At 39.7% G+C, this 132,827-nt stretch overlaps 6 protein-coding genes across 9 annotated transcripts; 2 read left to right on the top strand and 4 right to left on the bottom strand.

The window, feature by feature from the left end:
- Window positions 1-11,417: 11,417 nt before the first annotated feature.
- On the bottom strand, window positions 11,418-14,142 carry LOC129178491 (protein phosphatase 1 regulatory subunit 3E). Its single transcript, XM_054770772.1, has one exon. It carries the CDS (start codon window positions 13,897-13,899, stop codon window positions 12,979-12,981), a length of 921 nt encoding a protein of 306 aa, XP_054626747.1. The 5' UTR covers window positions 13,900-14,142; the 3' UTR covers window positions 11,418-12,978.
- Window positions 14,143-14,357: 215 nt separating this feature from the next.
- On the top strand, window positions 14,358-21,145 carry LOC129178915 (uncharacterized). Of its 2 annotated transcripts, XM_054771604.1 has the most exons (4): window positions 14,358-14,699; window positions 20,223-20,331; window positions 20,418-20,597; window positions 20,675-21,145. In XM_054771604.1, exons 3-4 carry the CDS (start codon window positions 20,430-20,432, stop codon window positions 21,119-21,121), a joined length of 615 nt encoding a protein of 204 aa, XP_054627579.1. In that variant the 5' UTR covers window positions 14,358-14,699; window positions 20,223-20,331; window positions 20,418-20,429; the 3' UTR covers window positions 21,122-21,145. The 2 variants fall into 2 exon arrangements, with proteins under 2 accessions (XP_054627579.1, XP_054627577.1); XM_054771602.1 differs by lacking the exons at window positions 14,358-14,699; window positions 20,223-20,331 and having other exon boundaries at window positions 20,337-20,597.
- atmin (ATM interactor) lies at window positions 18,515-33,949 on the bottom strand. Its single transcript, XM_054771601.1, has 4 exons — window positions 33,669-33,949; window positions 29,696-29,821; window positions 27,987-28,186; window positions 18,515-27,903 (listed from the first exon to the last, which is right to left on the bottom strand). The coding sequence occupies exons 1-4, from the start codon at window positions 33,900-33,902 to the stop codon at window positions 26,169-26,171; spliced, it is 2,295 nt and encodes a 764-aa protein (XP_054627576.1). The 5' UTR covers window positions 33,903-33,949; the 3' UTR covers window positions 18,515-26,168.
- Window positions 33,950-34,453: 504 nt separating this feature from the next.
- Window positions 34,454-39,024, bottom strand: cenpn (centromere protein N). Its single transcript, XM_054771192.1, has 10 exons — window positions 38,594-39,024; window positions 38,121-38,166; window positions 37,964-38,023; window positions 36,702-36,775; window positions 36,445-36,618; window positions 36,270-36,371; window positions 35,907-35,955; window positions 35,666-35,775; window positions 35,242-35,365; window positions 34,454-34,882 (listed from the first exon to the last, which is right to left on the bottom strand). Exons 1-10 carry the CDS (start codon window positions 38,762-38,764, stop codon window positions 34,761-34,763), a joined length of 1,032 nt encoding a protein of 343 aa, XP_054627167.1. The 5' UTR covers window positions 38,765-39,024; the 3' UTR covers window positions 34,454-34,760.
- Window positions 39,025-39,652: 628 nt separating this feature from the next.
- Window positions 39,653-45,790, top strand: cmc2 (C-x(9)-C motif containing 2). Of its 3 annotated transcripts, XM_054770950.1 has the most exons (5): window positions 39,653-39,980; window positions 40,095-40,199; window positions 40,308-40,402; window positions 40,487-40,558; window positions 40,638-45,790. In XM_054770950.1, the coding sequence occupies exons 3-5, from the start codon at window positions 40,322-40,324 to the stop codon at window positions 40,722-40,724; spliced, it is 240 nt and encodes a 79-aa protein (XP_054626925.1). In that variant the 5' UTR covers window positions 39,653-39,980; window positions 40,095-40,199; window positions 40,308-40,321; the 3' UTR covers window positions 40,725-45,790. The 3 variants fall into 3 exon arrangements, with proteins under 3 accessions (XP_054626925.1, XP_054626926.1, XP_054626924.1); XM_054770951.1 differs by lacking the exon at window positions 40,095-40,199 and having other exon boundaries at window positions 39,654-39,863; window positions 40,638-45,789; XM_054770949.1 differs by lacking the exon at window positions 40,095-40,199 and having other exon boundaries at window positions 39,659-39,980; window positions 40,638-45,787.
- Window positions 41,060-79,068, bottom strand: LOC129178594 (chromodomain Y-like protein 2). The gene is made up of 7 exons (XM_054770948.1): window positions 78,780-79,068; window positions 66,249-66,825; window positions 53,019-53,236; window positions 49,348-49,520; window positions 47,783-47,993; window positions 47,557-47,700; window positions 41,060-47,474 (listed from the first exon to the last, which is right to left on the bottom strand). The coding sequence occupies exons 1-7, from the start codon at window positions 78,801-78,803 to the stop codon at window positions 47,316-47,318; spliced, it is 1,506 nt and encodes a 501-aa protein (XP_054626923.1). The 5' UTR covers window positions 78,804-79,068; the 3' UTR covers window positions 41,060-47,315.
- Window positions 79,069-132,827: the final 53,759 nt, after the last annotated feature.

Genomic DNA, 132,827 nt, shown 5'->3' with positions numbered 1-132,827 from the left:
AGGCAAAGCTCTCAATTTACCAGTCAGTCAATCTCTGTTCCCACCCTCACCTATGGTCATGAGCTTTGGGTCATGACCGAAAGAACGACATCCAGGATACAAGTGGCTGAAATGAGTTTCCTTCGTAGGGTGGCTGGACTCCTAAGAGATAGAGTGAGGAGCTCAGTCATCCTGGAGGAGCTAAGTGTAGAGCTGCTGCTCCTACACAGAGGCTCGGGCACCTCGTCCCGATGCCTCCCGGACGCATGCCTCCCTGGTGAGGTGTTCCGGGCATGCCCAGCTGGGAGAAGGCCCCAGGGCAGACCTAGGACATGCTGGAGGGATTATGTCTCACAGCTGGCCTGGGAACGCCTAAGGGATCTCCCAAGTCTGGACTTCCCTACTGAGACTGCTGCCCCCGCGACCCGCACCTGGATAAGAGGAAGAAAATGGAATGGCTCAGCATAAGAGGAAAACCAGTGCTGACTAATTAGGCGTAGTGGGACTACCTGACTATGTCATCTGCTGAACATGTTCCATGAAATTCAAACATTTCCTCATCATTCTGTGAGTTGCTAAAAATCTAATGTTCACACAGCAATGCTTCTGTCCAGTCAAAGGCCAACCAAACCACAGCGCACATTCATATCCCAGCTTATTCCAGGAACAGCATCCTTACTGAAATGAGTGTTCTATCAGCTGGAATGAATGAATGGAATACGCCTGACGGGGCACATTTACTTGCTGTGACGTCTTAAAAATCAGCAACACATATTCCCAAGAGGCAATTTGGATTACTCTCTTAGGAGGGGTTCTAGTTGTGGGGAAAAAATAAGTCAGAAGCAGAAGACGGGGGTCAAATGTAAGGCAACTGATGATCCCAATTAATCCTTTACAACCACGAGGGTAACATCATGATAAAATGTTTTGGACCAAAGCGGTACTTCTCAATGCAACTGTGCAGTACAACACCTGTACATCAAAACACCACACTAGCCACAATGGAGCTCAAACCTCCACCATTGCCTGACTGTATTTGTTCATCTGTCAGTTAGTAGGCTACTTTGTGGTTCAGGGTGGATGACAAAGAGAAGGGTGGTGCCATTCATGACATAATGACTTAATAAAATAAATAATTTCTGCATCTGAATCTTCAGATCCCCCCTAAATTGAAGTGGTTCTTCCTTGCCTCACACTACAAAATTTGAAGTAAATATGTTGTGTACAAAATATTGCTACCTATACTACAGTAATACTACACTGTAAAATATGCACTGTGCTGAATCAGAATTTAGAAAAATCTGGGTATGCAATTTTAAATTTATCAGCTGTTCTTTTGTGGAAAAAAATATCAACCAGACAACGTTTGAGAATAAGGCTGAATCTCAAGTCCACCCCTTACCCTTCGTTTTACTCCTTACCCCTAGCTTTTGCGCGTTCAAGAGAATCAAGTGGTGTCTCAATTCTAAAGCGAGGGATAAGTGCTAAGTGGTATATACCCCTTGAAAACAAGTGTGGTCAACGAAGGGGTAGGCAGAGCTACAACCCACGCTGACAAGATGGAAGCGCGGAGGCCGAAAGAAACATAAATCTAAGTAATTACGCTTAATCATTGAGTTCCACAGTAACGTCACTCATCGTTTATTATATATTGAATCATTTGCTACTCCACGTAAATCTTCGCCATGTTTTGAATTGCAGGTTTTCGTGAGTTATAACTAGCCGACCGGTAATACCGGTATCCGACTTGACTGCAATTTGCTGCATTTAATAAATGATTAGACAATGATTAGATAGCGACCGCATTAGCCTGTTCATTGTAAGTTGTATTTTAAGACAAATCGCTCGCTAGCGAGGGGAATATACGTTACTGAGCTGGCTTGATATCCCCCGCTCTATACTCCCAAGCTCCGTGGCAGCACGGAGGCTGCTTGGATGCACCTCAGACGCCCATGGCAGGTGGCTATCCTCACTCCAGCATGTACAGTGACGTTGACGTTTTCTAATCTAATCATTCAACGCAGCACATCGTAGTGAAGTCTGTTTGCTGTGAATCATAGCCACCCTTGTCCACCAACAATTGTGAGGGTGCGATATGTTTACTGTATTCAGCATATAAAATGGATGGTCAGGAAGTGAGCTAAATAAAACATGTAAACAACATGACCATATGTGGACAGCACACCACATTATCAAACTGTATTCAACTTTTGGAATCGACCGTTGTCCCATCTAATTTTTTAAACCATCACTCTATATTTGTTTTCAGCACACTGTTAATATTATTACTGTATTTACAATGAGTTAATAGTCGTAGCCCATCATTCATGCATATGTGGCATTCCTGCAGGAGATGCTGAGCCAAGTGAAGTCAGCTGCTACAAAATACAGCACTCCAGGACCTTTCAAAAGCTACAATCTCAGTGTGGAAAAGTCAAATACAAATACAACAAATTGGAATCATGGACTTTTTTACAAAACAATCAAACCATCAACGACACGAGGAGAGCGAGGCCAAAACAGGGTGGTTTTTAAACCTTGAAATGATGCTTGATAAGGTTTGTACATTTGTTGATAATGTTTGTTATATTGTAATTTCTATTTCATATGTATATTCTCTACATTTTCTATGATTATAAATATTGTTACCGTGCTGGTTGTAAGCTGTTCATGTCATTTGTCTGTTGTTTTGCAATAAATGTCACAGTTTGTACAAATGTGTGCCTTCAATTAAAAAAAAAAAGGTGTTGTGAGGTAAGCTATATAACACTGAAATAATGCAGACATGTATGCACCTTACTTTATGGAAGGAAACATTTATTAGAAATCATTTCATTATCTCATCTGCCTATGTCACAGCCAGTAAGCGTTGAAGGGTGATGACGTAATAAGAATCAAGTGGTGTCCCATTTCTTAGTGGCTTCTTCCCTTTGGCTCTAGGTTTTAAGGGGAAGGAGTAAGACAAGGGGTAAGACAAAGGGGAAGGGCTAAGGGGTAGAATTGGGATTCAGCCTAAGTTCAGGTTTTTGAAGGACAAACATTTGCATATTTGCAACATTTGAGACCAGCAGTGAAAATTGGACATTTAATGAATAATGAGGGGGATGTTTAAGACATGACAAAACTTGATGTCAGTCGTGAATAACTTCAACCAATATATCAAAAACTGCAAGATTGTTCCTTAGTGTCCTTGTGTGTTCCAGGGAGAACAACTTAAACTTGTTGCTGGACTTCAAATCAAATGGAAATGGAATCATTTACAGTAGGACTACACAGTAGATTTGTGTAGCCATCTTAGGTAGAAAAGTACCATCACCAGCACATTCATGCTACAGTATATTCCCATAAGGCCTCAATCTGTGTTCTCTGGGTTGGCGGGATATACTGTATAATAGTTTGTCATGGACAATCAATCAATCTCCCCACATTCACCGACAAGTAAAAAACTGGTGTCTGGACTGTGTTTGGCATAAAGCAGTCTTGGTTTCAAGGCAGTCTGTTTCTCTGACTTACTGTCAGGTTGGCAGAGCTGCTGCTCGACTGGAGGCTGACTGTGCTATTGTTTTCATTTCCCTTCCATTAAACACAGCCTTAAGAGAAAAGAGTGGGAGACCAGGGGTGAGGTGTGGAATCTTCTTTGGGGGGAACCCTATTGGTAGTCATAACAGCCACTGTCTGCAAGGGAAACTTGGCAGAATGCATCAAAGATTCATCGCAACCCACTTTCACACTGCAACATGCACTCAACACAAATATAAACGCACAGGCCACAAGAAGCAACCTGACCAAATCTATGCGGAGATGTGTTGCACTGTGTAAGGCAAATGGTGGTCACACCAGATACTGACTGGTTTTCTGGACCCCCACATTACAGCAAAACTGTACATTGTGGAGTGGCCTTTTATTGTGGCCAGCCTAAGGCACACCTGTGCAATAATCACGCTGTCTATCAACATCTTGACATGCCACACCTCCAAGGTGGCTGAATTATCTCAGCAAAGAAGTTCTCAGTACAAATTTAGACAGATTTGTGATCAAGATTCACAAATATTACTAGTAGTATACTCACTACAAACTCTTGCTTCTTGTCACTTATTACTCTTTATTCCTTTGTGAGTACATTGCCAGTACTCACCCATTATCCAACTATGTTCTGCTCTATTTCATTTGTCAATGCTATGTCTAATCACTACCAGTCTTATTACTTACTCTTCCTTTTTAGGAGTTCATTGCCATTACGCACCTATTATCAAACTATGTTTTGTTATGTCTATTTCATATTATTTATTAGGATTGTCAAATCAAGTAGTTACGGTGACCAGCAATCTGACTTAATTTGAAACTTGACTACTATTTTTTTCTACTATTTATCACATTACATTATCTCATTAATTTTCAATGTATTCAACTAGAAGAGAGTGTATTTGGAATACAGGAAGTGAACACATTTATTGTAATTGATGTAAAATGGATAGGAGGTAGGATTAAATAAGCCTTGCTTCTTCCTACGCCTTTTGGACATGTGGAACTGTGAATTGTAATATGTGATCTATTCCAATGTATGCATGTTCAAATAAATTACCATGACCATATTTGGAAGAAATAAACCTTTTGTGTACACAGACAAAATTAAGATCGTTGAGTTCATGTGTTTCGATTTTTGTTAAGTGTAGATACACAACTGTGCATCTGTGAATAATGTGCATGTGCAGTGGGGAAAACAAAAAAACACTCGAAAGGCTTCTTCACATTAAAGGCTGTTATGACCCAACCCTGGCTAACTAAAAGTGACACCTGTATACAAACCGTATACAATCGCTCTGATTTTCTGTGTGAATTAATTAGTCTCATCTCAGTGGCGCCTCATATACAGTTCATGCCAACACATTCTTTAAGGTTTGGAGCTAAGCTGGCCTTGCATCCACACACAGCGCCCTTGTTAACAGGCAGCCAGCCATACACACAATGCATCCCCCAAAAGCAAGTGAAAAAGGGAGAGAGGAAGCCTAATGAGAGGATTTTGAACAGCAATTTTACTACAGTCCTTTAACACTCACTGTATGGAGTTGAGTTCTGCTGAGAGTTCAACACTTAGCAGCAGCACATTCTTGACACTCTGCTGCTATCTAGTGTCCCAAAGTATGAACTACCTACAGTATTTAACATTGCTGTTTGTACAGTATAGTAGCAGGTCATTTAAAGATTTGTATGTGAATAATTAAATGCACAAAGACAACATTTCATAATGAGGAGGCTGCGTGACTGTCATGCCCCAAGCAATTTGAGGACCAGTGCCTTGTTCAAAGGCACATTTGCAGTGCTAGGAACTGAACTTGCACATTTCCAACAACCTATCTCAGTTTCTGCACCAAGCCTATTGAGGAGCTTCTTGTTTTTGGTTGGTCTACTAGACCAACTCCAGAATAACTCTTAAATGGGACTGGTTTATTCACACTACGGATGTGGCACTTAGCCAAGCACCAAAAGCTCAAGGGTGCGGCAGTATTGGCATAGCCCCTGTATGCTGATGAATGACGATGACGATGAAGACATGGTTTGCATGTCCTCAGGCTTACTTACAGTGATATTATAGATCAGCCAATGAGTTTTAAGAGAAGTCAGACAGATGGAAGCACTGATGTTGTCTCTGATGACTGGGCCCACGGGACAGCAGGGGGGCAAATGGCCATGCTTTTTCTGGCAGCCTGCACATATTTGGGCTTTTGTTCTGCTTGATCTGCTAACCTGTGGAGCATCTGGCCAGATGGGGCAAATTTAGAAGGCTGTGCAAAAGAACATATGTTGTCAAATGAGGCACCAAAGCACAACCTCGATAATTAACGCAACTTGCACAAAACATTCTAGCTATTTAAAAAAATGTAGACTTTGGGTCTGAGTCCTGCCACATTCAGGAAGAGACGCGCAGGGATCTGACGGAGGGGAGCGAAGGCCATCGAAGAGGTGCAAACCAACTTAATGTGTGCATCTCGACAACAAACTGAACCTGTCGACAAACACAGATGCACTGTACCGAAAGGCGCAGGTCTTGCAGTGAAATGCTGCATATGTTTTGTTGGTCAGTGGTTGTATTGCGTATTTGTTAATTAACTGTGAACTGTTGCACAAACTGTCAAAAAAAAAACATTCACGTAGCATCTTTACACAGAAGGGGGCAGCAGAGATCAGTTGTAAACATCCGGTGCTGGAGCTGGATTGGTTCAGCTGAGGGTTTGCTCATTAATATTCACTTAAAAGTGCTACCTGAATGGCTGCTCAACGTCTCAACACAAATCAAATAGGGGCAGTACCTCAATCAATCAATCTCTGTCCACCCTCAATAGAGGCCACCCTACAGCTCTCCTGCCCACATGCATTAAGAATACATCTTCCTCAAACTAGATCATGTATTGTTCTTGGACTGTATGTAAACTGTAAACATGCATATTCTACACCATGACATGTATGTATGAAATAATTACTACATTTACAACAAGGCTGCTTAGAAAAAGATCACAGTCTATCCAGTCACACACACACATTCCATGTGAGCAGCCATGGTCGATATAACAGTCTCTCATAGTCATATTGTCAGAGAGTGTGCTGGGAAAGAGTCCAGACACAGAGAGGTGTGTGAGAGTGCAACAGCATCATTATTTTATGAGACCTGTTGTAAGAGGTCTGCTCTCAAAGGCAACAGGGCTTCTAGAGACACAGCCTCTCAGAATGAAATTAATGCCATCGGGTTATCATCACATAGAAACATAGGCAAACCTACAGTAAATTTTGCATGCAAAAACACATGCAGGCACACTCTTTATTTGTTTGCATGAGTGCTGCCGTGCCTGACTCATTTCACACCTGCCTGGCGGAGGACACAGACGCTAACAAAGCTGACATGATGTCGTCAACGGTCACGTTTTGCTGAATCATTCACACGCACGGTCTTGCTCTTCCCTGAACAGCAGACAGTTTTATTTGGAGATGAGGGTGGTGGGGGGGGTATAACGATGTCATTCCCCGTGACACCAGCTGCACCCTTGGAGGGTTGACAATGAAGAGGCAGGGGGCTAAAGTCACCAAATGGAGCCACGGCAGGAGCTTGGTTAACATCTTTCTAGTTTCAGACATGCTTGCGAGACCTTCACTCGTAGCTGCTTGTACTTAGTTCTCCTTCTAATGCACCACATGAATTGAAAACGGTCGAGGACAGAGAAAAACGTTGTCCCGTCACAAAGAGACTAGTTATCATTTCACAATATGCATCATTGGGGAAAATAGAACCATACGTATAAATTAAAACGGTTGCTTTTACACTTTACTAATTTCAGAGTTAACTAATTTAAACACCTTGCATGGCAATTTAGAATGTTCCAATGATAGTTACTTAGTTAATAACGATTTTATGATGCAGCAGTTTGGCCTTGGATCCCCAAATAAAACCAGACTTTATGTGATGGTGATTCACATTCAAAACAGTAAGACTCCTGACTGAACTCAAGGCTAGTCTTGCATGCATTTCGACATGTCCACTAAAAAGGACCCATCACAACTGCTCAACATACTGCGATGTCAAATAGCTTAAAGATTCAGTCAATATTATAGTATATGATCATCTCTGCCACACCTGTTGCCTCTCATCCCTTCATACTGTATATTATGTCTGCTTGTGTCCACATTCTCTTGTTTACTTAAGTCTCTCTGCCTAATGGAAAGTCAAGTTATACAGCAGAAAATATTTCAGGTTTTGGTACTATTCCAAATTTGCTCTTTCCCTCCACATCTCCAATAAGGACGACGTTGGCACGTCAATAAATAGTTTACTGAGTGTGTACTGTCTGTACTTGCCCTGCCCACTAAGTCCTGACTCAAACTCCATTATCTTTTGTATGGGAAAACACAACGATCAGCTAAATGGTAGAGGTTTTTTGTCAAATACATAAGCCACCAAATACTGTATATACATCACACAAGACATCACTAGCAGAAGGTTGTGCACTAAAACTGGGAACTGATGATGTTCAATGTTCCACTGATTGTCTCCTTTCATCACATGGCCATTGTGTGCTTGCACTTGGATGTGAACAATTGTATAACTGGTTTTCCACCTGTTTGAAAGTATGCTTCATTGTTCTGTGTTTGCCATCTAAGGTCTCGCAGAAGGATATTAAAAATGGAAGGGTGGAAACAGATTGTGTTTATAAGTTCTGCTACGGTGGAAATGTGCAGAATGCATCTGCAATGTAGCAAGTGCTTGCTGCATTATTGGAATACCATTTAGTCTGGAAAAAAATGGTTGCAAAACAAGTGAGGAATGACTGTAAACGCAACATGACAAAGGGAAGGAAATTAGGAAAATGGTTTAAAGTAAACAACTGGCAAAAGTAGCATTTGATTTATCCCCAAACATTACACGCAATGACCATAAGATGAAAAACGTCTAGGAAAGGTAATAAATATTTTACAGTGGGAAAGAAAATATTATGCTGCACCTTTTGTTTAATTCATGATAAGATTATGTGGTGCAATAACTCCTTGTGCAGTCATATGAAGCAGAACCTTGGGCTTTTATTACATAAGGCCAGTCTGGGAAGTGAGAAAGCATCAGCAGCACGCAGGGAAGACATTCATGGCAAAGATCACAGACTTCTGGGACCAAATAGAGACATTTAAAACTACAGATGGATCTCTAGTTACTGGACTTTAATATTTTATTTTTGAGTATAACAAATTACTGCAAAATGTTTAAGGAGAACCCGATGCCCCCCTGAAAGGTCATCAAGGCTCACTGAGCCACCCTTCCAGAAGAAGATCTGATGAAGTACAACATCCTTAAATCAATTGTCTAGCTTCTTTCACCGTGTCTGAATACAAGGACACTTAAGGTCACTCAATCACTCACATATAAAAATGTTGGAGGCTTCGCTTTTCCTTCCCTCTTGCAAAGCACTGGCTTTATGACCCTGCCATTGTTCTGTTAAATCATTTCCTTGGAAGTAATTTTAATTTAGTTCCTTTATCATGTTCACATTGAAAGCTGAAGGAAAGGGTAAACATTTCTTGGTCAGGAGCAAACATTTCTGTCAAACATCTGACAAAGCCGAGAGTTGTAATGGTTTGTTGCAGTCATGCAGGTAAATACAGTGAGGGCCCTCCGGTAGGACTTTATATGAACTACATGAAATTAAATAGGCCTTTACAGTGGGGAATACACTTTACAATTTTAGAAGTATGCTGTCTTTATTCCACTGTAACAAAAATTCAGTCAGATTCAGTCCTCACCTGATTTTTTTTTTGTGTGAATGTATGGAAGATTTATTTCACAAGCAGGTGGAAAGCCAAACATGGCAGCTCAGTGAGAGTACAAAATATTAGAATAGAAGTGAAAAGAAGAATAAGGAAGCCAATTTAAGGAAACAAGAGTGAGTAATAAAAGATCAATTTGCAATGCGATCATTCAGGGCGATTGCTCACGGTTTGAGGTTGCTGCTACATCTGCTGCTGATGTAGCACAGCAAATTCAGTGGATAACTCATATAAATCATGTTGGGTTTTAAAAAAAATCAAAAAAGCTTGCATGCACCGACTTGGAAGTCACATTAAAATTGAAGGACACACTCAAGATGGGGTGAGAGAGTCCATGCAGGTCTTTGTTGTTTCAGGCATATTACAGCAGAGCCCTCAGAGAGAGGGACCTGACATCTTACAACCACAAACAGTTATGTAAGCAACTGCTACCCTGCTGCATACACTACAAACACTACAGTATATGCTTTGACAGACATCATAGTGGATAGTATTTATAAAATACATTCTTTGTGGAAAAATATAACATTTTCTGAGCATGTGTCCGTAAGTGTTTTATTTTGTTGGAAATACTCTAGATGAAGTGTAGCAGTGTTCAAGGTGTTTTAAGTTTCTTAGTTTTAGAGAGACAATGTTTAGGGGAAGACCTCCTATCATCAACATTAAGCACATTAAGTGTTTGGCCTTGAGGTTTCAAAAACGCTCTGCATTTTAAGTCAACTTTGCTCGCAAATATGTTGGTTTAAAATTCGGGAGTCAACATTGTTTAACTAAGGGACAAAACTAGATTTTTTAAAAACGTCTAAGTGATGAAAAAAATATCATGGCGTCTAGTTCCATGAAACTGCCTCCCACACGCCACCTCCTGTCTCAGTCCAACCCCTCCCTTCCGTTAAAGAAGGTGGGGGGCGGGGGGTAAGCATCAGTCTGGCATCACTCCAAGGACATGTCTGCAGCCATGTCGACAATGGCGATGGCTACAGCATACTGCAGTGCTTGTGCAGCTTTGCCAATGGGAGCCAGCAGGAGGCACTGGAAAATTAGGTACTCAACTGACCAGACAGTCCTACATGCACATTTGCTGCTCTGTAATCTCATATGGTTATTGTACATGATTACACTGTTACGCAACATTCAAAATTACTAAACGTCATAGAGCATAGTCAAAGTATGATAATCAAGGCAAAGACGACGGTTATTTTTTTTAAGCATTGATTTAATAAAATAGTGGTTCTATGGTTAAACAGACAGAGATTTGTTTCAGTTGTGCATGCATGTGCGACATGAATAACATTCAGAGCAGACAATACAGGTTAAGACACAGCGGATGACACGAAATAAAAATGGTTGTATAGGAAAATAAGCATGGTTCCATAATTGACAAAAATGGTCAAGGCTATCCCCAGAGGGAGAACATAAAATACCACATATTGGTAATAAACTATTCACAAGAGAAGCTTATGTATTTATGTTCTATATTAATTGACTGTCAACTTTGCCTTTTCCATTGTCTCAAAGTGCATTAAACTGGTGCCGACTGAGTTCAATCAGCATCTGCTACAATCGTAAGTCGCTCAGACTAGTTGCCATAGACCAAAGTGCATTTGACGCTTGTCACTGGCCACGTTGCCAACCACTTGCAATCACATTATCTTCACAAACAAGCACTTACAAGCTGTCACATTTTCATACTGTTTACTGATAAACTCTCAGTAAGGCGATGTTCCGTTTTGATGGTGCAAAAAGGTCTCCCTTATGAGTTCTAATACAAGGGAAAACGTTATAAAAAAAACTAGTGTATATATTTGTTTTTTTCAATCCTTGTTTTCAGTTACTTGACAACATCTGATTGTGTGCTTTCAAGGGCTTATAGTCACACTACACGACAAAAGTGATCCAACTGCATCTCTAAAAACTGCTTGTAAAAGTGTCGAATACGCATCACATACAGTAACATGATGACATTCAATGAGACATTGACACACATACAGTACATAACTATATATTAGTGAGCACTGATGAAAAGTATTAATTACATTTACAGGGAAGGGAAAACCACCCATTCATGGGTATCAAAAGATGATCATCTTTATACATTACTACATCTGAGTACCTTAAATGGTCAATTGTAGTGAAAAATATTTAGCAGTGGGAAAGTATCGCATTCTTCAAACTATTGTTTACTAAATGGAGAAAATGTTCATCACCTGTGTTTTTTTTTTTTTTTTACCGATACTGATGTTCACCATCTTAATGCTATCATGATACATGGATGCTCAAGTCTCTACAAATACAGTATTATCACCTGCGGCTGACCTTTGCATCCACATCGCACTGCTTAAACACATTTCTGTGCACTATAAGGAAAACGAGGCCTATATTGTCTCAGAGTGCTTAGCTCTCATTTTAGTAACCTTGTATGGCAGTCCCATATCGAACCACAAGGCATTTTGACAAAGTAGACTCAACGCTTCAAAGTGGAAGTGCTCCAAAAGCTAAGTGCTTACGGGAAAAAGTTTTTTGTTTACGTTCAAGTCAACCAAATGGTATCATTAAAAGAGCTCCCCTGTGACACTGCTGGAATGTAAACAACGCCATGGTCTATTCCAGTCAGAGCTGTGAATTCAAAAGTGTTCTGACTTGTACTTCCACAAACACAGAAGGTGATATCGCACATACAGACTAATGGCGAGTAACTGCTCTGAAACCTGAAGTCATTGATCATAAGTGTTTGAAGAGAATAGGAAGACAATTTAGACTTATACTTGAAATAGCATAAGGCTAGAGACATTTGACTATATGTTGGGGAGTATTGCACTTTTACAACATTAAGTTTTGACAGTGATGCGCTATATACTTCTGTTTTTCTACAATGTCAGTGAAAAATAGCCTTGAATTGTAAAAGTGCACAAGTAGTACAATGTCTCTGTTAAAAAAATACTTCAAAAATAATCTGTTTGCACTCAGACACTTTAAAAGTGTATTTCAAAAATGATGAAAGGAACAATTCAAATCTACACTTTGTCACAGTGTTTTAGATACAGTGAAATGAACCAAAATGCAGTGACGGAGAAAATAGTTCTGAGAGTCATCGCTGAAAAAAGATGCTTAATAACAATGATGCATATGATGAATGTGTATAGATGTATTGTACTTCCCATCACATGCTTAACTAAGGCATTTCAATGGCATGACATAACAGGCTAGATAGGTATAATGACCAGAAACTTTTGGAAGATAAAAGATTGATCTCACACCTCAACTACTCCTTTCCCAGTGCGTGCAAGGAATACTTGCATGACATCCACGCCACACTGCATGTTTACTGCCTATTTGAGCCATATTACTGCATAAATTGACAACTCACATCACTGATTAAAGTTATAGCATCTTCTCAAAGAGCTGTGATCAGCATGAACCGGCACGTTTTTGCCTGTCACGTGTTTCCATGTTACATAACGAGTACATGCCCCCCCAAAGGGCACCGAGCTGTACAGAGCCCTGACATGAAGGCAGCTTACCCCCCAACGGCCACCTCAAATGCTCACGACAGTCGGAAACATATTAGAAATTGTATGGATTTGTTTCCACATACACTCTATGGCAGAAATGAAACGTCCGTGTACACATTAGTCATAATTAAGGTACCGGGGGAAGCAATTGCGCGAAATTTACGCACGCAAAGTGAGACAGAGCTTATATAAAGTGGATCCATCCGTTCTCCCATTCTTTAGGTGGCGACATTTTGAACCGGTGACGCCGCACTTTGTAGTTATTCCCGTTGTTATTATCCCAAAACTCCTGGCCGCCGACCGTGTATTTTATAGCGAACTGCAACATGCCTCCATTCTCCATGTAGGTAGGCATGACCACCTTGAAGGAGAACTTATCCGTGTCACCGTCGCTTGAGTCGGGCACGTAAGATGCCAAACTGTCCATGAAAGTGAGCCAGTTGTTGAGTGAGTATCGCAAAGAGACGCTCTTCTCGAAGGCCACGTTTAAGACGCGCACAAAGCCGGAGAGGCTGAATTCGTCTGTCTCCACTCTCTCCAGCAGGACTTTCACCTCACGCACTTTCTGCTCGAAGCCGGGGAGGGTGCCTGGGCTGGTAAACTGCAGCTCCATGAAGACAGACTGTGGAGGGGCTCGGGGAAATTTAGTGGCCAGGTGATTAAAGTCTGTGGATTTGGGTAACTTGGCCAAAATACGCTCGGGGACTTCTGGCTCGTCTGAGTCGTCGAAGTGTTTTACGGAGATGAGCTCCAGACCCAGAGAGTCTGCAAAGCGGACCTTTTTCTGACTTGTTGGGCTTCTGCTGCGGGAGATTTCCAACTTTGCCCTCTCGGTGGGAGTGGGTAGAGACTTGCATCTGCGGCGCAGACTAGGGCTCTGCGGGGGTTTGAGGAAGGTCTCCCGGCCTCGTGGTCGCTCGTCCACCACGGGGCTTTCGATGGGCTCGCAAGTGCCGTTCATTATATCCAAATCCTCCCCATCTTCCAGGCGTGGATTCGCCGCTGCCAGGCTGCCGAAGAGTCCAGCAATGCAGCTGTAGTTCCTGGGCAGACAGGTCTTGGGGGGTAGCATGACCACGGTAGGGCGGGCAGACTCTGCTTCCATACAACGCCACAGCCCCTGCACTGCACTGCAGAGCCGAGCTCAGTTGTCGTGAGAAGGGAGAAGACCGGCGAGTGTCGGGTAAATGAAGCCGTCAGGTGTTAGTGTCCCACTCGCGGATTGGCGCCTTGGGTGCGTCACACTGACTCCTCAGACCTGGACCAATAGACGGAGATGTTGTTGCGCGCAGTTTGCCCTAAAACAACTGTCCGTTTAAATTTATGAGGCGGCGAAACCATATCACAGTCGGATAGTTGTGGCAGCAAATTTAACTTCCTCTGTTCAAAGACCGCCCCTTTAAGGCGAACACTGACGTGGGGTACTTTTAAAGTGTACGTGCAGAACTGAGCGTAGCAATGAGACAAAATGGTTCTCCCAGAAGTCCCCTTTAAGATATAATGTACCCCTCATATTTGCACAAGTCTGGCGACCATACCGTTTTACGTTAATTATATAGTTGACACACTGATACAATGTTCCCTAAAGCACTCATGTGAATTGCATGCTTCATTACTATGAGCATCAGCTGTGCGTTGCATTACATAACAGAATACTCATTCAGCCGTGCCAGACTGACTGGGCTGCAGCAGTGTCGTCTCCGCCACGCCCCCTTTTACGTCACAAACTGCAAAAGCGAGGTTGCCATGACGACAGTGTTGCGCCGAGGCGAGATTTTCAGTCAGCGGCACCGAAAGGAAACACATTTGGTCGGAAGAAAAAGTATTTAAAAATATTGGAAAACATAAAATGATTCATTATAAGCTTCAATGTGATGGTAACAAGACGCTACTAGATGGAAGAGGGTGAGTGAAGTGCAGACCTTTTTTTGTATGGTTTAAGTTTTTAAAGTTATAAAAATGCATGTGCCATGATCAAAGTTCTTAAAATGTAAAATCAGACTGTATTCTACAAGACCATTTTAGTCATAGTGTAGTTTATTCCCAGGAGGCTGACCAAAATTTACAATAAGTCATATCATATAATTCCACCCTGCAACATGCCCAACACTTCTAATTGCTCACTAATGGTTGGATAAATGATGCTAAAATCTTAATTTGTTGTGACTATTTAGCCTCACTAAGGTACCGCATTGTCATTGTGTGAGGTATTTATGGGACTAAGCCTTTTATTGACATCACAAACACACCAGTGCTTTTAAGTGTGTCAAAAATAATATAATATAAAAAGTCTAATAAAAATAACAAAAGGTTTACATAAGTCGCTCAAAAGAGATACCTATGGTGCCACTGAAGGCAGTGGAAAAAGTTCCACAACATGTAACATTTATGAGCTAAGGCAAGGTACTGAGCAACAAGAAAGACAAGTAAAAAGTGTCAGTGGAATTATTTGGAAAAGGGTGAGCTTGTTGCAAAAAGTTTAGGATTAAATATGTCGAGTGAGTACATTATTTCAAAAGAGAAAACCACAGAATCCCAGTGTACAGCCTGACCTTAACTGTATTATCTTTCAAGAAGCCCTAATCTACCTCTGAAATGTTAAACTCAAACCCCTTAAGCTCCTTCACATGCAACACATCGCGATAACAGAGCTGACGCACTGTTTTTTGTCATTTCATGTTCCACTTCATCATCTTCTGCCTCCTTCCTCCTCCCTTGTCTTCTGTCAACCTACCTCATTTTATTATGCTTCCAAGTTCCTGGTGTCCATGTTCCTCAACTTCGGGTTTCTCTTCTGCTATGATTTTTCCTGTTTGTGGGATTTCAGGAGATATAGTTAACAACATTAAAAGCAATCAAACGCAACACTCATTGGCCACAATCTTATCACTTGCACAATGTAATGAGATCCAAAACAACAGCAGCATATACTGTATTTAGCTATAACAAAGATAAAAATGTTAAGTTTTGATTGACACTACAGTGGAAACTCGGTCAGTAAATGCCCTTGTAGGTACATTTGCGTAAAAAAATTATGCAAAAAAATTTCTCAGTTTACATACATTTCCAAGTTGAGTACGATATGGCGCATAACTTGTTGCGTTCTTCACACTGCGTGAGTCCAACTGCGTTCTGTCAGCAGCCTGTTAGCAGGTTTTGAACTGGAAACGAACTGGAAGTCATCGTCCCCCAGCTCCGTTGCCCGTCTATGATGTCATCAGCAATTGACCCTGTAGTTCTTTGCCAACTACCACTCTTACACCACAAGTCTCTACTTCTCTATTGATCACGGCTGCAAAATACCCCACAATGGAGCCAAATAAAGCTGCAACTGGCAGTACTTTGGCAAATAAAGTAAGACACACTAATTCAAGACTTATAGCAAAACACAAAGGTGGTGCCCATGTGGATCTCTGCTCGTCCCTCGCCGCTGCCTCATAGCCGTCTTTGTCAACAATCAAGACAAAAGTGACGTGAAATGTTCATTGAGCCCTTTCATTTGTCATTTAAATATGCATTATGAATTGTTTTCTGCATGTAAAACAATAATTGTAAAATGATTAAAAAGTGTTTTGTGTTAATAGTTGGGGTGTCTTAGCATAGTGGACTATTCAACAGTTCAATTCAGAGTGTGATTCGGCTATCAATCTCATTGTCGAATCATGTGAAAATGTCATGTGATCAAGATTGTAGCATTCCGACTACATGCGAGTACCCACGTCTGCAGCTGAGCATACATTTTAAATAGAATGTCTTCGTTTTTGATAAAGCCTATTTTGATGCAAATTCCGCCATGAATTGAAAATGACATGTGACCTATACTTAAGCAAGATGGCGGTGCTTACACACAGCTAAGCCCAGCACCTCTTCCAGATTTGCAGTTTTGTAGTAATTATTTTGTTCATATCGGGTCTGGTTTCACGTCTTACACTCGACAAGAGCTTTTGGATATTGTATTTTGCAGCGCCAAGGTTTTTATCATTTATCTTTGACTCGTCTCTGATAGCTCTACACACACACACACACACACACACAATCCAGCCGGGCGGAAGTGCTAGCAAGCGGTGTTGAGAACGTAAACAAAAGCGAGGAAGGTGCAGAGGAATACGAGCGAACACCAAGCTAGCACACCACACTAACACTCGTTACAGAGCATTTTTCTTGCTAACGTGCGTTCTTCAGTGAATAAAATGGACGCGTTACGATTCCACATCACCCACAGTAAGAGACTTTTGGACTGCACCGTCATCATTTTCACCGAGACATGACTAAACAGTATAGCATCGGACAATAGAACACAGCGGCTCAAACAGGCAAGACAAGAGGCGGAGGACGACTGCGTCTTTGTCTGCTTTCTGTTTACTGTGTCACTAAATTGTCACTAAATAAATAAAAGTACTGTTGTTGCACACCTATCATGTTAAGTTGTTTATCTGAGTGTTTTAGCCTTTTTGTTTGAGGTGGACAAAGTCGCAAATGAGATCTTGTTTATTTGTAGGGATCGCCAGTAGCAGCAGTCATTTATATATATATATATATATATATATATATATATATATATATATATATATATATATATATATATATGTATATATGTATATATATATATATATATGTATGTATATATATATATGTATATATATATATGTATATATATATATATGTATATATATATATATATATATATATATGTATATATGTATATATATATATATATGTATGTATATATATATATGTATATATATATATGTATATATATATATATGTATATATATATATGTATATATATATATATGTATATATATATATATGTATATATACGTATATATGTATATATATATATACATATATATATACATATATATATATATATATATAAAATATATATACACACACACACACAGTCATGAAAAAAAAATTACAATGGATTAATAAACTGCAGAAACAAGGGCAGTCGAATAATTTTTTCCATGACTGTGTATGTATGTACAGTATGTACATGTATGTATGTATGTGTATATACTATACACTGCTGATCAAAATCTTAAGACCAGTTGAAAAATTGGTAGAATTTGTATTTTTCACATTTGGATCTTAATGAGGTTTTCAGTAACGCTACCAAATGCAAAAACAAGAAGGGGGAGTGAGACAAAAAATATTTGGAGCTAATAATTTAAACAAAACAAAAAAAAATGAAATACGTTATTTTTTCACCTGTTCAAAAGTTTAAGACCACAGGCTATAAAAGCCAAAATCTGCTCAAAATGTTCATTTTCTGTCAGGCATTCACACCGCCATGCCCTCCTGATGGCTAAAGCTAAGAAGCTTTGTCTTTTTGAACGTGGTCGGATTGTCGAGCTGCATAAGCAAGGCCTCTTGCAGCGTGCCATTGCTGCTGAGGTTGGGTGCACACAGTCAGTCATTTTTTGAAAGATCCTGAGCATTATGGAACAAAAAAGTCAAGTGCTAGTCCCCAAAAAATCACACTTGCGCTGAGCCGGAGGATACGATTGGCTGTCCATCAAGACAAAGTGCAGTCTTCCACCCGAATTAAGGCCCTTACTGGTGCCAACTGCAGCGCAATAACCATCAGACGGCATATGCAGGAAAAGGGTTTAAAAAAAAACAAAAAACAAATTCAAAGACCTCGTCTCCTTCAACGCCACAAAACTGCCCGTTTAGAGTTTGCCACGGAGCATCAAACATGGGACATTGAAAGGTGGAAAAAGTTTTATTCTCTGATGACTCTTCATCCGCGCACGTAAACACTGTGGAACACATAGCGCCACCATCAAAGGTGCTGTAGATTTTTGCAGACACACTTCCAATACACTATTGTGGGACCTCTGAGACTTATATAAAACCTTTAACCTTAGGTGGTTGTAGTTTTCAATTGGTGTGCAACCCCTGCATTATGAATAAAATGTAAAGCTACGCGGCATTTGTCACATGAGTGAAATTTGTTCTTTGCATTTAACACAGTCTAATATCTTACATTTGGTCACCTTGTTCAGCTACATATCAGACAACTCAGTATGATACCGTGCGGTTTTACACCACTACAAATAACAACCACAATCATACACATTTTGATGAATTCATTGCTTCCTTACAGTGTCAATCAAAACTGAACATCAATTTTCTAGAAGAGAGCTGTGGATACATCTCTAATATACTTACTACACTAAACTTACTATACTATACTATACTATACTAAATTGTGTAAGTGGTCATAAATGTCATGGTTACTTGGTTTGAGCAATGCACTGAAACATTCATCTTTGCAAGCTGTAATTCTTTCAGAAATTGTGTGAGGATACTGCAAAATAGTTGAGTTGAAACCCAAAAAAGTACGTGTTTGTACTGAGGACATAAATATTCAGTATCCATTCAGACATGAGGCACCAACACAAGAGTAAGAACAATAAATATTTGTGATACACAAACTCCTATTTATGTTTTTGTTTATACTTTTTGTGCTCACGCAGTCACACAACACACAAAAATCTTACATGATTAGGGTTTCAAAGAAGATAGACTCCCAGAGAACGGAAGACAAATTCATTGAATGGCAGTTTGTGTATACATGAGTACTTACCCGAAAGCAAATTGTTCAGAGTACATTTCCAAACAACAATACTGGCGTTGTGCAAAACGTGATATTTGTGTATTTTATAGCTGATATCCAATCCAAACCTTTAGCCTTGTTTGCATTTGTCATTACATTACATGGAATACTCCACTGAAATGAAGGCGCCTCCTAGCTGGAAACCGTTCAAACCACAATACATTTTTGAATTAACTTTAGAAACAGAAGAATAGGTTAATCACTATTCTTGTAATGTAAAAAAAAACCCAAAAAACAAGTAAAAGCCCTGTGTGTTGAATATTAAACAGGCAATATGGCGACTGGCGGTCGTAAACCCCCCCCCCACCAATATTAACGTGACGTCACACGCCATTTTCACGCTACGTTCAAAGACAAGTATACGTCATCATGACTGTTGTCACCGTGCGAACGTTTGCCTGTATTTAATTTATCCCGTGTAATCAACAGCTTATGAGGAATACGGATATGCTAATTTATAACTGCAGTTTTTTTAAAACAAGCATGTAATCAAATAATATGTCACTAGGGAGTGGTAAATACGCACAGCCGGAAATGGTTGTCATCTGATGATGTATACGTATGCGGCACATTTTTATAACACAAATGATTCATGTTCTGCAATAATGTGAGTCACATTTAACTGCACAGAACCAACACAGCCACGTTAAATGAGCTTTACAGTGTACACTTTATGTCCAAGACCGTGAGGTGGGCGGTTTTTTGTAGTGTTTTTTTTCCCCTCCCGAACCATACTATCTCAATAATGTATAAGAAAAAATTAATAAAATAATGTTAATGGCAGTTTTTCATTTGTTTAGCATAACTCCTGAAAGATAGAGGCCAAAGAAATCAATCCCAGATCTCACTGATGGGTGGGCGGGGCCTTTGACACTCAGGCAAGCATTGCTGTCTTCTCAACTCTTAGAGGTGAGGTTACATATTATTCTTGATTGTTGTTACTCTGATAATAGACATTTGTGTGACCAATGACCATTAAAAAATCCCACAAAAAGGAGCTCCCAACTATGAATGGATCAGATGAAGAGATTCCATTTGAGGACGATGCAGTCGAGGATCAGCTTTACAAAGCACAAAGGCTGCATGTGGATGCTCTTCTTGACATCAGTGAGGAGGCCTTTTTGAAAGAAGTGGAGCCGTACGAGTATCACTGTTATCCTGGTTGGGAAGAGGCTGTAAGTGCAATCTGTATCATTTAGTGAATCCATGTTGACAAAGGCAAAAACAAACAAAACGTTTTGTTCTGCTAAAGGTGCGTGGCTGGGACAGAGTGGCTCCAGTCAGTGGCATTCTTCTTCCGCAAAAGGACAAGAAACCAAAGCAGCGCAAAGAGACAACAGACAACCCTAACCCCTCACAGGTTGAACCAACAACCTCTTACACGGACACCTTAGCCAGTGGCGGTGAACACTGCACTGAGTCCCAATCCATCGCTCATAACTTGAAGAAATCCACGCCGTCTAGCCAGAGGGTACAACCAGAGTCTCTAGAATGGCATGCGCTGGATGGCGTGGAGGAAGAGTTGTCACACCTCTTACAGGAAGAGAGAGGTCATCTGAGTGGGATTCCTTTGCACCTTCAACATCTGCCTCCAAACATGTCAAAGGGCAGGTCTTCCAAGCACTCAAAACGCCAGCATCAGACTAAAAGTACAGTAGTTCCCATTACAAACTTCACATTTTTACCACCTATTAAATGAAAGCCAATGGCATGACACAATGATTAACCCAGGGACAATACAAGACAATTACTTAGTTTTTATTACATCAGTGAGGGCTTACAGTATGTGTCAATGTTTTTGTCCTCTTTAATCCCCAGTGTGCATGCTACAAGGCAGCAGCAGCACCAGATTTGTCCTGTTGATGAATTGCCCATGCATACTGTATAACTACTGTATGTGAACGCAGATATGGGAACTTAGTAACTAGCTCCCCAGCATTCTTTCTCAGCTTAGTTACTAGACAACAATATGCCAGAAAAGTAAACTTACTGCGTGGGTTTTGTGTAACATTACAGTAGAAAAATATAGTCTCATCAGTATGTAATTTCTTTTAATGCAGTCCATTGTTGTACTTTTTTTGTGTTTTTACATTAGACTATCCCAGTGCTTCTCAAATAGTGGAGCGAGCCCCCCTGGGGTGGGGGATGCGGTGAACTATCGGTGGGGGGCCTGAGTGGTAGTACTTTCAGTGTTAGTGCAGACCTGACAACATGTCCAAATTGATCATATTCAACATGCAATTTGACTCTTAAATACGCTTGTATGTTTGACAACTAGCCATTTTGTTGCAATGTCCTGGTTTCAGTTTTGAGTTGTCTGTACAATACAGATAAATAAATAGGTACTATCAGTTTCTCAGTTGTATTTCAAAACTGAGAACCACTGGACTAACCAAAGAAGATTCTTGCGGTATAAGTTCAATACTACGGCTGCGCGGTGGTCGAATTGTTAGCATGTTGGCCACATGGTCAGGAGATCTGGATTCGTATCTCCGTTGGCCATCTCTGTGCGGAGTTTGCATGTTCTCCCGTGCGTGCGTGGGTGGGTTTCTTCCGGGTACTCCGGTTTCCTCCCACATTCCAAAAACATGCATGTTAGGTTAATTGGCGACTCTAAATTGTCCATAAGTATGAATGTGAGTGTGAATGGTAATTTGTCTATATGTGCCCTGCGGTTGACTGGCGACCATTCCAGGGTGTACCCCACCTCTTGCCCGAAGTCAGCTGGGATAGGCTCCAGCATACGCTAGTGAGGATAAGCGGCATAGAAAAAGAATGGATGGATGTTCAATACTGGTACCCAATACAATACTGGATATGTTCCAGCAGTTTATTAGGAACCTCTGGTTAACATCCTTGCCCTTAAATCAAGGCAACATGTAATTCTACACATACACTAAACATTGTGCTGGGAAAAACATGCATGATCTTCCTATAAAGCTTTTCGCAGGACAAGTTTACATTGGAAACCAACAAGGCATCTACAGTTGTGGTCTGTTTACATTTGCTCATCAATGGCCCTTATTGATATATTTGAAACACTTTTTAAAGGGTGGAATGATTATACAATGTACATGTTCAATGATTTTTAACAACTATTAGGGTACACAAGTTTTATTTTCAGTTTTCTCTCATCTACAGTGTCAACATTACCCATACAGGCTCAAATACCCAACACTAAAATGGATCTTTTAATTAAAAACTGGTGCTGAAGGTTCTAGAATGTCTGTTTGCCGATTAATTTCTCATTGGTGATAATGATCAACTGCAAATCTCTCATTGGTGATAATGATTGACTGCAGCTGGTAGCATACCATAATTTGGATTGGACCAATATAATAATGAGAAAGTCCAAGAAAATCAAATGTAACAAAGAATTGTCTTTTTGAACAATTCCTAACTGCAGTTTCCAAGAGCCCTGACCTCAACATTGTAGAACCTAGGTTCCCAAAGGGGGTTTATGTGAATAAAAATGAAAAACAATTAGCCCCTAACACAATTACAAGTGGGCCTGAACACCTCACGGTGCAAGGAGAACAGGGCAGAGAGGAGAACATGAAGGGGTACACAACTAAAAAGTTTGGGAACCACTTAAAACAACTGTGGACCATACTCAACTACAAAAAGTGTTAATACTGTAATTAAGCATGTATGTTTAATGTTGACCCTATGTAAATGAGAAAAATCTCGATATAAATTCAAACCTGTGCACCCAATTGTTCTTGTAAATCATTAAAGATGCACACTGTATAACAAATCCGCCTTGGAAAAACAGTTCAAATAAACCATGACGGTCTCAAAATGTGTGTTACATAAACTACTGATCACAACTGTAAATTTAGCCGAGAATATCTGCTTAGCGTTTTAGAAACAAAAGTACTCCATAAAATGTAAAAATTGATGTGCCAAGAACCACGTGACCAAGACACACACCTGTTGCAATGCTGTCATGTAGTGAAGAAAATAAACCATGATGTTCTCTAGCTACAGCTTTTGGAATATCATGCAACCATGTTAAAAATATAATGCAAATAGTATTGCAATCGCATAATTATATAAGCAAAAGATAACACTTGGGTTAAGGCACCAACAACTCAAAATAGATAATATTCACAATCACTCTCTGTTCCAGAGTAGAACATGACTTGCTTAGGGTGTGTTTGAGGTAACTCAGTGCAACACAATAAAAAATAACCAACATAATAGGTTTTCAATGACTTAAAACCAAGCATTAGCAACTTAATGCAGTAAACATATTTGGGTCAGTCTCCTGAAAGGGGTACCACGGAAGGTGCAGTCACTTTGAGGGGCTGTTTATTGCGGAATATTTTCGTAGTTGGAGCATAGAAAACCTGTTTATGACCTTCTAAAAACTAACAGAGCGCTGTAGACATGCAATAACACCCTATAGTCCTTTATACTCATATTAACTAATATAGTAGACATAAGCGATAAGCCATAATTCGCATGCTAGCATTGGAAAAGTTCTTTGTTGTAGTAGTAGTGTCTCAAACGTAATGGGGGTTGATCACGGCATTACAAAAGATTGACGTCAGCCCATCATCCATCCTCACGTCTGTCACTTGATACACAGGGCAGCCAGTCTGACATGCATCTGGCATTCATACACGTACATCTGTAAAATAATGGACATTGCTGCACTACTGCTGGCTTTGTTTACACCAAATTGCACAACTTCTAAGACGCAGGCTTTGGGATCTCTGCAGGGACACAAACAGCCAGCGCTTTAAGGATAGCAAGCTACCCAGCTAACTAGTTATGTCTCATCAATGTAACATTACTGATGTCGGGCTCTGCATCCATGGCTGTCTATGCAATGCAAGTCAATGCAATACATTTACATGTAATGTCTCATCAATGTAACATTACTGACGCCGAGTGACCAGAATAGTCTTTAAATATTTGTTTGACTATAATAGACCATAGCCAACCATGAAACAGGGATCATTTATTTTTGAAAAACATAAGCGTGAAGGAGGGATATACGAACCGCGATGTAGTGAGGGATGACTGTATAACCCAATAATATACTGCAAACAGACTAATAAACGGGAAACTGTGTAGAATATTTTCCTCGTGTCTGTTGCGTATAAAACACGACCTGATGTCAATTTCAGTCCGTTTGTGCGCATCACCATTTTGTGATATGCAAAAGCGTGTCACAGACAAAATAGAAAACAGTGGAACGTATGTTTCAGCTGCTGTGATTTCCAAAGTATAACACCTCATTGTGCATCAACGCATTTTGCTGCATCCAAAACATGTACTTTGACAAAACCAGCCTAGTCCGCACAAAATTTTACCATTGCAAAAGAATATATGCAAATGAGCAGACATCTGCCTTGACCGACTTCAGAGTATTTGCGTTTTTTTTGTGGTTTATCGACAAAATTCAGAAAGTAAAAAAAGTGAAAAATCAAATACGTTGTAATGTCCATGACACGTGCTATGATTAGGATTTGTACTCATCTATTTTTTCCTAATCAATACTTTTTTTTTTTTACATCATGCTTCTGTTAAGGCCAAGTGTGTTACTGCAGTGCTATTTAATGTTTTAAAGAACAGTGTTGAGTCTTGCAGAGTTTGAAGCGGGTTACGCGCAAGATACTAGACCATTTTGGAGCATGTTTATGACATTTAAGGAAAGTTTAAGCATTTATAGCATTTTACCGTGCTTTCTTTGATATATGTTCAGTAAACATGTTTTTTTTTTGTTTCATGAGGGTTGTTTTAAGTGAAAAGTGGAAAATATAGGTTTTGGTTGCTGTGCCACGCTTTTGGGCCACCTCTAGGAGACTGAACCATTTTTAAATGAACAGATTAATTAATTTAGTCCAAAGAATTACATGCATTAATTAATGTTTCACAATGGCAGGTGATGCTAATCAGCTGCGTTTCGGTGCAGTAACATGACTCAGGTTCACTGCCAGCATATACAGTTACACCAAGCTAATGAATAAATCAGTCACAAGGCCAGCCCAGCCTCAGTTTTCAATAAAAATGACCATACGACATCAGAATTCCTGTTCCCCCTTCCATCAAAAATCAATCAAAAGGTGTGCTACAACTGACGACAACAAATATTTACTTTCTTCTTGTGCAATGGTTGTATATTTTACGGCAATTTCCTTGTTCAGTAAGGCTTGATCCAGAAAGTCTCACTGGTGCAGCTCTGCGCTGGCTGTTAACTTATGTGCTTGCCTTTAAATTGGTTAAGCAGCCATTAAGATGTTTACGCAGACAAATGGAAGGCTCCATGCACATTTTAAATACACATGTAAAGCAACTGCACGTGTGCTAACTGTAAGGTTGAGAGCTATTTTCATGCAGTATATGCGTATCTTATTGCAGTCATTTGTATTAACTGCAGATGTAATATATTTAAGTACACAGTACTAGCAAAGACCAAAAACACAGAGGACAAACAAAAAAAGTAGTATTTCAGAAAAGACACATTACCTTACATATATGTGCAAATAAATATGTGAACTGTCTGAGCTGAAAACCTTCGGCCCATCGAGCTAATAAAGTGCACTAAGCCGACAGGAAACAAACCTGGAAATGCTCTGGACAAGGTGTCCCAAGTGGAATGGTTGAAAGACATTTTCACAGGCTTCTTTTAACTTCATGGCTTATCCACTGGTGGACAGCCTTTTCTCATTCAGACGATAAAAAGAGGCAAACACAAGTGGCCATGGACATCAGGCAGCTTTGTTAGAATAACTTCAGCTGTTGGGCTTCTCGGGGTGCTGAAAGAGAGCAAAAAGCTCCTCACATGTCTGAGTTTCCACTGAGCTGAAATGGGAATCCATGTTCCATGCCAAGTCAGCTGACAAGAAGTCATCCATTACTGTTTGTGTTTCGTTGCTTGTCAGGAAGAGGTGTCCGAGGCCCTCCACCTGGCTGGTCTGTGTCTCTGTGCTGTTTAAAAGTCTTGCATGTTCCCCCTGAGTGACGGGGCACTGAGCAGGGAGGCAGGGAACAAACGAAGGCAAATCAGTCTGTGTTTCGGTGTCAGAAGACTCTGTGCTCATAGAAAAGCTTGAATGGCGCAGGATGCTGCTCAGGGGCAGGTGACTTCCAGTGCTCAGAAGGAAGTTAAGGTCAGTCTGAGTTTGAGTGTCGAATAGCTCCAAGTCGCTGGTTTGGCTTCGACTTGGTCCCTCACTTTGGTCCATATCATCCATCAGGAAGAAATCAGTCTGGGTCTGGATGTCCAAAGACTCCAGCGGTGTGTCTTCGTTCAGTCCTCCAAGGTGGCTCTCTTCTGTCTGTGTCTGAATGTGCACGGAACTGAGAAACTCTTCAAAGTCAAAGTCCATGGTGCTGTGCTGCTCCTGAACAGAGGCCAAACTTGACCCGCAGCCTGCCGTGGCATCGGTCAGCACTTGGTGGCCAGAGAGAATGTTTTGCAGGTCATTTAACAAGATCATGGTTTGGGTTTGGTTGTCTGCAACGTTGTTTGGGTTCAGTATGTCTGTCTGCACCCCGAAACACATGCCTCCTGTCACCTTGGTGTCCTCGTATAAACTGTCTCCTGTGGCCGTCAGAGGCTCATCTGTGTACACTGCGGTCTGGGTGGAGACGCTGAGGGACTCTCCGCCGAAAAGGTCAGAGCACATGATGGCCTGATCATGAACTTTCTCCTCAGATTGCGGCAGGGTGAAGTAGGTCTGGGTCTGCCTGGTTCTACATGGCGGCACAGATAAAGAGGAGCAAGTACTTTGGTTTAAAGATTGGCTGTCTGTCTGAGCCCCAATAGTTGAGGTGGCTTTGCCCTGGGTATAGAATGTCTGGGTTTGAACACTGACTGGCAGAAGGATTTGGGCACTCACGCTAATGTCTGTCTGGGAACAAGAGGATACTGCGGGCTCACCTACAGAACACAATCCAATTCCCTCTGCGACCCCTGTGGGCATCTTTGCCAGGCACGACTTGTCTGTTTGAATGTTTGTAGAAGTGCTCCTTCCTCTTCCTGAGTCCTGAGTGACCGGACTGTCAAGCCTGACCTGCACCCCTGTGCTGATGGGCCCCAGGCCAGAGCGAGAAGTAGGCATGCTGTCCTGAAAACCCAAACTCTTAGCATCCAGCTGGGGCACTACAGCTCCCAAGGCCTGTGGCAGGAGGTGAAGAGTGCTAACAGAGCCTTGGCTGTTGACCGCCAGCACTACAGACCTTAGCGCGCCACTCTCTGTAGATGGGAGAAGGACAGGCAAGTGGGCCAGCTGCATCACAGGAACACTGACTAAAGCCATGTTGGGTTTGGGTAGAAGTGGCTTCTGGAGGATTATGTTGCCGTTAGACATGTGGCTGGCCAAGTCTGGACTTTGAATAATGATGTCAGAAGGTGGTGTATCCTCCGTTAGCACATGAGTAGAAGGCATAATCACAGAGTCAATGGTCTTCACCTTCTCAGAACTTGAGAGTTTCTCCATCTTCCGCTTTTTTACTGGAGGAATTCTAAAAAGAATGAATGTATATACATATCAGGGATAAGGACTTCAGATTTCCTTTTGAATATCATATGTAAAGAGAATACATGCCTGTGCTCAGTAGGAATCTCATGTCCCGTCCGAAAGACGTGTGATAGTAAGGCAGCCCTGCTGGCATAGGGACAGCCACACGTACACTGGTAAGTCTTCCCACAGTCCTCAATGTGCCTCTTGAGGTCACACTCAGTGCTGTAGCCATTGCTGCACTTGGGGCACTTGTGTTTCTTCTCTGCATGCATCTTCATAAAATGCTGAAAAAACAGATTTAAGATGATGAACAAATGTATTGCTAAGAAAATTGACACAACAACCTCTGTACTCTTTATTTTACAATGTGGTTTTAAGCATACCGTACTTGGGCTAAATATCTGATTCAGTTACCTAGTGTTACAAGACAAAATGGTGTGATTTTTTTATGCAACAGAATTTGAGTCATACTGGAAATTTTGAGTGGGAGGATTACAGTTTCCCTGTCTTAATGGATCTGCAGTTGTCCGTTTTGTAACAATGAGCCTCAGTTTTGAGAAAGGTATAATATACGTCTGTGTAGGCTCTCAGTCGTACAGGAGTTGTCCAATGAGGGAAAGGCTTCTTGAGACCTCATCTGTACTTCCGTGAAGAAGGTGTCGGACATTTCGCTCCTCATCCGAAGAGCTTTGTCAGCGAACTAACAAGTGCTGGTAGCCTAGGCCTTAAATACAGTAAGAGTGGGCGGAATTGGTATGCCAACGCCCTCCTCCTATTGGTATTGTGGTCTAATCCTCTCCTTCCATAATATAGTTTTTCAACACAGCAAGGCAAAAACAAGTTATAAATATATGAGCTAGGCCTCTCATGATAATCGATAAATTGAACGATTAAAAAAAAAAACTATTAAAAAAAACAAAACAAAGTTGATCATTTTGCCGGCCTCCATAAATTGACATGTGCATGCATGGAGTGTTTGTTTTCCTTGTCTCTCTTTACCACACAGGCTGGATGACAAGAAGGTTCATGCTAGATCTGTCTGTGCACGTTGGTGCCCCAGTGAAATGAACGGAGAAAGTGAACCCTCCTCTCAGACATTCAGCCTCTTTGTCCCAGTATGTGGAGGCTGGACTACTAGTGAGCGGATACACAGAGTGCTAGCTGCAAGTTAGAACAGTGAGCCAGCATACGCCAACATGAATGAAGGCACAGAAGCGATGGTTTCTAATACCACAGCCACAGTGAGGGAATATTTAGATTTTAAACAGAATTAACAAGGTGAGCGCATTAACACCGACGAACCAATATGTCGCATTTCTTTGAAAGTAGTGATGAGGAGTTTTTTTTTTTCTTAACAGAGATATAACAGGGTATATTTTTATTGTTTTTAGTGATTGTGATTTGTATGTAAGTGCAATTTTTGCTAATAGACAGCTTTTTTTGTCTTTTTGTTTAATTTATTAGATTTAATTTAAAAGGTCTTGACATTCCCATTACAATGTTAAATACTCTTGAGAAATGAAAGTTTATTGCTTTTGATACAATGTAGTCTCATTATTATATATATAATTAATGAAAAAATGGTCTAAATTTTTTTTAATTATATCGATTATCGACAATTTTTAGGTCAATTATCGCCAGGCAGAATTTGTGACAGGCCTAATAAGAGCAGAAAAAAACACCTGTGTGCACATTAAGTACTTATATTATTGCATTTGCACACAAACATTTGGTGCTACCGCCAATTAAAACACCTCAATTCATGCACACATTTAGATTTAGTGAAAGCTTACTTGTTTCACCAGGGAGAATTGGGAGAACGGTCTTCCAGGCCCTCTGGGACAGCCCTTAATGGGGCAGCAGTAAAGCTTTTTCGAGGTCTTCATGTCCTTTCTTACTGTGGGGTTGACAATACCATCCTGGAGAGAGACAAGTGGCCAAATAAGAGCTGCATTTAGCTTTTAGTAATTTCTTGCATGAGACCAACTAATAGCATGATGTTACAGAACTAACAGGTGACTATCATTCTCTCTTATCCTTATTTAATTTATGATTGTCTTATTCATGACAGAAGAAAAAGCCTTTTGTATTCTGACAACAGACAAGATTCAGGTGGCAAAACACTATGACTGCTTGCAGCCAAAATGTGGTCAAGGTCACCTCCATCTCCGACACCAGAGGGAGAAGATGCTAAAGGCTCTGGTTAATCATGAGGAAATCAACACATAAAACAAAATAGTTATGGAAAAAATGATTACACCACCATTGTTTCTTTAGTTTGTTGGTCATTTTAATGCCGGATACAACTAAAGGTACCTTTGTTTGGACAAATATAACAATGACAACAAAAATAGCTGATAAGGGTCAATTTTTTTTGGCAGTACAGTGCTATAGCTATTCATGTAAAAACTTAAGTGATTTTGGTGATGAAGAAAACCATGGAAGTTGCTAGATATCAGATCTTAAATTAATGAGCTTATGAGCTATATTTGTTATCATCATATTTGTCCAAACAAATGTACCTTTAGTTGTACCAGGCATTAAAATAAATCAATAAATTGAAGAAACAAGGGCGGTCTAATAACTTTTTCCATGACAGTATGTTGAATGCAAAGCGTTGCCTCAAACATAATCAAATGGTTCATATGGAGTCATGTTAAGCAAGGAATCTACTACTGTAGTATTGCATGGACGACTAGATGTACTTTAGCTGTGCAATCTTGAGGTAGAATGTTCAGTTGGTTATAATCAAATCTGATACCAATCACTCTGTTGGATGCCCATGAATAATGCAGAGGACGCATACAGAGTGAGTAATTGGAGCATCTAAAGTGCTCTGTCATCCTGTCCACCAGAGAACATACAGTAATTACTACATCTGACGGAACTGCCACATCACTGGCTTATAAATAACACGCTTGATCCTTGTCCCAATTCAGTATACTGCTTGGGAGTATTTTATGCAGTTCTTAGGAACAAATGTTACCCTTGTGCTGTTAAAGCCAAAGATTGCCAGTACTGACACGGAAGTCTTCCAACCAATTTTACTCTTTCTGAGGTGTTATCAGAGGAAGGATGACACCTGAGTAGGGAACGTCGTAATGCCGAGAGAAGGGTGTCAAATTTAACAGTATCTCGCCATGTTCTGTTCAAAGCAGGTGTCATTGTCTAACACAAATTTTATACGACACACCAGATGCTGCCGCGGATGTTACACATCTAATTCTCTTGATTGCGGGACACAGTGTTACTTTGTGAAGGTACACAATTGTGTTTGTCTTTGCGGGGTTCTGCGTAAAAGACAAAAGCGGCTAATTTTAATGTTCTGTCATATACCAGATATGACAACTTAAAACGGGGGGCAAACTCCAACACGAGGAATGTATGAAGCTGTGAGCTGGCTGCACAACTCCTGCCACTACACAAAGCTCACTGCTTGCTTCTTTTTCCTGTTGCCTTCCTAGTGAAAGGAAAAGCAAAGTGGTGGTGTATTATAAGCAAAGTGGTGTGCTATTATAAAGAGGTGTCCTATCACATTGCTAAAGATATGGTCCCCGTTGCAACAGTGGGGAAAAAAACGGCTTTAAAACCTACTGAAAACAACGGACTTGTGATGTCTAGCGAGCTTCGCAGTGACAGTTATTTAGCACGACAAGCTCTACCACAAATGTACAAGGAAGTCAGTTTGCTAAACCTGATGCAGTTGACAGGTTAGCGTTCCTGGCAAAAAATAAGGACATACTTGTGTCTTCTAAAAATGTTTCCTTAAAAAAAAGAAACTACTGTTCAATTTAAAGTGTTTTTGATTTGCTGACATTAAAAAATTTCCTCTTAAACCGGGCACTTCTTCAAATGTTGTTCTTTTGTGCTTTTGTTATTAGCTGAGGATTTGAGCATAGCTAAACATTTGTTATAAAAAAAATATTATATTTGACTTTTTCTATATTTCAAAAAGTGAATGGCCTACTTTATTTTAGCGGCTATTTTTAGATTTAAAAAAAATGTGCATCTTGCTTGAAGCTTTAAAATTTCAAAAAACATGTTACGTATTTACTTTAATAAAACAACTTGACATGCATATTTGGCTTTGATTTGGTCTAAACTCACTTTGCGGGAAAAAAATAATAGGATATATATTGTATATCGATATTCAACTTAAATATATGGGGATATGAGCTTCAGTCCATATCTCCAAGCCTTACTATTATGCTAGGTACAGGTGTCTAAATGCAACTATTGTACTTCCGATACAATACTGATATTGCCGTCTTTCAGCCGTGACCGATACCAAACCAATCCTATGTCAGCATGCATCATAAATACATTTTACTTATTTTATAGTGTGGAATATTAAAGGTTTGATCAAGTAATAGTATTCAAACAGTGAACAATAGTCTGCAACAGCAGGTAAGAGAAATAAACTCACTTTCTCACAGTTTGAAAAACAAGGATGCTCATGCTGTTTTTTGGGGTTGGTCGTGCTGAACTTCCCTGGTTCTGTGTCACGAGGGGGGGGGGACTTTTGCATGGCGGCTCTACTCGGCTGCATCGTCTTTTCTGACTTTTCAGTTTCAAATCATGTGGGCTGGAGTGCCAGAACCGAGACTGTAATGGATTGCTTTTATCGGAGTGCTGATATCAGAGCTTTTAGATGCAGGCCGATATAATTCGGTACTTTTTTTTGCTGATAACAGACCGATATCAGATCGATATCAGATATAAACATTGGATCGAAAAAAGCAGACCAATTATAGCTCATGGTCTGCTTTGTTGAGAAGTGATTTTTTTGTCCAGGAGGTGTACGTTAAGCTATGCAGGAGAGTTTGGAGGGGTAGGAGCGAGTCAATGTAGCCGCAGGAGGATAACCCAGGCTTTACAGCTCTCAAGACCGATGAATACGCAGAGCTCCAGGTTTCATTTTAAAATGTGAAATTTGTTGCGAAGCCTCCTTGCTTTTTTACGTCACTGTCCTCTGTGAAGTGGTGGGCATATACTCGCATTAGGGTTTTGTTTATGACGTCATGAAAGCCCGGACCTTCAAAAACGACTGAGCGCCTCTTATTCTACAATAAGGACATTTTTTTTCTCAGGTTTGGTGGTCATTAAACGGCTTGAGTTACATTAGAACATCAATCTAAATATATAATATATATTTTTTTTTAGATAATATGGGACTCTTAATGTTGCATGAAAGCAAGCGTGCACTCACACAAATAGCCTTCTCATTACAATTCCCAGCGCTCAGGCCTGTTACAGAAGAAGAGTCAACCCTTGCATGCAAAGAACCTCAGTCTTGCTGGACACAAATGAATCACTGCCTCCCACGAAAACGTGGGTCGCCGCTTTCACTGCCTGTACAGTGGTCGCCAAATATCAATTGGGAATGACGACGCAGGGTGGAATCAAATATCAATTGGGAATGACGACGCAGGGTGGAATCAGACTATCAATAGTACAACAAAGCAGGGACCACGTTTTCAATTAGCAACCACGTCAACCAAGAGACACACACATTAGCCTCATAGCTAACACAAGTTTAGCCACTTAACTGAAGAAACTTGGCAACGTTGCTTCAAACAACAGCAACGTCACTATCCTTACCATAATTTTATTTACCATAATGACATTTTAGCCGTACTGTTAAGTTAATGTGGATGTCTCGCGTTATTAATAGTGCGACGTTTCACAATACACAGCTAAGTTAGCTAGTTTAGCATGCATGAGTTATGTTCATGTTGACAACCAAAGAACATTCTCGTGTTCTACCTTCACTCTGTGCGACTTCACAAGATGCATGTTCAATGCAGGTGTGTTGGGGAGGATCTTGCCACATCCTTCAACCGTGCAGAGGATGTTCGTCCTCACTTCTTTGGTTAGCTCCAGTATGGACGGTTTAATTATCTCACGAGACTGCGACACAGGCTCTTGGTTACCCCAGGGGCTGTATTTAGGTGCGTTATCTGTGGTCCTCGCCTTGTCTCTAGCCGAAGAGGCAGCCATGTTTGTGTTGATAGTCACTCCTGTATCAACGCGACGATTGAATGGGCTGTGACATAACGTTTCATTGGTTTGATTGACAGCCAGCTCGCCCAATAAGAGGAAGGAAAGCGTCACGAACGTCGCTCCCCCGGTGAAAACACTCACATTTCCGGTTTTCAAAATAAAAAAATTTAACCACGTCTTGATTTATGTGCAACTTCATGTTTTCGAGTTATTTTTACTCTATGATAAAATAGAAAATACTTTATTCTTCAGAAAATTATATTTCTGTCAAACCACCAGGCTTCTTTGCATTTGATCGTAATTACTGTATGAACGGTTTTACAGAAAATGTCACCTTTTAATACATATGCAGTCAGAAGTTGAAAGGTTAAAGTTGTATATATTTATACATTTTAATTCAATATGGAAAGTTTTGCATGTTCAGAAATGCATCTGACATCACTTCAGGTCAGATAGTGTATAAATGTATGTATGTTTACATCTAGGCAGAGGTTTGCATTGCGTGCCCCTGTTAGTAGGCCATTTTGTAGTTCTTTATCTTACACAAATACATTTTATTTAACTCCTTCACTTTGGGGATTACAATCATTTGTAGACAATCAATTTGTTACAGACTTAAAAAGCATACATTTGTCATATACAATTTGGATATTTAATAGATTTCAATATAAGTAACATTTGTAATTTTAAAAATACACACAAAATGATGCAATTGTCAACATTTGAATCATAGAATGGACATAATTGTGCAACACCACAAATCATGGATCATGGTGCGTCACTGAGTTTTAAAAGATAACCATCAACAGTAAAAAAAAACAGGTTATATTGTAATATTTATGGTCCTGTAACAGCTTAGTTGGGTGGTTGGTCGGGTTGTGAAGAGGGTCCCGGGACATTGTCTGTGATGACAAAATAATTTCTTCCTTTTCGGGGAATGGACGAGAGCAAAAGTGTAACTGGGGTGGAAGCGATTCCTGTAAGGCATTAAAATACAGAGGCTGTATAAATTGAAACATTTTTACATCTAGACAGACAAATATTTTTTGTGGAAGTGGGGTAAAATAGAAGACAGCTTCAGGGACTAATAAAAGCGGCTTTGGGCCAAATAAAATGCTACCAAATAGGTAATGTTGAGAAGAGAATCGGGAAAGCAGCAAGAAAGCGCCCTCTTGTGGTGCACATGAAACTTTGACTTTACTTAATGGACTAGCTGACACAAAACATAATTCAATGTTTATTTTTTGAGAATTGTAATCAAAAAACAGCTTGAGTGACACTGTGCAACATTAAAAGATAAATGTAAATAATAAAATAAGTCTGTAGGTGCTGTTACCTGAAGAAGCACAGTGCCTGAGTGACTCCAATATGTTGGTGCTTGCAAATTTGACCATACACTTGAAGGGTCTCTCTTGCTCAGTCATTGTCTTGTTGGTTGGGTCTCTGAACTTTGTCTCCAGCTGAGGACAAGTCAACAAATGCTACAATAAACATATAGCAGCAATAATGACAGTTGAGGGACAGATTTCATTTTGCTTTGCTACCTTAGTACAGTGCAACCTGATGTTTTTATCATTATCTTCTATTTACACTTGTGACAGTTAATAATGAAGCATGTGTCACTATTTGAGAACCCCTGAATTATAGCAAGAATTTAACCCTGAAATTGATTATCTGATTCTAAATGCAAACAAATCTGCGCCTAACAGAACAGAGGTACATTTTCTTGTATTTGCAAATATAAGAAGGACTTTGAGTACCTTGTAAACTACAGATTGTAGCTGTGGTAAATTGCCGCCACCAAATGCTTCCCGGGCCATTTGAAGTCTGTTCACTTCAGCCTCGGCTTGTTCTCGCTCTATGTGGGGGTCTGTGAATAGAAAGTTATTACACAACAATCAAGAACTACAGTATATTAAAACTGCACACAAACATGGTTATTAAGTGTGCAAATATGCACAAATAGTGGTGGAACTTCAGTTGAGATAACAAGACACATACGTGAGTGTGTTTGACTGGGAAGACGGCTGGGATAGTTGGTTGGGAACACCTTGACAAGAAATACAAAAGTACATAAGATGTTATGTTATTATCCTCAGGGTTTTACATGAAACGTGTTGTTTTTCACAGCATTAGAAATGATATTAAAGTGTGGCAGCATGTCTGCCTCACAGCTAAGTGGGCCTGGATTTGGATCTCAGCTAGGAGTCTGGACCTTTCTGTGTGGGGTTTGCATGTCTTTCCTGTGCTTGCGTAGGTTTTCACTGGGTATTCCCGTTTCCTCCCACCGTCCAAAAGCATGCATACTTGGTTATTTGGAGACTCTAAATTGTCCTTGGGCATTGGCTAATGCTAGGGTCTCACCTGCTCATATTGCTGCATCAGCAGGTCCCGGATTGCCGTGAGTTTCGGTCCACTGAGGTGAGCATCCTTGATAGCCTGATGTCTGGTGGCTATGATTAAAGCCTTAGAGGGAGAGTGGGCTCTTTAGACAAGAAAAACAAAGTCACACTAGTGTGCCACCAAAGTCATTTATCACCTGGGACAACAGGGGCTTTTGCTTGGATGTCAGTCTGGTCACAAACACGTAACAACTTTGGAGGTAGTGAACAACATATGTTGGCTTTAAGTTGTTGGGCCGAGAGAAGCTGTCACCCCACGCAATGCGGATCCATACAGCTTCATCCGTGTTCTTCTTTATCTTGACAGACACCTTGAATGTCAAAGGTGAAGATTGTATCAAACTGAGAAAATTAGGTACACTCAGATTTGTAGAAAATACAGTATATGACGTACGTTTCTTACGAGCTCACTGAGGTGGGATTTAAATTGTTCCTTGAACTGCAGCAACTCCACAGCTTGGGCATCAGCTAGAAATCATACACATGGGAATAAAGTATATGGAAGATAAAATGGCAAGCGCAAATCTTCACCAAGACTGAACAAACCAAATTTCCTACCCGACTTCCTGTCTTAGGACGCCATTGTTTTATATACTGTATACAGTTGTCCCTTGTTTTACTGCGGTTAATTGGTTCCAGACTCTACCGCGATAAGTGTATTTCCGCAAAGTAGGATTCAATTAATAATTACAATAGACTATTTTGGTAATTATGGCATAAAAAACCTGTTTACTATCATCTAAATACATTTTTGAACATTATTACAGCCCTCTAGAATCACCCATATAGTCACCTGTACATTTGTATTAACAATAAAATATATGTATAAAATTGCTTTACACCCAATCTAGTATACATAATGAGAGTAAATAAGCCATTTAAGCTGTAAATAAAACACTCCTTTGTGTGTGTCACAGTAAATGTGTTCCCTAGCGGACCTTAATGGCGGGTGGACAGATGTGTAGAGGAGAGGAAGACGATGAAGGTTCAGAGTTGAGTTTTAGCTTGTCGTGGGCTATGGCCCCAACAGTAGCCCATGTTATTATGTTATTATTATTGTGCTAGGTGGGAGATAATTTAAACCCTTTCTGGCGATCACATCTGGCCCTTGTCTCCCGAACACCGACAACTCGTGGCCAATGTAGAATACAATGCTACATTCACAGTTACAATGCTTCTTCTACCTTGTATTTGCATTTCAGTTATCTTAGGTCGAGAATAAGTACAATTGGCTTAAATATGCTTTTTTTTTTTTTTTTTTTTTACTAATAATAGGCCGTATTCAACCACAAAACAGTGATCATTAATTAATTAAATACTTTGTGAAAAAACGTGATAGAGTGAAGTCACGATGTTCGAACCACAATGAATGTCATCTCATTGTTAGGTAGCAGGCTACTTCCTGGATTATGGAAGATGACGAGTAGGGAGGAAGGCCATTATGATTCTGATTGTTCTATTGATGCCATGGTGCTTCAACTTCCTGTATATGCACCTTTAACCAGATGCTCACCCAAATTTAGTTAGTTCTTCTTTGGTTTGCGCACCACTCTTCAATAGAGCTGTTTGGTTTTGTATCTCTCCTGACATTTACTCATGTATCAAAATTACTTAATCAAAACCATCTTTGTTACTAAATGTATATTATTAAAATACCTTCAGGGTCCATCAGCTGGAATGCGTGCCACAACCCCTGGTTTGGATTGTCAATGACATCTGAGAAATGAAAGTGACAGAATGCACAATATACATTACTGTATATGTGGCACTGAATTAAAGGTAAACAAACGATGTGAACACAACAATGACTTACATGTCAGCTCTAACTCTACGATATGTTTAATTGTCCATCCATTTTCCTGAAAGGGAGAGACATGCTGTAAAGTTAAAGGGAAAGTGACCCACAACAATGCAAGCAATGTATAGTAATCAGAATTAGTTAGCTATGCGATGTTGAACTATTTATTATCTTCCAAAGTAGACACAAAGTTAAAGGGGAACGTGGCGAGCATGATCATACTGTAGTTAACTCTGCGACACGTTCAATTGGCCAACCATTTCCCTAACAAGCCATGAAAAGGGTGCGGATGTGGTAAGAAAATAATTCACCACAATGCATTTACGAAACAGCACCATGTATCTAGAGGGGAACATGGCGAGCATGATCTTAGTTAACTCTGCGACACGTTTAATTGGCCAACCATTTCCCTAACAAGTTGTGAAAAGGGTGCAGATGTGGTACGAAAATAATACAACACAATGTATTTAAGAAACACCACAACGTACCTCACAAAAGGCGAGAAGTGTGTCCGTTATCGCCCATTTCGATTGAGTAAAATCGATGGTTTGTTTTTGAGCCATAGTCAAGCGGCCCCACTTCTCCAGCGTTGGTTTGAGAAGTTGAGCCGGTATCCGTCGAACAAGGCGACGCAACAGGTATTTCATCGGGTCTTCCATTGTTCTTAAACTCTAGGCAACTTAAGTTTGGGTACCTAAAAGTTGCCTTAAACACAATGATAGACTCTGTCAAGTCGGAATAGCTCAAACAAGCGCGTCCTCTTCTCCAAACAAACCGCCTTCAAGCAGCAAACAAACCAACCAATCAAAAAACGCCAAAAAAGTATCACTAGTTTGTTTTAGCGCCCCCTGTTGTATTGGAGTAGTAGTGTGTTAACCGCTGCCGCAGTAAAGTGCTGAAAATGGTGGTTTTACCCAGAAATCTAAAATAAATATACTCCTATTCAGAATTTGATTGTACTTCAGATTAACTGTACTACAGATTAATAATGAATTAAGACGAAAGACCAAACACCAAATTGTATATGAAATATTCAATACATACTTCAGCATACCATACACATACAATGTATGAAATATGCAATATATGTGTTTATGTATTCAATTGTACAGGGACCAGTGTAAACTCAACACTCAATACATACTTTGCAGCAATACATGGCTTTTTATATGGTATCATATTTAATTATTCATAAAGTACAGTGTCACATGGCCATGTGTCCTTCGTATAGGGTAAGTACAACCTCAGGAGCTACTTTTGTAATTGTCTGAGAGGCGCAAAAAACATTATGACACAACTGAATAATGGCACATAGACCACAAAGAAATAGTAACAAGGAATAAAAATGTACAGTGAAATTCAAACAAAGTCAAAAAATAATTCCACAATAGTACAGTACAGTGTGACATGTTACGTGGTCGATTCTAAAACAAATTGAGAAGAGTTATCTTGCAAGTCCCACACGTCTTTGTCCAAATAGGACCCGCCTTCCATGAAATGAACAAATACTATTGGTTGGTTGAGGAGGAAGTGGACACCTTTTGGGGGTTTGGTTTGTCATCTAACTGTCTGTCCTTTAGTTATACAAAACGTACCACTGCGGTAAGTCAAGTCTATCAAGCGAGTTGTATATTTCCTCAATAATTGATATGACAATAACCTTCTAACTGATTTAATTTGGGAATCTGTATCGTAGCTCGTTTCGTCAGTGGAGAGGAATTAGGAATGACAAAAAAGAACGAAACCGCCGTCTTTTCAGTGACTGTCCCAAACACCATCTACGGCCTAGTAGCTACTCGCTAGCTAGCTAGCTGATTTGACATTTGACTGGCTAGTTGTGGAAAACTTTTCTGATGATCCAACTGTCCACTGCTGGTAAGACTTTACTGGTCCCGAATATTTGTCTTATTATTATATGTGCATTGATTCAGGATGAATGCAGATAGATTTGACTTTAAACACCACACCTGTGTTTGCGTGCGTGTGCAGGTAAGTAAGTGTCCACAGGAGTCCACAACATTACAATGACATCTCAAGATGGAGAGGGAGCTGGAGGATTTAGTATCCTTCAGTAGACGTGTATTTAGAGCTATGGTTAGATTTGGCTTTGTATTGTATTTGTTATTGTATTGTTTGGATTCAACTAAATCACAGTCAATTCAGTGCTTCTTTTGTCGTGGCTTTTGTGCATTTGCACATTAGGACCTTAACTCGACATGCACCCTGACCTGTCGCCCCACCTGCACACAGATGAGTGCAATGAGCTTATAAACAGCCTGCGGCGGTGCCACACAGAGGTATTTGGCATCTATCCTTCATATTTTGCTAACAAACGCATCATCTGTACATACAACAAACATCTTTTACTTTTTTTTTTCCAGCATAATTTCTTGAAGTTCTTCGGAACATGCAATGACATCGATCGCGCCATGCGTCACTGCCTGCACAATGAGGTGAGAAGGTTATTGTGGGAAATATGCACAATTGAGGCACAGCAGGCTTAGCGATTCATATTATTTTTAAATCTAACAGAGGCTGGAAAAGCGGGAGCGCAACAAACAGCATGCACAAGCCATGAGAAAGAGGCTGAAAGAAGCATCTACGGAGCAGATCTCATAGACCTTTAATACAAACCTTCATTCAGGAGTGCTGCCTTGCTGAAATACCCAAATGGGACACTGAACTAAGCACGCCTCACTATTTTGACGATTCAACAATAGAGAACCTTGGTCACTCTGTTGCAGAGGTTAGCTTTAACACAATACTGTAAACATTAGGTATATTACCTTATTTAATGGTAATAGTTGAGAGAAACACAGCCAAAGCCAAAGTGTGCTACGTAGAACGGTTTACTCTGACATTAACAAACAATCAGAAGATTTGGTGTCATCTGTACACATTCAAATAGCCTCTTGGTTTGGGGCTACTAAATCTACGAGTGGTCATTATACACTCACGGGACACATAATGAGGTATACGGTACCTGCACAGCTGAATGAGGTGCAATACAGTAGCTGTATCTAAATTTCCACCTATACAAAGATCTTTTTTTTTTGAATGACACAATATTATTGTGGTTGTAGTTTGCAGTGGAATTGAAATAGTGGATGCATTTCAAACAAGGATCTAATTCACGTTGAGAAAAAGCAGGACTCTCAATGAATGAATGGATGGGTGTCACACAGATTTCTTTAATTCCTGTCAAATAAAGTGTGTTATATTAAAAGAACTTTGTGTAATGTCATCAACATAAGCTTTATAAATACTTTCCTCACTGATATATTAGACTAAACTATAACTGCAACAGCTAAAATGGAGCATAAACAATAAATAGGGGGTGAAAGCCATACCTGCACAATGTAAAGATCCAATGCAAGAGCTGTATAATACGCATTTCTGATTGAGACATGCATTCATTTAACAATGTGTGTATTATTGTGGTTTTGGTTTGGGAACTGTTCTTCCAAAAAAAATACCTGCTCATTACCTTCACTATACAGACATAATGCAAAGCATGGATACCTACACTCCGCATATTTTAGGAGCATTGTTTATATTCATAGACATTTTGTAAGATCCAGACACTTGCAACAGTGTATTCCAGTGCTAGGATGTGCCTCCAGCAATTATATTGACCCAACAGTGATAAGACACACTCTAAACACAACTGACAGCCTATATCCGTGGGGTACTGCTTCCAATAGAAACTTCAGGCTCCCATCATGTTGATTGAGGAAAGTGAGATGGTGTCTACTCTAACAAAAACGGTACATGCAGATACTAGACACACCGTTTTAGTATCTGCAAGCTTATGTATTCATTTCAGCGGAATACAGCCCTATACCACCGCAAACCCATATAATAACAAAAAAAGAACAATATGAAAATACTGAGCCTTACTATCTTTGTAAAGGCAGCGTGTAGTTTGTGCGAGTGTACCATTTGTTGTGGTCGGTGTGTATATTTCAGTTGTGCTGCAACAGAATTAGGAAAATGTCACCTTGTGTGAAAACAAAACGTTGCACACTTGAAGCGGCAAACCAGATGGAAAGAGAATAGTTGGGCGGTTGCTGAACACTTAAAAATTTGATATTTTGTTTTTTCCCATCCGTCCATCCATTTTCTATGTCGCTTCTCCTCATTGGGGTCGCGGGGGTATGCTGGAACCTATCCCAGCTGACTTCGGGCGACAGGCGCAGGGCACATATAGACAAACAACCATTCACACTCATACCTATGGACAATTTAGAGTCGCCCATTTAATTCATTTATTTTTTTACATAAGTCAAAAGAAATGTGCTGATAACAGGGTTTTCATGGGACAGAAGAAAAACTTTACATTAGCTTTCATTAGATCAAGTGTGCTGTTTTGGGCGGAATTTTATTTCTTCAAGTCAGTCATCTGAAATGGCTATAAAATATATAAGAGAAAATAAATTATTTATTCGAAACATCCATATAATATATGATTTAACATGCTTTTAACTTAGAAATGTCCTTAGTCACAAAGGCAAACATTATTAGAAGTAACATTTGCTTTAGGAAATTAGTCACATCTGTAACGAACACTTAAAACCCTGACTGCACTGCTAATATCCGGTATAAACTATGCCTTTTTCTAAATCATTGTCTTCAATAATGTTCGTCTGGCCTGGTGAATAAAGGGTTACTTTGAGTTAGGAGCAAAGGAAAGTGGAAAAACCCTTTCCTCCAATAAATACAAAAATAAATATACAACCAACATCTTTAAATGCTACTTACAATGCAGGTACAAAACATACCCAGAAATAACAGGCCACACTTTCATATTATGTACATGCAACACATTACACCTGTGCGCCAGTCTACATGATCTAGATCTACACTGCATGTGAACAATTGCAAAAATCAAGTGATTTTTTTTCTCCAAAATAGCTTTCACATCCTGTATCTCCTTTATCTATAGATATATATTTTTGGTAAAACAAAATAGAAGTTTCCTTCAAATGAACACGTGCTGACAGGGATCACTGACAATTACGGTAACCACTGTTTGTTGCCAATCAGTGCACTACAAGTCCATCATGATTGTACATACATTTTACACAAAAATCATTATTTGAAAGTGGAATCGTGCATACACGTTTCCTCTGCAAAGGCTGAATGGAGGAACTTGTTTGTTGAAGACGTTTCACCTTAAAAGGGCTTCTTCAGCCCTGCATTTTTACGTGTGGAGTCTTCCTATTTACGTCTCTGGTGGGTGTGTCCTCCTGGGGTGGTTACTATAGGGTTGCTGTTGTAGGTCGTTCGTTATCTGGTGGTAAACGTCACCTGTTGTCTCCTGACAACAATGTCCTGACATCTCTCCCCCACAGATTGTCTCATTCCACAGGAAGAGTGGAATGTGAAGCTCACAGCTCATTAGTCGGAGTCCAGTTGCCTCAATTCAACCTTTGCGCGCTAACATTACCTGGATGACTGACAATCTACACAGAAATATTACATGTTTCTCACACATAGATGGGACGGAATCCACTGCAAAATTCTTCCACATGCATGACGCACGTTTTCACATGACACTTCCAGTGTTTATCATTCATCATTTTGATCAATAAATGTACACACAAAATGTAAAAGCAAGTAGAAATCAACTTAAATTGCCACATCTGGTTTGCTGAAAGTGAAAATTGCGTAAAACGGAATAGTGGTTGATGATGTTCGATATGGCTGAAGTCAATATGGACAAAAGTAAAGGGACAGATTTCTATTACGACTCCCTTTGCAGCTTTAATAGCTTCCACTCTTCTGGCAGGACTTTCTTTAAGATGTTGGAGTGTTTTTTGTTGTTTTTTTTTGTCAAGAGAGCTTGCTGGCTCACCAACGCTGTTCTCGTTCATCCCAAAGGTGTTTCATTAATTAAAGTGCCACTCCAAGCATGAAATTATGGACCTTGTTTTGTGAATTGGGAACAATAAAATGCTTTCCCCAACCTGTTCTCACAAAGTTGGAAGGAAAGTTGCTCAAAATGCCTCGACAGAAAATATGATTCAGGAAGAACTAAGGGGCCAAAAGAATTCATTAAGTGCAGTGTCCCTCACTTTTGTCCACACAGAATAGTCGCTGGTCATGAAAAGTAAGTTGATAATATTGAAGATGTTACTGAAAAAAAGAGGTAGGTTTACTACTATTTCTACGACTACTTCCTCAAATGACTGAACAGCGACAATGTGCCGTATTGAGCTGAATATAAGGGGAAAAGTCGGAAAAAGACTCGTCAATTTACATTTGGGATGTAGAATTTATATATGTGGAAAAGACGCCAACTGGTGCTGCTGCACAAGATGTACGTTGGTAAACCTCACTCCCTGACACCTTAAGAGTTGCACTGAACATCGAGTTGACAGTTCAGGCTTTTAGCTTGCTGGCTAGCCCTCTCGACTCTCATTCTACAGACCCTGGTTTGAGCCTGGGCGGAAAGCAGGGGTGGCTGAACCAGGTGAGTTACGTCACCCTATTAAAACAAGGTCCTAAGTCATATTTTCAAGTTTTTGGGAAAACCGACTCAGAGTTCTCAGAGAAGGGGAGGCTTTTTTGCCTGGTCTGATACTTGAGAAGTAAGATCCATTGGGTTTCATGATTTCATCATGTTTGACCAATCAATCAATCAAAAATATTGACTTAGGCAAATAAGAAAATGGCCTAAGTCCCCCTCTTGACACAGGCCATTGTCCTACTGTACAGGGCATAAAGGGCATGATCCTTTTAACTAAGGATTTAGGTCATTTTACAAGAGATGGCCAGCATATTAAGAGGTGATTCAGGCCAAAAACAAATTTTCGTCAAAAAATGACTTACTGTAGGTCTTTATTTGAACAGGGTGACGATATGCAAACAAACAGGCAAAGCCCACTGACTTTTCCTCAAGCAATCTCAAAGGTTGGGCAAGGTATTAAACAACAGAGGAGGAGTTATGATGCAAATTTTAAATCAGAGTGAACATCTGTCAAGCAGCTAAGAAATATGATATTCTTTGTTATTGCAATCTACCACCACGAGTTATCTCACAGATATTGAAAATATAATTTAAAAACATTTATTTTGCCTTTTTTTTTTGGTCTTAAAAATCATTTTGCAAAAACAGGTGTTGAAAAAGAGGGGTCATCTTATATTCAGGTCAATACGGAAATTGTATAAAGCAGGGGTAGGGAACCTATGGCTGGGGAGCCAGATGTGGCAATTTTGATGACTGCATCTGGCTCTCAGACATTTAATAAAACCGTAAAATGGATTTATTTCAAATGTTTATGCTGACATTTTAAAGTAAAACATTACAGAACTCACAGTGTTAAAATAATGTTCAAAATATAAAACTTTCTTATGCATTTTAATCCAGCCATCCATTTTCTAGCGCAATGCAGGTGGCCAGAGCCAATGCCAGGTGTCCCTCCCATATTTTCCGGGTCAGACACCAAAACTTGATTATTATTGGGTAGCGCGGTAGCCTGTTTATTTATTATTGGTTAGCTTCAGTATAACAACGTTATTAAAAAGAATAAATTCAGAGACTTATTATTCTTGCTTAAAAATACACACATTTGGTTGTATTCGGTGTTGAAAAATGTGATATGGCTCTCACAGAAATACATTTTAAAATATGTGGCTTTCATGGCTCCCTTAGCCAAAAAGGTTCCCGACCCCTGGTATAAAGTGTTTCACTGTGTCAATAGGAACTCAAGTTTGGTACAGAATCTGATGTTCTTTCTGGCAATATAAGCATCCAGGTAGCCTGAGCAGAATGTACATGTTAAATATACAGTACTGTGCAAAATTAATTGAATATGAATTCATTAATATATTAATTTGAATATTTTAACAGCAGCTCTGACCAATAGACAGAAGGCAGAGCTGAAGATGCTTAGATTTATGTTGGGAGTGATGAGGATGGGCTGGATTCGAAAGGAGCACATCAGAGGAACAGCTCTAATTAGTCATCTGGGGGACAAGTGTATTGGCTACTCCATGCCCCATTGAGAACCAGAAGAAATTTTGTAAGTATAGTCCTCCCTGCCTTTCACCGCACCCTCCCAGGTGGGCCCGCCCCAATACTTGAGAAGCAATGCCATAGTGACTCAAAACTATAATAAAACGTTACTGTATTTGTTATTTTATTTTATCAGGATGCTCACCAATATGGCTTCTTCTTTGTCCCATGCCTCCCCCCTCCACAAAGGTTGTTTGAAATCACTTTTGTACAGTATTATGGCTGTCCATCCATCCATATACTTTCTATGCCGCTTAATAGCAGGGCACATATAGACAAACGACCTTTCACACATGCATTCATACCTACGGACAATTTAGAGTCGCCAATTAACCTAACATGCATGTTTTTGGAATGTGTGAGGAAGCCGGAGTACCCGGAGAAAACCCACACACGCACGGGGAGAACATGCAAACTCCACACAGAGATGTCGAACCCAGATCTTTCAGATCTCCTGACTGTGTGGCCAACATGCCAACCACGAGGCCACCGTGCGGCTTTAATCCTACTAATTGTCTGGCCTGTTTACTGTGTGAAAATGATTGCTGTGAAAAATGATAAATTAAAATGTTTGCACGGTCTGTAAAGAAGCCGTGTCCTCATGCAAACTTTGGTTTTCACTTCATGTCAACATAGCAGGCAACTATGGCTGGATTTACACTACATGGTGGTCCAAGTGACACAATTCAGAATTGGAAAATGGCCATATTGGATGTACCCTGTCAATGAGAGCCTGATGTCACTGAGATACGTTGATGAGGTTTTACACACCCATGTCTAGCCAAACAACAAATTAGAAAAGGTCACTAAGACATGCAGTGTTAATCCAGCCTTAAATATATATCTCATATATATCAACTTTTGGACGCAAATAAATATATATTCCTATATATTATCATCACTTTGTCATGTGCTAATCAGACATCAATTGATGCATCCTGCATCCTGATACATTTTCACATGTGTATGTACAGAAACCCACTGTACCGTTCTCCAGAGCCCTGTTTGATGTTCATATCAACTAATGCACGTTTGGTCCCCTTTTGAAAAGAGAATCAATAACTGGATGATCCAGTTTACAAAAAAGGGCTTTTAAAAGACTGATAAAGAAGAACACTCAATCCCAGGCTTCTTCTGTGCTGATGGATGGAAACAAAGGCCAACATTTCAACTGCTTCTTCAGTTTGTGGTCACTTCTCATACGCTTTGTTATGCAAGTAGCTGTACAGCGCCTCCAGTCCTTTGGTGGAACACCACAGCTGCTTCAGCATCTGACACTCCTTCTCGTTCACTTCCTCCAGAACACGCAGGAGAATTCTCCTCACCAGGCATTTGGATTCCTCTAGAACCTTGTTGGACAGGGAAAGGTGGGTTTTTAGGTTATATTCAAGAGAACAGGCAATCTTGTGGCTTGTGTGGTTTGGGACGCACCATGGCATTGCATGATGCCATCTCCTTGACGCGCAGCATCACTTCCTGATTAAATGTGGTTGGCCAGAAGACCTGCGACACCAGACCGCGACTGCATGCTTCTTGTGCTGTGAGCTTTCTGCTACAGAACAGCATCTCATTGGCCTACCATGGGCACCATACACAAATCAATTTTAACAGAGATTTAAACCAAAAATTGACAAAAATAGATATTGCTTCAACTCACCAAAGCTACACCCAGGATCTGGGGGAAAGTGTAAGAGGAGCAACCACAGGGAGTGAGGTGGAGGGCGGCACATGGAGTTTGGAACCAGGCTCTCTCACTGGCCCATACCACATCACATAGGGGCAGGATGGAAGCTCCCAAGCCCAGGGCAGGTCCATTGATTGCCACTACAATGGGCTTTTTGAAGCGTATGAAGGCCAACACAAAGTCCCTGGAGGAGGTGCAGACCAGTAAAAGTTAACAAGGAAGCTCTTGATTTATGAATTAATCGTCCCATCTTCACCTATAGGTCATGAGCTTTGGGCAATGACAGAAAGAACAAGACTGCATCATTGCGGTGTCTCAATTTGCGCACTTCCGTACTCACACTGATCTTTTAAGTGCAAAAGTGCCTTCACACTGATAAATACGGCAAAATGCAGTACGCTGTCCGTACTTGGATGTTGCACTCAAAACAGTCAAAATGGTGAGTGCGTAGTGCTGGACATTTACAACCCTTAATAGTGGCCTTAAAAGTGGAGGTAATGCCATACAAAAAGCAATGGCGTAATATGCGCCTCACTTGAAGCAGTATAAAAGTAATACAAAGTAAGAAACTCATTTTTAATTATTATACATTTGAGAAGTAGGGAAAAAACAGTCAGATATTTTAACACTGGCGATAATGCTTCTTTGAGTGGTTGCGATTCACCTTGAAAAAGGACAGAAAAAGAGGAAGCAGCTGGTAAATATTGTGATCGACGTTTCCAGTAAAGGCACAATGACAGTAATCAATGTGGGACAGCACTAAACTGTCAAAATTTGCACGTACAAGAACAAAGCACACAGTGTACAGTCTTCCTTTTGAAGTGTACTGAAAGAAGTATTCGAAACTAGTTCGGGAACACCTTGGTACTCTCCCGAGTGTGCGCGACCCGGATGGAAACAGAATTATCTCGTCGAAGAGTTTTCAAAGTGTGACACGGTGAGCCTCCCACAGTCCCCGAAAAACTAATTTTCTGGAGTACACTCGGTGGAGTTTTGTGCTCACCACAGTAGTCACACTGCAGGAGCTACAAATCCATTTATTTGGCCTTTCATATAACTGAAATTATACGAGCAGGTTTGAAAAATAGGTTTTTCTTAATTTTTCTCAAGATGCTGCACCTCCCCTAAAATCTTCTGGCACCTCACACTTTGAAAACACTGAAAGGATTTGCATACAGATGACACATACCTGGAAAAATGATTGAAAATACTCCAGTTAAAAACACCACTTGTCTTTTGCATGTCCTTCAGTGGCGTGTGTGTGTGGATTTAGAATTTGATGCAAGTTGTGAGACTGTTGGACACAGTCGCAGTGCAGTAAATGCACATTTTTTGGGCAAAGTGTTGTGCTGAAACACAGCAGTAAACCTGTGGTCCACTTTTGTGGTTTTGGTTGGGATGTACTACCTTGAACACTTAAGCACTTAAGTCTCCCACTTTTACACAGCCGTCCAAAGGTACCACTTTCATTATTTTCTGTTAAAATGATGTTGTGACAACAGCCCGAGAGAGTGAATGCGAGAGAGCTGTCAACTTACCTTACGGCATCTGCAATGCGACTACTTTCTTTCCTGCGGTCGGTCGACAGACGGCCTATCAGGTAGGACGGATCCAGACCACTGCAGAAGACCGTCCCCACAGAGCTGAGCAATAACAGTTTACTATCATCGGCCGCCGCATTTCCCAGAGCCCGACATACCTCTTTCATGATCTAAAAAGATGACAACAAGTGTATTAGAACCATTTAATTCTACAACCTTGGTTTGAAAAACACCGAACCATTTTTAGTATAAATAGTGATCACAATGGATCATACAGCTGCCATCTTGGTATTTGGCTATTATCTGTTCCCGGTTTTAACATAACTTGACACACTTTGGTGTTATTCTGTCCAGGTGAAGCAAAATCCTGCTCAAATAAAACCAAATGTTACTTCCAATCTGTGCACAAAGAAGACCACAGACAAGTGAAATGAATGTGGAGTGAGAGCCAGAGAAATAGGGGTGTAACGAGTAGTTTTAATAACGATTCGATTCATGATTTGTGGTTGCCGATACGATTCAAGTACGATACTGATTCATTTAGAACGATTTAGTAACTTTAAATCGATTCAATAACTTTTTAGTCAAAAAAGCCAAAAATGTGAAATAAATACTTGGATACTGGACGGTGCAAGTGAAGTTTCCGAGATTCCCGCTGTTTTTTGTAAGGGAAACTTGCATAAATTATTAATAATGCTGACATACAATACATAAAAATAAATGATCAATGAGTGAAAAAACATGAGTTAAAAATGCAATACAAAATGAGGATGAACAGAGGGTGCTATAAACATGACTTGAACTTTAATTTGATACCTCATTCACTTCTCCACCCCAAGTATTAAAGAAGTTAGAGCACATTTCATAGCGGGAAATAGTGCCTATGCTTCCCATTGCTTTAACATTGAGTCAAGACAAAAGCTGTGATCGACCCACACACCTTGGAAAGTACAATTGTACTACAAAATATATCATAACTTAGGCTGTGACATTTGTAGCCATTTACATTTTTTTGATCATCAAAAAGTCCAGGGAAGAAAATCAAGTGTCATAATGCTGCAGCAAAACGCTGTATTGGTTTCCAGGCCACACTACAAATTGCATGTACACAGTAATTCTGGGGCAAAATTAACATATTTCGCACCATGAGATTTTAACAAAATTTCATCTGCAGGTAGATATTAAACTGAATTTATATCTTACATACTTTTTATCTTGTCCTGATGCTCCGATGCATTAGTTTGAAAGGCTTAAAGTTGGACTTAACTTTTCTGCATGAAAATACACCCGATATATGAAAAAAATAGCATTTTTAAGTACGCCCTTACGGGCTCTTCTAATCGAGCGTGCACACACCGTGCTAGATTTTTGCATCACTAAAATACGGGGATTGTATTTTTTACATTCCTACATGTGTGTTTTGAGCTGGACACGCCGCGCTGGATGATGACGTTACTAAGTGTCACTGCCACTGGACCATAAACTACCATCTAGAGGCGTACAAAACGTCCTTACTTTGCATATTGTCTCCATAAATGTCACTTAAAATGAGTTTCAAATAAGGACAGATGAATTAAATAAGAATACCGAATAAAGTGACTGAACTGACCAAAAGAAGAAGAAGCGAATCAACTGTATTTCACAGGTCAACTACAAAATGACGTCACCGACAGGCAGACTTTCTAGTAGCGTTTAACGTCTTTATCACTAAAAGTGCTAAAAAAAACCCCACATCCATATAAAGCCTGCCATGCTTAAATCTAATGCTTCATTTCCTAGTATCGATTCAATCGATTGATTGCCTGTTAAAAGATGTTAGATCGATGTATACGTAAGTCATGTAAACTTGAGAACCCATATCGATGTAGTTTAATCATGGGAATCAATTGATGCATTGATGTAGTGAATGAATCGTTACACCCCTACAGAGAAACAGCTAAATTTGTGTGAAAGACAGAAATGTATGTTGATTTTGCTTTTAATCTAAGACCACTGTGGCAAGTCTAAGTTACATCTTCTTAATCTAACACTGCTGCAGAGAAAGTTACCTAATAAAGCTATGAGAAAAATGCCAAAAACCTTATTATATTTCTTAATAATACACTAAGCAATAAAAGTGTGAATGCATGTTTGTAAACAAGCACAATTTATCCCACTAGACAACATCCGGATTTCCCAATGCTTTGCAATACCCATGTAAATGAAAGCACAATTACCAGTAGAGTGTAATTGCTAAACCTTGTGGGGACAATTTCATCCAATCATCAACCATCTGACAAAACATGTCCTAAATTTGTCAAATTAAAAGAAGAACCTAAACTGGTGATATAGCACAGGAGAAGAAACCTTTAAGATCAGTTCACAGCTGGTTGACCTTAATTTCCCCATATGAGTCAAGTATTATTTTTACTCTTTTTTGTACTTATTTAAAATTTTAATAAGATGATATTTCAGAGCTTTTAAAGCCAGAAGTAAGATTATCAGCCCACTCTTTTGTACTTTTAATCCCAAAGACTGAAAGCTAGAAATTATTCATAGGTTTTAGTGAGACTCTATCATTACAGACGGAGAGCTTTGTTGCATGGTGCAGTGACGATTACTTAAAGCTCAGTGTCAATGCAAATTGACACAACAAACAGAAGGCTCGCTATCTTTCAACCTTTGGATATAAAAATGTCAATGACAACCCAAACCTTTAATTGGTTGCTAGTCACAAGGTTGGACACATTTTTTTCTCTTTTTTGCCTTGTACATGGATTCAGCTGAGAGCGTATTCAACTGTCAGTTTTACAGATGCAATTTGGAATAGTATGAATCCTAAACTTGACTGACAAACCTTTGAAAGTGCAGTTAGGGGCACTATCAATGCAAATGACATGAAATTCCCCTCAAAATTTACAATAAAATGGATTGGTGCAACCTTCCTTGAATGTTTTGAACTCCTGTCATAACCCTTGTGAATAGCAGGGCTCTACTGTAATAATATAATTAATTATTATATCCACCTTTGGCAAATGAGGTATCAATTGCAGGCTGATAGAAATCTGCTAACAAAATGCTGTAGAAAATATGCCAAATAATGACGTTTAAATTAAATATAGCGTCAAATAAAGATCTGAGCTTTGTCATACAGACTGCAAAATGTATCAAACATTTTCAATTATTCCAGCTTTTAGATACAACTGCAACTAATGCATTATGCCATGACATGGAAATTTGATCAGTGGGATTAGTGGCCACCATGTACAGAATATCACATGTATTTCGACATGGAAGAGCAAAGCTAATCTGTGTTGGGTCATCGGTTCTGCAAGTCCTAGAAGCAAGCTGCATAATTCCTCTCACTGCAGCAGTTATTGCAATCACAACAGATGGTATCATGCTGGATCACATGTAGCCCTACCTCACTGGAGAAACCATACTTGGCAGGAGGCAGGTTGGAGCAAGCAATGTGCTACGCAAAAGCCATTCAAAAGCTATTCTTCTATTATTATAACTACAAACGCTCATTTTTTCAATTCCATTGTACTTCTTTCCCATTTACTGTAGTTCTCCAGAAAAACAGGATATGATGCTACCCTTTAGACAATAAGACATCATGTAATTGGAAAAGCACAAGCTAAAACAGGAACAGCAATCTTTATTGTGTGTGTTTGTGTCACTCCCACCTCTGGTGTCAGAGCGTTGTTGTCCGTTGTTTGGCTAGAAAGGAGGACATGCGTGAAACCATCCTCCTTCCGTACTACGATGTCCCGGAATCGACAGTTGCTCTCGTTCTGTCGCACGTTGTACCTGAGCCGCTTGTCAAACACGTAGCACTTCTCCTCTGCCAGCTTGCGTTTTACTGAGCTGTGCAGATGCAACTTGCTGTTGGCCAGAGGGGAGCCTGACACGGAAGCAGGATGACGAAACAGGTCAAGTCAGTCTTACTCAGTCATAAAGAATATTCATTTCAATGTTATGTGATGTGATTCAATTATTTACACGCAGCATACAAACCTTTTGAGATTACTTAATTTCAAAGGCCCCCCCCCGTTTTATGTAAAAGTACAGTACAGTAATAATTGGTTCCAGACCAATGTCATAAGTGAATTTACGCAAAGTATAATATACTAATAATAATATAATATTTTCATAGTTACAGCATAATCTCACTTTTGTCTAAACTCACTTTGTGAAAAATATCGGGATATATATCGTATATCGATATTCAACCTAAATATATCGGGATATGAGTTTTTGTCCATATCGCCCAGCCTTAACCCCTATAGTCACCGTTACGCTCGTACTACCCAATGTAGTAGACATAATAACAGAAAATAAGACATATTAGACATACATAAACGCTCGTACTACCCAATGTAGTAGACATAATAACAGAAAATAAGACCTATTAAACATACATAAATGCTCGTATTACCCAATGTACGTAGTAGACATAATAACAGAAAATAAGACATATTAGACATACATAAAAAATAACAGACTCACACGTTAGCATTGGGAGAGTTCCTTGTTTTTTTTCTGGACAACATACTTGCAGTAGTTATTGTCTCATCAATGTAATTTAATGGCGACTGAATGACGTACATTTCAGCCTTTTTTATTTGAAACAGACACAGGGCACTATGTCTTATAGGCAGATGCTTAAACACAGCATGAACAGTTCAACACTCCCTAGTTCTTTTCTTCTATGGACCAGCATGCAGAATGTTAGTAATATTAGTAATATTACTGACACCTGGTGACCAGTGTAGAATACTACACATCTTGTCTTTCGATGCGTCTTCCGAAAGCCTTATATTTTTATTTTCCTTCATTTAGCCATTTTTATGCTTATGCTATGACCACCAAACTCACATGTTTGCTCCACTTTCGAGAGAAGAGGCTTTGAAGAAGACACTTTTGTAGTGTAAAAAAGCAGGTTTCATCTTAAAATGAAGACTGGCACTTTGCCATCTATCAGTCAGCTACAAATGTGGGAACTGTCAGGGTTTTTTTTCAGCAAATAGGCTAAAAGGCTAAGTAAGTTGATTAAAATGTGACTGTAGTGTTACCATTATAACTCATGTAGCAATACTAGTGTGTTTGAATGAGAGTTGCTTTGCTTTTGTACGAAGATGAATCATTTGAAGACGTAGTAACATCTGATTCCTTCAGAAGGTCATTCAAACTGTTCCAGGTACTTCCAAATGGTAGGAGACCTCGGGGAAGACCATGAACACAGCGGAGGGATTATATTAGTTTGTGCGGCCTGGGAACACCTGAGGGTCCTCTAGGAGGAGCTGCAGTATGTTGCCTGGGAGAGGGGACGCCTGGGTTATGCTAGCCTGCTTTCACCGTAACCCACAAGGAATAGTGGAAAATAGTTTTCCCTGAAACTTGGATTTACTTGAGACACAATTTAACGATTCATTAAGTGTTGATGAATGTTTTTTCCTATCACTGCTAATCTGATGACTCTACTCTCTTTCCTCGCCTCTAGCAAACAAATTAAGTGGTGCGTGCAGTGTGAAAAACATTAGAACTCGGATGTTTCTGTATAATTAGAAGCTGAAAGGGCAGATGTTCTGGGTTTCCCATCTGGGAAACCTTCATTTCTTCTTACTAAAGTACACTCCACAAGTCTCGCCTAGCCAAGACTCATTCCCACCGTGGCCCAAACTATAATTTCATTTTTCAAAACTCTACTGCCCGTCTGGTGTTTAAATTCTCTTGTGTCTCCTCGCTTCAAATTTAAGATACTTTTATGTGCCTTCGCGGACATTCAATTCTAAACTCTCCATGTTCCTACTATGTAACTACTGGATGTACTAACTGAATTCTACGTTAGTTAGTTGTTAAATACTTTGGGAAAAACAACACATTGCGATTTAACAAATATAGATAAAAAGCAAAGCTTTCATCTGCCTAGACAGAACAACAGTTAAAATTGAACATGATGTAAATGCACAGGGTGAAAGAGGGTTTTATACATTAAAATAAATTTCACATGCTTTCAAGTAAAACCTTGACTCTATGTAATGTCATCAAATCAAGCAATGGTCATGCAGTAATAAACATCAACACAGACCTCAGAAATTATGAATATTCAGTCAATAAGATGTATTATTTTACATATTTATAATACAGTGTATATAGTAGGGATGCAAGATAATTATCGAATCAATAATTACCAGGCCAATATGAGGAATTATGACACCATACCGATAAATCCAATAACATTAAAAAAATAGCTCAGATAACCAATAATAATAATAAAAAAAAGATCCAATGAGGCGAGATTACCCGTACTGTTCCGTAGGTGGGTGGGTGTGCAAATCAAGTGCTGCTTTTCTACCGCTGATGTGTGCCAACTACACTTGTAAACAAACATGCCGTTGAGTACAATTTCATCACTGTTTCAGAGGAAGACATTTTGCTAGTGGCACCAAATGCTCTGCATTGCTACGATGCCAGGAGCCCAGGGCTTGTTCCTATAGCTGCAGAGTTTGAAAAGTGCAAAAAAGTTTGCCAGAGTGGACCCAAGCGCTAAAGCGATCTGTGATTTCAGCCAGCTCTTGACCATCACTGAAGATACTGGGTTTTGGCCCTTGGAGCCACAGTTTGTACCACAGCCGCAGCTACTTTTTCGTGTTTTGTTAATAGCAGGGATTTCATGATATTTGGTTAGGGCAAATCTACAGGCACAGTTTGTTAAATCCAACTTTGAGCCATTCTTACCTCCAGGTGTGCACAACTACAGTAAAAATTGAAATTTAACAGATAGAAAAAGTTATTGGTTATTGGTATTGTTATCGGTCTTGAGAAGCAGGATTTAATAGGTATCGACTTAGAATAAAATAAAATATTATGCATAATAAAAAATAATATAATATTGTGCATCCCTAATATACAGTGATATAAATTATTAAAATGTTATGTTTTGCTGGCACCAAATAATTCACAGTAGTAGTAAGATGCAGAGCCTTTGGGAATTCACAGCCCATATTTAGGCCCGGCATTAACCCTGATTGAGACTTTAGTTGATCAGTGGAGAGGAAGATTGAGGGCAGTTTGCTTACAATAGATGTGGAGATGTAAGACTAAGAGCCTGAGGAAACGTAGCGGTGTGGCATTTGATGTTGATTAACAAGCAAGAACATATACTGAGCAGAAATGGACAAAGAAAATTGTGTTTTGAATTATAAGTTTAGCTTGAAAGCCCTCGCAGATGGCTTTCTCGACAAGACCAAATTTATTTGTATCTACTGTTGCTGTGAGCTGAGTTGTCACTGCAGTAGGTCAAGTCTCAAACGGCAGAGAGAAGAGAGAAGTTACACCTGCACTGCAGGTATTTTTTTTATTGTCATTTATACAGTGGTACCTTGGCGTACGAGTGTGCCAGCTCATGGGTATTATTTAGATATGAGACTGCACTACGGTATATGGGCGCAGTCCTAGTTCTGTAAACTACTGACTGTTCTTGAGCACTTAATTTTTGCAAACCTTTATTTGTAATGTAATTGTATTTCTAATGTTAGTCACAATTATATGATGAGTTGCTTGAAGACAATGATATGTGAACGATGGGCAGTTTACCTTAGCAGTATCTACTTGTTGTACATTGTGTTTGATTTTTATACATTGACGTCCATTTTGCATTGAGCTATTTAAAAAACAAACAAACAGAATATTTAAGAAAAAAAAATTGCATTAAAGGAAACATATTATCCAATCCCATAATCATACATGGGTGTTTTAAAAACTTTAAAATGATCTTTCAAAGGTACACGTATTACGGATAAAAACTTCTATCTGCGATTAATTGTGATTAATTATGAGTTAACTATTGACAACATGTGATTAATTAAATATTTTAATCGATTGACAGCCCTACTTGAAAGTATTTAGAGATTCAACTAGATTTCATTTCCAGTCTACAGTATGTTGCTTTGCTAGACATTCACAATCCATACTCTGATATAATTCATGTGTACCATCAGAGACACTCTAGTCAGTCACAGTAGCGGGATAACGATGGCGGTGAGGGAACTAAGTGAGGTGAGCGGAGGAGTCTTTCCAGGATTAAGAGATTAGCATTAATAATAGCTGCCAGAATGGTGGCCATCATCTTAAATTTGTACCTGTATATTCTTAAACATGGCTGATTTCTGATGAGGTTTCAACACATACATTTTTTATTTAGATACATGACACATATATTATTCAGTCTGATGTGCCTGAATGATGAAACAAGAGAAAGAAGTTCATCAAATGATGCTTCAGTAATATAATATACATTACACTGTACTGTATGTCAAGTAAAACTAGAGTTTAAAAGAAAATAATGATGTATATAAAATATGCAGAAACTTGACAAACTCAGGTAGGTTAGACAGAGGCAGCCTGGGCGGCACTGATCTTAAAATGCAAAGCTCCCTGGAACATGCAAGCACAGAGACCAAGTGTGCAGAGAACTAGTTTCCAACACAAGTTTCAGCCATAAGGAGTAGGTATTTCAATTCCTTAAGAGATTAAGTGATTTGGTAGGCGCTGCTGTTTTGGTTGGCAACAAAGCCAGCCATAAAGTGTGGATAAACTGCCGATATTGTCAGCAGCTCTTTTGTCAATCTAATGTCAGGTCACATTTTATGTAATGAACACATTATGCTTCCGTTACTGTGAAGCCATTGAATGCATTTCACAAGTAAACACAAAATAGTCATTATAAATCATGATCAATAGTCAACTAAAATAACATGTTCTCCTCCTTTCACAAGTAAAACAGGTCAATCTCAATAAATTCAAAGTTATAATCCAATTATCGTATTTTCTGGACTATAAATCACACCAGCCAAAAGTGCACAATGAAGAGGGAAAAAAAAACATATAAGTCGCATTTTTAGGGGGAAATTTATTTTGTAAAATCAAAGACCAAGAACAGACATTACATCTTGAATGGCAAGTTATAATAATTACAATAAAATGGAGAGCAACAGGCTAAATAAGCGTCTGTTAGCGCAACGTGAATGGGTTGCATGTTAACGTAACATATAGTTATTCAGATAACTATAGCCTAAACAACCCGCAAGGTCATCTATATTCATCGCCTTGGCACCTACCTGGGCGTGGAGACGTAACTGCACTGTTGACAAGCCTTTCCCGTCAGCACGTTGTTCAAGCACTCATTTGTGAACTTGTTCTGTGGCCATCTAGCTTTTAGCCCACGATTAGCTTTGTTTTCTTCATTGCAGTTAGAGTATCCTCCGCTTTTCGCCAGTCTCTCACAAGTTTCTTGTTCAGTCGAAACTTTCTTTCTGCCGCTTTATTACCATTTTCGGCTGCATATTTCACTTCTTGCAGCTTGTAATCTGCAGAATATGATTTTCTTTTTGGGGGCACTTGTGGCTGTCTTGGGCATGCCAAAGTAAGGGGGGGCGCTGCAGCCACAGACTGTTAAGGCAATTTTAACCAATCAGAGTTGCCGATGATGTCATTTCCGTAGACGTATCATAACAATCATGGCGTTGTACAGTAGAAGCAATCACAAGCTTCTTTCCATGGTAACATTCCCACGCCATTCTTACAAAATAACAACATGCTTGTGAAAGTTGTCCCACCAGCTAGAGGTCCGATTGGGCCTTGTCCCAAATTCCCATTATTGGCGGGGGTGCCTTAGCTGTTTAGCAAGCAAAACAGCAGCTGTATAGCACAATGGCACCTTGGTTCGTCAATGTAAAGCGAAAGTAGGCGTATGTTTACTCTTATACAAACAAAAAGTCATTTCAGCATGCTTGAAAGCAGCAGTGTTATGTGTGCCATTGCTCACATTAAATTATACTTATCTAATATGGAAATAACAGCACATAATTGTTACGTCATCTGTCAGCAACAAGCCAAAAGCTCCATCTTCGCCATCCACATGAATACGCAGTTTTAAAAAATCTTCTCCCTGGCTGGAGTTTTTCAAAAGCTCCGTTTTTAAGGACAAAAACCTCTGTATGCGTGTGGATGAGCGGCCTAAAGGCATAGAAAAATATGCGGTTTTAAAATATCCATATTTGTGTGAAGAGGGCCTCAATTGTCTTTATAAGTTGATGTTTACTTTGTACATTTTCAGTGGTACAGGAGTGATAGGAGCAGCAGATACTGACACACAAGCCTAGAGGGTCCTCTCGCAGCTGTCGGTGTGAAAAAAAAAACATAAATAAGTTGCTACGGAGTACAAGTCTCAGGACCAGCCAAACCATGGAAAAAAGTGTGACTTAGAGTCATGAAAATACAGTAAATATTGCTGGCAACGATACAATTTGGAAAGCTATAAGAACAAAGTAACGTGCAAAGTATGAAACTCTGGACTAATACAATCTGTGAAATAAATTGGGCTCATTCAGCACATCTCTGGTCTCTTATTATTTTGCTACATGAAAGCGAGCTGCGTGTGAGTCAGAGTGATTAGATTAGACATATTAAGAAAGATGCCTTACTCACCCCTCGCAGCGCTTGACAATCATTGCAAATTGTATATTTACAATCTGAAGGCGATGCTTGGAAATAATTCCAGGCCGCTGACATACTTGGCTAGCAAGCTTGTTACTGTGTGGAGCACAACATCATAACTTGTGTGCCGATATCATTATCGTGAGAAAAAACTATACCGATATCTAAGTGTTCTGCCAATATTATCAGACATCATAGAGAAAACCTTCCCCTGTTAACCACCCTGTGCGCATTATGAGGACAGCAGAGACTTCTCATGATAGACATCAATAATATGAATACTTTATGTAAAAGATGTGTATGTGTGTGCACATAGGGTAATTAAATTACAAATATTTTCTTCAGCACCTGTTTTCAAGTGGGGATGAATTTCTGACAGCATATATAAATGATTAACTGGGGCAGTGTGGGATCTGGACTGTGACCTGGAAGTCACATTGAAAAGTGTTATCAGCTTCTGTAGCAAAGAACCATGGTTGGAGCTTTATAAACTATCAGTACAGCTCACTATTAAAGAGCTGTATGCATGTAAGCTTATTCAGGGACAGAGGTCCCCGCTATGTTGGCAGATGTATTAGTATTGTGACAGAGCTGAGAACGGAAAAACATTTCATTAACAGGTTCCCTCTTGTACCACTCCATAATTAACGAGATCTGGATGAGTGTGTAGACTAAACAATATTTAATTACTGTGCCTTGCTTCATGAAAGATAACGATTGAAACACTACACACATCGTGCTATGTCTATTATGTCTTTTAAAAAAACAACTATATATTAGATTTTGAGCCAGAATCTGTTAAGTATGGCTGTTTGCTCAGGAGAATGAAGCAACAAGAAGAAAGAAGTGAATAAACAAAACTACAGTATAATGAATGCTAAAAATACATGGTCATAGATGACCCAAACGTACCCACCAGGCATCCTGCAGTTTTTTATTCCAATATATATTAGGGGTGGAAATCATAGAGCAACTCACGAATAGTAGCCTATACCAACATTAATAATAGTATTATACACTTATTATGTTAGAATCAATAATCAACAATACATCGCAGTAACAGGGTAACATGAGGGAACATTGGGCCTCATTCATGAAACGTTCTTACGCAAACAAACAAATTCCACGAACGCTCAGGAGGACTCTTACGCACAAATACAGCTTGCACTTTCAATGCGCAATCGCCCTCATGATGGATTTTGCAACCTGATCCCAAAAAATGTAGTGCAAATAAAATATCCCAAAAATTATTTATCATCAAAACAACTAAAATATACTCCATCAATAAATATATATTCAAATCCCAATTCATTCATCCATTTCCCTACCTTAATCGCAAACGGTATCACTCAATTAATATCCAAATAATCTCAGATTCGCAACAAGATTGTGAATGTTGTTGCGAGTTTCCCTGGAGTAATTAAAGTAATTAAATCAACCTAAGAACACCGGTGCGAACGATTATCCCTACTTAAGAACGTGTCGTGAATGTGGCGCAGTTTCCAACCCGCGCCTTCTTAAGTACAGTTCTTAAGAAGACTTTTAAGAAGATGTTCATGAATGAGGCCCATTGTACAAACCTTCCTTCTTGCACATTCAGTATAGAAAACTATCAATTTTACACTGTTAAATTTATTTAAAAAAATTGCATTTCCAGCAAATTTCTTCAATTAAGCTATTTTACAGACATGCATTCACTAAGCATTTTAGAGCATAACACAGATAATATCAAAAATAAAATTATCACAAGTCCACAACTGGATTATGGCAACAGTATTGGTATCAGATGTTGGTGTATTGATACTTCTAAAAGGCAACTAACGCAGCCATGTGGACAACACTCACCCATACAGTATGTGCGTGACAGTCAGAAGCAAATAACCCGAAATATAACTGAATTCATCGGACGAGATGACAACCCTTTCTCAGCGGTGGAAGACACCAGGTTCACTTAGTGCTCGCTCATTTACCTGGAAGTCCTGCTAAAGCTCCACCAACGTACTCTCACATCCAAAGTCTCCTCAAAGAACGCGTCTCATCCTCAGTAAGTTTCATGACATAGGTTCTCTTGAAAAAGTAAATAAAATGTTTTTGTCTGAATTAAGGTGATTTTAGTAGCAGGGGTGCAGCCAGAAATTCTGGTCCCCATAAAAAATTATGTTGCACTTAGTGGCACTGAAATGAGGGATAATCACCAACAAGTCACAATGATGTTTTTCACCTGGACAGACAATGAGCATCTAGCTAAAAATGCTCAGGCTGAAATGCTCAAAAGTTTAGTTGTACTTCGCCTCAAAAGACTCAAACTCCGCCACCCGCAACAAGGGCTTGAAGCGTATATTGTGCAAGTAATGTCTTGTAAGTAATGTCACGTTCCAACAGTGGCACAGAGTCTGACCCTCTTTTTAAACTTTACCGACCTTACCACACCAAGAGCAGTGCTCAGTTCCAACACTGTATTCTCTAAGTGCTCCTGACTTAGAGTGGAAAAACTACACTGAAGGGCATATTTCCCATGTTAGATGTGTGCTCCAATGTTGACTTTTTTTCAGGTTTTGTCACTAGACAGTCTCTTCCTGTAATCTGTTGTAGAATGCGAAAGTGATGTCAGCTCGAGGACGCCCCTTGCGTTGCTTCTGTGTTTTGGTGGCTCGTTCTTTGGTGAATTTCTGTTGTTTTTATGCATATTTTTTTATATAATGCCTGAGTATTGTGAGGCTGGTTTTGCTCAAACACTCGAGCAGAAGGAGTAAACTTGTTCACCTTTCCAAAAGACCCAATTCGCTGCAACAAATCGACCAGGCAACACAACCACAGACGGCAATACAAAAACTCAAAACCCAGAAGACGTTCAACGGTGGAAAGGCATGTCAAGGTGACAGTAAATAAAGCCACATTTTTGTGCTAAATATATTCTATCAATCTTAGAATAATATGTGTTTTCATGTGAAATTTCAAAGCTAGCATACAATCTAAACAGTCATCGTTTTCCACAGTCATTGCTGACTGGTCCTGTAACTTATAGTCTGCCTTTATCTCTGTGCAATCACAGCCAGTAAAACAGCATTCCTGTTTATTATTATTAATGTGTTCTTGTGTGTTATATCAGATGCTCAATGAACTGCTTTGTCAACAAGTGGAAACAGCTCTGGCTTAGCAAACTGATACAGTGCCAGCCAACAGTGCTTCAACACTGTGTGAGTGTTGAAAAACAAATGTATAAATTACGGATGAGCCGGATACTTGTTATAAATGGATAATGCATTTTTGCCACATACGAGCATGAAACGAGTACATCTCGTCATTATCTGTAATCGTGATGAAAGAAAATCCTCATTATGTTTTCACTCCTCACGCTCTGTGATTGGCCAGTCACACACAGCGACCGCCCCTCCCGAGACAAACGTTGCAGGCTGGAGCCAGAGGAGTTGATCGGTGCCTCATTCACGTACACAATGCAATTGGCAAGTTGAAAACTGCTTGTGTGGTGTTATCCACTGCCTCCACTTTATTAGGTTTTCCTCAGCTCCCATCTACTGTATTTCGGTTTGTATCTAAAGTTACTTGGTAAGTTTGTTTCGTAAAGCACGCAGTGCATTTGACAAGACAGCGCTGTGCAGGCTTGTGTTGCGTCAGTCACTTATGCAACTCAATTGGAGTAGCATGACCACTTTTTTCCTTGAAATTTATTTTTGTCTTCTTCCATGAAGTCGTCATAAAACAGGCGTGCTACTTGCAATATCAGACTTTTGTTAATTTTCAGTTGGCAGTACACAGTGGTAACAGTAACATGCATTCACTGACCACAGGTACATCTACAGAGTACAAGAGCTGCATCAAACATTCTGCCTGTATGGCTATCATACTACATTATATACATAAGCGTGGTAAAATATTACACCCCTCTCAATACGTTGCACTATTCACGTTGCAATCTTACGTAACATATGCGGTGCATTTCACAAGACAGCTGTATACGGCTTGTGCCGGGTCTGGGGGAGGTGGAGCAAGTGTCAGATCCGGACCTTCCCACCCGGGACTTCTGCTTCACAGCAATGCATTCTCTAATGCATGTTCTACATCTCTGTGAATTTCTGTAGTTTGTTATATATTTGTTTATATTATGCTCGCTCGTTGTGCAGAAGGCTTTTGATGGAACACTCGAGGAGATGGAGTAAGCTTGTTCACATTTCTAAAAGACACCATTTGCCTCATCAGATGCGTCGGCAAATTTCGTGGAACAAATGCCCCGCAGATGGAAATCAAAAGTCAAAAACCCACAAGACACTTAACCATAGAAAAGCGTGGAAAGGTGGCAGTAAGTCAATCTACATTTCTTCTGCTAATATGGTCCATAGTAACCAGCCTAGTGCTGGCCACTAATGCAGTGCTAATTCCTATCTGGCTTGTTCTGACGTGGTAGATAGGCGGTTAAAGGGTTGTCTTTGATTGCAGCGTAACTATGAATCTTACAATAATAATGTTGGTTTTCATGCCAAATTGCTTGCTAAACAACAATTGTTGGCTAGCGTCTTCAGCGCTGTGCAATGTGCAAAGACCAAGCTGACAGCTGTGGCTATCACTGGAGTAAAACATATAATACTCCTCACAACAGTATATTAGCGAATGTTATTGTTGTATGTCACTTTCTTAGCGTGCGTTCATGGCTGTGTTTGCAGCTAGTTGTCAGTCTCACCTGTAAGTGTTCTAGACGTGAATAGTTATATATAGCATGTATAGAATAGCTATAGAATAGCAAAACATGGCTTGCAGTCACTAATCTTTCTAGCCTATTTTGCAGTCAGTCAATCTGTCTGTCTCAGTCAACAAATCAATTTTTTTTACAAGGTCTATTCTACAAATCTTAGAACAATAGAATGGAGGCTCATTCCAGGGCTAAATAAGCAGTGATCGCTGCTCACTGGTCTTTTATTTTGATGTCTGCAAAGATACTTGTGGCCATTTTTTGTGTGTTTAAGGATGCTCTAATCAAGGTTTTATGCTGCCGATACAGATACCGATCATCCATGAGTGAAATCGGACGATACCGATCACATAGATTAGGTGCAAATTTTCAAATATACTATTGGCTATGTAAGGGGTCACCAACGTTTTTTCTTGCAAGACCTACTTTTACAAAATGAAAATGGCGAAGAGCTACTCATTTTTGTAACATTTATTTTCATAGCTTATTTCAACCCAAACAAACAGAATGCTTGTTTTACCAGATCATTAACAAAATGCTCGTATCCACAACTCACATTTTGTATTTCAGAATGCTTTTCTTTCTAGTGTTCTCACATTATTAACTGAAAACGTGAATGAAAGCCGGCTTGCAGGTACCTCATGCTGCCGTGGGTGGCTCCCTGCTGCTGGCGGGCACCACGTCGGTGGACCCTGGGCTATATGATATGAAAGGGGAACCATGAAATTTAGACAAAATTATGCTAGACTTACTTTTTCAAAATCGCTGTTTTGACTACATTAGCCGCTGCCTGACCGATGATCACATTGAGAGCCTCAAAAACTCACCAATCCCTGCCAAGTGCCCGCCACCCAAATGCCCTCCAAATATTTAATGTGCCACCACGCCGAGACATTTTTCGTGGCATGTTTTGCAGGGTGCAAACCTTATATCACTCACAAAGACAGGAAGTCCCACACGGCAGACCTGCTTGTTTTGGCTTTGTGAAGGGAAAGTGGGCAGGAGACGGTCGCTATAGGCTGGATGCTGCAATGGGGGCGGAGCTGATCGGCGAAGGTGAGCGGTGTTATAAAGAAAGTTTATTTTTCGGACGATACTGATCAGTGGCCGATCGATCGGGGCACCCCTAGTGTTACATCATAGTTATCACAACACAATATCAGTGAATGCTAATATGATGTTGTTGTTAATCTGTCACTTTCTTGGCTTTGCTGTAACTTCATGGTTGCATGTGTTGAATATGGTTCGTGGAATGTGTCCTGGCTGTCATGACGTTGCAGCCAAGATGGCGTCAGTTCAGAATACTCGTGGGGGCCGCGTCAAAATCACCACTTCATTTTGCTCCTATTTAATAATTTATTTATCTGTGACAGCAGTATGACAACAATGTTTTATTAAGTGAGTACTTTCATTTTGTTATTGTTTTTTTTCCCCAAACTTTTTTGGTGTCATGAGAAGTTTAATTCTTAGATTATTGTGAGCTGCTTGCTCAGTCTCACGCAGTCTGCTACTTGGTGCAAGTGAAAAGCTGTTTTTAAAAACAGAAAGACATTGTGACTGAAAATGACAACCAGTGTGAACAGAAACAAAGAGCAAGACAGCAGATGGAAAGAGAAAAACCATGTGATCGTTGAAGTGTAATGTTTTCTACTCAATGGTTATTGGTCCCTTTCTGTAACAAGCGATTTTTCATGTTCTATTAAAATCTTACCTAATTCAGTAGTATCTATTTCTCCCAGGTCTCTATCCACTCTGTCTGAAGATGCTCTGTGTGACCTTGAAGCAGTCCTGTACATGTGCGGCTCCACATCTCCATTTTGAAGTCCATTATGTGGCTCCCTCAGTGAGGCCACAAAGCGAGGGGCGCCTAGTGGAGGAGTCTTAAAAGTCATGGCTTTGCTCATTTTGTCCCGCAAAGCATGCCTACCAGGCCCTTCGCCAACCTTCCTCTGCTTGTGAACGGCAGCTGATCCTCCACTTGTGATCCCTAAAACAGTTCCAACTCGATCCCCAGCGGCTGGCTCGCTACCACTTTTCTTCTTTCGCGCTTCGGTCCGAGCTCTGGAATTTTCTATGGTCTGCGGGTGGCTGTTTGCTGTAGTTTTGGTAATTTTGGGCTGTTTGTGAGGGTGTAGTCGCAAGCTGTTGAAGTGATCGATGAACTCTTCGCAGTGCAGTAGGTGGTGCTCCGGCTCCCAGGTGTCTTCTTTACTTCCATAGCCCTTCCACCGGATCAGGTACTCCCACTTACCCTTCTTGTTGCGCCTCTTGTCTACAATACGCTCCACCTGAAAGCAGGGGAGAGAGAGGGAGACAGCATTATAAACTGTATTTCCTATGCTTAAATATATTTTAGAGCCATAAGGAGACCATAGAGGCACATTATGTGACAAGTCAAGTTTAACCTTCCTGTTGTGTTCTGGTCAATTCTGACTGATTTACAACTTAAAACACTCATTAATATTTCGTTTTACATGTAATTGCCTCAAGGCCTTATCATATCCTCCAGACTGTGCACTTGAACATATAAAAGTGATGATCACCACTTTCATTGAATTTTTAGTGGTTTAGTCAAAAATTTGTTACACCTGTGGTGTTCCCGGTCAGAAGTGACCGCCATGAGAAATGAATTGGTATGCAGATTATACTCATCCATCAGATGAGAAAACATCCCCATATACACCACCCCAGCACACTCACACATACACACAAACCACACATTTCAGACTGAACAATATCTTTTGTGGTACAGTGTTCCCTCGCACCATCGCGGTTCACCTTTCGCGGACTCGCTGTTTGGCGAATTTTATTACAGCAATTTTAATTGTTTTTGTTTTTTTTACAGCATATGAACGCTGTTACAGGCCGAGCCTGGCCGTTTAAGAAGAATTGCATTGTGAGAAGTTGAGTGTTGTAGTTCTGTGCTTTAGCACAAGGTGGCGGTCTCTTCGGTCTGCAATGCCCATTGTCTTCTGTGTGATTGGCTGGAGATCATTGTCAATCAATCTCCTTCGTGCAGTCTCTTGTTGTGGTCATGGCTAGCAAACCAGCTAACCGTTTTCTCCTTGACAAAACCCACAATGTCGACGAAAAGTTCTGCACCCAAAAGGCAGAGGAAGCCAGCCCTCACACAAAAAGTTGGACTTCTGGACATGCTGAAGTAAGGCAGAATTTACGCGACTGTAGGGCACCATTACAGAATACTGTAAATGAATCTTCAAGGAGGAGTAAAATACGATGACAGGAGCAATACGTTTTAACAAGGATGCAAAAACGCTACAGCTGAACAGTGCCAGTACAAAGAGGCATGGTCAGATGAGTGAAATACCTGTGAGTCACTTAATAATTTGTTGTGTCCAACCTAGTTGGTTGATCATTAAAATTCAAACAAAATTTGAACTTTGAGAGTTTTAAACAAGAGAGAAATGTGAGGAAATGTTTATGCCTGTCTGATAAAAGTGTAAAACGTGTATCATGAGGGCTTTTACAGCCTTAGAACATATATAATAACTGTAAGCAAATAAAGTTGGCTACTTCACGGATTTCACTTATTGCGGGCTATTCTGGAAATCACCTACGATAAATGAGGGAACATTGTACACATCTCTTTCCCGCACTTATGTGCCAATCCTCCCACGTGAAACACCTTCCTGATGAAACAATGTATCACATCTTCACACAGACTGGCCGAGTGTTTGTAAAACCAGCTCTTTACCATACTTTTGTGCCTACAGCTCCGGCTCCCCCATCCACCCGCCTCACCCAACTGAACCACACCAGACAAATAAATGTATCATACTGTATCTTTACAGACCACCAAAATATAGCTTGATGTTTGCCTTGCACTCCTTTCACTCTAAGCACCATGAGTATGCGACTGACCAAGGGCTATCTGCCAGAAAGGCTTTGAACCAGATTTTAGAACAAAATAAAAGAGGGCGCTGAAGTTGAACCAGACATAGAGGATGACATCTCGGAAGTGGAAGACATAACCGCTTTTGATGCAGACTTTGAGGAGGCCGACCAGACACCTGAAGAACAGGCACCCGAGGAGACATTCCAGTCCAAGAGTGGAGACTTGCTCTGGTCTTCATCCCCTCGGGACAGAGGATGTAGAGCAAGTGTGCAAAACATCATAAAGTTAATTTCAAAATAATATGCAACATTTTGTGTGGATGACATCAAGTCCAGCCTCCAACTCTTTTTACTTGAATACATTGAAAGGATTATACTGGTGATGACAAACGTGCAGGGGAGGCCTGGAGAGAAGTATACCTGGTAGACTACATGGGTCTGTTGATTCTAGCGGGAGTATATCACTGAAACTATGAGGCTAGATAAAGTCTATGGGATACTGAGTCTGGCAGGCCTATATTTCTGGCAACTATGTCCTGACAACAATTTCATGTTCATTCAAGAATTATTCGATTCAATAGCAGAGATACACGCACGCGCACGCGCACACGCACACGCACTGATGTTTGGTCTCTGGATTTCCATTTTGTTTTTTACATTACATGTTCATTTTGAAATACATTATCAGTGTACATTATCAGGAAGATGAAAACAACAGGAGGGCTAAAATAAGGAACATGCTAAGAATAAGAAAAAAAACCCGGGTGGAGCCTTGAAGAAATTTAAACAATGGTTTTGAAGGTGAAACTAACATTTTGTTAAATTGACATAAATGAAAATAAGGCCACATAGCACCAACTGTCCACTACTGTAACACATGGTAGAAATAATGGCAGTTATGCGTTTTTTGAGACAGTGACTCGTCCTACTCTCCCTATGTGCAACACCGTATTTATCCTTTTATACTGTAGGTCTTTGTTGGGTTTAAACGTGCAATTCTCTGGCAAAACACTAGGGGCGGCGTTCTATGGAGCATCAACTCAGTGAGTGACCACAACTCTCGTCGACACGTAGTTTCCTTCGTCGCGAGCCAACAATGGCAATTAAAAGAGAGACGGGGAGATTTCCTCAGTTACTGGAGCTGGGATTAATCAATGTGTTAAAAATCAAAAATGGAGAAGGTGCTGGAAAAGGTAGGCTGTGTGCCCTCTGAACTTAAAGCCGGCCAATCACAGCCTTTACAGTCCGTGTCATGATGTTTGATTTTTTTTTTAAAGATTCATGTCAAGCTATGCAGGAGGGTTTGGAGTGGGAGGAGCACGCTGACGCCTCAACGCAGGAGCATAAACCAGGCTTAAATGTTCCATTATAGCTACTGTTGTTGTTACTGCTTCACATTTTAAAGAAGAAAATGCTGCAGTACATTAAACCAAACATTTTCCCACATTCACACTTAAAATGTGGGCTACTTATACACGTATTCCTGGTAGTATGCTGTTTCGTGTTACAGAGATTTTACATGCACTCCCATAAATTGTTAATACTGGACAAAAATAAAAAGAAAAGTCAAAGCAACATTTTATCAGAACGGGGAAAAACAACATTGGCTGCATTCTCGGTCCAAGCTGCTAAATGCCGCAACCATCATCAAGGATAAAGACGTTATCCTTGAGCAGACTCCTGATTAAAATTTGAAGACCAGTTGACCAGTTTCTGTGTCACTTTTGTAAGCAATTTATTTCAAACAACCATCAGCTCATCAAATGTTTAAAACCACAGCTTTTAAAACACAAAATCTTCCCAAAAAGTGCATTCAATGTCATTTTCTGTCAGGTATTCAGACTTTCAAGATCTCTTGATGGCAAAAGCAAAACAGCTTTTTCTCTTCGAATGCGGATTGTTGAGCTGTACAAGCAAGGCGTCTCGCAGCGCGCCATTGCTGCTGAGGTTGGACGCAGTAAAACAGTCATTTTAAACTTCTTAAAAGATCTTGAGGGTTATGAAACAAAAAAGTGAAGTGGTAGACCCAAAAAAAATGTCACCGGCCCTGGGCTGGAGGACCAAATAGGCTGTCCATCAAGACACGTGACGATCCTCAGCACAAAGGAAAGTTGTTACTCGTGCTGAGTGCACTCCAATAACCATCAGAGGGCATCTGCAAGAAAAGGCTTTTAAGAACAAAAAACGTCTTCAAAGGCCTCGTCCCCTTCAATGGCACAAAATTGCCCATTTGGAATTTTCATAAGAGCACCAAACGTTGAAATGTGGAAGAATGTTTTATTCTCTGATGAGAAAAAATGGAACCTTGACTTGATGGAACCTCCTGATGGCTTCCAACGTTACTTGCATGACGAGAAGATCGGCACCTGAGATGTTTTCCACACGGCACAGTGGAGGGGGCACCGTCATGATCTGGGGTGCTTTTTCCTTCGATGGAACAATGGAGGTTCAGGTTGTGCAGGGGTGTCAAACGGCAGATGGCTATGTGGAGATGTTGCAGGGGGCATCCCTCGTGACTGAAGGCCCTTGTCTGTGTGGTAATGACTGGGATTCTTCAACAGGACAATGCTGCAGTTCACAATGCCTGCCTGACAAAGGACTTCTTCCAGAGGAATAACGTCACTCTTTTGGACCATCCTGCGTGTTCCCCTCATATAAATCCATTTGAGAACATTTGAGGATGGATGGCAAGGGAAGTTTGCCAAAATGTACATCAGTTCCAGACAATGGATGCCCTCCATGAATCCATCTTCACCACCTGGAGCAACATTCCCACTAGCCTCCTAGAAACACTGTCATCAACCATGCACAAACCAATTTTTGAGGTGGTTAACAAGAATGGCGCAGTTACTCATTACAGAGCCGTTTTTGAAAATGTTATTTTTATTCGAAGGGAGTTTCACGTTTTTTTGAGCTATGGTCTTAAACCTTTGATCAGCTGATGAACAGCCTATTTCAGTTTAATGGTTGTGTGCAATAAATTACTGACTTCATTTTTTTTTTTGTTTCACTGTCATATCTTTTTTTTGCATTTTGAAGGCCTGAGTGTATGTGAAACGATCTTCTCTGAAACTGACAGTGATAACTAAGCAATGTAGTGGTCTCATTATTGAGACTTCCTCCTCTCAATGAGCCGTGCAAGACAACCTTACAAGTGATTTTTTTTTTCATTTAATTATTGTGCTTAATCTTTTTATTACTTTATTTTATATGTCCTTCATGTGTTCTGTGTACAGTGAGAGTGACTTGGGTGTTAATTTAGGCATAATATAAATATAGGTTTGAACTTACCCTCAAACTCGACTTTCATCACCATCAACGGAACAGAACCTTTATCATATTTCGATTGCTATGAATTTTAAAAAAGAGCTCTACTATCATTTTCTCATTTAGCAACAGTTTTTGACATTATTACATATTACCATCTCAACATCATGTGGATATGCTTTTAATACCTGCCATTGTTTAATTGATTTTCTCACCTTTAGCAGGTGAAAAATACTTTTCTTTATTTTTCTCAAGCTGCTGTTCCTCCCCTCAGACCTTTGGCGCCCCCAATGGGAGGTGGCGTCACTCATTGAAAACCTGCTGGCTTGTGTGACGTTAAGTTGAGCCTTTCATGGCATCAGAATGAGAAGCAGGACGTTTGGCAAATTACAGTCAGCACTGGTGGCTTTTAAAATGAAAGCGGTCTGCTGATGCATAGTGTGGTCGGCCGACCGCTGTTTGTCACTCCTTGATGCTGGCAGTTCAAAGCTCCTTTAATTGCTGTTAGCCTGTCAAAACTAAATCTTGATGTCTGGTTTCATTGTAGGCAATATACTACCACACTGGCTTTTTTTGCAACAGAGAACACATGATGACAATAAAAAAAAAGAGGCGCTGCTTTCCTTTCTGTACAATCTCAGAGACAACAAATACTGTTGACATATACAGTATGTATGTCACGCATAGCTGTTTTGACAAAATATAAAACCAAATAGATATACAAAAAAAAACAGTCTTATGTTCTATTGTGGCACCACAATCTCTTTACTTGAAACTTTTTTTTGGCCAAAAGTATGTTATATCAATTTGATATAAAAGTAAACTGTATTTGAGTGAGACAAATTAAATTGGTTTGTCAAGACTTATCTTGGTTTGCTTGGCTTGACAGATCTCAGGATATGAAAGTATCCATGCATGCTCGCCTGTGTGTACATTTCATCTTATATTTTTTAATGAACATTTCCAGTTAGAGCATGAACAATTATTGATCTTAATGGCATCTTTTTATGAAGGCCATGAAGCACTACATTTCCAATGCAGCTCATTTTAGACACGCCACAGAACAATGATAATTATCTATGTTACAGATGTAGCCAGACAAAGACAACTGTTTCCAATTTAAGTGCTGAGGAAATAATCTCATATCACATGATTACTGTATTAGTGCCATAAAACAGGTCATTTAGTCTGTAAACTTGAATTGGAATGTTCACGGCTGTTGGCAGAAAAAGGTTACATTACAATTTAAAACTTATATTACCCATTTCAAATCAGTACATCAAATTTAGAGAAGATCAAGGGACAATTATTACATCTACGGATGACTGATCAGTCCAAAAGCTATCCAGGACATTCCTCATAAAGTGTCATGCTACCACTCAGTTGACATCAATCTAACAGTCTATTTGGATCATCAGGCTTAAAAGTATCGTCACAACTCTCTGGTCAATCATTAACTAAAATGAATATGCGGTGCAATATTTAATCAACATTAAAATAAACGTACCAAAATATGGAATCCAGACCTTTTCACACATGCACTGCAAACCTGACCTTACCTCTGCATTGACTGTAGGAGCTGTATGTGAGAACACAAATGTCAGAATCAATCAGACCTGAATCCATCACACCCAATGTAATATAGGCTTGATATCCTGCCAGCTCACGCACGCAAAGTCTGATTGAGCGCATCTGTGAATAAAGCAGGCCATTTTCTGGAGAATTCACAGCGAGTGCATCTGACCATTGTTGAAGAGGTTATTCTGCAATGGGCCCAAAGCGAGAGGAACACAAAAACCCAGAGGGGAAGCAGACAGCTCATTTCACACAAAGACACTGACTTTGTGTATTGAGTTTGTTATCATTTACATATTATCCAATACCGTTGCCATACATATGTAATCCCTCGTTTATCGAAGTTAATTGGTCCCAGACCCGTCCCTGATAAGTGAATTTCCTCGAGTTGGGATTCCTTATTTATAAATAAAATATTTTTATATTAAGAGCATAAAAAACCTCTTTACGACCTTCTAAATATAGTTTTTAACATTATTAGGGCCCTCTACATATGAAATAACCCCTCTATAGTCACCTTTACACTCATATTACCTAATATAGTAGACATAATCAGAGAAAATAATCCATTTAAGACATCTTGTGTGTGTTGCAATAAATGTGTTCCGGATGTGTGGAGGACAGGAAGTGATTTCAGGGGTTCAGAAATGAGTGGATTACGGCGGCAACAGTAGCCCGTGTTGCTATTATGTTACTGTGCCTGTTGTGAGATAATTCAAATCTGTAACAAAAGCCTGTTGTTCCAGCAAACAAGTCTGACTCTTGTGCACCTCACCAAACATTATAGTAACATTACTGACACCTAGTGACCAGTGTAGAAGACTACATATTACAATCCGAATGCATCTTCTTAATTTTTGATATTTGCATTTTAATTCATTTAGGCATTGTTGTGCTTAAAAATGCGCAATTTGGGCAAAATATATATAACACTTTCTTAAATATGCATGTTTTTTTGACAAATAATAGGCCGTATTCAACCATGTAAAAGTGTGACTAAATATTATATTTTTTTATTAACCGTGATAGGGTGAAACTGCAAAATTTGAACAAAGAATGACTGTAGTTACTTTTGAAACAGTGCCGTAGCTTAAATTGTGCCCAAACCGTTGCTTAAAAATAGGAAGGCATACACATCTTGCCCAAAAACATCCATCCATCCATCCGTTTTCTATGCCGCTTATCCTCACTGGGGTCGCAGGTATGCTGGAGCCTGTCCCAGCTGACTACAGGCGAGAGGCGGGGTACACCCTGAACTGGTTGCCAGCCAATCACAGGGCACATATAGACAAACAACCATTCACACTAACATTCATACCTATGGACAATTTAGGGTCATCCAATTAACCTAACATGCATGTTTTTGGAATGTGGGAGGAAACTGGAGTACCCACACACGCATGGGGAGAACATGCAAACTCCACACAGAGACACCCAACAGAGATTTGAACCCTGATCTTCCCGATCTCCTGACTGTGTGGCCCACATTCTAACCACTAGGCCAACGTTCGGCCTTTTTATTTTTACCAAATATTGTGACATGCAATTTGAACAGAATGGTAATTTAAATATTTCAATAATATATCTAAAATGAAAATTAGGTAATAAATTCACCAATATAAATAAGATACACCACAAATTGCCTACAATTGTGTGCAAAATGTGGCAAAAAAAAATTACAAGGTTTTACAGTATTTTAAGTGCATACATTCCTCACAATTGCAGCAGAGATTGTTAACTGATACATAGGTGTGACCAAAACGTAAGTGGCCATTGACATGACATAGAACCTCTGCGGCTGGTCTGCAGCCAATCTGCAGCTCAAAAATCAGAACGTCACACACGCGCCCTTTGTGCATTTCTTGTGTTTTTTGCAAGTAGACCGGCCGTAGGAGCCCGTATGACTGGTTGTGACCTAGGCTTAAGGACGTACTCAAACCAGGCCATTTGTAATGTGCTGGACTTAGGCGTGATTTCCCCCGCCCTCTCCTGGCCCCACTGCCCTGGGCTCACACTGATCAATCATGTTACAGCCCATTTGCTTGTCCAATCACTTCTATTCTGCTGTTTTGCTACAAATTTTCTGACTTTGTGGATTATTTTCAGTCATTCTTATTGTTTCTAGTCTGGACGGTGCCACCTGTCTTTAATACGTGACCCGGGAATTGGAATTAAGTACAGTGGAAACTCTAAAATCAAATGGCACCGAGGTGGTACATTTTTTTCGGAGAAAAAGCAACACGAATGGCTCTCAAACCGCCGTCATACTTGACATGGAGAGATCAGTATACCAAGCAAAAGACCTCATTGCATACAATACCCCATTTCAGGATTATCTGTACATTTTGCTTTTTCTTTAGCTTTTTATGGCATTTTTTGTGACATTTATTGCAAAAACAAAGGACCAGCCTCTTAAAAAAAATAACAGGATGTTATGTAAATGAACCACACTTCAAGCAGCAAATCTCCATTTGTGTCATCAAGTTGCAGTATTTTATTGATTCTATGTTTTAGTGGTTAACTTCTTTTTACACTTGTATGATGATTAACAGACACAACGACAGATTAGTCATTAAAGTTAACACTTGTCAAGTGTTCTATAATCTTAATATTAAGAGTGGCTCACCTATTTGTACGCTTGTATAATTGCAATAGTAATGGTATTACAAAATTACCATAAGGAACATAACATGATTTCCCTTGCACAATTCAACATGCTCGAAAGTCGTATATGAATGTTAACATGTTTTATTAAAATGTCCTGCATTGTCATTCAGGAAAATGTTTGGGGGAAATTCCAACTAATCGAACAGCTACCCCTAACAATTTCTGATCTACCGTACCTTAGAGTTTCCACTATAGGTTATTACTATCTTTTTTAGGAGTTGCTAGAGTGATTATCATATGTGATTTTCAACAAAAAATCATACTCTTTCATGCTCGTACAAAAGTGACTCTGCACTGCAGCAGTTAAAAACCAAATGTGAAACTACTTGTGACTCATGTGATCTGATGCCTTTTTTTCCTGATGCATCAGGATATGTGTCACTGCTACGGCCAGATAAACTTTATCTATTTGAACATGCAAACTGGACCTAGAAGTTTGTTCTTAACACGGCTGGCATGTTTAACCGGTGTCATTTAAACAATACCAAAGTATGGCAAATAGTAGTGTGTTGTTGTGCATCTTGCTTAGTCACCACCATGACCACAAACACATGACACAATGCTCATAACACCCACCAATGACAGGCATAGAAATATGGCTCCATACTGGGTAGGATGACCTCACAAATGTTTTCGAATGCCTACAATGATAAGCAGTCAGAAAGAGGAGGTACAACCTGTGTGTCCACAAATGTAGAACCTATTCTAAACTAAGGCTTGGGCAACAAGGTAAATACTTTGGCCATTTACCAGGACAAAAAGTAGCAATATGTACAAGAGCAATAATTTTCAGGGTACCACACCAGTGACTTATATGAAATATTAACAGGACTATATTATATTATAGATCAAAAATCAATTAAATTTAAAAGGAAAATTAAAGTATTGACCAGGTGCTGAAGGACTTCTTGTCAGAGCTTTTCTTTCTGTCACTCACATATACACACTGATGACCTGGAGAGATGCAGCCACAACACAGAGACCCGTTGAAAAAAAGCGTTTCAAGGGTTATGTAATTTAGCAAACAAAGGAGGAGTTATGATGCAAATTTGAAGATAATGATAGTCAGTGACTCAGAGTCGTCAAACTGTTGAGCAGCTAAGAAGTAGGATATCCTTTTTTTATTATTATTGCAAACTACCTGTTGTTATTTCACTCATCTGAGGTTTGACAGAAACAAGCCAGTGCATGGAACCAGTGTTCTACAATATCAGCCCCTTGTGGCTGGCATTAAACTAAAGGGCAGTTACTATGCAGCTCTATGAACAATAAGTGTGTGTAATCAGTAAAAGGAATCCAAGCAATGTTCTTCATTGATGTTGATAAAAATTTGATTTTACTTTCTAAGTTGAATCATGAACCATCAATATACTTTGTTGTTTGTCCAATTTGTAAGACTGTGTGGAAACGAACAAGAGGAGCACTGAAGAGTGTACAGTCGTATACCTATGTGGTTGACACGACACCGATGATTTCATATAAAAACACCAATGATGTTTGTACCATGAAAAAATGACCATAAAATGGTATTTTTAAGCTATATTGTTATGCTGCTGATTTTAAGATAATGGTGATCAATGAAATAAGTCAAACAGTTGGGCAGCTAAGAAATATGATTAATAAAATATCATGAGTAAAATATAATTTAACTGAAAGTAAGGGGTTGTCTCAAATTCAAGGTCATTTTAGGCTGCATTCACTCTTGTGGTCTTCTGGTCCAGAGCAGAATTAAAAAAATAAATAAATAAATAAAAATACTTGGTGCACACTTTGGTGTGGTTCCCTTCGCGTTCACACGTGTGATTTTGTCCTGAGACCAAAGGCTGCACAGTAAAGATCATATGCATAAAATAAGGACGTGATTAGGCGGCATTGTGACATATTACGTGACGCATGTGTAGGCTAATTTTATATTCTGCTTATTTTTTATCAGCTTAAATTTAATAAAAATCTTCTAAAATATACTTTTAAAGAGTGCTATTGTCTCACACACACACACAGAGGGCGCGGATAGAGCACGTTGCACACATTTTCTCTTACATATTTGTCATTTCTTCATACTCTTTCGTGTAATTTTAACTGTGTCTGTTTTTCCTTGTAGCGCTCACATTTGAGTTCAAGTAATCTGAACCGCACCAGTGTTCACTTTCAAATGGACTGAGACCCATCTCTCAAGTGGTGTCTGCCTGCTTGGTTCATGCACACAATGGTTCGGATGATCGCGTTCACACTTGATCAAACCAACCATACAAGCCGAGCAAACGCACCAGAGTTCGTTTTAACCAAACCAAACATGACACATGTGAACACGCCCTTATATTCGTCAAGGGTACAAAAGCATTACATCTGAGGGTACCACCTCCAGAGACAAGCCCCCAAAGCTACAATGATGCACTTTTCCTGCCGTAAGAATGCCAAGTGTCTTGAACCGGAGCTACTTTGCTTACACAACCCGATAAAAATAAACTCATGTGGAGTTCCGTGACCAACAGCCTTCGAACACGGCTCGTCACGGCGGTGATGAGGAGCCCATTCCTGGCATGTGTGCGCACCTCCGCGACCATCCCTCCCGTCAGCAGCCATTCAGCATGTCCGCTGTCACTTTACCACCACTTTCAACTCGGTGACTCCCTGAGCACTTCTAGCCGTCAAATACACCTCACTTGTCAGCCATAACCACCAGGAAAAAGGCCAAAGAGTGTCAGGAGCCACGTAAAGTCGAGCAAAGCTTGCAGAGGCTTAGTTTGGTCTCTTTAAAGGGCTCAGGACGCCGCTTCTTTTTACACACACACACTACTCGACGCCCTCCCCTTTACTTCCTAATTCCAATATTCGGCAAAATGACAGCGAATATGGCGTGGACGTGGCTTCACCCTACCTCGTATAGGTCTCCCGAAGCCATAGCGAGGTACAGACTCCGTTCTTGCCTGCCCTGTGGGCTTTTTCGGTGGCTGTTTGGACGGGAATTAGCGAGCAAGCCTTGTTATTGCGAGCGATGGGCAGCAGTAGATGAGCAGACAGTGTCAATCGAGCCCGGCGCTCTGCGATGGATCGTTCAAGCTGTAGAAACAAACAAGCACCGGGCGGTGCTGTTTACTCAGTCTAACAAAACCGAAAATGAGTTGATATACAAGGCGAGGGTGGCCGATGATCGTGCACCTCCTCCTCCTCCCTTAGTAGAGGGACAGAGTGGTGTCTTGTGACGAAGCTGAGACACGTGCAGATCCTCTCCACCTGTTCACTAGACCTGATTTCATAAGAGCATGCATTCTGAATCATCATAAGCAGCACTAATTGCATATTCAGGATTATGTTTTCACCCCTACAAATAATAAAAATATATTATACAAAATAGCCGATTTATTCAATTTGACACTTTGAATTAACCCTTTGTACCCTTCTATTGTTGTGATCGTACTTTGCAGTGGTGATCAACTACATTGCATCATGCTGAGAGCTGTTGCTAATATTTCCACACCTCAAGTAAGCAGAGTACTTAAATATTGCATAGTGCAAGTCCAAAAATATACTATAGTAAAAGTAAACAGATTCAAAGGGTTTCCTGAATGAAAAGGTGGTCTCGAACCAGGTGGTATTTCATGAAGCAACGTCTTCATCAATTGAAGTGCAAAAATAAAATATGATCTTCCTGTCTTGGTGTGCTTGTACTTTTCCGCGTACAGTGGAGAACCGTACATTCATAATTCAGGATTCACGACCATGCAAAAAAACCATCACATTTGCCCTACATAGCATGAGTTGTATGGAAAGTACAACCAACAAGAGCTTATCAAACCAAATGCCTACTTCACTCATGGTACAATCCAAAATTGCAAACACATGTGGGACACACAGGCTACACATGTATCGAAATTGACACTTACACACTAATATGCATGCAAAACAATACTATTTTATCCTAATTTATAAACCGCAAAGCATGCTGGGAAGCACATGTGCACCCTTCCCCGACAGGAAGTTACGCAGCATGCCTTGTGGGTTATAAATATGTGTTAGACGGTCAAAATAGACATTTTTATATGCGTCTCAATTACCTGCGGGTGGTCTGATTTCCCAATTTCCATTTGACATGTTGAACCATCCTTTTGTATCCTTTAACATAAACATCATTAATCAAAGATAGAAATGGTCAATTTTAAATTCAAATGTAAAAAAAGATACAAATTTGCACATGTTTATTATTGTGCCTGTACGGTAAAAGTACATTTTTAAAAAAATCTACTGATGTATAATACTTAAAAAAAAGCATACCTAAGTAAAACTACAAGTATATATTGTATATGCAACTTGAATTACCCCATTCCAAAGTCAAACTGTCATCATCATAAAACCATATTTAGCTGTATAGACAATGTTTCGTGTATCTTTTCGACATTCTTAACTGCCATCAACGTTCCCTCTAAGCTGCACGTGTGCTCAGTCGCGGACTGATCTTGTGTTCTCAGTGCACAGCAAATCCTTGCAGCGCAACAAAATAAAATCCAACCTGAACTGTAAATAAAATAAACATAACAGTTTTTTCTGTACCATTTTGCAATGCAACTCCATGAGTGACAGGCGACAACAAGCGGTAACAACACCATGACAAACACTGCCGAGCCAATGATGAGATCTTGTTGATACGTATTTACTTACGCAGCCAATCAATTCACTAACAGCGCATTACGTAGTACATGCCGCTGTTTTGCAGGTTAGCATATAGGTACAAGTGCAGGGAAGTTGAATATGGGTGAGATTTTTTTCTTTTTTGAATGAGAAAGGGCTGCTCTGAGCCACTTTTCGGAGTGAAAAGTGTGAACTAAATCAGTGGCTTAACTGTACACGTGGTACTGGCATGCTTTTATTTTGATGGCCGGGTTTACAGAATACATTTACGCCGAGTTTGCCCGAGTGATGTGGAAGCGACCAGAATGTGGTTTTTTTCGGTTTATATTTTTTTATTTAGAAAAAAGTAAACATATACAGCAAATGTGGCATCACTTTCAAAATAAAAAATAACGAAATGAAAGTATACATAATTAACAAAATAAATGGTAAAAAAGAACAACAAATGGCAAATTAAATGATAAACTACATGTTTCCTCCAAGATTCAGATGATTAATTGGGTGAGATAGTTCCACTGCTTGTTTTGTGAGAGGTGGACAAAAAAGAAATCTACATTCCATCCATCCATCCATTTTCTATGCCGCTTATTCTCACTTGGGTTGCGGGTATACTGGAGCCAATCCCAGCTGACTTCGGGCGAGAGGTGGTATGTACCCCAATCGCAGCCCTTTGGAACCCATCCATTCATTTTCTATGCCGCTCATCCTTATTAGGGTCGTGGGGGTATGCTGGAGCCTATCCCAGCGAGAGGCGGGGTACACCCTGGACTGGTCGCCAGCCAATCGCAGGGCACCAGTCACACTCACATTCATAGACAATTTAGAGTCTCCAATAAACCTAACATGCATGTTTTTTTCACCTGGAGCCACCATGCCATCACACTCGTGCTGTAGTTTTCCTCCAACATATTTGTTCACACTTCTCTGGAGGACATGGATTAGATTCCTGTGGTTATGTTGCAAACCATCTCTCCAGGTAGTGTGAGAATTCCTACCTATTGTATACTAGTCCTTTTGGGCGTGTCATTATTAGGTGTGTCCACTTTTCTATTTTTGTATGGTATGTTCTTTACCACACCATGAAGGTGCTAGGTGTCATCTAGTAAGTTGATAAGGAGACTTGGTGGTGGAACAAAGAGGTCCAAAAATGTATTGCTTGAAAAAGGCTTGCAAAGAAGAATTGGGATAGCAAGAGGGATGAGGAAACGATAGGCCTTTGATAGGTTGTACAAGATACTAGACAGTAAGGAAGGAGAAAAGGCAAGGCAGGGAGCTGAGGATAGAGTGAGGGCAAAATGGAAAGAATATTTCAAAGAACGCATGAACGTCGACAACGAGGGAGAGGGAAGGGTGGAGGTTGTGACTGCTGTAAATAAGGAAGTTCCAGGCATGACAGTAAATAAGGAAGTTTGAGCAGCTCTAAAGAAGATGAACAATGGGAATTCATTTGGGCCTGATGACTTACCTTTGGAGGTATGGAAATGGACAGGGACAGTGCTAATTTTTAAAAACAAGGGTGATGTTCACAGTTGTCGCAACTACAGGGTCTTAAGCTGATGCGCCACAAAATGAAGCACTGGGAAACATCAGTAGAAGCAAGGCTAAAAAGAGTGGTTGAAATCAGTGAGCAGCAGTATGGTTTCATGCTGAGAAAGAGCACCACAGATGCAATGTTCTCTCTCAAAGTAGTTACATTATGTCTTTGTGGATTTTGAAAACGCGGACAATAGAGTGCCGAGAGAGGAGCTGTGGTATAGCATGAGGAAATCTGGGGTGACAGAAGTATGTTAGAGTTATACAGGACATTCATTAGGGCAGCAGGACAGCAGTGAAGTGTGCTGTAGGTGTTCCAGGTGGAGGATGGACTGCATCAAGAATCGGGCTTGAGCCCCTTCTTGTTTGCTATTGTGATGGGCAGATTGTCAGATGAGACAGGTGGCTCCACGGACAATAAAGTTCACAGACGACATTGTGATCAGCACTGAGAGCAGGTGGAAGAGGTGGAGGAATCGAGTTGGAGTAGAGAGGAATGAAGGTCAGTTGTAGCAAGACACATCTGTGTCAATGAAAGGGTATCAGGTGGAACTGTGAGGATGCAACGAGTAGACGTGAGAGAGGTGGAGTGGAGGAGGTGGAGTAGTTTAAGTACGTAGGGTCTATTGTTCAGAGCAATGGAGAGAGCGGAGCAGGCTGGAGTGTGGGTGCGGAGAAGAGGGTCAGGAGACCTTTGTGACAAAAGAGTATCAGCAAAAGTGAAAGGTAAGATTTACAGGACAGTAGTGAGACCAGCCCTGATGTATGGTCTGGAGATGGCAGCTCTGACCAACAGACAGGAGGCAGAGCTGGAGCTGGCAGAGCTGAAGATGCTTAGATTTTCCTTAGGAGGATGGACAGGATTAAAAATCATAAAACATCCCAAGTAGATGTCTGGGAGACAAAGGCTACGTTCACACTGCAGGGTATGATGCCCAATTTGGATTTTTTGTTAAAATCAAAATTTTGTGGCCGTTCATATTACCAAAAAAATGCGACTTGTCAGCGTGAATACAAAGCATCCAGGAAGTGGCATGCATACGCTAAAGCACGACATCACACGCATTACCGTGTGTTTACGGAAGTAAAGATTACACAGACAGTGTGTGCGCTCTTGTGGCACTGACATGAAAAAATCAGTTACAGGTCACATATGAACAATAAAATGGGAATTGACCTGCAGTGTGAACATAGCCAAGGTGAGAGAGGCCATGCTGAGATGGAAAAGGAAGGATTGTGATTATATTGGTATAAGGATGCTGGAGATAGAGCTGCCATGAAGGAGAAGAAAGAGAGGAGGTTTCTAAATGTGGTTAGAGCGGACATGCAGGTCGTAAGACTGCTGGTGGACGATGGAAACATGTGATCCGATGGTTTTTCTTGAAAATCAATTAAGAAAAAAAGCTATTAGCATTAAAGGTATCAAAGACAATGCACAAAAGTGACCGCACAAACATTATTAAGTAGTCTTGAAAGTCTTGAAATGTAACATTACACATATTTTTGATTTTTGACATGAATCAATGCTGTTCGGCCTAACAATATTAATCTGATGGCACACTCATAATTGGTGCTGATGCAGAAAAAAGGGCATCCTCACAACAAAAACAAAAAGTTTGTTCAGTTTATGTTGCTATTGTTTTCTATGAGATGACAATGATGATGTGAAATGCTCAGCAGTTCCATCTTCTTATTCGTGTTGTCAAGGGAGCTTTTTTCATCTTACCTGGAGAGAGGGGTCAGGTTGGTGTGCAGCATCCTAGGGGAGTATAGGTGGGGGTGCGCGTGCCTGGCCAGCTCTCCCCAGTTGTAATTGCACTATAGACATTCACACACATACGGAGGTCTCAAATGCTGGCCCCCTGGGGGTGATGTGGTTGGCTGGTGCTTGATGCAATAGAAGGCAGGCTCTCAACTGGGCCCCCTAGAGGTTGAGATGATCGAGGCTCTCTCTGCAGCTGTGGGAGTTTGGTCTCTAGTTGGGCTAGGGCACTGCTTTTATTTGCCTCCAAAGTAAGTCCTCCCAGGTTGTGACCTCCGACAATTCTTCATGGGAACAGCAGCAGGTTTGCAGACCTTTATCTTTGTGGATGAACATGCTCTGTGATGAGGATTCACTTTGTTAGGGTGGGTGGCCGTGGGTCTGTTGTATTCTCAGGGTTTTTTGGATGCCCTTATGATCTCAGTCTGGATCTTCTGGGGCTGTAATTTTGGATGCCCCCCATCGACAAATACTAACACATCCAATCACAAGTTTTCTTGTATATCTACTGTATACTCTGACAAATACACAACAGATGAGTATTGCAGGGTTACCTTTGTTATTACCACCTCTCTTCAGATCATATTATAGCTCTTGCTGCCATTAACTCATTGCTGCTATTAAATTAACATAATTGTCTTGTATCGTGGTCCCTTTTCTTTTCACATGTTCTCTGGTAGCATTCCCAACTATAGCATAAATATCAATGCAGACTGCAATAGAAGGGGTATATTATACACCACAGCACATCTATTCTGGCCCTATAAAGAATCCAGACCCATTACAGACACATTAGGCATAGCCAAGCTGCTAAAACAAGACAATTAAAAAAAGTAGTCATATCATATGTATTTCCTCCATAAAGTATGACTCGTTGTGTTTCAAGTCCACAATTTCAGTTCATAAACATCTTCAGTGCACCCTACGTGGGTGGAAGATGTGGTTTAAATGTCACTGTGAATAAGTGATCCATTTTTTTAATGTTTATATAAGAACTGATTGGCTGCCTGGCAAATGTGATATATTTTAAGCATACTCTATGTAATGGATAAATGATAATGTGGTAATATAATATCTAATGGTAATTATGGACATGGGCACCCCCTCAAACTACTACAACAAAGCACTTCTGGGGGCAATAGTGTGGGTTATTATTTGCTGTCACAAAGAAATTTAAGTTTTTATATGTCATGCATGTCATAAACAGAGCAACTAACACTATAAAAAGCTTTGAATGGAAATATTACAGTATTTGATCTATTTTAATAAAGTGAATAGAGTGAATGTGACATTTAAAAACAAAAGCATCTTCTTTCTGTTAATATTATAGTGTAATAATTTTTTTTTTAAGTAAAGAAAATGAAAACAGGAAATTATTCGGAATGATTATTTTGTTTAAAAATAAATGTGAAAGAAATACATATTTTTATTTATACTGTTGTTAGATATATCTATTTTATAAGTACAAGTTTCTGTAAACTGAGTGCATAACTTATCACTATGAATTTATATAAAAAATATATTGTTTTTTGGTTTATTTGTACTATTATTAATAGCAAACATGATCCGGCTGGTTTGAGTGGTACAAGAAAGTGCATTTGTTGCTGTGCATGACACTACCCATGACGCTGCATTCTTTAGTGCATTTGAGGAAGTATTGCTGTACTTCTCACTAGATGGCAACATCGTCTCACTTAACACTTCAGTTAAGAGCCTTCACTGCTTATATTGCATTCCATAGACGGTCCATTATTTCTACAATGTAGAGCAATGGTTCTCAACCTTTTCTCAGTGATTTTTTTTTAGCCAAGTACTCCCTAACCAGAGAAAAGCATTTTCAAAAGCGTCAAAGTAAAACACATCTCTGTAGCATCATCTGTTTTATTACTGTCCAAAACAATACTCATCTGTTGTCTTGTTTGAAAGCTTTGGAAATAAAAATACATCTAAAATAACCTGAATTGTAAAAGAAATAATAACTTCAATTACTTAATTGCAATCAAGATTTGTTTAAAATGTGAATTTTTATTAATTAATAAAGTTCATTTATGCCTGCATATTCCCGATTTGTGTCCCCCCCAAATTTTCAGATGACATTACACTTACTTAGGGGGTAAAGTTACAAAATAGCAGAACCACCAGTTTTACTGTGCATATGACAATAAAACTCTTGAATCTTGAATCTTGAAAACTCAGCAGGGGAATACAAATACTGTACTGCCATCAAGTATTTTTTCTTTTCACTTCCCAATAAACTTTTTTAAAAATGTCTTTTTAATGACGTTGAGTTCAGGGCAGCAGCACTGCAGTAGGCTGCCGGTACCGTTTAATTTGGTTTTGTGTTGTCTTCAACACCGTTTGTGGAAAAATAAAACGAAAAACGGTGGTTCTACATGTATATGACCAAATATGAGTAACTTTTCTAGGTAAACTCACATTCAAGAGCAACAGGAACCATGTTAATGTACAGTATTACTTACTGAGAACTTTCTGTAACTATGAGGAGTACGCCAGTAGAGGGCACACATGTACTGTAAATATTATTGAGAAGTACACCACACAAAACACATTATCCTTGTGAGGTAATTGACTTTTCTATGCTGATCACTTCCCCCATTTATGTGTATATTCGAATTCAAATTGTTGTTGTTATTAATTTGTATTCTGTTGTCTTGACAGCCTAATTGCATCTGAAAATGTGACCTGAATCAGAATAGGTGATTATTGTCCAATAAACAAAATGATTATCATTGTGTTTATAGGTGAACTTTAGCACATCCAGTTCATTCTTTTTTCCAAGGTGCATGCAGATGTGAATTATTCTGCTACAATTAGAGTGATGTCACCACTGACTGCCTCCAGTGTAGTGGTCCCCTGACATTGAGGAGGCAGGTGGTGATGACACCCAGCTCGTGTGTAAATGGGCTCTTCTAAGCAACACATTCATTTGAGAGATTTTTTTTGCTGTGGTTTCATTTAAAAAGTGAACAATGTGTCATTCTGGAAGTCTGAGAGAGTCATAGTCGATGGACTAGGCAAACATGCATCAATACACAATTGAATTATTCTATTATCTCACCTACAAACACAAGATGCTCTTATGATGTTCCAGTAGGAAATCTTACAAGATGTTAGACATGATATGGCATTCAGAACTTTCATGTCGTGAGCTTGCATCCTTCACCAAGCACAAAATATCGTAATCAAAACATACATAAATATCAAAACAGAAGGTCCGGCTACATTCTTCACTATAACAGCTATACCGTGCAAAACAAATGTCTATTTCACTTTTGTTTTAGATTTCATTGACCGTAGTAGAATAGAACTGGAGTGCCACCTACAGGCCCACTGGCCCCAAAATAAACACATCCCAACCGAATTAAGAAAATTAAACAAGTAATTTCATCTATTCATTGGCCCTATAATATATTTTAACTAAAATGTCTATATTTTTTCTACAAAAAATGCATTTTTTGCCATGTTCCAATGTGGTTTGGGTTAGTTATTTTTTCTTCCTCATTTTGGTAAATTTGGTAATTTTATAAAAAACAAAATAACAGCAACAATAACACAGCAGTATTCTTCTAATTACCACACTTTTTGTACTATTTCTAATAGTATAGAACACTTTTTCTGTATTTTAGTGAAAAATTTTAATTGATCAAGCCTGATAGGCATATGATGAGCCTAATATCAATATGTTATTATTATTATTATTAATTTCATTGCGTATTGTGCACATTTTTCCCCTTTGGAAAATATTGGTTAGAGCCAGTCCGAGTACTTCAAAAAGGTCAGAAAAGTAAAGCTGCCAGCATCTCTCACTCCAGTTAATGTAATGTGTGTTACAGAAGTGTGGATGTCTTGATATCACACTCAGCTGTATTGATGGATAAAGACACAATATAAAGCCATGAAGCTGGACATTTGCTTGAACCGTGTATCCACTCGTCAGTCAGCTGTCTAACAAATGACAAGGCTGGTGGGGGTGGACAGAAAATGGGAATAAAAACAGGCAGAGAGCACCAGTAAAGGATGAGGGCAGGGGGATTAGAAGTGACCTGCCCCCTGAGGACAGGGCCAGCCTGTCGCATTTTCTGATTACATCCAATAAGTCTCAATTTCACATGACAACACCAGCTACTCATGACAACACCAGCTACTCATTTGGAGCAGTGTGTGTATTATAGAACTTGCAGGAGAGATTGAGTCGGTAGCCTTTTAGTGTCCCATTGGGTTTGTAAGACCTCCCTAAAAGAAGGAGGCAGAGCATATTTTTCCACCACCTGACAACACCAGTCTTTTACTAGCACTGCAACCTCCACTGTAAGTATGACGCCTAAATCAAGATACTGCCACTTGACACACAGTTTTACTAACTTTGTGGCCTCTATAAACACACCTGAGGTTATGCAATTCAGAATTTATTTTTATTTCAGACCTAACCTATCGCACAAACTCTCAGAGTACCTCACTATACCTCATAAAGCAAGCAGACTTGCATTCAGTGTGCCATCATGCGGATTCTCACTTCTCATCAAAATTAACAAGTGTTATTCACAGTAGCTAACTTCTTTTTACACTTGTATCACAGTTAAGAATGTGAAAAAATGTAAGAAACAGCATAACATCAATGTCGTTGTTGTTTAAATTAAAAGTGCAAGTTTTTAGTTTTTATATGTAATTGTTATACGCGTCTGTGGCAATTCCGAATGCTAAAATGTTACTTTGAAATTGCCTATGCAATTAATACAAGTTTTATGATGGCGGCATTTGACCCTGGAAAACATTTCTTAATAATTAAGAAATTTGAACACATACATATCAGGTAGTATCTTCTCTTAATATACACTTTTTATATTTATATTAAATTTTCAATCTAGACCAGTCCAGGGTGTACCCCGCCTGTCGCCCGAAGTCGGCTGGGATAGGCTCCAGCGTGCCCCCGCGACCCTAATGAGGAAGAAGCGGTATAGAAAATGGATGGATTTTCAATCTATAACGGCTTCTCTTGACATCGGCCACATGTTACATATAATATTACGCTTTATTTATTTATTGAAACTTTAATTCTCGTTCTAAAATGCAAATTTTTGCTTGATATTATATAATATTTTATTACTATTATTCTGTATAAAATGTTTTTCTCACGTGAGTACATGATGAGGGCTTCGTTTGTACTCAGCCGTCTTTTGAAATGCACCTCATTTTAATGCATGTTCAAAGGCTATATAACTGCTCCCTACACAACCTTCCAACTTATGCAGATCAGAGTGAAACGCTTCTCCGTCCCACAGTTGGCGCGTGCCCAGTATGCAGGAGTTTATCTGGCACACTTGTCCCTCCCTCCATATTTCACTTGCGGTTGGGCTCTCTCTTACTGATAGCTTTATCACTGCGGAGGGGTCAGATGCTGACACCAGCATAAGGGCCGCTTAAATCGCTCTAAACAACATCTATCATGGACACTATAAAATAAACTTCACAGCATGCACAATGGTGCGGCATCATGCAAGGAGATGCTCGTTTATCATGTGGCTGCTTGACTTCATTTTTTGATGATATGTACAATACTGAGGAGGGGGAGTTTCCACTTTTTTTTTAAGTAGTCTTTATGAGTACTTTTTTTTTTTTAATCGCAGAGCGCTTGGGAGATTTATCACTCAAAAGAAAATGTATGTCCCATAGATTGATTAGAAGACTCAATAAATTGCATTTGTAATTATAAAAATATATTTTTCTCATCAAATAACACAGAAGCAAATGAGGAAAGCAGTTGGCAATGAGTAGAGCATAGACCTCCACCAAGGGCTGATTAGCAACAAATCATACACCTTCGAGATACCAACCTTCTGCATATGACTAGATGTATAATCAAGATTAATGTACAGTATTACTTACTGAGAACTTTCTGGAGCCACACCAAAATGTAATGCTTCTCCCTTGGCCCATGCCCCACCCCTCTATAAAAGTTTTGTGGAAATCAATTAAGTAGTTTTTGCGTGATGCTGCCAACAAACAAACTTACTTACAGATACCAAAGACAAAAGTGAAGGCAGCAAGATCCGCAAACAAGCAGCAAGTCAAGGAAGCTCATGTCCATGTGGTAACTGTATAAATGGCATGTACAGTAGGACCCCAATTTTTTCTCATGACTGTATGTATCGTAATTTCCGGTGTATAAACTACTAAACTACTTTTTTCTCACGCAGCTTCATTGTAGCTTCAGGAAGTAGTGAATTGGACGTCTTGGAAGTGCAGCGATCATGTTTTGATCTGACAAATCTTACGTAAGTTTGCTCAAGTGTAGAATTACTACAGCTTCTGACTGCTTGGACTGTGGCAGATGTTGAACTGCAATAAAAAAAAGCATCTCACGTCTCATCACCGGAGCTGACAAGTGACGTTGGGAACACAGAGTGGAGGTAGGATTGGCACTGTTCAGCGATGCTTGTAAAAAAGCATTTGTTTAATCAAAAGTTTTAAAATTCTTTATGCGTAACATCTTTCTGTGTAAATATCCATGTTACGACATGGACACCTGCTTCTTATAGACCGGTGCGGCCTATATATATTTTTATATATATTTTCCCTAAATTTTGTGGGTGCAGCTTATATACCGATGCCAGTATGACAGTATTTGTTTGTGTCTCTTCTACTCCTGAACTGCTCCATACAAAATGGTGAAAATTTGGTAAAACATGCACACTGTTGCCTGTGCTATTATTTATAATTATAATTATTATTATTATTATGATTGACAAATACACAATATTGCGGTGCTGTTAATAAACCCCTGTTTGACCCCATGAGACAGATTGACTTGAAATTTGTCACACAGCTCAATGCGCTCTTCAAAACTCTCACTGTAACTTTAAGGTGTCTAGGTACACGCACCCGTAGGGGACTGACAATCACATTTCTATAAACTTTGAGCAAAATTGGTTGAAAATGAGGGCCGTGCGTGGGACTTTCTAATGATCATAAAACGTTGATGATATAGGGTGTCCAAATATTTTTCATACAAAATGTTTACCATATCAGGAGGTAATACTTTTTAAAGACTTTAAACTTACAGCCTTCTTCTTTAGTGTGTCGTCATTGAAGTTACAGTTATTAGGTGAATATATGAGGAACCAGGGGTTCCCCTACAATTTTTTTAAGCTGTGGTGGTGGGCTGCATGGGAGTGCGGACTGCCGCCACTGCGTCGTGCTACTGCGTCGTACTACTGCGTCATGCCACTGCGTCGTGCCACTGAATTTTTTTAATGACAAATAGCAATTTTATGAGTTATTTATTTAACTTCTTTCAACAACCAGCGGAACATGAACCGAGAACATTGCAAAACTGTTAATTTAATGGCAAAGTTGCTGAGAGTACTTAAAGTGAAAGTCTAAAACATACGTGTCAAACTCAGGCCCGGGGACCAAATCTGGCCCATGCTGCAATTTCATCCAGCCTGCGGAACTGTTTGGAATATAGCATTGAGTTGGCCCGCCTCACGGACCTTATCAAACAAAGTGCTTACAGCGAGCTGCGTTATCAAGCGATTCCGCCAATATAAACTATACTCCTCTGGCAGTTTAATTTGAAATGTTGGAACAATATTGTATATAGCACAAAATTCACTAGTCTTAATAAGGGTGCCAAATTCATACCAAAAGTCTAAATAATTTAACTGTACATGACAATAAATGGCAGCACTTCAACTATTACACCCTGTCTGTACAAAAAAAGACCTTGAAGAGGCATAAGACAGTGAAAAGTGATAATTTTAACTACAGCAAAGCATGCCGGGAAATGGGTAATCAGCCCATTCAATGCTGCAAACTCTCCTGGGTTACACATCACATGGATTGTGATGTTTTTTTGTTGATATAAAATTTGACTTTTTAACTTTTTTTTTAAACGAACAACCGCATCAAAAACAACCATAGTCGTATAGTCGCAGACTATCGGAAATTAGAAATTTCAAGCAGGAATGGACGAACGCAAAAAAATGCACACTTGGAAGTGAGACCTGAACGCAGTTTTGGACAGCTCTGCACGCTGTCACCAAGTTCCATTGACAACCCGGACTTCCTTAAATGGACATGCCCAGGCAAATGCTGTTGGCCTGCCCTCCCAGTGCTCTGCTTCGCTCTGCTCTATTGACCGCTCCCAGGAAATTTTTGTTCGGGTGTTCCTATAGAGGAAAGCATTAGGCAGAAGTGGTTGGAGTTGCTGATTCCTGGCCAACAAAAATCAAAACAATGCTCAACTGTCAACGGCATTTTACACGGGACTGTTTTGTGAACATTGGACTATCCGCCAAACTTTTGCTGAAGTCCGACACCTTTCCAACATTACTTGGTCATGTTGAAAAGGAAGAGTCACAACAGCAAGCTGTAAGTAACAATTTATCAGTGTGCTAACTCCTGTTTACTTTGTGTAAGTAATCAGACAAAAGGGGTTCGGCAGCTTGGGAGTGTGGCCAATCACAGCGGAGTGGGCTCGGCGGGAGGCGTACCTGGAGGAGGGCCAGAGTAAATTACACAGACCGTTTGGGCGGGAGGCTGGAAACACTGCAGGAAGAGGAGCAGAGTCTGGAAGATCTGGAAGTCTGTAAGATCTAGAAGATCTAGAAAGCTTTCTGTGTATATCTGCTCTATAGGAGTCCAGAAGTCAATACAAAGGCACAGAAATTAGTATAATAGGTGTAAATAGGTGTAAATTGTACTTTATTTACAAAGCACATCTCCACTCAGTGTACTCATTTGTCATGAAATACAGGTTTCATGTTTGAATAGAACACTTATAAAAATACTAAAAGGTGAACTACTCTTTTTTTTTTTAATATTCTTGGTGAACTACTCAACGTCTGCATGTTGGAGACCCCTGTGATAGCGTCACTGTCTACAGCTGGACACACTACACGTTTCTGTTGACTTTGACACACAACTTGTGTCTTGAAGACAAGCCATAAGTATTATAATGATAACAAGAGAGCAAGATTGTTAAGTGACACTTTAAAAAAGTAAGTTGTGATGATGATCGATGATTGATGCATCACATGAATATAATAGCCACTTGTAGCTCGCTCGTGGGACAAAGACGAGCTAGCTAGATGCCGCCAGCCAGGCAAAATGTGTAAACAAAAATGCCAGAAAGTCAAATGGGATTGAAACATGAGCGATCTCACACGCTGGCGTAGATAGACTTAGCATGTGACAAGCTGTCATCAATTGACTACACATTTTACGGGCTATTGTTCATTCTCCCGATAATAACAAACAAAGTGAAAGTCAACACAAGATGTGTCACGTATCTGGTCGCAAAAGAGCAAATGCCAGCAAAGCAGATCGACGATTTTGGTTCATGCTTATTAAAATAATAGCAGTGAAACATTTTTATGATATTTTATATTGTTTTCAAACTAATTGTGATCAATATTTGCATAAATAATAAGTTACATATGCACCTACATAGCATATATATCCATTAATACAATATGTTACCTAAAATTGTTTACAAGTTAAAAAAGAGAAACAATTTAAGCGATCCAAGTGATTCAAGTCCAAAGTGGCTCTGGAAGAGACAAAAGAATAAGAGTGGTGCTGGTGGTGGTGGTGTTGGATGGAACAAATGATCCGGAAAAGAGTAATTATTGTCCAAAATCCATCCCTTAATTTCTTTAAAAGGCAATTGAGAAGTCAGAGCCGCTCAATGCGCATCCACTAAAGTTAACACTCTGCTATGCCATACAATTTAATTATTAGGACATGATTCATTCACTGAGTGGTCATCCATTCGATGGGACCATTTATTGGCCGGACGTGTTCTCTGCAGCTGGAGAAGCCTCGTCTTGGTCAGTAATCACTGGACTGTACAAATGTAATTTAGATACTTGATTGAGGAAGAGAGCTTGTTAATTAAGAAGTTTTTTTGTAGCGCGCATGATCACTTTGCCGGGCTATTCATAAGAACCCATCTAATGATTAGTCCTTGTATGGAGAAAAATGTAAGAGCAGCTTCTTCATTGGAAAGAAAATATTGTCTCATCTTAAATTATTCTTTTAACATTTATATTTTACATATATAGTCACTGTTAATACCAAAAGCTTTCTTTAATTGCCCAAATGTTGACTTAAAGTGCTTTCATGGTGTCTATCATTTTCCATGTCCAAAATTGTTCATGCACATCCTCAACACAGGCATGTCCAGTGATGCTTTACTTTATGCTAAGTTAACACAATCCTTTAAAATGATGTTTCCCCTAAAAAATTGTCCAATAAGATCAAGGATACGAATCATTTTCTGAATGTAAAAAAAAAAACTTCGCCATTTTCTTCCAGTCAGAAGATAAAAATTAAACAAATAAAAATTCAATTAAACTCAAAATTTGGCCAGGTTATGCAAATGTTAGTCTTAAGTGTACAGAAATCCCTTGTTTATTGCGGTTAATCAGTTTCAGATAGTCAATTTCCACGAAGTAGGATTCCTTTTTTACACTTGTATTACCCAATATAGTAGACATAATCAGAGAAAATAAGCAATTTAAGACATAAATAAGACTTGTGCTTGTTGCCGTGAATGTAACCCGTGTTATTATTATGATGATGATGATTATTATTAGGATTATTATGTTATGATTATTGTATCTGTTGTGAGATAATCCAAACCTGCAGTAAATGCCCGTTGCTACGGTGGTCAAGTCTGACGCTTGCGTGTCTAACCGAACCTTACAGTAACATTACTGACACCAATGACACCTGACCCATGTAGAATACTACATCGCTTCTGAAAATCTTCTGAATGTTTTATATTAGAATTTTACTTCATTTAGCCATTTGTATGCTTGAAAATGCTTATTTTAGGCAAAAATACGTAAAATTTGCTTAAATATGCATTTTTAATAGAATGCATTCGACCACAAAAGAGCATGATTTATTAATTAATGTATTTTTGAAAAATCAGAACCCTGATGTGGGTAGGGAATGTGTGTGGACCTCCACCAAGGCATAAATGTAAGTTTTGCCCCTTTCTTTGAAAAACCATGACAGATCACGACAATACTGTTCAACTCCAGTCCTGTAGGTGGCGATAATGTAGATCGCAAGTTAAACTTGTGAGTTCAGACTGTCACAGTGAAAAGTGAGGATCCCTTTTTTCCATTTAAACATTTAGCCAGATCTGCACCAAAATAAACATCTTCCTTTGTGGAAAATGTATTTTTATGTAGCGGTAATCATGTTAAATATCTAACAAAACGTTGTGTAGGTAAAACTAAATAATAATATAGGTAGAATGATATCTATATACTGTACAGCTTTTAAATAGTATGTATACATATTCACTAAGCTCCTAACAATATTAAACATAATTGTTTGGACTACATACAGTATCTAGTAAACTATAAAGCTGGAATGAACATTTCATTCTGCTTGTCCCAAAATGAAGACACAAAGTCGCCCTGAATAATAAGTTCTATTTTACACAATAAGTGGCTGTTCATTTCATTTTTTGAACTTTCCAAAATGTAAAAATCCCACTGTAGACACAATAAGCCCAATCACAATTAAAAAAGGAAACAGAGTGTAGACTTTGTAAGGGAGAATGTGTCTCGCCACCGCTGCGGGTCTGATTCTATTTACGGCTTTTAACAGAAATCTGATTAACGGAGGCATTTTAAGCAGAGTGACCTGCAGGATAAAGAGTGAGGAATGGTGGAGAGGAAGGGCCGCTTTCATTAAATCAGCAATCGATGCCAGCACTCCTCGGAGAGCGGCGCGCACGAATAAAGGAATAAAACTAAATGAAATAAAGGAGCCATTTCATGTTTATCTACACTGCTGGAGGGTTAAGTGCACTGTCGATGGAACATCACTTTACACAGTTGCTCCCCCTCCGATCGTGTCTGCCTCGGTAGTTTTGTAATGTAGTAGTGATAAGATTATATGAATTACAAGATAACTGTCTGTTTTATCCATTATAAGCAGGGGCTGATTTTAAGGATCACAACACACATGATGATCTGGTTTGTCAAATCAGCAGCTAATCTCAAAAAAAGACATCGTCCTACGGCTCAGCGATGCAAAACAAGTGGAAATTATACAGCACATGAGAGTTTTCTCAGAAATAAACCTGAGGCGATGGCCTGAGGGGCCGCGGAGGGGGTCGTCTTCACCACCAGCAGATAGAGCCAATCAAGCCTGCATTATAGCCCCATTAGATAGGGCTATTGCACTGAATGATTCGCCAACCACTGACATCACGGCCATGCAAAAGCACTAAACATAATTAATTCCAGAATTAGGGCTCAATATACGATGCATCAAAAATAAATACCGATGGTAGAGCTGCATTTGCAAGGTACATGTATTTTTAGGGGCAATATTGCAGCTGAGACGGTCATAAAAGGTTACTCAGGGGTTAGCGTTGTGGATTCAGCAGAGCAGCACGATGGACAGATGCACTTGAGGACTGTGAAGTTGTGCCTAGTGATTCACCTGCTTCAGCACTTTGGTGTAGAGGAGAGGAGGCGGAGGACTAGTGGTGATGATCAGGCTGCTGATTAAACAATACACACGTGGATACGAAATTGCCAAGCCTCTGAAGAGTCTGTGCTGAATGTCGTAATGTGACCATTTTGCCTTTTGGTTAAAATGTCCCATTACGCCACCTTATAACATGTCCCCTTAATTCTCTTTTAAAGTACTGGAACAGTAAGGAACAACTTTTTTGTTTTGTTTTTTTGCTGTGGACACCACCTCCAGATTTTTTTGGTTTGACAGCACAGTGGTTGATCGGGTTGATCGACCTCACAGAACATTGTTGGGGCAGCCCTCCCCTAATTGCAAGACTTATAAATCTTGAGTCCTGCGAAGAACAAACAACCTCATCAAGGACAGCACACATCCACAACACTCATTATTCACACTCCTACTGTCAGAAAGACGCTACATGAGTTTGAAGTCCAGGACCACAAGGCTGGCAAACAGCTTTTACCCACAGGCCATCAGGCTTCTCAACAAAGCACTCACACACGCCGCACGCAACACACGCACACACTCATATTACTATTGATTTATTTATTGGTATTAATGTCTCTTCTGTTGTTGTTGCTTAATTTATTGGTATTAATGTTTCTTTTTTTCTTATTCATTTTCTTGTGTTTTCTTTCTATCTTTTTTTGGGAGAATGAACAGAACGAGAATTTCATTGCATAGTATAACTACCTGTTTTACTGTGCATATGACAATAAAACTCTTCTTGAAACTGTGGAAACATAAAGCCGAATTTATCAAAGTTTTTTTTTTTTTTTTACTGAAGTTTAAATTATATCATGCAAGACTTCACAATATAGCCAAACCTTAATCTCAGCGAGCATCTTTTTTTTCGCATATGGAACATATTGCCACACAGCGGTACGTATGTCTCTGTCCAAGCTGCTCAGTACAATATGGCCATAAGTCAACAATTATAATGGAAAGAGAGGCACAGAATGTACATAACGTCAGTGAAAAACTCCTTTTTACACTTGAATGCATTTGAGGAAGCATATTAAAATGTCACTTAAAACATTGCTCATGCAGTGAATAAAGAATTTATGACAGAAGTTTCACCCTGCAATTGATTTTATTTTCATTCATTCCTACAGTGAAAATATATTCTAAACGTGAACAAATTGGACATCAAACTCTTGAGCCGCTAAACATTTTGTTCAAACCCTGTATACAAGACTCAGCACTACAGTTCGCGCTCATGCTAATGCTACAATGTGTCCTGGCTGGTCCACTAGTTATAAATGGTTATACACCACTAAAGTAGGTAAGCTCGGATCATTTTGGCATGGTGGTAGTGTCATAAAGCTTTAGAAGCCCTGATTTCAAATGATTTAAGTTATTACATACTGTACCTTTAATGTAAGCAATTGTAATGACAAAACGAAGGGACCTGCATTTATTTACATCAACATGTCACACACAAGTATGTGTACAGTACATATAATCCCTTTGACTAAAAGGTAATATAAAATGGACAGATTGTTTCTAGAAAAAGAAATATCAAGTGAAAATAATCTCCCAGTTTATGTGTATACTGTATGTTAGAAAATTTACCCCACATGAGGGAAATTTCTAGGAATCACTCATTCACTGTAAAGCAGAGGAACGACTGGGATGAACACAGAGGGGCAGCAGAGCCGTCAGGGTTTAGCCTGTACTAACAGGATGGTACTTTGTCATCCCAATAGTACTTATTGTAGTTTTTTCCCCAGCTTTAAATGCTCCAACTGTGGCGATGGCAAAACCCCTTTGTGCAACAGACCGTATTTGTAAAGGTAGTGCTGTTGTCCATAATGCAAAGTGCATTGAAAGCCCAGACCTCAAGTGAAGAGTGTCCATATTAATTTGTTGGCCAGCTGGGGTGGCAAATGTTGCTTCTTTTCTGCCATTCTTCAGTTCCTGATTGATGGATCTGATCTCTTTGTGTGGACTGACAGCGTGTTGAAGATTGAATGGTGTAATGGAGAGGCTTCAGTAGAAGACTGATATGTTGAGTGGCTGCTACACTAATACAAAAACATTTAGCTTCATCTGCCTACAGGAGGCTTAGCGCCATCTTAATTATATCCACCCACATTCTTATTCAATATGCGCTTCTTCAGGCCGGGGTGGCCCCAGGGATAATTTGTGTAAGGGACAAGAATATATGTACAGTCGTCCCTCACCATATCCCAGTGCAAATATCGCAGCTTCACTCTATCATGGTTCAAAAATATATTAATAAATCATGCAGGTTTGTGGTTGAATATGGCCTGTTAGTCAAAAGAATTGCATATTTAAGCAAAATAGTAATATCAGGCATTCAGAAGATGCATTCGAAAATGTGATGCTATATAGTATTCTACACTGGTCACTAGGTGTCAGTAAAGTTACTGTAATGTTCAGTGAGGCACACAAACGCCAGACTTTTCATTGCCAGAACACCAGGCTTACATTTGAATGATCTCACCACAGGCACAATAATAACAACATAATAATCATAATAATAATGATCATCATAATAATAACATGGGCTACTGTTGCGGCCGTAATCCACTCCAAGCTAAAACTCAATGCTGAATCCCCGACACCACTTCCTGTTCTCCGCACGTCAGGAACACATTTATTGCAACACACAAGAGCATGAGTCTGTAAGGGTGTGTGTTATTTTATGTCTAGAGGGCACTAATAATGTTTTTTAAAACAATCACATTTGGAAGGTCATAAACAAGTTGTCTATGCTAATTATGAAAATTTTTGATTTATAAATTACAAATCCTACTTCGTGGAAGCTCACTTATCACGGTCGTGTTTGCAACCAATTAACTGAGATAAATGAGGGATTACCATACAGATATTTTAATATTTAATACAGAATTTTTACAGATTTGTGCAATTAATGTGTCGGCTGCTGCCAAGGAAATGGTTGTTCCCTACAAATTCAAATTCAACAAGTAGGAGTGCATACTTGCAATGTTGGCAAAAAAAAAGTTTAGCAGTTCGATTCATTTGCATGCCAGTTTCCCCAAACTTCTTTTTAGCCCAAGAGAATTACAAGTTTGGTTCCTCTGCATGACACAAACTTACAAAAATACACTCTGTATTGCCATAATGTTGACATAATGTACTGCAGTGTACATGAACTATTGACAAAGAACATAAATAAAAATTATTTGCTCCAACAAACCAAGACCAAAGATCAAAAAGGAGTGTTTTTGTCATTTAGTCCACTTAAATGGTAGGTGCCCTATTTAAAAAAAAATGCAAAACACACAATTTTCCCTATCTCCTTTTCCTCTTACTGAAAGTATATCTATCAAGCAAAAGCGGCTGTACAAAATGCATGTCATTCCATCTTTGGCTGCTGAAGACAAGCAGACACCGTGAAGTGATAGCACAGCTGCTGCACATGAACATGAAGTGATTGCTCCAGCTGTGCCCTAGTTAGTCCTTTATTTAGTGCTGTGTAAATGTTTTGACATCTTTTTACAATGTTATTTACCCTTCACTTTTGCAATCAATGAATAATGAATCTCAAATTGCTGGATTATGTTGATATTTTTTTACTAAAATGTTTTAAGTGCTTCAAAAGTGAAAAATACATACAGTATATATTTACTTGCTTAACTTTGGTGCTTCTTTAAACAACTGATTGGTCAACATTGATTAACTAAGACTTAATCTGCAGATTCAAGATAGTCGAGTGCTCTGATTGACTGTGAATGATGACATATCACAGAGTGGTAAAAAGTACAACATATGATTAATTTCAATAAAAGTGTGAGGGACCCAAAAGATGGCTATGGCTTTAACCATTAGCAAGATAGCGAGCTAACTCCTTAGCCTCTCCAATTTATTTACTGTATTGTAATTCTTAATAAAGGGTTTAAAACAAAGTGGGGAAGAAGGACAAAAAAAAGCCAAAAACTTACCACTTCCACACCGATTGGGAGGAGAACTTCTTTTCACACTATTATGTTGGACATGCCATGGCTGACTCCATGCACTGTGACGGTAATCTAATGTCATGTCTCAATAATGGAACATTACTGATGCCTAATGGCCAGCATACTACATATACGTTTGTCTTTCAATATTTTTGGAATAATAATACGCCATAGTCAACCACGCGACAGCCATAATTTATTATTTAATTATGACTGTATCGTGCTAAAAATAGAACACCAATATTGTCTTTGCGAAAAACAGTAACATCTGCCAAATCCAGATGACCCTTCATAAATGTCTTCGAGTTTATGTTCTCATTTATGACCATAATTCCCCCAACACTGTCCAATTTCCCCAGCATCTCCCCTTGTTGAATATTCTTAAAGAATGCAAATTAACCACTTAGTAACCACATCAATTCCTCACCCGACCTCTTATCAAGCCCTTTATTTTGTTTGCAAAACACTCGTTAAAGAGTGCTGTAAAAAAATAAATTAAGGTGGGCAGTCTTTGGTGGTGTGTGTGTGTGTATGTGTGTGTGCGTGTGTGTGTGTCATGGTTCGCTGTGGAACCAATTAGTACTCAAAGCCCAGCATCCTATGGGAGCAGTAAATAGAGCAGGAGGCCGTGGCTTAATACAATAACCAGACCCATTTACATGCCTGTGTTAGGATAATATTAGTTAGGGATCATGGTCAGCCCTGCTCGACCTCATCATAAAAGCAACACATAATGTAGATAGTGTAGGTCTGCACGCCAAATCAGGCAAATGGTGAAAGAGGTCTAACATATACAGTAATACCTGAGATTTGATTGTGTACCACCATAGGACAGAGTAGATCCTACTGTCTATCTCCATAATAAGAAGTGATGGAAATGCTATGCAGGAGGAAGAGGACAAATAAAAAGGAGGTGAAAACGATCTGTGTCTTTTTATGTCTTTGTCAGGTAACCCAGGAAACATCTCAGACTCTCTCACAGTGTTTGAGAAGATAGATTTAGACCCACTAGCCTTGCCCTGTGAAACAAAAGAATGATGCCATAGGTATTGTTAGACACAACAGGAACTTTGCGTGCAAAACAACTGTGCTACATAATGTGCCACATATGGTTTAGTTTTTGTCCTATGAAAGAAACAGTCTGTGAGCGTTGAAGAACTTTAATGTGACGTCTGGTTTGACCTTCTCATCTAAAGACACAAATGCCCTCTCATCAACTTCCTGTTGCGATTACAGTTTGTCAGTATGCACATACTATACATTTTTTATGTATTTATGCATTTCTATACAGTCGTCCCTCGCCACTTCGCGCTTTCAATTTTGCGGCTTCACTCTATCGGGTTTTTTGAAAAATTATTTAATTAATGAATAGAGCTGTCAAAATGATACGTTAATGGTAAGCCATTTATTTAATAAATTAAATGTAAATGTTTTAGTGTAATTAACACCAAAGACATATTTATATGTTTTTTAAACCCCAGCGCTCATTCCCAAACACATATTTATGCGTCCTTTGTAGGTTTTTTTGCATGAGAGGCGAAAAGAGGTGATGACGTAAGTGCACAAAAAAGAGGTCACTTTTCAAGCAGTTTTAAGCCATAAAAACGGACACTAGGTGGCAGAAGTGCATTTGATAAGAGCTTGGCATGGATCATTTGCATGTAATAACATGCTCCACAGCAAGGAGGAAGTGAGAGAGCGTGGAGGAGTGTAGCAGAAGGTTACGCATTGTAGGGGAATTTTAACGCATGCACACGCACACACACACACACACACACACACACAGTTTAGTTCTAAATGTGAAAATTGTAAATATTGTAGTTCATGGTGTTATATTTGTAAATAAATTGTTATTTTAATGTAAAACAAACCTTGTTTGTGTTGTTTAGGTTGTGGTGCAGTCGTTTAGATATTTGAGCAGTCAAAAAAGCAAAAAATTGCAAAGTGAAAGTTATGCTTGAAATGTATCTTTTCCCAAAAGCTGTTTTTCTCCTTTTTTGTTGGGAACTGATATTTTCCTGAAACTTACCTATGTTCTACTGCTGATTACTAAAGAACGGAAAAAGGTAGAAGAATATTTTTTTTTCTGATGAAAGACAATAGTCTCATCTTTCTTTTGGTAGGTTCCATGTTTATACAGCCATAGAACGCAATGTTCGGTGTGCCTTGAAAAATCAGTGTCCGGTACTGAAGGGGTTGAATTTTGAAAAATAGCTTGGAGCGAATGAGTTAATAAATCATCCTGTTTCATGGTTGAATATAGCCTATTATAAGTTTTAAAAAAAGCACATTTAAGCAAATGTTATCTATTGTTTGCCTAAATTAAGCATTTCAAACATAAAAATGGCTAAACAAACTAAAATACAAATGTAAGACATTCAGTAGATGCATTCAAAGATGTGATGATATGTAGTAATCTGTACTGGTCACTAGGTGTTAGTAATGTTACTGTAATGTTCGGTGAGACAGAAAAGCACCAGACTTGTTCGCCGGAACAACAGGCTTTTATTGCGGGTTTGAACTATCTCACAACAGGCACAATAATCCCTCATAAAAATCACTAATAAAAACACAGGCTACTGTTGCGTTCCCACTCCAAGCTGAAGCTCTACTCTAAACCGCCAATGTCACTTCCTGTCTGTCCTTCACTCAGCTCCTCTGGCACATGAACACATTTACAGCAACACACACTAGCACAATGTGTTTATGTCTTAAATGGCTTATTTACTATTATTATGTCTACTATATTGGGTAATGGTAGTGTAAAGGTGTTTATAGGCGTGTTATTTCATGTCTAGAGGGCTCTAATAATGTTAAAAAAACATTTAGAAGGTTGAAAACAGGTTTTCTATGCTGCACCTACAAAAATGTTCCATGTATAAATAAGGAATCCTACTATCACGGTAAACGAGAGACGACTGTACTTCGCAACATTGTTTTCCAACGAGTCTAATTCCTTCATTACCTGCTTTCCTCAATTTTAACCAAAAATATGGGAAAAAAAAATGTGAGCACGATGGGTTGTTGATGGGTGGTGCCAAGCAAGTCAGAACTTTTCTTCCTGTCACTCACACACTGTTACAATGCTTATAATGCAATTTTAAGAGATATGCCACTGTGTTCCTGCTGGCTCTCGCTGTATTTTCTCTGCTTTGTGGATTCCAAGGAAACAGCAGATTGGCTTGTGCACACTTTTAAACTTGGCAAAAATGATTGTGCCCTACAAATTCTGCTTAGAAACAAGTAGGCGTGCAAATTTGCAATGTTAGATTATTTACCAGATTTCCTCAATGTGAATATACTATAAGACTGTACTTTTCCTGAGAAAAAAGTCTGAAAAAGTGTGTCAGATTTTTATTCTTGTCACTCTGAACTCCCGATGTCGCTTCCTATCCACACGTCTGGAACACATTCATTGCAACACACACATAAGTTTTATTTATCTCTAAATGGCTTATTTTCTCTGATTAGAGCTACAATATTAGGCAATAGGAGTGTAAAGTTGACTATATTGTTATTTCATGTCCAGAGTGCTCTAATAATGTTAAATGCCATATTTACAAGGTTGTTTCATAAAGAAGGAAAAAACATGCATGTTAGGTTAATTGGAGACTCTAAATTGTCCATAGGTATGAATGTGAGCGTGAATGGTTGTTTGTCTATATGTGCCCTGCGATTGGCTGGCGACCAGTCCAGGGTGTATCCCGCCTCTCGCCCAAAGTCAGCTGGAATAGGCAGCATACCCCCGCAACCCTAATGAGGATAAGTGGTATAAAAAATGGAAGGAGGAATGGATGGAATCCTACTTTGCGGAAATTCACTTATCACGGTTGCGTCTAGAGCCAATCGACAAGGGATTACTGTATATTTGGTTCAATCTCATACAGACTTTCTGTAAAAGTGGAGTTTAGAGACAAAGTGCTGCTGTGTGCAGTGCATATTTTCTCCTTTCAGCTGTTGGCTTGTTAAAAATGTAAAAAAGAAATGGTTGACCTGCTAGTGTACATTTCCTTCGTTAGCCACACCTGTACATTGGAAGTCATTCCATTCACTCTTCCTTTTTTCTTCTGCACTCGTGCTTCAAATACACCGCTGTTTCAAAGACCGTGCCATATGTGTATTTCCCGCGCTTTGGAATATGTCATATATTTATTTCAGTGGTAATCACTCACGTACACTGCGGCGGCAAAGCACTGACTGAGAGAACCCAGCGAGGAGATGTTTTAAAACATGTATGGATGATTAATTACCTGCAGCTACTGGAATAAAATAACGAACACAACCAAAACGAGTGTTTCCTTGCCACTGTTGGAATAATTGAAATTTGATTAAAGGGGAAACCAGACCCCCTTTTTTTTTTGCTTTGTCAGCAGTTATATCTCAGAGTGAAATGCAAAATATCCTTGAATATTGTAAAGTGTCCATCAGAGCTTGTAAGGGTGGTGGGGGAGTGGGGGGTGTTTGCCAGGGTCATTTGCCAAAGGACACAGAGGAAAGTCATTACCGGCATTCCCTTTACCTATAACCTCCAATAAATGCACATTACAGCGAGCGAGGGCCAGTCAATCAATTGCTGCCGTACAATTACAATCTATCAACAAGGCTGTCAAGCTTGAGCAGATCCCCAGGCTGGAGTTGGTAATGATGAGTTCAAACACCTGAAACTGGTCTTTCAAGTCCCCTTTTACTTTGTGTGTGTGTGCCTGCGCGTGTGTGTGTGTGTGTGTGGAAGAGTGCAATAAAGTAGGAGGGGGGGGAAGACGACTCAAGCGAGTGGGGAACACTGGAATGGGGGCGAATACAAAAAGGAGGGACAGAGAAGTCAGCTCTTTTCCTCACCTTGATTTTGATGGAAACACATGAGTAATTAAAATAACATGCTATTATGCTGTATTAAAATTACACATGAGAACAAAGCAGTAAATAAAGCGTAATAGTTTAGTGCAATTAACTGTGTGACACCATTATACCGCTTTTATACTCTGTCTGGCTTATTTGCATTGTGTAGCATATTATATTTTACTCATATATAGGATATATTTATAGTTAAGGACAATATTATTCATAATCTGGACAAAGTACATTTTTCTTTGAACAATATGTGTATTTTAGCTAGCACACTTAAAGGGTCAAAAGGCTTTAAGCTGTTGTGTTGCAATATTAATGAATGGATGCCGCTTATCCTAATTAGGGTCGCAGGTCTATGCTGGAGTCTATCCCAGCTGACTTCAGGCAAGAGGCAGGCTACACCCTGGACTGGTGGCCATCCAATTGCGGGGCACAGATAGACAAAAACCATTCACACTCACGATGGAGTACCAGGAGAAAACCCACGCATGCAAGGGGAAAACATGCCAACTCCACACAGAGATGCCCAACGGAGATTCAAACCCACATCTCCTGACTGTGTGGCCAGCATGCTAACCACCAGGCCACCTTGTGACGCTGTCTTATATGTATAATATGTATTACAAATGTCTTTATATTTACCATTGTCAATGTCTTTTTTTTTTTTACATTTTGAAATAATTATGATTTGCTCTACACTCTAGTAACTTCCAGTATAATCTAGAACTTTGGTTGTCAAAGTGTAAGAGAGGCCACCAGAAGATATATTTTTAAAATGTCTAAATATCACGTGTGATTGCGCTGATATGAACCCAAAGATCCTAAAACCACCTTTTTGTGCAGATGGCTTTCCCTCATTATAGTGCATACGGCTGTACAGGATATGCGTCTGTAGGGTGGAGAAGGAATTTTTCTTCCTTTGGAATAACAGCAGCCCACCTAACATTGGCACGTCTTCAAGAAAACTCCACTCCATTTGAAAATCTTTACTTCCTGTCCCAAAGCCACAAGAACATATCAGACGCCCCACTGTGGGCCCCACTTTGAAACCCAGCCCCGTAAATTCCCTAGTTAGTTTTTGCAATGACCCAAACTACGCAGGATAGCGATGCTAAATAAATAAATGTCTGACTCAGACGATGGGTGGAGGTATAGGGCTTCAGGAAATGGTTTGCTTGAGCGTCTGAGTGCTTCCAGGTTGTCTTTGCCTGTGATGGATTGGTGTGTGTTGGAATGTGCAAACGGTCATGTGAAGTGTGGCTCAGATTTTTGATGGATTAATCGGCCGGAGTGGGCCCGACCACCATGTCCACATGGCTTTCATCACTGCAGCGCTACACAATCTACAGTACATCAGTTCGCTGGACCACACCCATGGATTAAAGGGTGTAGGTAGGCCGCAAAGTATGATTTTTCAAACACAAAAAGATGTAGAATGTCATTGAAAAAAATAATACCAATGACCTTTGGAAACTGTCCTTCAATGAATGCCTTTTCAAGACTTAAAATGCAGTACGTCACATATCTTGTGAGGCTTTGTGTTTTAGTTAGCACCTAAATAACACATTTCACGTAAGTGTTTTGTTTTTATCGGGCTTTTTGTGTTTTATTTTTAATGCCACCAAAAAAGGGTATCTGTGATAGCAAAGCAAAGAAGTATGATGGTGACAGTGACAAAAAACATACAGAACTTTTAGGGCTAAAATGACAATAAGTTGACAACAACAACAAAAGAAGAAGGCCAGAATGTACATGTCAAGATGAGCTGTGTCTTTAAGTCATTAAGGGAGCGTCTATTACGCAAATTAGTTCTGCAGTAGACCATTTGGTAAATGCATGTCTGTCCAGGCTGCTCAGCACAGTACAGCTAAGTCAACAATAATTAAAAAAAATAAAGAACAGGATGTAGGCAGCAAAGTGAGCTCCACTATATACAGTCATCTTTATGAATGATTTACACAAATAATAATAAATGCTTTATGGTAGTTTGACAGTTTGACCTTGGAACAGATAAATTTTCATTATTTCCTACAAGTATGCAAGTGTCAAACTCAAGGCCCGGGGGCCAGATGTGGCTCGTTTTATGTGGCTCACGAAAGCCTGGGAATAATGTGTCGACAATGCACTTCACCGTTTTCCTTCTAAATGCATTTGTTCTTTCATTTTGATAGAAATATTGTACTGCATGGAGCTCTTTTAAACTTTAATATTATCTAATCATGCACCAAGATATTCTAAGCATTTTTTGTTGTCAAAAATACTCGCCTGCTTGTCACCATGACATTCTCACTTCACTTCTCACTTCAAAGCAAGTTATCCATCAATTTGTTAGTAAAAATATAATAATCGAATGCATGGGCAATTGTGTAGTAATATGAGGTTATATTCATATTTACTGTATATTCATATATATTGACAGTTACTAGTGGCCCTCTGAGGGCAGCCATAACTGAGTTTGACGCCTCTGTGCTACGGGGAAAAAAATGGAAACAAATGCGACTGAATGAACTAATTGACTGAATGTCTACTTTTAGGATGCCTGTGTATTTTCTTTTTAAATAATACAACAATACTGGTGGAATGTGGTCATGCGATTTGTACAGTATCTTAGAATATTTCATGATACATAACCTTAGCATATTTAAACATACATCATCAATACAATCACGAAGGGAATCCTAATTCAGTTTTAATTGAAGATATGCTGAAACAGACCAAAGCATTTATATAAACGTAAGAATAGACTGGGCTTTTAATTCTTAATATCAGCTTGTAAACTGCCCAAGGCTTGGTCAGTGTGATGGCATGCGAGTGTGTCTGGATGCATTTATGAGTTTGTCAGCTATCCTGCATGTGTAATGCCATGCATGTTTTTTTAAATACTTTATGAGAATGTGAATTAGCATACATATTTACTGTTGTAGACAGTGGCGGGGGAGGTGGGACATGATCTGAATTAAGATTCCAGAAAAAAAAAAATCGTCCAGTGTACAAGTTAATCCACATTTTATTACGGCTGTTCGGCTGGTGAGGGGTAGATTAAAAACAACATGTTTTGAGCAGGTACATGAATCAATTATATTAAAGGAGAGATTAGTTTGCCTCAGAGATTAATTGTAGACTATCTTCTGCTGATTCAAACACGTGTAGGATGAGGGGGGACATGGCGCCCCTGCTCGCTTACATTGCGTGGATGTTCTTGATGAAAACAATAATATCATGCATGTAGACAGCAGGTAATCTGTTTCATACCTTATTGCTGTCTGTTTATATCGTTGCGTGCAAAAAGGCAATAAGTCATATATGAACAAATCTTCTGCTGCAATCATTAATGCCCTTCTCCAATGAGCAAACGCTTGGCTGCGATCAAAGTCTGCCTGTTTTTTAGTAACTGTTCATGCTTGACAGTTTCTGTTCAGTTCAAATAAACATCAAAATGAACATTTGATCAAGTCAGTTTGCCATTATGCACTTTCTTTTTACTGAGCAACCTCTGGTTCTATATTAAAGGGATAGATTTTTTGACATGAAGTTGTATGACATCCCCATCAGCAGTGTAGTGCATCCACGGTGATTTACCCCTCACTTCGTCTCACAAGCAGAGTTCTAGTCGGATTTCTGTGATGAGGAACATAGTTCCGGATAGTTGGTGGGGCCACTTAAGTGAAGAAAAGAGTAATACATCTGCATCACAAAAATGCCTCCTTGAAAACATCTGACCACACAATCGCTCGGCGTTACTTTCGCTCCCATCATATCACCGCGCGTCCATTGTTGTGTATGTGTTCCACAACGGATGAAGACTGTTGCGCATGTAAACACTGTGGAACGTCATACAGACATTATGTAATTAAAAAGAATGTATTCATTTCTTGCCTTTTAGGGAAGCACTGGACAAAGATAAAAAAAAACTAAACTTGTTCAACGTCAAGCCTGTGCAGACTTAAACCCACACACTTTGAAGCATGCACATGTCGACCCCACTCTCTTCCAAACCCACTCTAAACAAACCTGCTCTAACACCTTTCTGGGGGTCCTGCCGCTTGGCAGCTTGCGGACCACACACGCACACACACACACACACACACACACACACACACACACACACACACACACACACACACACACACACCGACACACACGCAAGCTCCAAGCTCTGTATGCACTCTAATTTAATATCTATAACAACATAACCTTGAAGGATAAAATGCAGGACTCATTTAAATGCTAATTTGTTTGTTAACATAACATCAAGATTCCATGCGGGACAAGTTACGGAACTAGGCTGTCACTTGATATGTATATTTTATTCTGCTCGGTTATTTTTATTGGGACTTTGATTATGATAATACAAAACACTAAATAAAACATTCATATAAACAGGAAGGACTTGAGCAACATCTTTTATGCATTCAGGTGCTTATTACCAAGCAGGAAATAAGGATGACAAGAGAGACGCTTCTGTGGATGTGACATTATTGAGACTGATGGGCCAAATCACAATTATTTGTTTGGGACCTAATACACTTTAACCTCAAAGTCAACAAACTAACTCAGGCTACGTTCAGACTGCATGGTATATGCCCAATTCCGATTTTTGACGTGTTTGTTCATATTGCCAAAAAAATGTGACTTGTCATTGTGAACGCAAAGCGCCCAGAAAGCGTAAAAGCACGACTTCACGTACATTTCCATGTGTTTACAGAAGTAAATATTATAGCAGTGTGTCCGCTCCCTGGAGCGTTTGTGGCAATTTCAAGGATTTTGTGCAAAGAGAGTCAATATTTTCTGAACCGAATGTTCCGAGGAGTGTGTGTGTGGCAGGAACCGTGAGTTGTTTCACTGACAATTTTAAAAAATTATTTTCAGATGACAAGAAGAGCTTTTGGCTACATCGGCGAGTACCTTTATCGAAGTCTCGGTAAGCACAGCATTACACGTCTTTAGATGAAGTATAGGTCGGATATATGCGACCTGACCGTTCATACTGCAGTCGCATCGCGTACATATCGGATTTATATCCACATACGAATGAGGCCTGAGTCTTATTTAAAACAATCGGAATTGTGCTGTTCACAATGACATGAAAAAAATCACACATAAGCAAAAAAAAATTGGACTTGCAGTGAGAACATAGCCTCAGTGTTCTGTCAAGCTCACAGCATCAATTATAGCAAATTAGAATGTGTTTAGAACACATCTTCCAAATAGGAAAAATGTAGCTTCCCCCTCCCCCTTCAAACTCTCCTGCTTGCTTGAGTTTATTTTAATTTTGGATCAACATTTGCAATAAAAGCGACTGATGTAATTATTAAAAAAGTTTGCCCTACTTTTGACATATCCAGAAGTTCAACCTTCTCCTTCCGCCTCATTAACTTTTTCTGGCGCTTAGGTTTTTTGTGAAAATATTGAGAAGATGCAGGACGTGTGGGCGGCCTCGTAAGGCATAAACACAACCTCTGGATGTGGCGCCACCAGCAGGAAGTCCAAGGTACAAACGAAAGCCACTCAAATTCCACAGCATGTCCCTGTTCGTATTATAATGTATCAAAATGCAGGTATGCATATGACATGTTATGCTTTATTATTACATACTTTAAAGTTATTACTGATTTGAGACAGAATGAGATTGGTTTTCTGAAAAAAAAGGCCTATTTTTGGAGGGGAAAAAAAGCACAAATGGGTGGGGTTTCCCCACCCCCCGAAAAAATGTATCAAAAAATGCTGAATGATGAATATGCATGTAACAAAGCCTTCTGTGTAAATGTTGAGCCACAAGTTGTGTTCACAGTACTGTATATACAGTACTGTACTTCTGGCAGAAATACATCTTATCCGCCCTGCGATGGTGAATGTGATCTCTGGGTTTTCGTGGATGATAATAATGTATATTGTCTTCAGCAGGTATGGGTGTTGTCATTTGGGACGAAGGTGTCTATAAAATGGCCTGTAACAAACAAAACTCTAATGAAAAATCACAAGTGGCAGTTTTTTTTTCCAGCTACAAATTGACCATTTACTTTATTGTCTTAAAATGAAACCCGTGTATCATGGTTGTAGTCTCATGGTGAGTTATGGGGCTTTTTCATCTCTTGTGGCACAAACGATCAATCCAAGTACTGTCTGTATTTTTGCTTCTCTTACTTAAATGTTGATCAATGTGCTGTCATCATTTGCCATAGCCAGATATGTGATCCCTCTAAAGCAGGGTTCTCAAACTCATGGCTGCAATTGGGCCCTGCGCCTCCTGGGCGTTTTATATTAATAATATTTATATAATGGCAATTTTGAGTACCACAAAAGATAGTCTGAGGCACTTTAGCTTGCTTAAGAAAGGAGACACAAACACCAAAGAAGAAGAAAGAAGGCGAGTGTGTGTGAAAAGAGGGCGGTATTGGAGTTCATATCAGTAATACAGTGTAAATGAGAGGAAATATGAATATTTACTTTGCAAATCAATTTCGGTGTGCGCCCCTAAATTTCTTGCTTGCTCTCATAAGTTAGGGGCCACTGTGCTCCTAGTAATAAAAAGTCTGGAGCCTTGAATTTATTGTTGTTGCTGTCTCAAAGTTATTCTTACCATAACAACAGCAAAATTCTCAAATATGACATGTTAACTTTAATACACCAATCGCCTTAAACAAGACAACAAATTCTATTAATGTAAATAAATAAAATATAAATTCGAAGTATGCTTTGCCATGGCATACTTACCAGATCTGCTGTATTTTGGCCAAATCATCTTAATTATGCCTATAATTAAGTATGGGGATGTCATACAACTTCATGTCAAAAAATCTGAACTATCCCTTTAATTGTGTAAATTTTACATTGTGTTATTCCCAACACCACTTAAATAGTTATTATCCATATTCTATGTCGCTTATCCTCACCAGGGTCGCAGGTATGCCGGAGCCTATCCCAGCTGACTTCGGGCAAGAGGCGGGGTACACCCTGGACTGGTCGCCACTCAATCGCAGTGCACATACCTACTGTATACCGATGGACAATTGAGAGTTGCCAATTAACCCAAGATGCATGTTTTTGGAATGTTGGAGGAAACTGGAGTACCCGGAGGAACACACAGAGATGCCCAGCGGAGAATGGAACCCAGACCTTCCCGATCTCCTGACTGTGTGGCCAACATGCTAACTGCTAGAACACCGTGTGGCCCTATTGTGACATATTATACTATTTATTTTGTCTATATATACAGTGTATATATTCATAGCAAAATCTCTTTATCGTGATACTATCGTTATAGTACACACGTTGCCCGCGGGCACCAGGCCGCCCTTAAGGATCACATGAGTCGTCTGCCAGCCTGTTCGTAAAATACCGCAAATAGCACCACTTACCAGTGAGGTGGATCAAATTTTGTTTTGGTTGCTATTGCTTAAATCACACTTAAATGTAAATTGAAAATGACAATATATAAAAAAAAACACATATAAATGAACTCTGCCCTAGTATAGTTCAAAGGTCAGTATTGGGCGCATGACCAAAACGTAGCATTTGTGGAGATCATACACACAGTATGTTGGAAACAAGCTAGCGAGTGCAGCGAAAATGAGGAGATGACCGACCCCCAGAAAGATGGCAGAAAAGAAGGGAAACATAGTTTTTACGATGAACGGGTGGTAGAGGTTTCTTTCACGGCACAATTTGGAGAGACATTTCACAACGTGTCACACAAGCTACAATGCTAACTAGCCACAGGGAAGCACACTACCAGCAGAAAGAGCCCAATGGTTAAAGGCAGCTTTGTGCAAACTGCAATCTTTTTTCACGAGGCCGGTTAAAAACTCCCAAAACGCAACCAAAGCCTCATTTAGAGCTACACAACTCTAGATTAAGAAAACGAAGGCCTTTTCAGACGGGGAGGTTGTCGAAGAAGCAATGATGCTAATTGCTAAAACCGCACTTTAAGGCGAGAATTGAACCGAGGTAATCTACACTCTCTCCGGTGTTCAACTTGGCCAACTACAATGGTAAAAAGAGCTTCAGCGATGTTTTACATGATTTATTATTTGTACAAACATGGTGTAAAGTCATTCATAATTTGTGAAAAAATGTTAGTGGCTAATGAAAACGGGACATTGTGATTTCCTATAACTGTTGTAGACATGATCCTTTGAAAATATTCAATTTGAAAAACACTTGCACTTTGAGAAAATATAGACACAAAGTGTTGCATATTGATAAATATATATATATATATATGGTTCAAAAAGGTTGGTGATCCCTGGTATAGCGAATATGGCTACAGGTACTGATGTGGAGATGGTTAATCCTAGCAAGACATTTCTCCTCATTAAGATTTCCTGCCTTCAGAAACAGGCTACTGTTTATTTGGCTGAGGCTCCCCACTCCAGCGGGCATTGAGCTGGCAGGACAATATGGGCAAGTGTTCTGGCAAACATGAGGCAGCATGATTATTATATCACTTACCACAGCTCATCAAAGAGACATAAATTCTGCGAGCCACGGAAATACTGAGGCCTGTTTGGAACTGTAAGGTCGACTGGGCAACAGACCTTGCCTGTGTTTCTTGGCCTGTTGTAGTGATTTTGTGTTATTTGGATGTTTAATGCGAGTAAGTGTGGGTGTTTATGTATGTGTGAATGTTAGCGTAGATTAAGATCCATATGCATTCATGTTATTTTTATGTGCATGCGTGTGGTCCAGCTTCTGTTTGCCCGCCCTCAGGCTCTTGTGTTTGTATGACTTTCAGCACCGCACGCTATAAAGCTCTTTTACCCAAAACATGTTGTACGCTATTTTCCTTTCTGAATGAATGGGCTCTCTTCAGTAGATGCGGGTCGCCTAAGCAAGCGGCGTGGACGAGCCTCCTTTTGAGGTAAGCCATGCGTCAATGTCGCCTGCGATATACTCAACCATATGTTGGCTTTGCTTCGTCACAGTGGCAGAACATTTTCATCATTGCACATTAGGAGGATTCCTGTGCGTCATAGCATACAATGGGAGCAAGGGGGCGGGAGTGGGCATTTTCACACAATTGCCATTTATCACAGCAGTGTTAAGTTGGGTGGTAGGAGGAAGGGTCTTGAATGGGAGAACAGTGATGTATTGAAGTCATTTTCTGTCCTCTGGTTGTAGGTGAATTCATTAGTATAGTCTGGTGTGAAGAACATTCTGGTCTGAGTTTTCGAAGCCACGGCCACACTATCAGTGGTATTTTTAAAAATATTCTTCCATAAACTGCATTTTTCAGTCAAGGGCAATTTTACGGCAAAGTGTGACGATAACAGTCGAACGGGAAATTGACCTTACTGTGATGTAGGAAACGGTCTGGCAGCTCAGTACAACAAGCAATACTATTTTGTCCAATGATGAATCAACAGTCGCTAAAAAGACAGCCAGAAACCCAAATCTCAGCGAGGAAAGTAAAACGTTAACTCACAATTCTGTGCATTTGTGGCATTATGATATAAATGAATGCACGGAAATAGTTGCCCCCACCCATTTAATTTGGATGGTTAAAGTCACTTTTTATAAGAGCCACTGTTGTCTATTGTGTTGTTAGTGTAATATAGATTTCCGCCAGCAGAGGGTGCAGGGTGCCTCAGTAGCTGACGTCCTGTGGAAGACGAAGAAAAAGTTGTCAGTCCGTGATGGGACGTGTGCAGACATACATCGAAGGTTCCCACGAATAACCTATATACCTTGTTTTGCAGGTAAGATGACTTGTAAAACATATATAAGTAATAGACAACAGTTGAAACAGTTAAGTGATGCTTTAGAGTGTAACAGGTGTCGACCTAAAGAGTGAATATGCACGTTAATGAGCTCGTTAGAGTGACGTTCGTCGTTGTGTACCGAAAATGGCGGACTCGTCGTCCTTGGCAATGTGTGAATGAGCAAATTCTATGTGTATATTGTTAAGGGATGCACTTGAGCCAGGTGAATACATGTGCAGCCAAAACGTATGTCAAACAGAGTGAATATGTATTGTCGTGTGATGCTTGTGTTCCTGTAAATACAAAGCTAAGTATAAGGCAAAGCTAGGCTAAAGAGCACATGTGCTGTGCTATTGCTAATTAATTCAGGAAGCTGTGATGGAAAAAGTATGTTCCCCATTTGAATGTGAAGTTAAAGCTACTCTATGTAATTTCTTAGTGGTCATGGAAAGTGTAAAATACTTGGTGTTTATTTCATTCAGGGTGATTACAATGACAATACAGTAAAAGGGTATAGTTTTAATTTAATAAATACAATTCATGAGAGTACCGTATTTTCACGACCATAAGGCGCACTTAAAAGTCTTAAATTTTGTCCAAAATGGGCAGGGTGCCTTATAATGCGGAGCTCCGTATGTGTGTACCGAGTTCCAAAATCTGTAAGTGTTGCTGTGTGACTATTATGAGCGCTCTGCTTGACTGACTAGGAGTGTCTCCTGCCGACACGCTGCTTGTATAGAGGAAAGGGACGTGGACGTGACTGAGGACGCTAAAGGCATGCCCCAGTAGTTATATAAGTATATTTTATGAAATGGCGCCATCTATCCATCCGGGCAAGGACTACCGTGGCTCAGCAACATCCAGCGGATTACAAGGAAAGCTGGCCATCTTCCGCTCCTACTGCAGTAAAAACATTGCAGACAACTACTACCCAACTACATCACCAACATGGATGACGTGTGGCTCACTTTCGACATCCTGGTGAACCACACTGTAGAGAAGAAGACCAGCACGGTAGCGATACACACAATCGGCTTTTACTGTTGTGCTTGGTTGCCATGGTAATGGACAGAAACTGCTACATGTGGTGATTTTTAAGAGGAAGATGCTGCCTAATGAAAAGTTTCCAGCCGGACCAATCAAAGGAGCTGGAAGGACGAGGAGAAAATGGTTGAGTGGCTGAGTGACGTTTGGTTTGTTTTGGTTTACAGTAGTTTATTTGAACATGAAGGTTACAATACATCTCATGAATCATCCTTTCACAGTTCCACATGTCCAAAAGGAGTAGGAAGAACCAAAGCTTATTTAATCCTACCCCCCATCCATTCCACATCTAGTGCAGTACCTGTTGTTCACTTCCTGCATTCCATCTCATATATTCTATAATAATCAGAGTAATAAATAATAAATAACAGTAAGAAGACAAAAAAAAACTAAACTAAAAAAACGAGCATTACAGAACAATCATTGTGATGATCAAGACTCTTCTGCCTTGTATTTAGCAAACATCAACTGCTTGTATTGTTTTTTGAATTTGCTCATCTCTGTACATTGTTTGAGTTCCTTGCTCAATCCGTTCCATAATTTAATTCCACATACAGAAATGCTGTGGGTTTTCAGCGTTGTTCTAGCATATAAATGTTTTAAGTTTAATTTTCCTCTAAGATCATATTTCTCCTCTCTGATTGAAAAATACTGTATGAGGTTTTTGGGTAACAAGTTATTATTAACTTTATACATTATTCTAGCGGTTTGAAAGAATACTAAATCTGCAAATTTTAATATCTGTGATTTTAAAAATAAAGGGTTTGTATGTTCTCTATGCTTGACATTATGAATTATCCTCACCGACCTTTTTTGCAGTACAATGAGTGAGTGAAGATTGCTTTTGTAATTATTACCCCATATCTCCACACAATACATTAAGTATGGTAATACTAAGGAACAGTACAGAGTGTGGAGTGATTTATGATCAAGAACATATTTTGCTTTATTCAATATAGAAATATTTCTCTCCACCTTTTGTTGTATGTATTTAATATGACATTTCCAACTCATTTTTTGGTCTATTATGATCCCCAGGAATTTATATTCTTTCACTTTTTCAATGTCCACTCCGTTTATTTGTATTTGGTCGTACGTATCCCTAATGCTATTTCCAAATAGCATTATTTTAGTTGTACTTAAATTCAGGGATAATCTGTTTCTGTCAAACCATGACTTTAATATGACCATTTCATCCTTGACCTTTTTAATGACTTCTTGTGTACTTTTGCCAGAACAAAAGGCAGTGGTACCATCCGCAAATAATACCAACCTTAAGTCCTTTGTTACTTTACAAATGTCGTTGATATACAAATTGAACAGTTTTGGTCCCAATATGGACCCCTGGGGTACGCCACACATAGTGTATAAACTCCTAGATGTATATTCTCCTAGCTTTACAAATTGCTTCCTGTTTGCTAGATAGCTTTTAACCCAATTCAAAACTAATCCTCTAATTCCGTACCTTTCTAATTTTGATATTAAAATATTAATTGCATCGAAGGTTTTTGTCAGATCCATAAATACTGCAGCTGCACATCTTCTGTTGTCTATAGCAGTAGTGATTTCCTCCGTGATTTCGATCAGTGCCATAGAAGTTGAAATGTTGGCTCTGTAACCATATTGACTACCTGCTAGTAATTAATTCTTATTAAGAAATTTGTCCAACCTATTATTAAATAGCTTCTCCATAATTTTTGAAAATTGAGGTAACAAGGAAACTGGTCGATAGTTTGTAAATTGATGTTTGTCTCCTTTTTGAAAAATTGGAACCACCTTGGCTGTTTTCATTTTGCTAGGAAATGTTCCAGTCTGAAATGATAAGTTACTAATATATGTTAACGGGTCTACAATCTCATTAATGGCCCTTTTTAATTGTTTCCATTTCGATTCCATAACAATCAGTTGATGTTTTTTCCTTAAAATGTTTGACAATGTCAGTGATTTCCTTTTTAGTTACAACAGTCAGAAACATTGAATTTAGATTTCTATCAATAGTGTCACTCCATTCGGCCATTGTGTCTTGTTTTGGAATTTCTTCTTCCAGTTTTGGTCCAATATTTACAAAATAATTGTTGAACATTTCAACTACCTCCTTCATGTCATTCCTGTTAGTGTTTCCAACCATAAAATAGTGAGGGTAGTCTGCTTTCTTAGTATTATTCTTTATAATACTATTTAAGATGCCCCAAGTTGCTCTCATGTTATTTTTGTTCCTATCAAGTACATGCCTATAATATTCCCTCTTACGCACACTCAAGATAGTTGTCAGCTTATTTTTGTAAGTCTTATACTTTTGTTCTGCTTCTTTAGTTTGTTGAATGATGAATGTCCTGTATAATGTATTCTTCTTCTTACAGGTGTTTTTTTGTCCTTTTGTCATCCATGGCTGGTTGTTTTTCTTTTGCTTCTTGGACTTTTCTTGCCAGGGACAGTTCTTCTCGTAGAGCTCCATATAAGTACCTAGAAAGTTGTCATATGCTTCATCCACATCTTCTGCACTGTAGACCCTCTCCCAACTTTGTTCTTCTAGACCTTTCATGAAGGCACAGATGCTGTCCTATGTACACAGTCTTTGAAAAGTCTTTTTTGCCACCACCTGTCTTTTGTTATAATGTTTATTGTAAATTATGAACACTGGAAGATGATCACTGATGTCACTAGTTAGCAGGCCACTGATAGTATTGTTGTCAAAGTCATTGGTAAATATATTATCGATAAGGGTGGCACAGTTGTCTGTTATTCTACTTGGTCTAATGATTTTAGGATATAAACTCAAGCTATGCATTGTGTCTGTGAAGTCATCTATTTCCTTGTACTTATGTGGGTTCAAAAGATCAATATTGAAGTCTCCCAAAATATAAAAATAGTTTTTTGACCTATGTCTGTAAACATTGTCTTAATCCAATCCTCGAACATTCCGATCTTTTACTTTGGAGTTCTATACACACAGCTTACTTGCACATTTTTGCTTTTTTCTTTACAGATTTCAATTGTTATACATTCTAAAATGTTATCAATGACAAATGGCATATTTTTTTACCATTTTGCAGTTCAGATGTTTGTCCACGTATAGAGCCACACCTCCTCCATTTGAATTGTTCCGATTTGCACACGTCATTTCATATCCTTCCAGGTTGAAGTCCATTCCTTTGTCGGCATTAATCCAAGTTTCTGAGATTGCTATTACTTTGAAAAGTTCTTTGAATTGATTCAAGTATTGTTTGATGTTAGTAAAGTTTGCATACATACTTCTGCTGTTTATGTGGATGATGGACAACTTGTCGTCGTTGTTGAAACTGTTGTTATATTGCTCCTCCGTATAATAACAGCAGTCATTTGTAAAGTGAGAGAAAAAATTTGAGTCCGGATCAATGTCTTTTTCCATATCCAATTGTTTGTGATCTGTAAAGCAAAAAGTGTCCAATTGTAGATCTTCTTGTAGCATATTAGAGCTGTTTTCTTCCATGTTGGGAGACATCAGTATTTTTCTAGGTCCTTGATGTCTTTGACAACAAGAACTCTGGCCTCTGGTCCTCCATTTACTTTGATGAAGATTTTGCAGTTTGCACTCCATGTGCCTTGGATCCTTCCTTGCTTCCTCAGATCACGTGCTTTCTTAGCAATTTCAGCATTGCGCTTTGTCAGGTGGTCGTTCATATAGACGTTTGTTCCTTTCAGCTTCTTTCCTTGTTTCAGCAGAGCAACTTTGAATTTCCTATTAGTGAATTTGACGATGACGACGGTTGTAGTGCGATTCCTACCATACAGTACAGTGGGATACAAGTATCAATAGATTGGATGTCTACATCCACCTCCTTAGATTGCAAAAAAATCAACAACTTGTTGCTCCGTTGAGGCGACATCCATTTCATCTGGTTCGTCAGTATCCGCCACTGCCCTGGCGTAGGACCTTGGTTTGATTCGAAGCCCCGTCACTACCACATCATTGATTTGCGTGTTCTGATCCATGTCATCTATGGTGATTTTCAGCTGCTCAATGATTTGATCTTTTTCTTCAAACTCTTTTTTTGAAAGTGGCTGTCAATGAAGCATTACTTTACTGTAATTCTTTATTCTCGACTCTCAGACTTTGCACTTCCTTCCTTAATAACCCCATTTCATTTTGCAATGCTTTCTTCTCCGCTCTCTGACCTTGAACTTCCTTCCTTAGGGACCCATTTCTTTTTGCATTGCACCATTATCCACTCTCAGATCTTGAACTTCTTTTTGCGTAGCGGTGGAAGTCTCCATAATTTGCTGCAGCTGCTTTCCAAATTCCACCAGAACTTGCGCTGTGGTAGCCTCATACTTTTGCGCTAAGGTTCTCTCTAGCGTTTTTACGTAGTCATTTATCTTCTGCATAGCTTTCGATGTTATTCCATCTATATTTTTACTCAGTTGTCTCGTCTGATTAAGTGTATCATCGTTGTCGGGTCTCGACGGAGGGTGAGGTACACGGCTAGCACCTCCGGTTATCTCAGGGGTCAGTTCTGGATCGGCATCTTCCGTATTTTTAATTGAATCCGGAGTACTTTGACCTGAACTGCTGGATCCGCCGCTTGATCCGCTTCTTTTCCCTCTAGCCTTTGGCATCGTTACTGTTGCTTAGCAACGGCGTCAGTTAGCCGTTAACTTGTGGTGTAATGCCTTCGGTGATTAATATTCGTTATAACAGCGAGTTTGTGTCTCACCTCCCAGAACAACACCAGCATCATTAAATTTGCGGATGACACTACAATCATCGAACTGATCACTGGTGGTGTTGAAACATCATACAGAAGAGAGGTGGCGGACCTCATAGCTTGGTGTCGTGATAACAAGCCGAATAAACCCCTGTTTATTGATGAGACTGAGGTAGAGCGGGACACACATCAGCGAGGACCTCACAACACCCAACAAATTATGAAGAAGTCCCAAAGGAGACTGTACTTCCTGAGAAGACTGAGGTAATTTGGCATGTCCACCACAATCCTGAGTTGCTTCTACAGATGCACTATCGAAAGTGTCCTTACCGCCTCCATCACTGTTTGGTACGATAACTGTACAACACGTGATAGGAAGGCACTCCAGCGGGTGATCAAGACCTCACAGAACATTGTTGGGGCAGCCCTCCCCTCACTGCAAGACATTTATAAATCTAGAGTCCTACGAAGAACACACAACCTCATCAAGGACAGCACACATCCACAACACTCATTATTCACACTCCTACCGTCAGGCAGACGCTACAGGAGTTTGAAATCCAGGACCACAAGGCTGGCAAACAGCTTTTACCCACAGGCCATCAGGCTTCTCAACGAAGCACTCACACACGCCGCACACAACACACGCACACACTCATAGCACTTTATTTATTTATTTATTTGTTTGTTTGTTTGTTTGTTTGTATTAATGTCTCTTCTGTTGATGTTGCTTAATTTATTGGTATATATGTTTGTTTCTTATGTTCTTATTCTTTCTTGTGTTTTCTTTCTTTTCTTGGGAGAATGGACAGAATAAGATTTTCATTGCATAGTATAACTGCTGTTTTACCATGCACATGACAATCTCTTGAATCTTGAATCTCGAATCTTCCTGTTCCCCAGCGTGCTTTGTTGTGTTTTGGTGCAAATGCTCTTAAAGTTACATGTTTGAGCTACATAGTTGTTAGTTATTGTTGTGCAAAAATAGCGGTAGTGTCTTGTCTGTTTTTGCGTTGCTGTGTGATGTTTTTAGTTGTGCACCATGACTGAGACTGTTGTGTTGAGTGATGACCATCCTGATTTCAAGTGGGTTTGATAAATTGAATGAGAGTTCTCTTCTTAATGTATGTAAAGAAATAAAGCACTGTCGCTTCCTCACTGACTTTTGAGCGACACAGTATGTTTTAGCGTGCATACCTGCACCCAATAATACGGTGCGCCTTATGTATGTGTTATAGCACCTGCAACTGAGACTGCGCCTTTTAATACGGTGGGCTTTAATGGAAAAGAGGATGAAACAGTGATTGGAAACAATCGTTAAAAACACTGTGTGTATTTTGAGTTCATGAAGGTATGTACTCATACAGGATAGTGAATTGTGTTTTGTTTTTTTTAAGACCGTAAGAACAAGATGTTAGTCAGTACGTGGTGAGACGTGTGCAGACACACATTGAAGGTGCCCACGAATAACCTATAATTTTCTCGTTTTGCAGCCTTTGAAAAAAAAAATATGTTGCACAGGAGATGAGTTGGCCCATCATTCTCTGTTAGACATTGAAACTCTTAAAGAGGTATTAACAGGGATAATATGACCCATACTTTATGGTGGAGAGCAGGGGTCACCACCCTGTCAATGGAAAGCCACCAGTCGATCTTTGGGACTTTGCCGATCGATCATACCCACCTGCTCCAGCCAGGAGACCATTGCCCCAGGGGCCATCTGCGGACCATGGCTCATTTGTCATCACATCATTGCAGAAACAAAAAAAAAGTAAAAAAACAGCTACCGTTATGGCGTTCTTTTCCTGACAGTATCTTACACCCGGCTATTAGGTGCTGGACTGTTTCAGGGGCCTCTTTGCACAGCTTGCACCTGGGATCCCGCCCGGTGTGGTTGATCCGGGCCTCTATCGCTGTGGTGCTCAAGGCCTGCTCACTAATCCTCGGCCTCCGTCTTGGCGCTTAGAGTATGCAGAGGGTACTGTGGTCTGGATAGCTTAGTTAACTGCAGGACTTTTAGTTTATGCCACTGTGATGGTCTGAATAGCTCAGTTGGTAAGGCACCCGTCTTTCACCCGCGTGGTTCATGTCCAGCAAGGTACAATTGGGTATACATGTGCTTCTTTAACCAGTAGGTGTGAATCAGTGAGTGAGAATCAGAACTGTTAGTTTGTGCTGCAGTCAGCTTACTTTAACCAGTAAGGCGGGTGCCTGACCAACTGACCACAAACCAGTGTTTGTTTCTTGGATGTGTGCCACTGTGATGGTTGCTGGGTTAGTCGATCTTAGTAAGGGAGGGGGCAGAGGTCTGAATAGCTCAGTTGGTAAGGCCACCGCCTTTCACCCGTGAGGGGCCCGGGTTCAAGCCCAGCAGGGTACAATGGGGTATACATGTGAGTGAGAATCAGGACTGTTAGTTTGTGCTGCACCTACTTTAACCAGTAGGTGTGAATCAGTGTTTGTTTCTTGGATGTGTGCCACTGTGATGGTTGCTGGGTTAGTCGATCTTAGTAAGGGAGGGGGCAGAGGTCTGAATAGCTCAGTTGGTAAGGCCACCGCCTTTCACCCGTGGGGGGCCGGGGTTCAAGCCCAGCAGGGTACAATGGGGTATACATGTGAGTGAGAATCAGGACTGTTAGTTTGTGCTGCACCTACTTTAACCAGTAGGTGTGAATCAGTGTGTGTTTCTTGGATGTGTGCCACTGTGATGGTTGCTGGTTTAGTCGATCTTAGTAAGGGAGGGGGCAGAGGTCTGAATAGCTTTAGGTAAGGTGTGAGACTTTCGATAGTGGGGTCCTGGGTTGAGAGAGAGAGAGAGAGACAGACACGTGCATTTAGCCTGTTGCCCTTCTGGGCACGGGCGGGAGGACCTTTGACCCACGGCCCTTGACCCACGGCTTTTGACCTTTGACCTTTGAACCATTGACCTCCGACCCTTGACCCAAATCTCCTGACCTCCGACCCTTGACCCACGTCCCTTGACCTCCGACCCTTGACCCAAATCCCTTGACCTCCGACTTTTGAACGCTTAACCCCCGACTTTTGAACCATGCTCCTTGATCTCCGACCTTTGACACATGCCCCTTGACCTCTGACCTTTGAACCCCCACCCATTGACCTTTAACCCCCCCGCCCTTTCACCCTTCCCTCATTTGTGAACACGACCCTTAGATTTCTGAACTCCTCTCCCTGTTGCAGAACCTCACTCCCAACCTGGAGGGAGCAATCTACCCTTTTCTGAGTGTGAGCTATAGCCTCTGATTTGTTGGTGCTGAGTCTCATCCCAGAATCTTCACACTCAGATGCAAAGTGTTCTATTAAACACTGCAGTTCCCATGAGGCCATCAGGACCACATCGCAGAGATGAGATTCTAAGGCCCCCGTACTGGACTCCCTCGACACCTTGGTTGCGACTACAAATTCTGTCTCTTAAAATTATGAACAGAATCAGTGACAAACGGCAGCCTTGGCGGAGCCCAACGTTCACCGGAAACAGGCTTGACTTACTGCTGGCAATGCGAACCAGGCTCCTGCTCCGGTTGTACAAGGACTGAATGGCATATAATCGCGTGCTACCAATCCCACAGGACATCGCGAGGGACACGGTCGAATGCCTTTTCCAGGTCCACAAAGCACATGTAGACCGGTTCGGCAAACTACCAAGTACCTTCCAAGTAAAACCAGTTTAAACCGGTCTAAACCTTGTTTAACCGATTTTAACCAGTCACAATCGGTCAGAAACAGTCTAAACCGGCTAAAGCCTGTTGTAAACCGGATAAAGCTAACCTAAACCTGTTAAAACCGGTCTAAAACAGTTTCTAACTGGTCTGGTCTAAAACCGACTTCAATCAGATAGAACTGGTTAGATCCAGTCTAAAACAGTTAAAACTGCTGTGAACTGTAAATAATCCAATTTGAACTAAAGCCGAGTTAAACCGGTTTTAACTAAAACCTGTTTTAAGTTATACCTGGTTCTAGCTAAAACCTGTCTGAATTAAAATCGGCTTTGACAAGCTTCCATTGGTTTGAGTTGGTTAAAACGTTCAGACCGGTTTAGACTGGTTCTGACCTGTTCTAACTGGTTAAAAACATTCAGGCCGGTTCAAAACCAGTTTTAACTGGTCAGAACTGGGTAAAGCCAGTTAAAACCTGTTTCTTTTTAACTTAAGTTAGGCCTGGTTTAACTCAAACCAGTTTTAATGAAACAAACTTAGCCAGGCCTAACTAAAACCGGTTTTAGCTAAACCGGACTCAACCAGAACTGGGTTTAGACTATCAAACACTAATCTTGTTCAGACTTAAATATTTGCTTGACTATAAAACCTGTTTTACTTTAGGCCCGAGTTAACTAAAACAGTCTAAACCAGCTAAAGCCTGTTGTAACCAGATAGAACCGGTTAGAACCCTCGAGTGAGTGAGTGGGGGCGTGCATTTAGTTTGTCTTCTGGGCATGTGCATACCCTCGAGTGATTGAGTGTGGGCGACAGGAAGGTTCCCCAAAGGTCATGCTTTGCCATGGTGGGTGATGGGTTTAGAACACGTGTCAAACTCGTGCCCTAGAGGGCCGAGACGGTGCAGGTTTTCTCTCCAACCAGTTTCTTCAGCAGGTGATTTAATTGATGAGCTCCTTCCCTTTAACTGAAGGTGTTGATCATTAAAATCACCTGCTTTAGTGACTGGATGGAAAGAAAACCTGCAGTGTCTTGGCCCTCCATGGCACGAGTTTGCCACCCCTGGTTTAGAAGTAAGTCCCAGACAGTGTATGGGACTATTAACACATTGGTAAGCCAGAGAGAGAGTGTTTGAGATTGGCTTGTTTTCATAGGGATGTGGATGGAAGGAACAGGACCCACCCAGAGCTGCAAAACAGAAGGCCGATTGTGAAGTGCACACAGTGGACTGGACGGCTTGGAATCTGCTCTACTGAGTATTTCCCTTTTAGGCCACAATGTGACAGGTGGCAGCGAGTCTGCAGTCATGTGGGATCCTTTTGTACCTCTTCAGTTTAAAACATTTACAGAGAAGCGTACTCGGTAGGTGGCAGACCTCCTCCAAGGCAGGACACCTGTAGTTGGTGGTAAGGAGTAGAATTTCACAAGGAATCATTATCAAAATATACAAGGTGTCCTTAAAGTCTGGACACAGGCAAAAATACACATTTTCAAGAAATGAAAAATGTTATTCAATTGTCCGTCCGTCCATTTTCTATACCGCTTCTCCTCATTAGGGTCGTGGGGGCATGCCGGAGCCTATCCCAGCTGGCTTTGGGCGACAGGCGGGATACACCCTGGACTGGTGTTATTCAACTGTAATATTAACAAATAACATCTTCAATATGATTACCAGCATGTGTGATGCTATTTGGCTGATGCGCTTTGCAAGATTCATGTGAATATAGCAATTACTCAACATTGCTGTTGTGTCCAGATTTTCTGAGTACCCTCTATTGTGTGCTGCCTGTAACTAAATGTAGTGGCTTCATCTTTGGACCGAGAACAGGGCAGCCAGACGCCAATCAGACTGAACTATGCCATCGCAGCTGCAAATGATAATACACTGAATATGGAAGTGGCAGTGCGCGAGGCAGGATTGGAACCACACGTAAAGAGCTTACGCACACTATAAACCTTGCAATCCAGTCTAACTTTTGTGGTCCCTCCGTCACTCGCTAGTGACGTGTTGCTGTTTTTTCTGTCGCAGTTGAACAGCTACTACCGTGTTAATGTCTAAGCAGAAGATGTAGTAATTTTACATTTGATCAGAGTTAAAGATTTGTCAGATCAAAACACAATTGCTGCATAAGACTTCCATCAATTCTATTTTGCTACTTTTTGGTACGGCGCTCTAAGCATCGTGGGACCTGTAGGTCTCTTAACGTAACCATTAAGCTAATGTACTGCAACGTGCAATCTATTTTATGTGTCTTTTCATAACAATACATCAACATATGATAGTAGAAGCAACAACTGCCATCATTTTAACTTTTAGATTTTTTATTTTGTTTCAATTTGTGGAAAGACATTCAACAGTTAAAAGTATCCTGTTTTCGTCTTGCATGAAAAGTTATAGTATAAAACATTTCAAAATTTACTTTTTTTGTGACTCAGTTGAATAAAAAAAGTCTGTTTGTCTAGTGCTACATTTTGTCATTGTAGTTTTCTTAAAAGTATTGTTAAAATGTTGTCTCGTTGTGAACCCAATATCGTGGATTGTCTCGTCTTGTGAACTGAGTGCATCGTGACACCCCTAGTGACAGCCGGTAGCACACCCAAAGTCCTCATTTAAATAGAGCAATCCGCACCACTTTTGCATCTGTTACAATTTGAGCAAGCAGTCACAGTAGATCACCCAAAACACGACCATTAATAGTACATGCAATTTTTTTGTTTGCTCACAGTATTTACTGCTCATTATTTGGAATCTTAGTCAATCCGTACCTTTAAGCAATAGTTCATTTTCTATCTTTGTCTTTAACTCTAGAACTACCGGCCTCAACCTTCCCACCCTAGAAATACCAGAGAGGGCCAAAATGGCCCTGTGCATTTAGATTAACAAGTTGATAGTCCTCACCAGTCAGTTTTCATATGTAAATGCAGGAATGTGGCTCAAACTGAGGCGGAAGGTGTGGCAACTGTGGAATGCTTGCAAAGACTTTTTCAGTTCAAGACGAAGTAAAAATTTCAGAAGAGAAAGCTTGGTTTGAATGTAAAGTATTTTTTTGCATGAGAATTGGGAGGGTTTGCACATTTTAGTCGTGCGTGTTGTTTTACAATTTTACTGTTTGAAAAATAAAATATTACTAAGTTTTTTGTAATTTCTTTGTGTAAATTTGTCATTATTTTAGCCCTTTGCATTTTTTGTATTTTGTAAATTTTGCTGTAATTTTATCATTTTGTAATTTTTTTTTTTACTTTGTTTCGTAAATTTGTCCACAGCCAGAATTACACACTTAGCCCCACTTGGCCCCTTCTTGGTAGTTCTAGTGTTAACGTATTGCAGATTATAACTAATAACTGGATGGAAGCATACAATATTTTTAAAGTGAAGCAATCACTTTTGACCCTGCTCACCTCTCAGACCCAAAGTGCAATTTCCCAGCTCTAAATCCAGTAGTGCTACCAGGAGACACGTTGGCTAAGATGATGAGGTTAAAGCTTCATTGTGTCCTTGAACCAGGCCAGAGAGGGAAAACCAACAAACCTGAAAGTGACCTGTGCTAGCAGGGGTATGGATCCAGGGAGGCACCTAAGGCCCCAAGGTGCCAGAACCACCTCTATTCAGTTCTGTCAAAGCCTCAAAGTGTTATTGAGCTGGTGGGCCAGCGAGGCCCAGCTGGAAATATTGTTGTATATTAAATGTAAGACACAGTACAGCTGCACAGGGCCAAAAACCACAAGTCTGATTGTACAAGGTCAAAGATGCAACTGACACTGTATATACAAGTGGTGAAAGTATAATGACACAATCATTTCTCTACATTTGAGACCTCAGGTTTGGTTAATGTTTTAGTTTGACCTCTGACAGTTTGTAGTCAGACTAAACTGTGTGTATTACAAGAGAGGATCTACGACTGCATAATGGGAGCAAAATTCTGGTTTATTTGAGAAATTTGAGAATTAAAAAATGTAAACACTAATAATATTGACGTTCACTACAATGTGTAGTTTTTATCCTATATTACACTGTACAGTAAACATATTGATATAACATTTTTGTTTGAAAGTTCTAATTTCTGGTGCTGTTTTACTTAAAAACATATTGTAATGGATTGAATAAGCAAGGGTGTGGTAAAAATAGTGATGGTGGATGATCACAATGAGTACTTGTAATAACTTTTACAGTTACCTTGTTTGTCAAATAAAATGTGAGCTGTCATTGCTTCATTTCTCAAACTTGATCAACAATTAGCTGCCGCATTGAACCTGTCGCTTAAGACAAATGAAGCAAACCATTTAGTAGGCTGTAGTGTTTGTTACAGAGTTAAAGGGAAAGTGTTACTGACAGCAGGACATTACACACCAATTCCCCTGGTCCCCCCCCCACCGCATTCATAAATATCCCCCTGCCTGCTTCCCCTAATTACTGAGCATGAGCGTGCCTCTTTCCACTTCCCTCTCACACATAATAGAAACTGCTTTTTAATATCCAGGCATCATAAAATGTCATGCTGACTTAACAGACACGAGGAGCAGAAGGAGCAATAACAGAAAGGGAGGCGGGGCTGGTGGAAGGTGGGTATTGCAAATAAGGAAGCATGGCTGGGGATGCTTTTGTCAGTCCTTCTGTTTTTCTGTAGATAGTTGGCAATTTCTGTCTATGTACCTTCAGTTTAGAGACACGAACCAACAGATGGAAGTGGCAGCAATGTTTTCTTCAGGGCAGGTTAGCAGTGTCTGCACATTCCATTCGCCTGGTTACAAGAACTTTTATGGAATTTCATATATTTGCCTACAGTTGGACTTTGTTAACCCCTTCTTGGGCTTCCATTTTTAATCACATTACAAATGCATGCAATGTATTCTGCTGGGTATCCTACAACTGTTTATGACAGTGTGCATGTGCCATAATGGTTGTACAACAAACAGGTTTCAATGCTGCTGATTGCAGAAACTGTACATAGTGGAGTCCCCTCATGTAACATACCAACAGTGAACTAGTTGTGTTTGCTTATACCTGCTTATATACTCTATGAGGTCCTGATCATTGTGCGTGTGTGCAAGATCTTAGGGTTTCTGGTATGAAGCCTTTGAGTTGAATTTGACATGCATTCCTTGGAGGAATAATACCTCCTCCCACCAGAAAACATACATGGCCCGTCCCTCGTCTCTTGCAGCAAACAGCACTCTACCTCCAACTGGCTTCAGTGTGAGCCAAGGTCCCGAGTAATAACTCCGCTTAATCACATGCCATTTGTTAGTTTGTGGCCTGGACCAGCTTCCAGGTGCATGACCCGATTTTCCTGCTGGGTAGGTGGTCCAGGGAAGGCATGGGACCATTTATCATAGCGCAGAAGTCCATTAGAGGGAAAGGCCTCTCAGGTAATGTGTGTGTATATGTGCACTTGTAGGAGGACTTTTATTTCTAATACAAAGTGACAAAATTACATGGTTTTTTTTTTCTCTTTTGTTGACTCAACCGTCTGAAGGGGGTCTTTCACTCCTTGTGCTAGCTAGTACAAATATGACAGCCACCACATAATTTGTGGGTGTGCGTGTATCGAGATCCCTCCACTGAGCCTTACAACTTTTCAGGGAGAATCTTGTTTCAAGCCAAAGTAAACATGGCTAAAACTAGTGTGAGACCAATTTGGTAAAAACGGGAGGATGCACAAATTGGAAAGAAAAAAAATTCAAAGATGGGCCACTTTTGACACATAAAAATAGACATTTGCGTAAGCTAAACTGTAAAATAAAAACTAGACAGATTTTAAACATTAAAATCATGAACAGAATCACATTTTGGGACACAAAAAACAGTTTTTGGGGTGAAAATTCTAGTTTAAAATGCCTCTTAATCAAAACCTATTCTAAAATAAAATAAATACATAAACTAGAAATGTATGTTTTAATTAAAACAAATAAAATACACAATAAATGAAAAATAACAACATTGATAATACTTCAACCAGTACTAACTACTACAATGCACACAAAAGTATGTAACACTGTAATAAAATAATTGTCAGTGTCATTAATTTGTTCCAGAGGGTCCGAAACGGATGTTAGCCGAATCACTTTTTTCCATAAAAAAAGAATGTAAATCCAGTTAGAGTAATCCGTTACAGAAAGCCAAAAATGTTAACACAAAACATGCTTATATAGTTTTACATGCATTTTGAAATGCATATAAATACATATAAACAATAAATAGAAGGAATAAATGAACATTTAAGGTTACTGTTATTGTTATTACTGTTGTTACTGTTATTGTTGACATGATTGAAAACAGGAAGGTGGCGGTGGTTGATCTCATTGCCACATTGTGTCTTTGGGAACATAAAAAGTAACCTTAAATGTTAATTTATCCTTTACATTCATCATTTGTATGCACTTAAAATAGTTTTATGCATGTAAAGCTATGATTCTAAAAGTAAAAATGTGTTTTGTATGGACATTTTTGAGAGTCAGTCGCTGATGTCATGGACGGGCAACAACACTTCCGTTTCCGTTTGACATTTTGCTTAGCTACCTAATAGGATGCGCACAAGGAAGGATGTTTTGTGATGAAAAAATTATTAAGAACACAGCTGGACTCATTCAGTGTATTAATACCGCAACAAGACACGCATCATATGGTACGCTAACAAGAGAATGCACGCAAACCGAGGCAAAACTGTGGCATACATTTTTTACATTAATCGGGGTGGACTCTAACTGAGGTTCCACTGTATTTATTTTTATGTATATAAATGTATGTATATGTTTATGTATATTTGTTTAATGATTAATCATTTGTAACATGGTATATACAAATAAATGTATCTTATCCCAACTTTTAAAGTAATAAAATAAAATACTGTAGGGATTTTGAGCCATGTTGGAGTGTGTCGCTGCTGGTATTAATTCCAGTGACACTCATGTTGCTGGAAAATAATTTGCAGCATTCATGATGTTTTCATGAAAACAAATTGGGAATGCTTAATAATAATATGATGTTACTATGTTAGTTACTGTTTTGGATGGGATGGTGAAGGGTGCAAACAGCTGAAGCAAAATGTCTGGCAAAAGTTGTTCAAATTTGTTACAATTTAAAATAAAGTAATTTGTTCATCAAATATATTGTTTGTCTTCCCCCAATACATGGCATTTTCCACAGTCCGAGTGTTTATAAACTCTCTGATGTTTGATTCCACTGTCCAGCACACCAACCTGAGCTGAGAGGGATTACACTTCATCCACAGTCGAGGAAAATCACAGACGTTCACTTTTTTTAATGCTTTCTCATGAAAGGGTCATTCCCACTATGCTCTCCTACCCCCATGTCTCTTCATAACATTTTGGCTAGCAGTAGTGCTATTAGAGGAATTTGTGTTGTTTATTGTTTGACAGGATTAGATATGGACAGGTATAAAAAGGAAAGCTTGAGAAAATGAATACGTCTCTGTGCCTCTGTTAGCTTTAAAAAGACTTGTTTTTGTATTATGTTGTACAATCATATCTATCTCCATTTTGTGCACTTGTTTTGTTTGATCTGCTAGTAAGACATTGATTTGACAGTAGATCAGCTCTTGGTGCAGGTGGTGCTTGTTTGGTGAAGACTTACTGACAGTTTGTTTTGAGGATTTGGGCAAAGGTCACACCATGTGGGACTTGAAATGAGGTAACACGTTGAAATGGGGTGTGTACCCACTTTTAAGTTGGTGTTTATTTACCCTCTGCCGCTAATTCTGTTTTACTAAACTCTCAAATGTTGGGCCGGAACATAGTGTATGGAGAATCAGTGAAGTATTCTGATGTCATTGAGCATTTTTCGGTCAAAGTTAAAGGAGAAATTCTTTAAATTAGGTATTTTTACAGCCTCCTGCTTTCTTTTAAATGCAAAAGAGCTTGTTATTTCTGGGGAATGTTTAAGTTCACTGTATCTGACAAATGCAAAAATCCTGGCAGTGCATTTTAAGGTACATGTTTAAAGATTGTTTTAAGCCTGTATGGTGTGTGAAATACACCTTTGGAAATGGTCCAATCTGAACAGGCATAGGGCAGGATTTTTATTCAATTCCAACATGTTTCCCTCAAAAGTCAGCCTCAAATCTGAACGTGAAAGCCAGATGCTGCGGGTTTGACTTACACACAAATGCAGGTCGACTACGGTCCAACAAGCTTGCTTATTTCTCAAGTCAAACACGATCAAAGTGACTTTAAAGTGAATTGCTGTTGGACTGTAATGAAGTGCTGAGTTGGGTATAGAGGGTGTGATAATGAGCTACACTTATGTGCTTCACTGGCATGTTTGAGGCTGTCAGGCACTGTCAAGTGGCCTTTTTTCACTCTCGGAACAACTTTCTTTTCCTGAATTGGACTTTGCTTTAGTCGGAAGAGTGGGACTTCTGATACCCAACACACATTCAGCCAATAAACTCAGACAAAACCTTAGAGGTTTTTTTAATGTCAATGAGAGACATGTCAGTGTAGACTTCAGTTCAGCGAACATCAAATGATTAACTGCACATTTTGCTTTCTCTTTGGCTTTTTACAACACTAGTCAACTTCTTTTTACACTTGGATGATATTTAATATTAAAATGTTGCTTAAA

Source organism: Dunckerocampus dactyliophorus, chromosome 3 (assembly GCF_027744805.1).
Source record: "Dunckerocampus dactyliophorus isolate RoL2022-P2 chromosome 3, RoL_Ddac_1.1, whole genome shotgun sequence".
NCBI classification, from domain to species: Eukaryota; Metazoa; Chordata; class Actinopteri; order Syngnathiformes; family Syngnathidae; genus Dunckerocampus; species Dunckerocampus dactyliophorus.
Note: the sequence above shows the minus strand (reverse complement) of the source record. Positions and strands in the feature narration are given on the sequence as shown.

Bases quoted from the DNA above. Each gene is read 5' to 3' on its own strand.
- LOC129178491 (XM_054770772.1), bottom strand. From the start codon at position 13,899: ATGGAAGCAGAGTCTGCCCGCCCTACCGTGGTCATGCTACCCCCCAAG.
- LOC129178915 (XM_054771602.1), top strand. From the start codon at position 20,391: ATGACCATTAAAAAATCCCACAAAAAGGAGCTCCCAACTATGAATGGA. The intron at 20,598-20,674 runs GTAAGTGCAATC...GTTCTGCTAAAG, and splicing joins ATCCTGGTTGGGAAGAGGCT to GTGCGTGGCTGGGACAGAGT.
- atmin (XM_054771601.1), bottom strand. From the start codon at position 33,902: ATGGCTGCCTCTTCGGCTAGAGACAAGGCGAGGACCACAGATAACGCA. The intron at 29,822-33,668 runs GTAGAACACGAG...GTCTCTCTCCAG, and splicing joins TGAAGTCGCACAGAGTGAAG to GATGGTATTGTCAACCCCAC. The intron at 28,187-29,695 runs GTAAGCTTTCAC...CTGTTTTTTCAG, and splicing joins AATTCTCCCTGGTGAAACAA to CATTTTATGAAGATGCATGC.
- cenpn (XM_054771192.1), bottom strand. From the start codon at position 38,764: ATGGAAGACCCGATGAAATACCTGTTGCGTCGCCTTGTTCGACGGATA. The intron at 38,167-38,593 runs GTACGTTGTGGT...TCTCCCTTTCAG, and splicing joins CACTTCTCGCCTTTTGTGAG to GAAAATGGATGGACAATTAA. The intron at 36,776-37,963 runs GTATTTTAATAA...TATGATTTCTAG, and splicing joins CCAGCTGATGGACCCTGAAG to CTGATGCCCAAGCTGTGGAG.
- cmc2 (XM_054770950.1), top strand. From the start codon at position 40,322: ATGCACCCTGACCTGTCGCCCCACCTGCACACAGATGAGTGCAATGAG. The intron at 40,403-40,486 runs GTATTTGGCATC...TTTTTTTTCCAG, and splicing joins TGCGGCGGTGCCACACAGAG to CATAATTTCTTGAAGTTCTT. The intron at 40,559-40,637 runs GTGAGAAGGTTA...TAAATCTAACAG, and splicing joins GTCACTGCCTGCACAATGAG to AGGCTGGAAAAGCGGGAGCG.
- LOC129178594 (XM_054770948.1), bottom strand. From the start codon at position 78,803: ATGGCTTCGGGAGACCTATACGAG. The intron at 49,521-53,018 runs GTGGGAGTGACA...TCATCTTTTTAG, and splicing joins ACAACGCTCTGACACCAGAG to ATCATGAAAGAGGTATGTCG. The intron at 47,475-47,556 runs GTGCGTCCCAAA...CTGTCCAACAAG, and splicing joins TGGCATCATGCAATGCCATG to GTTCTAGAGGAATCCAAATG.